The sequence below is a fragment of the Schistocerca cancellata genome, chromosome 2 (assembly GCF_023864275.1).
Source record: "Schistocerca cancellata isolate TAMUIC-IGC-003103 chromosome 2, iqSchCanc2.1, whole genome shotgun sequence".
NCBI lineage: Eukaryota > Metazoa > Arthropoda > Insecta > Orthoptera > Acrididae > Schistocerca > Schistocerca cancellata.
The window spans coordinates 288,673,267-288,791,455 of NC_064627.1; the positions used below are offsets into that span (position 1 = coordinate 288,673,267).

General features: G+C 41.1%; 1 protein-coding gene across 8 annotated transcripts; it reads left to right on the top strand.

Annotated features, from left to right (window-relative positions):
- Window positions 1-46,717: 46,717 nt before the first annotated feature.
- On the top strand, window positions 46,718-101,803 carry LOC126161642 (gastrula zinc finger protein XlCGF62.1-like). Of its 8 annotated transcripts, none has more exons than XR_007534940.1 (4): window positions 46,958-47,042; window positions 92,318-92,370; window positions 96,342-96,504; window positions 100,596-100,730. XR_007534940.1 is itself a non-coding variant. In XM_049917615.1 (3 exons), exons 2-3 carry the CDS (start codon window positions 92,342-92,344, stop codon window positions 101,416-101,418), a joined length of 852 nt encoding a protein of 283 aa, XP_049773572.1. In that variant the 5' UTR covers window positions 46,718-46,850; window positions 92,318-92,341; the 3' UTR covers window positions 101,419-101,803. The 8 variants fall into 8 exon arrangements, 6 of the variants coding, with proteins under 6 accessions (XP_049773572.1, XP_049773573.1, XP_049773570.1 ...); XR_007534939.1 differs by having other exon boundaries at window positions 100,599-100,726; XM_049917615.1 differs by lacking the exons at window positions 46,958-47,042; window positions 96,342-96,504 and adding an exon at window positions 46,718-46,850 and having other exon boundaries at window positions 100,596-101,803.
- Window positions 101,804-118,189: the final 16,386 nt, after the last annotated feature.

The window sequence follows — 118,189 nt, forward strand, 5'->3', positions numbered from 1 at the left end:
TTTGACAGTTGATGAGTGGAAACATGTTGCCTGGTCAGACGAGTCTCGTTTCAGATTGTATCGATCAGATGGACGTGTAAGGGTACGCAGACAACCTCATTAAACCATGGACCCTGCATGTCAGCAGGGGACTGTTCAAATTGGTGGAGGATCCGTAATGGAGTGTGCAGTTGGATTGATATGGGACCCCTCATACTTCTAGATACGACTCTGACTGGTGACAGGTACGTAAGCATACTGTGTGATCACCTACATCCATCTATGTCCATTGTGCATTCCAACGGACTTGGGTAATTCCAGGAGGACAATGTGACACCCCGCACGTCCAGAATGGCTACAGAGTGGCTCTAGGAACAGTCCTCTGAGTTTAAACACTTCCGCTGGCCTCCAAACTCCCCAGGCATGAACATTATTGAGCATATTTAGGATGCCTTGTAACACGCTTCAAACGTCCCCTTAAACGTCCCCTTAGAACAATTGTACATGACTGTCCTTAAACTGACACACAATATTTTTAGCGCAACGCAATCTGACTTTCAAAAATCCCTACGAAAGAACGGCCCTGACTAACATTAACCTATGCCTTTCACAAATCACTTACCTCACAAAAATCTTGGTTACTCGAACTAGCGCAATACAGCGAGCGCCACTACTGCCAGCTAAATAAAAGATTCCAACTACGGTAAGCACTAACTACTGATAGGCATAGTTAGCAAATGAAAGATTTTAATAGAGAACAAACAATGTATTTACCTTAATAATCATAATATATATAGCAGTTCATGCCATCCAGTATTACAAATTTCAAAACTCCGCCATTTCTCTCCCCACATCCACCACTGCTGGCGGATCACCTCCAACTGCGCAACGCTACGCGCTGTTCACATCCAGCTGCCGCTGCCCAACACTACAATGGCAGACAACAATGCAAACTAGCCACAGACTGCACACAGCACAGCCAGTGATTTTGATACAGAGAGCGCTACGTGGCGGCTGCGTTACCAATATAAGAAAACATAAACAGCCTACTTACATAGCCCCCATGCTCACCACAAAAAATTTTACAAATTGTTTTGGGCAGTGGCCAATAATGATTTGATAAAATTTTTCATAATTACAATAACAAAGATATCCAATGCACACACTTATTAATACAATGTTGGTCAAAAGCTAAAATTTTCTCACAGTCCATAAAGACAGTCCTGATCATTCATCACAGTAAAACTGTCGTTTCTTTTCTCAAAGTCTGAGCAGTAAAAGACAATGCACACGGAAGTAGCGGATTTCCATGCAGTCTTGAAGAAGTAGTGTTGTCCTTCCAACGGAAAGACAGTGCTGACTCTTGACATGCAGACAGGTAATGGGCCACAACAGAGGAAACCCACAGCAGTCATTCGACGTTTTGAAGAATATTGGTAGGTAGGTCATCACAGAGCAGACCCACTGTAGTCCTGGTAGAGATTATGGTATTGGTGGGCCACCAGAGATGCAGACCCACTGCAGTCCTTGTAGAAATAATGATATTGGTGGGCCATCAGAGATGCAGACCCACTGTAGTCCTTGTAGAGATGATGGTATTGGTGGGTCATCAAAGATGCAGACCCACTGTAGTCCTTGTAGAGACGGCCAACAGCCATCTGTTGCGACTGTGCAGGTGCACAATCACCATCGAAGAGTCTTGCAGAGAATATAGCAAGTCCATAAACCACCACTTGTGCACTCACAAAGTTTTTGGAATTGTCCTTAGAACCAGCAATGCTGTTATCCAGTCCCTTGCTGAATTATCAACACATGTGCAAACACTAATAGTCCCTGCTTCTCACATATTGTCCGTATACTATGACCAACAGAAACGTGTGCAGTGAAATGTAACTTACAAGTTACTTAATTTGATGAACTGGTGTCAATTACAATTTTATAACATAAAAATACAATAACAAAGGTACAAAATACATCATTGAAGAACATAACAATAAAGATAACATTTGTGGTACAGGCTTTACAAAGAATCGAACTAACATATACATCAGTGTTACAGGAATTATGACATAAGTAAATACATAAAAGATCAGAATAAATTTTGAAACATCATCTTCACACATGAGCATGAAAACAAAACAGAATAAATAATGTCTAAGCATATTTACAAGGTAAATAACATATTATTAATGCCAATTATATTTGAGGATAACAGTATTCCTCATCATAGTGAATGTAGCTTAGTATTAGAAGAAGAAAAAAATTCTATGAAACTACACAGAGACAGGAAGAAAACAAATACACAAGGGTACACAAACACATAGTGGGATAACACAAAAGGAAAGGACAGGGTTCGTTTTCAGTGTAACATTTGGTACTGCAGTCCAACCCAAAACTTCATTCCATATATCTTTCGACTTATTTCGATATTTGCTCCAGCCAAAAAATCCTATCCAAGCATGCTTTCTGTATTTTTATCGTATAACCTCTCAGTGCATTTCTTCAAATTCATCGCAACTCATTCTCTTATAGGCTACCCCCTCTTAAGCTAACTTAAATCTACTGAGCTCAGATGCTGAACTAAGGGACAAGGCAATGCAGCAGCACAAAACAATTAACTCGAACAGCAATGACAAAAAAATTCAAATTGGCAAAGTAAGCAACAATATTACAACTAATATAAGGCAATGAGCAGCAAACAAGAAAAATAAATCGGTAGTAAACTGGCTTAGCAGAGTAACACAAAGTCAAATTCAGTAACACTATGCCTGGCAAACAGCAGCAGCAAATGAAATAACTTATATCTAAACATGACATAGCTCAAGCAGAAAAAAATATTACAGTAAAAATGGCCATGTTTAATACCTATGTCACATCTTAACACTAGGGTGATGCATCACGAGAACTTACACTAGCAGATAAGTTACCAAATCATAAAAAAAATTATTTATGCAGTTCCTGTGAAGGGAAATGTCTATTTATGTGCCCTCGTTTTCTTGGAAGTAGATCATAAATTTATAATTGACTGTATCTGTAGGCATAAAATAACTATATTAGTACATCTATTAAATTTTATTTTAACCAATGCTGTAGTGCAGCTAGAAACTAGATATTAAACAAAATAGGCAAAACAATGCGTGAAACGTCATTCACTAGCCATATGGCATTTCATAATGCAGTAAACCATCTTTCTACTAGCAAGACAATAGACATGAAATGTTTCTCATCATTTCATTGCAGTAAATATCATAAATTAAGAACTCTGCAGTGTAATCATGTTTTCAAGTTTGAGGGTGTCGTATTTACGATGCTTTCTGCAAAGGAATGTCAATAGCGAGGATAATGGCCTCCCTTTTTTTTTTTACCTGTGCCTCTGAAAAGGCACACGCTAATGGCTTTTTCTCCAGCAGTCTGACACAGCTGGGTGCCCACAACGTATTACGTGCAGGTGGTCACTTAACTTTCTTACGGAAATATTTACGACAGCAGTTTCCGCTACAGTGACAGTCTCATATACAAAATTTCACAGGTCGAGAATTAGCGTTGCAAATGTGTAGAAGCAAAATCTTATGCATATAGCAGTGTCCAAAAAATTTTCGCCGGCATTGTGATACATTCACGTATTTACACACATTTCATAACTCTTAAAGTACGATTCTTGGTTTCCAACATCCTTTTTCACAAGTCAGAGTCCCTAACCACTATTCATTACTCCTTACCTTATTACACATATATATATATATATTCGTCGACACGTCAATCTTGCGACGACACTTAAATATTTCATCGTAATAAGTACATAGCATAATCAAATTCCTCATATAGCATCAGCTTATTGATCGTAAACATACCCCAACAGCATAATACACATAGTCATCGTAATAATAACCTCATAACACCTCAGTCAACTCTCAAAATCGTCGTAGCTTCCTCCAATAATTTCAAAACCTAAAAAAATTCTCTGCTCATGTCAAAAGTGTCATCTGCCTCAAACGTACTTTAAAAATCATGATCCCATACCAAATGCATCATTCAAAGCTCTCGTAGTATCACAATGGTTCCGAAAAAATATGAACAGTTCACAAAGTACAAACAAAATACAATTTCGTAAGTGTGAAATTATCCAACGGTGTAATTACGTAAACATCTGTCACTGCCGTAGTAAAAAAGTTTGTCTCTCTCAGTTAAATGATCAGATAGCTATGTAATTTATGTGTTAGAGGAATATGGTACCGATGTGTAAAGTTGTATAAGCAAATACCATATTAGCTAGGGCTCCTTGTGCTTGCCAAACACATGATACACAAAGTAAGCGTGTACCCCCCTGAGGATGAATGTAATTATACCCTCAGGTGTTACAGATTACAAGATTGGAATGAAATGTATTACGGAAAACCTTTGTATCATTGTACTTCAAATATCTTTAAAAATAAATGATTTAAGTACAAAATTAATCACTCAAATACGTGTCCTGTAGCACTAAATGTGCGTCTTGCTGTAAGATAATCTCTGTGGAAGTGTCGTAGTTATTGTCCTCCGAAAGCTAAGTTCTGCAGAAGTCAATGTACTTACCTCATGATAAACAAAAGTGAAATGCTTTGCGTATAGATATCTTAGTTATTACGCTTATTGCTGTGATGAAGAAAGTACTGTGCTGTAACGTATTGTTGTGCTGTGGAAAAGGCTGTCTCATTGTAGCTATACCACAAAAGTTACTACTAAAACATGGTTTACTTTCCAGAATAATTCAGAAAAACTGTGCAGATATAAAACAGAAACACCGCAAAAGCAACATTGTAAATTGTCACTCATTAGTAGTGTCGTGATAAAATCGTGTAGCTGTCACATAAACTAACCACTGTCTCATCTGGTACCTCACAGAAAGTACTTTAAATCCAGAACGTATTTTCAAGTAAACCAAAATGTTGCATTAGAATCTCATTAGCAGTACCAGTATATGTTCTAAGTATGTGAGCCTTATAGTCATTACGTAATCGTGCAACTAACAAGCAAGAATGTACACACACAATAACACTGTGTCGTCTATTCGCAATAATGATGCATTCGTAATTTCTGTTTAAATAAGTTCTCTTGGTTCTTGACTGGATATTTAACTTCAAACATTGTTGCATGGTAACAGTTTCTAAAGCATACTAGTAATGTGAAGTGAAAAGTTATATAGCAAAGACAGATTGTCTTTCAATAAACGGTTTTACATGTGAAATGTGGTGTAACCCTTTGCTCTTCCTAGTATGCAGAGTTTCAACTTTAACGCAATTATCATGTGGTATACGTTGGTAAAGAATACTGGAATTTTTCTCAAGGTTAGCGTCTATGTTATTTTTCCCTGAGCCAGCGGGCGCACGTGGCTGCCTGCGGTGCGAGTCATTGTCTGTTTCTTTGTTGGCGCGCGTCGTTACTGGGATTAGAAGACCTAACTTCTACAAATTCGCCTTGCCCAGAGGGCCCTGCTCTGTTTGAAGCTCGCCAGTTCTGATGAAATTCAGGTCTGTTGTTATGTCGGTAGTCGACATAGTTTCTTGTTTGTCGGTCATGTGGTGGAGAATTTCTCCCGGAATCGTAACTGCGCGCTGAACTGTTGCATCTGAAGTTATTCTGTCTCCCTTGATAATAATTGTTTTTGTTCCCATATTGTCTGTTTCTATGGTAATCTCTGTCATATTCATTACTACGGAAATGCGATCTTTCTCTGTAACTATTATTACTCTGCCAATGGTTGTCACATGGGTGGTGTCTGTTTTGACACGATTTGCGTTGTAAGAATAGCCTTGTCGTGTCCAGTTATTATTTCTGTCATCGCGGAACTGTGACGGATGTGACCTGTAATTGTTGTGTTCCTGTTTTCGCGTTCCGCGATTGTCAGTGTCAATTTCAAGTTCTTGTAAGAGTCCCTGAAAAGCTTCAATGTCGTCTTTGCAACGTCCTGCCAAAATCATATGCCGTAAATGTTCAGGTAGTTTGATTAAGCAAATGCGGATGAGTTCTGAGGGGCTGTATGGGTTTGAAAGATACTGATTCTTGTGCAACATGTCTTCAAAATATTTCACAAGACTGGAAAATTCGGATTGTTCGAAATGTTTCATCATTATGATGCTATGTTTTACTCGGTCTTGTGTAGCTTGAGACCAGTATGCTGCGAGGAAAGCATGATAAAAATCTCCTTCGCTGTGACAATCGTGAATGACTGATCGCATTCTTACAGCTGGTTCATTCTCCAAGTAGCCACACATAAATTCTAACCTGTGCTCCAATGACCAATTGGGAGGAAAACAATGAGAGAATTGATGGAGCCACACTTGTGGATGAATGTTGTTGGCAGAATTCTTAAACGTTTTGAATTTACGTGTAGTAATGAACAGCTTATAGTCAAAATCATCGTGTCGGCGAGTAGCATATCGGTCATTGTTACGTCGTGTCGGCGGTTCCATCTCAAAATTCGGTGCACCTTGCCAATTTCTTTCATAATTTCCGAAATGCCCTGTGTTATTATTTTGTGGCTTTTCTGTATTTCTAAGTTCCTCTTCCCGTGTTGGAGCGCGAGTGTCCTCTAAAATATGAAATTTTTGTATTACTTGTGCCAACTGATCTTGTACTTCCCGGATTTCTCTTCGTATTAATTTGATTCTGATTTTGTTTGAATTTCTTAATTTGTTCATACTCTTCTGTGTCAGTGATGGCTACAGGTCTTGTGTCATTCAGATCATCATCTACCTTTGCAGATAAGTTAGTGAACTGATCCGAAAGTTCGGCTACTTTCTCCGATAGTCTACTTATTTCCTGAGTGTGTTTTTCTGAACCAAGTTTCAGAGTGTCCATTTGTGTTGAAATCGTATCTACTGTGTCCTTTAAGTTTTTTTGAGTTTTTGCAAGTTGTGTAACCGAATCGGTAGATGCAACTGAGTCAATAGTAGCTTGCAAGGTGTCGTGATTTTCATGAACAATAGTTTGCAGTTCTTTTATGGCTGCTTCGTGATTCTGTAATGCATTTTCATGACGCGAAAAAATAGGTTGGAAATGCTCACAAATTTGTGTTTTTACGTCATTACAGACTTTTTGACATTTCGATTCGATGTTATGTAACTCAGTAGTTATATCTTCACATGTTTGTTCAAGCGTGGTGTCTAACTTTTGAAGATTTTGTTCCATTGTGTCTAACTTTTGAAGCTTTTGCTGTGTTTGTCTCTGATTTTGTTCCATTGTGTCTAACTTTTGAAGATTTTGTCCCATTTGTCTCTGATTTTGTTCCATCTGTTGCATTAATTGCAATAATAATGTATTAGTGTCTGGAATCTGTTTCTCTATGCTTTTTGGCAGTGCATTTTCACCGGCAACATTCACATTTTGACAAGCAGAAAATGTGTCTTGACTCATTTGAGAAAACGGTGAGGACCCAAAACCTAAGTCTACAGTATTTGCAATATTGTGTTCTGTCATTTCGGATTCCTGAGGCGAGCTGTTGCCGATCGATCGATCGATAATGCTTCCTTGTTCACTACCTGTTTCTCTGTCTACACCATTATTTGCCGCCCGCTCCATTTCCCTATGCACAATTACCAAATTACTACTTCGAATGTCTGTTAATTCACTACACAGTGGTGCTGATAAGCTACGCTCGTCGTCACTATTATTTCTCAGTTTACTTTGAAGCCTAGTATTACGTTTTTCACACGCCATTATTGTCACAATATTTCACACGATAACACAGAAAAGCACAATTTGAAGAGCAAAAATAAGAGAACACATTAACATAGCACTGAAAATAATATGTAGTTAATTGCAAGCGCAGCTGCGAAATACTTGGTGCAAATCTACATGCATGCCACAACTGTTTTACTGTACAACAATGAAAGACTGAAACTACAAAGGAGATTCCACAATTACGCGCTAGCAATAAACAATAGCTACACTAATTACACAAACTACAAGAAAAAAATCAGAAGATTCCAGTGAGGTATCCTAGGCTAAGGGTCGACATATGAAACGCCCCCTTAGAAAAATTATATAGGACTGTGCTTAAACTGACACACAATATTTTTAGCGCAACGCAATCTGACTTTCAAAAATCCCTACAAAAGAATGGCCCTGACTAACATTAACCTATACCTTTCACAAATCACTTACCTCACAAAAATCTTGGTTACTCGAACTAGTGCAATACAGCGAGCGCCACTACTGCCAGCTAAATAAAAGATTCAAACTACGGAAAGCACTAACTACTGATAGGCATAGTTAGCAAATGAAAGATTTTAATAGAGAACAAACAATATATTTACCTTAATAATCACAATATATATAGCAGTTCATGCCATCCAGTATTACAAATTTCAAAACTCCACCATTTCTCTCCCCACATCCACCACTGCTGGCGGCTCACCTCCAACTGCGCAACGCTACGCGCTGTTCACATCCAGCTGCCGCTGCCCAACACTACAATGGCAGACAACAATGCAAACTAGCCACAGACTGCACACAGCACAGCCAGTGACTTTGATACAGAGAGCGCTACGCGGCGGCGGCGTTACCAATATAAGAAAACATAAACAGCCTACTTACACGCTGTTCAGAAGAGATCACCACCTCCGCGTAGTCTTACGGATTTATGGACAGCCCTACAGGATTCATGGTGTCAGTTCCCTCCAGCACTACTTCAGACTTTAGACGAGTCCATTTCCTTGTCGTATTGCGGCACTTCTGCGCGCTCGCTGGGGCCCTACACGATATAAGGCTGGTGTACCAGTTTCTTTGGCTCTTCTGTGTATAATGGTAAGACAGAGATCTCAGAAGGAGGTTTTAAACTGTAAAGCATATCCAGGGGCAGATGTGGATTCCGACAAGTCATAAGAACTTGAAGGCAACATTATACAAATGGAAGAGAACGTAGATGAAGATGAGATGGGAGATATGATACTGTGAGAAGAATTTGACAGAGTACTGAAAGATCTAAGTCGAAACAAGGCCCCTGGAGTAGACGACATTCCTTCAAAACTACTGACAGCCTTCGGATAGTCAGCCTTGACAAAGTTCTTCCATCTGGGGTGTAAGATGTATGAGGCAAGCGAAATACCCTCACACTTCAAGAAGAATGAAATAATTCCAAATCCAAATGAAGCAAGTGCTGACAGGTGTGAATATTACCGAACTGTCAGTTCAATAAGTCATGGTTACAAAATTTTAGCACGAATTCTGTACCGAAGAGTGGAAAAACTGGTAGAAGCCACCCTCAGGGGAGATTAGTTTGGATTTTGGAGAAATGTAGGAACAAGCGAGAAGTATCGACCCCACAATTTATCGTAGAAGATAGGTTTATAATATTAGTAGACTTAGATAAAACTTTTGACAGTGTTGACTACAACGCTCTCTTTGAAATTCTGAAAGTAGCAGGGATAAAACGCAGGGATCGAAAGGCTATTTGCAACTTATACAGAAACCAGAGGGCAGTTGTAAGAGTCGAGGGACTTGAAAAAGGAGCACTGGTTGAGAACGGAATGAGACAGGATTGTAGCCTATCCCCGATGTTCTTCAATTTGTACATTGAGCAAGCAGTAAAGGAAACTAAAGGAAAATTTGGAGAAGGAATTAAAGTTCAGGGAGAAGAAGGAGAATATAAGATTAACACCAATAAAAGCACCAAAAGGATAATTGAATGTTGTCGAATTAAATCAGATGATGCTGGGGAATACGATTAGGCAGTGAGACACTGAAAATAGTAGACCAGTTTTGTCATTTGGACAGTAAAATAACTGATGATGGCCTAATACTGGCAATGGCAAGGAAAGCGTTTCTGAAAGAAGAGAAATTTATTGACATCGAGTATAGACTTAAGTGTTAGGAAGTCTTTTCTGAAGGTATTTGTCTGGAGTGTAGCCATGCATGAAAGTGAAACATGGACGACAAACAGTTTAGACAAGAAGAGAATAGGAGGTTTTGAAATATAGTACTACAGAATAATCCTGAATATTAGATAGGTAGAACATGTAACTAATGAGGAGGTACTGTACAGAATCGGGGAGACACGAAATTTGTAGTACAACTTAACGAAAATAAGGTATCGATAGATAGAACGCATTCTGAGACATCAAGGGATCACTAGTTTAGTATTGGAGCAAAGTGGAGGGGGGGGGGGGGGTAAACATCACATAGGAAGGCCAATAGATGATTACAGTAAGCAGGCTCAGAAGGATGTAGGTTACAGTAGTTATTCGAAGATGAAGAGGTTTGCGTAGGATAGAGTAGCATGGATGGCTACATCAAACAGTGTTTGGGCTGATGACCATAACAATAACGTAATTTTTCCAGCCATGCCTTAAAACTTTTCTGTTACATTATTCCTTTGATTGTAGAAGTTCATCCGCACTAGAGGAAAATAATGAAATTCCATAAGCAAATAGGAGACGATTCTGGTATATTCCGCTATCCCACATTCCTGCTTTGTTTTTAAGGTTAAGGGTCTGTAAACTTTCTCTGCAGCTGCTCTTACAGTTGTAAATTTCACAGTTTCTTTGTGTATCAAATTTTGTAGTGAACTTGATATGACTGAGAAGTCCGCTTCGGTTGTAAATAATATTTTATTAGCACAATTAGTTCCAGGGACTACTGCACCATCATTGGTGTGTATGATGAGTAGCATCTGAAGATGGAGCAGTACTCTGAGAAATTCGTCATGCTAATAAAATATCATTCACAACTGAAACAGATTTCCTAATCTTATCAATGTGGTCCTCAGTTGTGATTGTTCACCAAATCATTTATTGTTATACTGAACTTCTGATTCCAGAAAGGAACTATTCATTGTGTGTCGCAGGGAATGAGGATCTTGGCTTGACCGCCCAGATCGCGAGGATGGAATAAACCTCTATATATATATAAAAAAAAACCTCAATCTCAAGGTGTGCTGCGCGCTGATGAGATGCATGGCTGTTCAGGTGGAACAGTCGTTAGCGGGCAACCTCTGGGGAACCTGTCGCACCTCAGTTGTATAAGGCTTACCTAGGCACGTGGGGCTCTGTCTAGGTGGACTTCTAGTTCCCTAGCTGCTCTTGGGAACGAAATGGATCCTTCGAAATCTTCTTTGCCTCCTCCCAGCGGAAAGGGTGGGCCGCTGGTAGGTACCATCACCCAGTCCAACAAGAGGGCTCATGTAGCCAGACCTGATTCAGTCAGTAGTAACAGAATGCATACTGCTTCACAGAATGTGTTTCTTATAGTTATAAGAAAAGAGGGGAATTTTGACAAAGTTTCGCCATTTTATACCCAGAAAGGCTTAGAAGGCATTGCTGGCACCTTGTATTCTGTTAAGATCTTGCGAAATGGGATCTTGTTGGTTGAAACATCTAGCTTCCAACAAGTGAAGAACCTTCAGAAAGCACAATGTCTTGGGGAGTTTGCCATAGAGACTGAATTTCACAACACCTTGAACTACAGCAAAGGTGTTACTTGCAGGGATCTCGTGGACATTCCCCAAGAAGAACTGAAAGCTGAATGGTCTCAGGAAGATATTGTCGACGTGCAACACGTCATGAAACGGGTGGATGGCGCTCTCGTGAAGTCAGACTCGTTTATCCTTACTTTTAACAGCACCAAACTACCGGAGAATGTTAAGGCAGGTTTCCTACGTCTCGGTGTACGGCCTTATTACCCAAATCCAATGTGGTGTTTTAAAAGCCAGCACTTTGGGCACACTACTCTGGCTGTCGAGGGGAAGCCACTTGCGGTAAAGCCGCCCATGAGGCAGTTTGTTGCTCCTCTCCTCCCAAGTGTGTCAACTGCTGTGGGGATCACCCTGTGTGGAGGAAGGACTGCAAAGTTTTCCTTGCGGAGCGGAAGATCCAGGAGTTAAAACCACAAAGCGCATCCCGTATGGTGAAGCGAAGAAGCTATACAAGTCCATGCAGCCACCCACGTTTGCTGCCTTCTTTTCTTCCGTTCTGAAACAGCCGGTCCTCAAAACTGATGCCGCTACACGAATGGAGGTTGCTGCTGTCAGCACTAGCACCTCCGTGTGTCCCTGCACTTGTGCTGCTGCAGTCGTGTCTAAGCCTAACCCTCCCCCGAGAACTTCAGAAAAAGCTGTAGTTGCTAACATTGTGGAGCTCCCTGCCTCTCCAAAGGTTCCATCTGGTACGCTGTCAAATGCTGCCACATCCTCAACCGCAGTTGTGGCTGCAAAGTCTACCCAGGGAAAAAATCCAAGGCAAAACGTCCAACACCGGTGGAATCGGTCAGAAAACAGCCTGAGGATGTCGACATCGGACCTCTCGGACATCTCAGTCTCTCAGTCGATTTTTCTTCTATGGAGCTTGATGTCGGACTGCGGCAACCATCTCGCTCCAAACGTGAGCCTCCACCCATTGTGGACTCCCCTCTCCGTCAGAAAGTCAGGATGAAAGTACTACCCCCCCTGATAGATGGCTCCCATTACACAGTGGAACATGAATGGATTCAGTACTCACATGGAGGAACTGAAACTGCTAGCACAGCAACGCCCTCTGTGCTTGTGTTTGCAGAAAACACATTTCAAAGCATCTAATGCCCCTGCACTATGGGGCTATATCCTATATCGCAGGGATGACCTGACTGGGGAAAGAGCCAAAGGAGGGGTTGCTGTGTTTGTCAATAATGTGCACCACTCCTCTACTCTTCCTCTGGATACCGACAGGCAAGCAGTTGCAGTTGAAATTTCTGCATGTCAGCGGCTTACACTTTGTTCTCTTTATTTACCTCCACTGGATGCAGTAGACTCTGAGGCTCTCACACATCTTATCGTGCAACTCCCCCCACCATTTCTCCTCCTGGGAGACTTCAATGCCCACCATGTCTTGTGGGGCTCAACGTCTTCTTGCCATCAGGGTCGAGTTTTGGAGAGTCTCCTGACATGTCGAGAGCTGTGCCTCCTAAACGCTGGTACTCCGACTCATTTCTGTGGTGCTATTGAATCATTCTCAGCCATTGACCTATCTCTCTGCCCACCAGCCCTCGCCAACTCTGCTCACTGGGAGGTCATTGACGACCTTCATTCCAGCGACCACTTCTCGATCCGCCTTCAGCTAATCGATCGTGTGCTGCTGGAACAGAAGCCACCAACGTGGATGATTGGCAGGGCTAACTGGACGCTGTTCGGCCAGTTGGCTGTGTTTGAACACGCTGGTGATCTATCCATACCAACATCTATTGGCCGTCTTCACAGGCGACCTGTCCCTTAGTGGACAGAAGAGTGCCATTTAGCCATATGGGACAGGTGTGCGGCTCTTCGACGGCTTAAACGCCGCCAGACAGTGAACAATCTCTCAACCTTTCGAATCGCGAGAGTCAAGGTTCGTCGTGTCATTAAAGAGAGCAAAAACCGGTCATGGCATGAGTTCCTGAACTCCATCAATCGTTCCACTTGTTCCTCAAAAGTATGGGAAGCCATCCGGAGGATTTCTGGTAAACACAGACGTTTACCGATAGCTGCAGTGTTGAGCCAGAAGTGCCTCCAGACAACACCTAGAAACATTGCTCAGACGCTGGTCAAGCATTTTGCACAAACTACTGCCAATGCAAGTCAGGATCCAACGTTTCGTCACTACCGTGCGACTGTCGAGAGGGAAAAGTTGGACTTTAGGTCGAACAGTTCTGAGACCTACAACTCCCCTTCCTCGATGTGGGAGCTCTAATCGGCACTGACTGAGATTTCTGACACAGCACGCGGTCACGACCACAGCCGGTACTGCATGCTTCGATATCTGCCAGCGTCGTCAAAGGAAATCCTCCCCAAATGTTTTAATCTAATATGGCAGACAGGTGTCTTCCCCAACTCGTGGAGGGAGGCAATTCTAATCCCTCTCCTCAAATCAGGAAAGGACCGCGCATGTCCCAGTAGTTATCGGAATATCGCCTTGACGAGCTGTGTAGGAAAGACTTGGGAATGGATGGTTAACCGTTGTCTGGTCTGGCTTTTAGAGACCAGGCAACTCCTAAACCGCTCTCAGTATGGGTTCCAAAAGTTTCGGTCCACAGTCGACACCATGACCCTCCTAGAAGCGGCTATTCAGCAGGCTTTCCTCCGTCAGCATCACTGTATCGGCATATTCTTTGATATCAGTAAGGCGTAAGATACTACTTGGAGACACAGTATTCTCGCACAACTGCATCAATGGACCTTTCGTGGCCACTTCCTCATTTTCATTCGGTCTTTCCTGTCTCAGCGGTTTTTTCGGACCCGAGTTGGTCACACACTGTCTGGTCGATTTGAGCAGGACAATGGTGTCCCCCAGGGCAGTGTTTTACGTGTTACCCTCTTTGCCCTAGCCATCAACAGCATAACTTCTACGGTAAGGAATACAGTACAGTGCTCCTTATTTGCGGACGACTTCACTGTTTTCTGTTCCTCTTCCACTGTTGCAACCATAATCCATCAGTTGCAACTTACAGTGCGGCGGTTAGAGGAGTGAGCTGCAAAGACGGGTTTTCAGTTTTCTGCGTAATCGTAATCATTTTAATCGTTCTCATCGTCCTTTTAATTTGCCTGCCTTGCATATAGGGGACACCATCCTACATTTTAGAGACACAATGCGGTTTCTGGGCCTCATTTTTAACTCCAGATTGTCATGGTTGCCACACCTGCGGGACTTGAAAGCCAGAACCCTGAAGGCGACGAACATCCTCAAGTGCCTTAGCCACAGTCTTGGCGAGCGGACACGGCGCATCTTCTCCAGTTTTATCGGGCTTTTGTGCGTTCGTGGCTGGACTACAGATGCACAGTGTATGGGTCAGTGAGGCCCCATTATTTGCGGATCCTTGACGCTGTCCACCATGCGGGGATTCGACTGGCCACAGGCGCTTATCAGACTAGTCCCATATTCAGCCTCTGTGCTGAGGCAGAAGAACCACCACATACCATCTGGCGGCAGCTCCTGTTGATGAGCCAGGCTTGTAAGTTTCTTGCAGCTCCAACCTCACCCGCTCATCATATTGTTGCTCGTCCGCCTCTAGAGCGCCTTTTTTCCAACCGTCCACAAGCCACGATGCCGTTAGCGATCCGTGTGCAACGTGTGCTGGAGTCCCTTGGTGTGGAGCCCATACAGCCCCAAATCGAGTGTTTTAACCACCTGCCACCCTGGTTACTGGAGAGGCCCAGAGTAATTTCAGATTTGGTGCGTTACAAGAGAGATAGCACTCCTGCCACCGTTTCTAATGCAACATTTTCTGCCATTTTATCCGAGCACCAAGACTATGTAGCGGTTTTTACGGATGGGTGGAACCAGGAGGATTCTGTTGGTTGCTCTGTTGTTTTTCAGATCTTGTCCTCAAGGTCCGGCTGCCTCAAGCATTTACTGTCTTTGATGCAGAACTGTCTGTGATCTTTCGGCCACTGGAGAAGATGAGATGCTCTTCCCGTCCTAAATTTCTTGTCTGTTCCGATTCACTAAGTACCCTTCACTCATTGCAACATTTATATCCAGCAGAGAAAATAGTCCAGAACATTCAGGATGCCCTCCTCCAACTACAACGACTGGGGAAGAAGGTGGCTTTCTGCTGAGTTCCAGGTCACGTCGGCATTGCTAGGAACGAAAGGGCAGATATCGCAGCCAAGGAGGCTTATCTCGATCCGCACGTCTTTCAGTGTGCCATCCTCCTGCAGGTACTTACCTCGCTGTTGAGCTCACGAGTCATGCGTCAGTGGGAGAATGAGTGGTTGGAAATGACTGACAGTAAGCTCCGTTTAGTGAAGCCCACACCGCGAGTTTAGTGTACTTCTTTCTAGCCCCATAGACGGGACGAGGTTCTCCTCACTCGTCTTCGGATAGGCCACGGTCCTCTGACGCATGGCTTCCTGCTCCGGTGAGAGGACCCTCCAATGTGTGGTGCTTGTGGCGTCCAGGTCACTGTGCGCCACGCTTTATTGGACTGCGTTTTATTTTCTGACCAGCGGGCTGCGGCTGACTTGCCGGCGGATATACCATCTCTTTTAGGAAATACTCAAACGAATGTGTTTAAAGTTTTAAAGTTCTGTGACTTGTCCAATGTTTTTACCAAGATTTTAGGGAGAGAGTCTTAATTTGTTCACAGAATGACTGGCTCGCCCACATTTTACGTAAGTGGCCAGCCAGTACAATTTCTTGTGGTATCCTTGACGATCCTTTCTCGTTTTCCTTATGTATCATTTTCTTATACAGCATTTTTCAGTTTTTCCCCCTTTCCTTGCGTGTATGCTTCCATTTCACTAAATTTGTCCTCATTCGTTTCTTTTAATGCGTGTCAGGACGCTGATGACCTCGACGTTGAGCGCCCGTAATCCCCAAAACACACACACACACACACACACACTCCTAATCTTATCGCCGGCCGGTGTGGCCGTGCGGTTAAAGGCGCTTCAGTCTGGAACCGCGTGACCGCTACGGTCGCAGGTTCGAATCCTGCCTCGGGCATGGATGTGTGTGATGTCCTTAGGTTAGTTAGGTTTAATTAGTTCTAAGTTCTAGGCGACTGATGACCTCAGAAGTTAAGTCGCATAGTGCTCAGAGCCATTTCCTAATCTTATCAATATGGTCCTCAGTTGTTCAAATGGCTCTGAGCACTATGGGACTCAACATCTTAGGTCATAAGTCCCCTAGAACTTAGAACTACTTAAACCTAACTAACCTAAGGACATCACACACACCCATGCCCGAGGCAGGATTCGAACCTGCGACCGTAGCAGTCCCGCGGTTCCGGACTGCAGCGCCAGAACCGCTAGACCACCGCGGCCGGCCTCCTCAGTTGTGATTGTTCACCAAATCATACATTGTTATGTTGAACTTCTGGTTCCAGAAAGGAACATTTTATAGCCAACTTGAAAAAAAAAACTGATTAGCCTGTCTTGTTCTGGTTCGAATAGAAGAAAAAGGCTGTTAAAGTTTGTGTCCTAGCTCAGCGAGTAGTTAATCGGAAACAGAATTAAAGCTAGTAATTAGTCCAAAAGGTGCTTCTTAGGAGATGCAGTTCTTTCCAGTTGTAGCATAAGGGGGGCATGAGCTAGTATGTGATTGACTCTTAAGATACATTACTCTGTGATTCTGAAAAATAAATACTTGTTAAAATAAGTGTAATTATGATTACCTTACAACATTTGGGCTTCTGCCTTAAAGGCATGCAACCTGTGCATGTGACCATGCAAGGTTATGGGACACTTTAAGCAAGAGTCTAGCATCACTAGCAGCAAGCATGTGCAGGATGTGTTTAGTATGTGTATGCTATGACCTACAGTGTTTCGACTGAGAACGTATGTACAGTTGGAACACTATCAGAAATATTAGTGTGGTTATTACCTGCTTTGCAGTCACAGTACGTTATGTAGACACAAGAAAAGTGCAATTCTTGTTTAAGTGAAGCTACTACACCAGCAACTGTTTCAGCAGTAAATGTCTTGGAAATACACCTGTTGTTCATCGTGAATGCTACCAAAAACAGCACTGTAATGTTATGTGACACCATTCTTTTTGCGAAAGTTGTTATAAATTCCCTTGCATCTAGGCTACAATGAATTCACTGTAGACAGCGGAAGTTTTGGTGAGACATTGACTGGATGGAGTTATTTTACCTAATTTAATCTAAAATGAACACAGGCATCTTATTGAGATCAATGCTCATATAATCAAGTGTGCATCTTCTAAAAATTGAGTACACAACTGCCTTCCATAATAATTACGTAATAGCCTAAGGAGAGTTCTTTCTTAAAAATTATCTCTGGGATCTGTTTACGCTACCGTTAATAGGTCTAAAATATAATGTTCTACTCAGCAGTACGCTGTTTCAAATCTGTATATCAACGACAATGACTGATTGTGATAGGAAATAACAGTTTCAAGTTGCCAATTATATTAACATTCAAAGGCATGTATTTTTTATCCACTGGAAACTTAACAAATTTCGCTACTAATGGAAATCGATACTGATGAAGCTTGTAAATCGTTATCTTTTGTACCTTCTCTGTCTCCTCCATTGTGGTTCTAATATCCGACCAACAATGTAAAATGTCACACAGCCTGTTCAGTCTGATTTTCTTTTTCCACTTGTAACCAATTAGTGTTCTCGACTTCATAATAACTCGTAGAAGGTCATGTTTACAAAAAATCACATTGGAAGTATATGATATAAATTATTCTCGTTTGGTAGAAAAATGAATTTTATGATTACTGAGGTATTTCAAAAAGAAACTAACCCTTCAATGCATTCGCTCACACACATGCACACGCGCGCGCACACACACACACATCCACGTGAATGGAGATGCCAACATATTTTCACTTACTAATTCAATAACTTTCCGATGTATTGTCTGAATGATACTGATGCTGTTTTAGGACACAAAATATCGAAGCCTGAGCTTCGTTTGAAACAGTTTATAAGTTTGAAACAGTAATATGTTTTTATTTTAATTTTTTGTTTGAGAAGACTGTCATTGATGACTTACATAAAAAAAATTATCAGGAAACTTCTTCAACTTCTGCAAAACAATTTAATATTTTTACTGCCTTTAAATTCATGAAATCTCCTTCCTGTATTCAGTCTTCAGTATTATTTGAAACATCTCTTCACATTAGCGTGTGCAAGCCTCTTTAGTTCTGCATAACTGCTGCGACCTACATCAATTTGAACCTGTTTAGCGTAGTTGACTCTTGAAAATCCTCTACCTTTTTTACAAAAATTTTTTACCTCCATTATCAAACTGACATGTCCTTGATGCTTCAGGGCATGTCATACCAAGCGATCCCTTCTTTTTGTCAAGTTCTACCACTGATTTCCTTTCTTTCCAATTCCATGAAGGACTTCTTCATTAGTTATTCGATCTACCTGACCAGTGCAAGACTACACTCCACACAAATACTTTCAGAAGTGATTTATAACACTTTAATTTATATTCGACACAAACAAATTTCACTTCTGCATAAATTATTTCTTTGCTATTGCCAATTGGAACCAGAATTTAGGAAAGTTTTGAAAGACATAAGATCAAATAAGGCAGAAGGGATACACAATATTAAATCAGAATTTCTAAGACCAATGGGGGTAAACGACTAGTCACGCTGGTGTGCAGAAGGTATGAAACTGGCGATATACCATCAGACTTTCGGAAAAAAATCATCCATAAAAGGAGGTCAGACATGATATTAGTAAGTATCCGAGAACTGTTGTCACCTTAGTGTATGTTCCACTGTGTGACATAACACTACAGTGTTGTTTCTGTAGTTTGTTCAGCTAATCTTGTATTCAGTTATCATATGTGTCAAGCTTAATTGCATTCAAGATAAATAAGTAATAGTGAGTAAAAGGATTTCTTAAAATCTGAAACATATACTGATATACCATATAATTTCTGTAGTCTAACTGCATCCAAGCCAGAAGACAGGGAATCATTAACTACCAAACCTGAAATCACGTGTGAAAGCACAATTGTTCAAATTATACAGAAGAAGACGTCAAGTACATTAGAGAAATTAGGATCAGTTGTAGGTTCTGTTACAGCAATTGCTAAAAAACAAACCCCTCATGAGTGAAGAACGAAATATTTGAGTCATGAACAAAACCAAATAACAGAAAAAATTATGACAAGGTTAAGTTTGTAGTGATTTATGTTCTCACAGTTGAGTAAAGCCACTTCGTTAATGAGCAGATTTTAATTAATGAAACCACTGAAAAACTATCTTGCCAAAGTGATAACATTATGGATGAGGCAGAGAAGCACACTGGTGGGAAACTTGCTTTGCAAGTTTCCATTATGTGAAATGAAATGCCCAACTGAACCATGTGTTAACACAAAGAAATGAACTAACATTTTTTCAAATGTTGTCATGATCAGAATAAACAAATCACAGCAAAGTTGTCATAGCGTTCCAGAGATATCTGAGAGATATAGAATGGTGTATTTAAGAGGTTGTGAGTGAAGTAGCTTTGATATTGATCATGTTGACCATCTTGGATATCCTAGTAAAGAAATAAAATCAGGGCACCAAGAGATAAAGGAAGTAACATGTAACCTAAGCTATCATGTTGAGCATTGGTGGCAACCTTAGTAAAAATAAATAAGCAAACTTGGGACAACTCATCTACCACATTCTGTGTGAGTGATACCATGTTTTCCTGCATATATCATGGAGGAAAACGTGCTACAACACTGGTAGTTCACAACATTTTCACTGAGATTACATGAAATTCAGTCTGTTGTGAACATAAAATTTCTTCGTGGAGTCATTCCTAATAACTGGAGTGACATACAAGAAATTAAGTTAGTAACAGGACATATGCAAGGAAATTCCACAATGTAAGCCACCAATGCGTTCAAGAAGTACTCAGCTTACAATTAGTTTGGAAAAGTATTTTTGACCAAGTACTGGTCAAAAGTCATCAGAGTAGGTTATGCACAGAATTATCTAGTCCTGCCACATACAAAAGTAAGCATGACATTCTGTGTGCTTACTTCAAAACATATTTAAATAAAATATGGTATTGGGATCAGTAGAGGGCACATGCTAATCTGTTAAAAATATTGAAGAGAAAAATCCCAATAAGCATCAGGGAAAAATGTCACCATTCCTGATCATGACTGGGACGAACTTTTATCCACAATAAATACTAGAGGAAGATAGGTGTAGTGTCGATAACAATGCTTGTGGAATCAAATGACAACAATGTTGAATGTATGAATAAACAAAATGCACGACACTCGTGCAAAACTTCGTGAGAGTGACAGGCACCAACAATGTATGGAAACAGATGTAGTCTACATCTACATCTACATCTACATCTACATCTACATCTACATTTATACTCCGCAAGCCACCCAACGGTGTGTGGCGGAGGGCACTTTACGTGCCACTGTCATTACCTACCTTTCCTGTTCCAGTCGCGTATGGTTCACGGGAAGAACGACTGTCTGAAAGCCTCTGTGCGCGCTCTAATCTCTCTAATTTTACATTCGTGATCTCCTCGGGAGGTATAAGTAGGGGGAAGCAATATATTCGATACCTCATCCAGAAACGCACCCTCTCGAAACCTGGCGAGCAAGCTACACCGCGATGCAGAGCGCCTCTCTTGCAGAGTCTGCCACTTAAGTTTGTTAAACATCTCCGTAACGCTATTACGGTTACCAAATAACCCTGTGACGAAACGCGCCGCTTTTCTTTGGATCTTCTCTATCTCCTCCGTCAACCCGATCTGGTGCGGATCCTACACTGATGAGCAATACTCAAGTATAGGTCGAACGAGTGTTTTGTAAGCCACCTCCTTTGTTGATGGACTACATTTTCTAAGGACTCTCCCAATGAATCTCAACCTGGTACCCGCCTTACCAACAATTAATTTTATATGATCATTCCACTTCAAATCGTTCCGCACGCATACTCCCAGATATTTTACAGAAGTAACTGCTACCAGTGTTTGTTCCGCTATCATATAATCATACAATAAAGGATCCTTCTTTCTATGTATTCTCAATACATTACATTTGTCTATGTTAAGGGTCAGTTGCCACTCCCTGCACCAAGTGCCTATCCGCTGCAGATCTTCCTGCATTTCGCTACAATTTTCTAATGCTGCAACTTCTCTGTATACTACAGCATCATCCGCGAAAAGCCGCATGGAACTTCCGACACTATCTACTAGGTCATTTATATATATTGTGAAAAGCAATGGTCCCATAACACTCCCCTGTGGCACGCCAGAGGTTACTTTAACGTCTGTAGACGTCTCTCCGTTGATAACAACATGCTGTGTTCTGTTTGCTCAAAACTCTTCAATCCAGCCACACAGCTGGTCTGATATTCCGTAGGCTCTTACTTTGTTTATCAGGCGACAGTGCGGAACTGTATCGAACGCCTTCCGGAAGTCAAGAAAAATAGCATCTACCTGGGAGCCTGTATCTAATATTTTCTGGGTCTCATGAACAAATAGAGCGAGTTGGGTCTCACACGATCGCTGTTTCCGGAATCCATGTTGATTCCTACATAGTAGATTCTGAGTTTCCGAAAACGACATGATACTCGAGCAAAACACATGTTCTAAAATTCTACAACAGATCGACGTCAGAGATATAGGTCTATAGTTTTGCGCATCTGCTCGACGACCCTTCTTGAAGACTGGGACTACCTGCGCTCTTTTCCAATCATTTGGAACCTTCTGTTCCTCTAGAGACTTGCGGTACACGGCTGTTAGAAGGGGGGGCAAGTTCTTTCGCGTACTATGTGTAGAATCGAATTGGTATCCCGTCAGGTCCAGTGGACTTTCCTCTGTTGAGTGATTCCAGTTGCTTTTCTATTCCTTGGACACTTATTTCGATGTCAGCCATTTTTTCGTTTGTGCGAGGATTTAGAGAAGGAACTGCAGTGCGGTCTTCCTCTGTGAAACAGCTTTGGAAAAAGGTGTTTAGTATTTCAGCTTTACGCTTGTCATCCTCTGTTTCAATGCCATCATCATCCCGGAGTGTCTGGACATGCTGTTTCGAGCCACTTACTGATTTAACGTAAGACCAGAACTTCCTAGGATTTTCTGTCAAGTCGGTACCTAGTATTTTACTTTCGAATTCACTAAACGCTTCGCGCATTGCCCTCCTTACGCTAACTTTGACATCGTTTAGCTTCTGTTTGTCTGAGAGGTTTTGGCTGCGTTTAAATTTGGAGTGAAGCTCTCTTTGCTTTCGCAGTAATTTCCTAACTTTGTTGTTGTACCACGGTGGGTTTTTCCCGTCCCTCACAGTTTTACTCGGCACGTACCTGTCTAAAACGCATTTTACGATTGCCTTGAACTTTTTCCATAAACACTCAACATTGTCAGTGTCGGAACAGAAATTTTCGTTTCGATCTGTTAGGTAGCCTGAAATCTGCCTTCTATTACTCTTGCTAAACAGATAAACCTTCCTCCCTTTTTTTATATTTCTATTAACTTCCATATTCAGGGATGCTGCAACGGCCTTATGATCACTGATTCCCTGTTCTGCGCTTACAGAGTCGAAAAGTTCGGGTCTGTTTGTTATCAGTAGGTCCAAGATGTTATCTCCACGAGTCGGTTCTCTGTTTAATTGCTCGAGGTAATTTTCGGATAGTGCACTCAGTATAATGTCACTCGATGCTCTGTCCCTACCACCCGTCCTAAACATCTGAGTGTCCCAGTCTATATCTGGTAAATTGAAATCTCCACCTAAGACATGCTGAGAAAATTTATGTGAAATGTATTCCAAATTTTCTCTCAGCTGTTCTGCCACTAATGCTGCTGAGTCGGAGGGTCGGTAAAAGGAGCCAATTATTAACCTAGCTCGGTTGTTGAGTGTAACCTCCACCCATAATAATTCACAGGAACTATCCACTTCTACTTCACTACAGGATAAACTACTACTAACAGCAACGAACACTCCACCACCTGTTGCATGCAATCTATCCTTTCTAAACACCGTCTGTACGTTTGTAAAAATTTCGGCAGAATTTATTTCTGGCTTCAGCCAGCTTTCTGTACCTATAACGATTTCAGCTTCGGTGCTTTCTATCAGCGCTTGAAGTTCCGGTACTTTACCAACGCAGCTTCGACAGTTTACAATTACAATACCGATTGCTGATTGGTACCCGCATGTCCTGACTTTGCCCCGCACCCGTTGAGGCTGTTGCCCTTTCTGTACTTGCCCGAGGCCATCTAACCTAAAAAACCGCCCAGCCCACGCCACACAACCCCTGCTACCCGTGTAGCCGCTTGTTGCGTGTAGTGGACTCCTGACCTATCCAGCGGAACCCGAAACCCCACCACCCTATGGCGCAAGTCGAGGAATCTGCAGCCCACACGGTCGCAGAACCGTCTCAGCCTCTGATTCAGACCCTCCACTCGGCTCTGTACCAAAGGTCCGCAGTCAGTACTGTCGACGATGCTGCAGATGGTGAGCTCTGCTTTCATCCCGCTAGCGAGACTGGCAGTCTTCACCACATCAGATAGCCGCTGGAAGCCAGAGAGGATTTCCTCCGATCCATAGCGACACACATCACTGGTGCCGACATGAGCGACCACCTGCAGATGGGTGCACCCTGTACCCTTCATGGCATCCGGAAGGACCCTTTCCACATCTGGAATGACTCCCCCCGGTATGCACACGGAGTGCACTTTGGTTTTCTTCCCCTCCCTTGCTGCCATATCCCTAAGGGGCCCCATTATGCGCTTGACGTTGGAGCTCCCAACTACCAGTAAGCCCACCCTCTGCGACCGCCCGGATCTTGCAGACTGAGGGGCAACCTCTGGAACAGGACAAGCAGCCATGTCAGGCCGAAGATCAGTATCAGCCTGAGACAGAGCCTGAAACCGGTTCGTCAGACAAACTGGAGAGGCCTTCCGCTCAGCCCTCTGGAATGTCTTTCGCCCCCTGCCACACCTTGAGACGACCTCCCACTCTACCACAGGTGAGGGATCAGCCTCAATGCGGGCAGTATCCCGGGCAACCACAGTCGTAGTCCGATCGGGGGATGTGTGGGACAAGCTGGCCGTCCCCGACAAACCCCCATCCGGACCCCCACAGTGATGCCCATTGGCAACAGCCTCAAGCTGTGTGACCGAAGCCAACACTGGCTGAAGCTGGGAGCGAAGGGATGCCAACTCAGCCTGCATCCGAACACAGCAGTTGCAGTCCCTATCCATGCTAAAAACTTGTGCAAAGAACGTCTGAACTAATCTACAGAGAGCGCAAACAAATCGACACAAAATTTAAACGGTTATTAAAATACAAGATTGCCTAGTACATGCAGTAATGCAGCCACTTGTGCACTGCTGACACACTGCTCGGCGGCGGAAGGATACTACGCGATTTTACACTATTCAGGTACTAAAACGCGATGCTACAACTCTCAAATACTATAATACGCCGGAAATTTATGAATTAAACAATGAAAGTACCAAAAACACACAAAGAAATTAAGAATTAAACTATGTAACAAATGAGTGAGCTAGGAGTATACGACTTGCTGCTGCAGCTGCTTATCCAACGGCGGCAGGGAGCAGTGCAAAATAATTCTAATACTGATGAACAGAACTCATGAAGCTCGAAAAATGGACAATGGGGAAACAAACTGAACAGACATTATCGCCCTGGGCATGGTAATACCGATTGTGATCAGAAAAATGGTTTGAATGAACCCATTGATCGCAAAATACAGGAAAAGTTATTCCAAACAAGTTAGACTCAATGTGCTGGTCAAAGGGAATGCGATGGGTGCAGATTTATGTGTCCACATGCGCTACATGTGGAACGAACTGTAAGCTATCCTCGAAAGTTGTCTAAAGTTACAACTGAATGAGAAGTGATCGGATATAGTCATTCAGATTGAAGGGACTGATACAACAAACACTGGAAAGTTGCACAAGTCACATGAACATTCGAAAAAAGCAGTAGGTGTAATCCACTAAATAACAGGCCCATATCATTAACGACAATATGCAGCAGAATTTTAGAATATATATTGTGTTCGAACATTACGAATCTACTGACACATAGATGTTCTGTTTCAGGGGCTTTGCGTGAGCCAACACTTTTACCATTTCTTGCCAGATCTTCTCTGCCTCTGATTGTGGTAGCTGATGAACCGAAGTCTCCACTGATACTATAATGTCTTCTTTCGGTACCAGTTTCAGTGCGATTGCATAGTTCATCCCTTTAGACAGGATTTGTGTACCTGCATCGTTCAAGGTGTGGCTGGAGAGGTTCACCATTGTTCATCGCGCGTCCAGAATCGGTCCTTCATTCGTTGTTATCCGTTGTAATTTGAATGGGGTATTGCCTTTTCTCGACGTGGAAGTTTACTGTAGCCTGAGGAGAAGCTATGACGCAGAGTTATAGAAAGCCCATCAACATGGACAGGTACCTGCATGCATCCCCCCGCCGTCATCCTACGCAAAAGAAATCGGCCCTGCAAACTTTAACTAAGAGAGCCTACAGGATCAGCGATGAACACAATCTTAAAGCTGAACTACAGAACCTCAGGTCCATTTTTGGAGTCAATGGGTATGACAGGAGGATGATACATAAAACTGGGGCGCCAAAGGAGGAGGGCAATAGGGAAATGCAGAACGAAACTCGGAACACCGTCCTGCTACCGTATGTACAAGGGGTTACTGTAAGTCTGGGCAGAATTCTCCTTTGGGCAAGTATTAATCCGATCTTTCTTAGCAACAACAAAGTAAAAGACGTTCTGGGCTCGATGAAAGATACAATTGACGAGTTTCATGCCGCCAGAGTTTAGGAATTCGGGTGCGAATGTGGACTGGTGTATGTAGGTGAGACTGGGTGTAAAATAAGCACAAGGTTATCTGAAGACGAGAGGTACATCCGTCTCAAACAATACAACAAATAAACGGTGGCAGAACACTAGGAACAGTATAGGATGAAGATCGAATTTCGAGAAGCCCACATACTGGCGAACAGCCGTTTAGTCGGAGGAGGAAGATTAGAGAGACTATAGAAATAGCCAAGCGACCCGACAACATGAACAGAGAAGACGTGTACGAACTTTCAGCATCTTGGCTGCCAGCAGAGACAACTTTGCGGAAGGACAGCTCTCACAAAGCCACAGGCGCGCAGTAGGCCACAACGGCGGAGGGTATACAGAACGCTGACCGCCCTAGTGCGTACTAGGCAGTTAGGAAACAATGCTACGCTGCAGTCGCCGCTCAGTTTGCCATCCTCCGATTTCCACCAATGGCAAGCAATAAAGGAAACTCCAATGGAAAACACCTATTTCCGCCATTGACAACATTCAATGCAAAGACCAATAAAAGAACACCTGATACCCTTCCTCCTCACCCTCATATCCAATGACAGCACTCCTCCACAGTATATAAGCAACTAAACAAGTGCTCACTCAGCAGCTAGCAGTACACCCTCAGGAAGGTGTCTTGCAACAGACACCGAAATGTGGAATTTTATAGTTGACAATTCGCCCTCAAACCCAGAAGAATTTTAATGATGCAGAAGCCTATGTTTACATTCTCCTGCTGAAGCTTCTCTGGAAGTTAAATATTTCTTTGGATGTCACTAATAAATAATAGAAACTATTAGAATGATCTGAGGGCATAGAACCAAATTAGAGGAAATAAGCATGTATCAAACTTCTTCAAAGTTCTTAGCGATGCCTCTTTCACTGTTTATTTTTATGAATAGAAACTGCTAATATGCATAATTATCTGTAACCTAGTAGAGTGGAAACATTCGCAGATGAAATCTCATAAGTCGTGTTTATTCACTGAGAGCTATTACAACTACCCGCACTGTATGAACACAGGAGTTTCAGTAACTAGTCACAGGGATGGAGGATTTTTAAACTGATCTTAAAATGTATCTTCTTCCATAATCAGTTCACTTAAGACCATTTACATCTGGTTTGAAGAAGATAGTAAAAATTTCAGTGAATGAACAGGAGATCATATAGAGACAAATGCTGATTTTAAGGGTCCAGTTATCTTTAAATATAATTCTTATCAATAATTTTTTATCTTTAAATATACAATCTACCTGTTACAATATATATATGCTATACAAGACATGCAATAACATTTACCAAAAGAGAAAATGACTAATGAGACAGATCTTCCCTGTGTGCTGAATACCATTCATGCTGCATGTGCACCAAATAATACACCAATTTCTGCTGCTGTGGACGTTCAATCAGCTGACGGCTAACTCCCCATAAGTTGTTAGAAAGCAAATGAATTCACTAGATGGAGTGGAGGGTATTTTTAATTTTTAATTTTTCAATTTACGTCACACTCGTTCATTCATTTGCACCTGTCGAATTCCTGAACTAGTTACTGTAGTTACTTATTTTTGGAATTCTGTGATATTAAATACTTGGCACCCAAATCATCAAGGTGCACCCCTTAAGTAACAGGGACTGCAAATGGTACAAAAAGGGTACTCATCACTTCACTGCACAAAGACACACATTTTAAGCAGTCACTCTTCCCACATTACATAGCAAATGGAATAGGAAGAACTCCTAAAGGATGATTCAGACTGAATTTCAAAGGAATGGGACATTAGGTGATGTCATTTTCAAATAAAACAGTATTCATGCTAGCTGGAACATCAAAATGACTTCAATTCGCTTAGCCCAGTAAACACATTGATACTGAGCTTATGACATACCAACCATGATACTTGAAGTCAAAATATAGTATCAGAATCAAGCAATTAGCTCAGATAATATTTATTAATGGCTGAAGCACAGTGTGAAGAAAACGGTTTCTGGAGATGTACTATGAAAGTGAATTTGTAATCAGAAAATGTTTAAAGGGAAACTGCATCAAGTAAATTAATATTGTGCATTGTCACTGCCTGCATTGTCACTGCCTGCATTGTCACTGCCATAAGCATCATTCTGCCCAAAAGCAACAGTGTTCCTGTAATACAACGTCTGTTTAGAATGTCCATCACAAAGTCAAAATTCAAACCATGTCTGACACACAAAAGTCTGGTATTAATATCCCATCAAATGCACACCATTACTACACACAATACTTGCTTTCATATCGCCACTCTAACGCGCCATCTGTGACTGTCTGCCATACTGTTTGACCCGACAACTATTGATACCTCTCTTCCTCCACAGTTCTTACTACACTTCTGCCTATTGCATTCCATTTCACACAATATATTTAATAAAACTATTTGAAAGTCCATCAGAAAAAAATCTAAGTCTTAAACACAAGGAACTCTTATAGAAAACATCAAAGTAAACATAGTCACACTTCATGTTCTACATTATATAACCACATGAAGAATATTCTATGTCATCAGAAATATATCTATGAAATACAAGGTACTAAAAGAAAGGAAAAAAATATATATCTCATAATTAGTCATCACATCACATGTGGACCCCCATTTTATCATGAGATTTTCCCAAGAACCTCTCATGATAAAATATGCTTGTCACATGCAAGTCCCATCTATCTAAAACTAGTTATAGTTTTTGATTACATCAATTTAAATTTTAAATTACAATTCACAACACATAGCCTCAATAGTCCAATATCTCATGAAAAAGTATGAAATGTATCCACTAATAATGAAAGAGTATGTTACAAACTTCTTATCTGAGAATATCAAAGGTTCAACGATTAAACACGTCACTGGGTTTATGGCCCCAAAAATAGTAACATGAAATATACACATTGCTACAAATAGTCAAGCAAAAGAATCAATTGCCATAAATTTACATCCTAAAACTGAAGACATATACAATCAGTTCGTTACCTGCATTATATATTACACAACACTTTTCATTACACCTTTGAGTGTCTTTACTACTGCTTCAAACTAATGGACCTATATCAGTAAGTCCCATTTATAGCATTTTTTAAATGTATACTTGAATGTTCTCAGTCATTAAATTCTTTTACAAATTGTCATTGTATGTGTTTTCTTATAATATGTTGTATCTCTTGGAAGTTATTGCTTCTCATCATATGTTGTTAACAACTCAAACTCACTTATCAAATTACTAATTAAATATCTCACCCTATCTGTCAGCTTATTTTTTCATTATTCCAAATCACAATATTACAAAATCCCACATGCAGGAACTCCTCTTTAACCATTTTTTCCATTAAGTCATCAATATTGTTATCACATTGTCCACCTTGATACTGAGTTCTACCTTCAACTACCCATTGATCAAATTTACCTTCTTGTCTTTCAAAGCAAAATTATATGCTCTACCTCAACTCATTCCTCCTGGATCCCAAATATTACTCTCAACAACAATTCCCATATAAATCACATTCATTTTTTTTTGACACTCTAGTATTATATGACTTCAAATCTACTATATCCTTAGGATCAATTTTCTTCTTTGAATTTGGGTGAACTAAACAGAATGCATTTGGGTATGGTATACCTGCTACCTCAAATGAACCTTTATATACATAAAAAAATTTGAAAGCTCATATTTATATCTTTCGATTTTTCATATGTCTTCACTAAGACTAGATATCAACATTATTTTATCATCATGTCCCCTCCTCCTTTCCTCCAACTTCTTTTCTACCAATTCTTTCATTCTTTTCTTTTCTCATCCGAACTTAATTCCTCTCTGTGAGGAAAAGACAATTTCTCCTCAACAGAATCCAAAGATCTCTTTCCCTTCATAATCTCATAAGGAGTAAATCCCATTACATCATGACTTACAGTATTCATTACATCTTCAATATTTTCCACAATATCTCCCCACAAACTATGGTTGTTGCTACAATTTGTACAGCACAGTCTCCCAATTTCCCTCATACAACATGATGCAGGATTTCCTATAGGATGGTAAGTTGAGATATATATTACTGTCATTCCATCGTTGACAAGGCCTTCCTTCCACTTCTTACTCATAAACTGTGACCTGTTATCTGAAAGTATGGCCTTTGGTTTACCAAACTTTACGAAATAGTTTTTTTCTGGTTTAGTCAAGAGCACTTTGCCATTTGCTTTGCGCAAAGGATAGAGTTTTATAAATTTAGAGAATACTTCGAACACTACAAAGATATAAGCAAAACCTCCTTTTGTTTCAGAAAGGACTGTAAAAAATCCCCTGCAAACACCTCCATTTAGTCATCTGGTCTGACATTTTGCATGGGAATTTGCACATCTGATTAGTAACCTTTGCTCTTTGACATTTGTCACACATCATAATATGATTGTTTACTCTCCTCACCCTGTTGTCAAAAATTACACACTTTTTCAATTTTTGTATACACTTTGTCGCTCCTGTGGTTCCAAAACTCAAATGAATATAGTCAACCACATCATCTATGTATTCACTGGACCAACACACCTTCCAGTCCTCTGAATTTTCATTATTTCACCTAAATAAAACCCAACCATGCACCCTGTAATATTTCACCCATTTATTATTAGTACCTGGCTTACCTAAGCCCCTGTTTATCATTCTCCACATTTCATCATGATTCTGATATCTCCTCATGTACTTACAGGTGCCTTCTATTTTCTTTTCTCCACGAAATCCCTTTATATAGAACAATTTAACATGTTCCTCACCTACTTCCTGACTTGCTTCTCCATCTTCTCCCAAAGGTAACCTTGACAAAGCGTCTGCTACTTTGTTTTATGTGCCCTAAACGTATTTTATTTCAAATTCAAAATGTTTCATTAACACTGTCCACCTCGTCAGTCGTGTATGCATCAACCTAAATTTCTTAAAAAATATAAGATCTCTGTGATCAGTGTAAATAACAGTTTTATTGCACCATAGGCAGTCTCTGAATGTTTTGAATTCCCAAATTATGGCCAGAGCTTCTTTTTCAGTCACACTGTAATTTCTTTCATACCTCCTTAATAATTTACTTGCAAAAGCAATTGTCCTATGATATTCCTTTTCATCATCCTCAAAATTTTGAAATAATTCAACTCCAATACCATAACCATTAGAATCAGTTCCCAGATTGAAAGGTCGACTAAGGTCCAGATCCTCTTTCAAGGCCTCTTTAAGATAGTTAAATGCTTCATCACATTCATCCATCTAAACAAAAGGTACTTTAGGACTTAACAATTTGGTTAAACATGGGTTGTTGAACGCTTGTCCATGCACAAAATTTCTACAAAAATTACACAAATCTAGGAAAGACTTCAACTGCACCCGAGACTTTGGAGATGGACACTATTTAATGGCATTTATCCTTTCAGGGTCAACCTCAGTACCAGCAGTAGACAAGACTCTACCCAAGAATGTTGTTTCTTTTCTTACAAACTCACACTATAAGCCTAATGGTCATGTCCCCTTTCCTCAAAGCTTGAAACACCTCACCCAACATTCTACAATGCTCTTCCCAACAGTGGCAACCAATGGGCCACACTGTTATTTTAGAACTCAACTCCTGTCCTAATACTTGGACAAGGGCCCCAATGAACAGTGACAGACTAATATTTAAACCAAATTGAAGCATAGTCTACTGGTAACATTTTCCATTTACCAACAAAGCAGCATATTTTCTATATTCCTTTGCAAGTGGGACTTGTCAGTACCCAGCTGTCAGATCAAGACTGTTTATATAATTCATATTGTAATAGTCCTGCAATATTCCATCCATATTCTCAGGGCGATCAGTCTCTCTACTCAGTATGGTATTCAACACTCTAGCATCTATGACCGCTCTCAAAACTGTGTGAAATCTTATGAGACTTAACTGCCAAAGTCATCAGTCCCTATATGACCGCTCTCACACTACCATCTGTCTTGCCAATAGCTATTATTGGATTATTGTATTCACTTTTACTTCTCTCTATAACACCACACTCTATCATCCTCTCAATTTCCTTCTGTACTTCTTCTCTCAAAGTGAATGGTATAGGGAAAGGTATTCTTGCAAAGGGTTCATGCAGTTTCAGATCTAATTTGCGTTAAAAGTTCTTAACATTACCAGGTTTATCTGAAAACACATCTATATTCACCCATAGAGCTTCTCTTAGCTCATAATTCTGTTGCTCACTTAACCCTTCTACCTAGTCCATTTGGACCTTCAACTCTTCTATTGTTCCTCTTTCATCTTTATTACCACCACTGTCTAGGTTCAGTTCTAAATTCCCAATGTCCATTCCTATTGGCCACACTCTTATCTTCAATTGTCCTACTAAATTATTATTATCTATCACCATACCCTCAAAATTCAGCCTCATTTCTGACCCTCGATTATCAAAACTAATAAAACCATCTCCACATTTAATTTCTGCTTTCCACTCTGTTGTGGATTGGCAGGAGAGCCAACCCAGGAATCTAGAGGAAGCCGAAAGGCACGCGTTTTAGCTCACACAGGCTGGCGTGAGGTCTGGAGCAGGACAAGGAATTTAGACTTTAGAAAAAAACGGACATAACTGGTGGAATACTTAACTTTAATCCATTAATGGTTAAGGTCGGTCTTGCTGTTAAATGATTCACAATATTAATAGCAACTGATAATGGCGCCTTGCTAGGTCGTAGCAAATGACGTAGCTGAAGGCTATGCTAACTATCGTCTCGGCAAATGAGAGCGTATTTTGTCAGTGAACCATCGCTAGCAAAGTCGGTTGTACAACTGGGGCGAGTGCTAGGAAGTCTCTCTAGACCTGCCGTGTGACGGCGCTCGGTCTGCAATTACTGATAGTGGCGACACGCGGGTCTGACGTATACTAACGGACCGCGGCCGATTTAAAGGCTACCACCTAGCAAGTGTGGTGTCTGGCGGTGACACTACATTCCTCCCCCGCAAGTCGGCGTACGGTTGTGTTAGCAGGCCGCGGCGGCCGTGCGGTTCTGGCGCTGCAGTCCGGGACCGCGGGACTGCTGTGGTCGCAGGTTCGAATCCTGCCTCGGGCAGGTTAGTTAGGTTTAAGTAGTTCTAAGTTCCAGGGGACTTATGACCTAAGATGTTGAGTCCCATAGTGCTCAGAGCCATTTGAACAATTTTGAACGGTTGCGTTATAAGGCTTCCGCTCACCGTGGGGAGGACACCATGTTGACGTATTCGACAAGGTGGGGAGCCTAACAACAGGCGAGGCTGTGCCACCCGCACCCTGCCATTCGGTCCGCGGGTAGCTAGGAAACGCCTGAAAACCTGCTCCAGGGTGCACGCCAACATGTGGTTTATGCGCCCGTAGAGAGACAGGAGGGGCCGTAGGGTCGACCTCCATCGGGCCGGGGCACCCGACGGGCGAAGACGACGTATGGTCCGGAGCGGGCAAGAGTTCCATGTCGGCAGTGCGTGACCCAGGGAGGCGCCCGACGGTTGCAGCGACGCGTCCACTGCTGGCGGGAGAACAGGCGGCAGCGGCGGCCCGTCGTCATGGGGCAAAATGGAAGGCAGCGTCGGTAACACCTGGGGATGAGGCGAGCCAGCAAATGGGTCACCAAGGCGCTGACCGGACGGCACCGTCGCTGAAAGCAGACGGCGAGCGGCAGATCCCATGCGACGACAGAAGCGCAGCTGGTTGAGATGTCGGCGCACCTCACCAGAGGCCACCAAAACCAGATACATAGCGCGTCCGAGGCAGCAAAGAATGCGCCCTTCGAGCCAACGCCGTGAACCTCGGTAGTGACGATAGTAGACAACGTCGCCTGGAGCAAAAGCAGATGCTTGCCGCTGCACAGGAACCTGATGCGGCGGATGTAGCAAAGACATCAAGGTTTGATGATGACGACCGTAGAGCAACTCAGCCGGCGAGCGACCATCTCGGGGCTGAGAGCTATACGAGGACAAAAAGAGCAATAACGCGTCCTCCTGAGAATGCGACTCTTTTAACTTCAATATCTGTGATTTGAAAGTCCTGACCAATCGTTCAGCGGCACTGTTTGACTGTGGCGAAAACGGCGCGGACGTCAGATGTTGAATACCATTGGCCTTGCAGAATGACAAATTCTGCGGACATGAATTGTGGGCCATTGTCGGAAACAATAGTCTGTGGAAGACCTTCAATGCAAAAGATAGCAGATAACGCTTGGATGGTGGTAGATGACGTCGTGGAAGACATCGGGCCAACAAAACGAAAATTACTGAATGAATCTACCACAACCAACCATCGAGCATTCCAGAATGGACCAGCAAAATCGACGTGCAAGCGTTGCCAAGGGGAAGTGGCTTTTGGCCATGCAAAGAATTTCCGCGGTGGGGCTGATTGTTGTTCGGCACACACCATGCAAGAAGAGCACATATTCGTAATCGCGGCATCGATTCCGAACCAAGTACAGTGCTGACGAGCAAGTTGTTTCGTTCTCACTATACCCCAATGTCCTTGGTGGAGAAGCTGTAAGACAGAGGACTGTAACGAACGTGGTACCACGACCCTGGACTGATCATTATCAGAACGCAGCAGCAAAGCACCACGTCGAACAAAAAGTCTCTCCCTGTGAGGAAAAAATCGGCGAACCAACGGATCCCCGATCCGTGACTTTGACAAGGGCCATTGCGTAGCAACAAAACGCAGAACGGTAGCAAGGACAGGGTCAGCAGCTGTGGCTGTAGCTACACGACGAAAATCAATCGGAAAGGATTCCACCACGTCATCGGTTTCCGAATCAATGAACATGCAAGCAAGTTCGGAGGAATCGAATGCTCTATCCTCAGCAACAGGCAAACGGGACAATGCATCGGCGTTTCCGTGCTTAGCAGTGGACCGATACAAGATATCGTAGCGGTACTGCGAGAGGAAAATAGACCAGCGAATGAATTTCTGCGCTGTACGTGGAGGTACAGGCTTGTTTGGATGAAAAAGCGATGTCAAAGGTTTGTGGTTTGTGATGATGGTAAAGTGACGACCATACAAGAAATCATGAAACTTTGTAACACCAAATATGAGAGCCAATGCTTCTTTCTCGATCTGTGAATAATTTCTTTGCGCCGACGAGAGCAATTTGGACGCAAAGGCAATAGGGCGATCGTGCGATCCATCTTTGTCGCAAGCACAGCACCGATCCCGAAATCCGATGCATCCACCATCAATAAAAAGGGTTTCTGGGGATTGAATGGCGTAAGGCAAGTATTGGAAAGCAACGCCGATTTCAACTGGCGAAAGGCGCGTTCGCATTCCGTCGTCCAGACGAACGGGACACCTTTACAGCGTAAGCGATGAAGCGGAGCTAAAATGGAAGAGGCGGGGCGCACATATTTATGGTAATAGTTTATTTTTCCCAGCACACTCTGTAGCTGCTTCAAATTCTGCGGTGAAGGCCAAGTCTTGTATGGCACGGAGGTGCTCGGGACTGGGATGTATGCCTTGGGCATTGAGTACATCTCCCAGGTAGGGCAAGTCCCGAGCAAAAAACACACATTTGTCCTTCCGCAAACGAATACCATTTTGTCGCAAGACCTGAAATAATGTTCTGAGATTGGCTAAATGTTCTCCTTCCGTCTTTCCGGAGATCACAATATCGTCCAGATAGTTTGCTGCAGTAGGGACCGACGCACAAACAGTTTGTAGATATTGCTGAAACAATGCAGGGGCAGATGCACACCCGAATGCAGTCGTTCGAATCGATACAAACCAAGATGCGTGTTAACCACCAAAACGCGCTGGGATTCTTCGTCCACCGGTATTTGGAAGTACGCATCTGTTAGGTCCAACGTCGAAAAATATTTACCCGGGCACAGTTTGTCAAAAAGATCTTCCGGGCGGGGTAAAGGAAAAGTTGCAATCACTAGTTGCGGATTCACTGTTGCCTTGAAGTCCACACAAAGTCTCAATTTTCCGGAAGGTTTTGGCAAAATTACTAAGGGTTATGCCCAGAGAGAAGCCTGCACACGGTCAATTACACCTTGTGATTCCAAATCGTGTAATGTTTTTGCGACCTCATCACGCAATGCGTGGGGAACATAGCACGCTCTGAAAAATTTCGGTTGCTCGTTGACTTTCAGTTCCAAATGTGCGTTATAGTTCTTAGCGCAACCAAGGCACGGTGCAAAAATGTCTGCAAATTCTTCACATAGACGAGAAACACTGTCTGAAGGCACAGTCTGGTTCACTGATAGGACCTGATTTACTATAGACATGTTAAACAACTGAAATAAATCGAAACCAAACAAGTTCACTGCAGAAGAAGAACGAAGGACGTAAAATGACACAAGTTTTGTTTGTCCTTTGTATGTTGCAAGAAGGCTGCACTGTCCTAACACAGGGATCGCTTGTCCTGAATAACTACTTAACATTTGCGGAATGCAATGGAGGTGTGCCCAGCTGTTTGTACGTGTCGTGATTGATCAGTGAAACTGCAGCTTCTGTATCGAGCTGGAATGGTATCACTTTGCCGTTAATGTCCAAATCTACAAAAAGTTTATTGTCCTGCTGACGACAAGAGCGACTGTCTCGTGCAACGTGAACTGACACTGGTACAGAATCACATGCGACTTGACGGGATTTCCGGCGATGTCGACGCACACTATTTGTGGGACGAACACAGTCACTGTTAGAGAGAGTGGCACTGAGCAGAGTGGAATGAACTACATGAATTTCCATGGGCGAAGTTTCGCTAGCCTGAGTATCCTTGGTTCGAATTCGATTTGAGCTTTTTCTGGCAAACACTCTGAACATGGCCTTTTTTATTACAGAAAAAGCAAATAGCCTGGCGTGACGGGCAATTCTCACACCGCGGGCATGAGTTTAGCACGTCATTTGCTTGCCTGCGTGGCACACGTGGCTGAGAGCCTAGCGGCAGCTGCGCTGCTGGGCGCGAGGACTGTTTACTGCTCCGTGCAGCTCGCCCGGCGGGCCGGGTAACCTGACACATGGGTGGCGAAGTTTCAAATGATTCCTGAGCAAAGTCAAGTGTGTCCTGCCGATCCAATATGTCCATCACTTGTTGAAGGGAGGGATTGACTAGTTTCAAAATCTGTTCCCTTATACGAACATCAGAAACGTTCTGTGCAATTGCATCACGTACCATAGTACCTGAATAAGGGAGTCCACATAGACACTCAAAAGCACAATCCCTAGTAAGGCCATGCAAGGTTGCAACCCACTCCCGATTAGTCTGACCTGCCGTACGTTTTGTACGAAAGAAGGAATACCATTTGGCAACTACATTGACTGAGTCTTTGAAATGTGCATCTAATGCAGACAAAATTTCGGCGTAGGACAGAGTTGCTACGTCGCGTCGGGGAAATAATTTGACTATCACACGGTACGTGGTCACCCCAACGGAGGACAATAAAAAAGGCTGCCGCTCGTTACCTTGAATTCTGTAGGTGGCGAGGTGGAATCCAAATTGGCGTGACCACTCCGTCCAGCTTTCCAGTGCAGCATCAAAAGGTCGAAAAGTTGGTGCAACTGCATGTTGTGGCTGCATTAGCGGTGGAGCGGCGGCTGCCGCATCGTTTTGCATGGCACGCTGACCCTGGACGAGCTGTCCAAGGGCATCCAGTAAGGCCTGCGTCTGCTGATTCTGTAAGCGATAAAATTCGGACAGTACATCTGGAGATTGTGGCGAAGCCATTACACAAGTAAATCAATGCAATATCGATAAGAACACGGTTTGGCATCGTCGCCAAATGTTGTGGATTGGCAGGAGAGCCAACCCAGGAATCTAGAGGAAGCCGAAAGGCATGCATTTTAGCTCACGCAGGCTGGCATGAGTCCTGGAACAGGACAAGGAATTTAGACTTCAGAAAAAAACGGACGTAGCTGGTGGAATACTTAACTTTAATCCATTAATGGTGAACATCGGTCTTGCCGTTACATGATTCACAATATTAATAGCAACCGATAATGGCGCCTTGCTAGGTCATAGCAAATGATGTAGCTGAAGACTATGCTAACTATCGTCTCGGCAAATGAGAGCGTATTTTGTCAGTGAACCATCGCTAGCAAAGTCGGTTGTACAACTGGGGCGAGTGCTAGGAAGTCTCTCTAGACCTGCCGTGTGGCGGCGTTCGGTCTGCAATCACTGATAGTGGTGACACGCGGGTCTGACGTATACTAACGGACCACGGCCGATTTAAAGGCTACCACCTAGCAAGTGTGGTGTCTGCCGGCGACACCACACACTCTATGAACCAATTCATACCCAAGATAATATCCACACTCCGACCAGGCACCACAAAAAAGTTGTGTACCAAATCTACATCTCCTACTTCCAATTTTAAAATAAAATTGATGCTTAATAACTTTACTCAGTTCAACTGTGGCACCTATTATTTTTAAGTCTAACACTGGTACATCCATTACCACGTTACCATCTTTTGTACAATTACAGAATTCTTCAACTACTGCACCAATTTCACTTCCTGTATCCAACAGAGCTTTCTCTTCCCTACCATAGGCTCTTAATTATACAAAAGGTTGCCGAGCTTCAATCTCATCAACATCCTCTTCCTCATGCAATAAATCTCTTTCAATATTGCCATGTACCCAATCTCTACTAAATAATTCCACATTTTACACCCTCTCCTGATTCCTTCCAAATTGAACATAAATTCCTCTTCTTCTTGTTACAAGATGTCGCTTCCTATTCTTACTGGTGATAAATACATTTACTCTCTCCTCTTCCTCTGTGCCTATACCATGGTTCATAGAATTTACAGAAGTCTCTGCCTCAATAATTTTAGAAATCTGCCCTTCTCCTTCTATATCATCTCCCTGCAAACTACCACATACGAGAAATGCATCTCCTTGTACTCCTTCTTCTTCCTCTTCACTACAACTACTCTTCTCCCTTTCTTCTCCCTCACTTTCAACATTTTCAATTTGCATTATGTTACCTTCCTTATCTCCATCTCCCTGTACCCCTTCACACTGTTTAATTCCTTCATACTTAAGAGAAAACATGCCAATACATGATCCATCTGATTCTATATCATTTCTACCATTAACTTATGGCACTTTCTTCCAATCAATGAGTTCTGACTTTCACACCTCTTATCACCATGGTTAGCATTATCCATATTACACAGAATGTAGATGAAGATGAAATAGAAGATATGATACTGCGTGAAGAATTTGACAGGGTACTGACAGACCTAAGTCGAAACAAGGCCCCAGGAGTAAACAGCATTCAATTAGAACTACTGACAGCCTTGGGAGGGCCAGGCCTAACAAAACTCTACCATCTAGTGAGCAAGATGTATGAGACAGGCGAAATACCCTCAGACTTCAAGAAGAATATAATAATTCCAATCACAAAGAAAGCAGGCGTTGACAGATGTGAAAATTACCGAATTATCAGTTTAATAAGCCACCGCTGCAAAATACTAACACGAATTATTTACAGATGAATGGAAAAACTGGTAGAAGCCGACCTTGGGGAAGATCAGTTTGGATTCTGTAGAAATGTTGGAACACGTGAGGCAATACTGACCCTACGACTTATCTTAGAAAATAGATTAAGGAAAGGCAAACCGACGTTTCTAGCATTTGTAGACTTAGAGAAAGCTTTTGACAATGTTGACTGGAATACTCTCTTTCAAATTCTGAAGGTGGAAGGGGTAAAATACAGGGAGCAAAAGGCTACTTACAATTTGTACAGAAACCAGAAGGCAGTTATAAGAGCCGAGGGACGTGAAAGGGAAGCAGTGGTTTGGAAGGGAGTGAGACAGGGTTGTAGCCTCTCCCCGATGTTATTCAATCTGTATATTGAGTAAGCAGTAAAGGAAACAAAAGAAAAATTCGGAGTAGGTATTAAAATCCATGGAAAAGAAATAAAAACTTTGAGGTTCGTCGATGACATTGTAATTCTGTCAGAGACAGCAAAGGACCTGGAAGAACAGCTGAATGGAATGGATAGTGTCTTGAAAGGACGATATAAGATGAACATCAACAGAAGCAAAACGAGGATAATGGAATGTAGTCGAATTAAATCGGGTGATGATGCGGGAATTAGATTACGAAATGAGATGCTTAAAGTAGTAAATGAGTTTTGCTATTTGGGGAGCAAAATAACTGATGATGGTCGAAGTAGAGAGGATATAAAATATAGACTGGCAACGACAAGGAAAGCGTTTCTGAAGAAGAGAAATTTGTTAACATCGAGTATAGATTTAAGTGTCAGGAAGTCGTTTCTGAAAGTATTTGTATGGAGTGTAGCCATGTATGGAAGTAAAACGTGGTCGATAAATAGTTGAGACAAGAAGAGAATAGAAGCTTTCGAACTGTGGTGCTACAGAATAATGCTGGAGATTAGGCGGGTAGATCACATAACTAATGAGGTGGTATTGAATAGAATTGGAGAGAAGAGAAGTTTGTGGCACAACTTGACTAGGAGAAGGGATCGGTTGGTGGGGCATATTCTGAGGCATCAAGGGATCACCAATTTAATATTGGAATGCAGCGTGAAAAGTAAAAATCGTAGAGGGAGACCAAGAGAGGAATACACTAAACAGATTCAGAAGGATGTAGGTTGCAGTAGGTACTGGGAGATAAAGAAGCTTGTACATGATAGAATAGCATGGAGAGCTGCGTCAAACCAGTCTCAGGACTTAAGACCACAACAACAACAACAACATAACTAAACATCTTTCCTCTTCATGAAAACTTGCAACATAAGTGGACCCAGACAATCGACCCGCCCAAACATGGGCCCTTACTGTTGTGGAGTACCGTTTTTGCACATGAGAACTTCCCCATCTACCACGACTTATGTTATGACCTCTAATATATGATTGACCTCTTCCTCCTCTACCTCTCACATTTACTTGATTCATTCTGTTACTTTGCTCTCGGTTCTCCTGATACCTCTCAGAATCTCTGTGTTCATTAAATGAACAATTAGTTTGCCATCTATCCACATCCCTCAATCTATTCAGAAAATGTTATATATTGTTGTTATGCAATATTAGTCCACACCTCTGATTGAGAGGCAACTTCCCCATTCGCACATCTATCGTATCCCTGTCACTCCTAGTACTGCCCATATGTTTCAGTCTATTAATCCATCTTTCACAATATTCTCTCATACTCTCTCTGTTTCTTCTATCATATCACCTGGAGATTTACTATGACTGTGAATTTGTAATCTGAAAATGTTCAAAGAGAAACTGCATCAAGTAAATTAACATTGTATAAACCCCAAGAACCCGTTTTACTTCTGGAAGCTTCAAAAGCATACCTCTATGTGACAAGTTGCTCAACCTGATAAAAATTCTGGTAATAAAATCCTTTGATAGTGAAAACAGTACGTAAAACACTCTGAACTTAATTTCACAAAAAAGCACACAATATACTGTAATTTTGCTTACCAGTAAAAATTAAACCCAGAGAAATTTGCATCTAAACATGAATGAATGGAAGTATGACGTTAAGTGACATGCAAACAAAGATCACTTACTTTGACAGATGTTAGATTTAAAGTCCCCTCTAATACATCAACTTGAACCAATGGCGAGTAAGCGATTTCTTAGTAACTTGTCAGTGTAAATAAATTTAATGGCAGGTGACTTAACTTACAATTTTTTCCACATTTCACAGTACAACACGCAAATTCTCCTGCCTAAACTATTGTATATACACGGCGAAGCACACCCTCCAAAAGACACACACAACATAATGCAACAACTAGTACAAATACACTTAAAAGCAAAAACAAATAAATGATGGCAATAACCACAACTGTCTTTACAAGACACTACTATACTTTTATTTATGGAGAGAAACATTGAGATGTAATCTGTTACAAAGCAGAAAGAAATTAAATTGTTTACAACTGTGTGTTTCTCGAATTGTTTTCAGTTTTATCTGCTCTGGGTCAGCGAGATGTGGCGATGGTGATAGAAGAAGTTTGTAGTTGCTGATATGAATCTTACAACTTCGCCCAGTCGTGTCCTTAGCATTGATATCTCGTTTTTCTTTATACCTTGTTTCGGCTGGTGGTGGTAATAAGTTGTGAAGCATCAATTTCTCATCAGCAGGAACTAAGTAACTGTTTATGCAGCACTTGAAGATCGTATTTGTTCAACTGCAACTTTCACACACGATAGTTTGGCACAGTCCAGACATCGTGTTTAAATTAAAATTCCATTTGCTATAATTTGCCAATTGTGAAATTAGGTAGTCCATCTGCTGTTAATATCCATGGTTCACGATAACACTGTTCCTACAAAACCAGTCACTTACACAGTAACACAGTTCACAGTTTCCACATTGGCGGTTAATGTTTCAGCATACGTCATATTTCGTCGTCAAGAAAAACGAGCAATATTAAATTCACAGTTTATGTAATGCAGTTCAATTCTAAACCGACGACAATACTGTCTGTTCATGAGTGCATTGTCACTGCCACAAGCATCGTTCTGCAAAAACCAACAGTGTTCCCGTAATACAACGTCCGTTTAGAATGTCCATCATAAAGTCAAATTTTAAACCATGTCCGACACACAAAAGCCCGGTATTAACACCCCATCAAATGCACACCATTACTACACACACTACTTGCTTTCATACTGCCTAGCTCACACGCTATCTGCGACTGTCTGCCACACTGTTCGACCCGACATCTACTGATACCTCTCTTGCTCCACAGTTCTTACTACACTTCTGCCTATTGCATTCTGTTTCACGTGATATGCTTAATAAAACTATTTGAAAGACCATGAGAAAAAATCTAAGTCTTAAACACAAGGATCTCGTATAGAAAACAGCAAAGTAAACATAGTCACACTTCATGTTCTACATTATATAACCACATGAAAAATATTCAACGTCACCAGAAATATATCTATGAAGTACAAGGTAGTCATGGCATCACAACAGATATAATGTACATCAGTGGGCTGAAGCAAAGTTTATAATTGATTTCTTGACTAATTTTGTTTCTTAAACTGGGGTGAAACAACATTTCAGAATGTCAACGTATATATATGGTGAACATTAATAAAATCGACAAATTGCTGGGATGGATACCTGACTAGAAATGGAGGAAAAGAGGCCCTACAAACATGTGCCCAGCAATGCATCATGGCCACAGTAGATCGTGCTCACGAATGAAAGTTCCTCTGACAAATTGCAATATGTTCCTTGTGTGTTGCAGGCATTGTGATTGATGCAGCATCCTGCAAGTAGCCGAATGATCCAATATTCATGTTGGGACCAAGCCAAGATGGTGTTTCTGTAGGGCAAGCTGATGGAAACAATCGAGAGGCAGCACAGATATACCAAAAAAAGTATCCTCACAGACACCAACCACGTCACACAACATTTCAAGCCCCTTTTGGCTGTTTGTGTGATCATGCGTACCTTGAAACAGATGAATTGAAATTTGGAAATTTGTGATAAGGACTATGGGACCAAACTGCTGAGGACATCAGTCCCTAGGCTTACACACTAATTAATCTAACTTAAACTAATTTATGCTAAGGACAACACACACACCCATGCCTGAGGGAGACTCGAACTGTCGGCAGGGGGAGCTGTGCGAACCGTGACAAGGTGTCTAAGACCACACAGCTCCCTCACGAGGCATATGAATGTGCAAGGAGGCAACTTACAGTGCGTAAACTAGATTTGGAGGATTGGATTCTGCCTCTCAACCATTTTCATCTCCTTGGCTGTACACAACACCATCTTGACTTGTTCCTGACATGAATACTGGATCATTCTGCTGCATACGGTATGCTGTGTCAATCACGTAGCCTAAGATATGCAAGGAACACACTGCATTTGGTCAGATGAACTTTGAGTTGTCAGCACTGTATACTATGACAACAATGCATTTCTGGACACATGTTCATAAGACCTTTTTACCTTTATTTTCAGTCAGTAATCCGTTCCTGCAGCTTGTCGGTTTTGTTAATGTTCACCCTACATATCATCAAACAAAATTTGTAAGGGAATTCATAAAGCCTGTTTACCTGATCCATTTCTTTTTTACCTGCATAACAAATAAAATGAAAAACAAATGTATTTTTCTGCTTCAATAGAGGTAATTTGTTCGCTAAAAAAGTCATTTAATGAAAATTACTTCATCACCATATGTTCTTTTTTATAATTCTGTAGGTGTCAGCTCTGTTCACTTATTTTAAAGTTAAATCCTTTTTCACATTCAGATATCTAGCATTTCTTGAGAAGAAAACTCAATGTAAGAAATATCAAAGTTGTCAGGGAGCACTGGGAACGTTTCCTGACAAAGCAGAATGATAAAAATAAAACCTAAGAAGATAAAAAAATCACAAAACCCGCTGCTATAACCTGATCAGACACTTTAGAACACAGCGACCGCGATGAAAATAGGTAAACTATCGATGTTAGCAGACAACTACACCGTTCCTTTCAACTCAACATCAACACTGTTTTCCCTAGAAACTTCAACACTGATGTCCTAGTCCATCCTGTTCCACTGACGGCATGTGTGAGTATCTTCATCTGAAGTGTAGTGTGGGTTGTGTTGAAATTCCGTTCCATCAAATGTGAATCAACCTTAACACGTAGTACATTTACATCTACACCTGCATCTATACTCTGCAACTCACCGTGAGATGCAGAACAGAAAGAACTGACCATTGTACCAGTTAGTTAGCGTTTCTTCCTTTTCCATTTACATATGCAGTGCAGGAAGAATGACTGTTTGAATCCCTTTGTGTGTATAGCAATTATTGTAATCTTATCTTCACGATCCCTGTGTGAACGATATGTAGGGGGTTGTATTGCACAACTAGAGTCATCATTTACAACTGGTTCTTGAAACTTTGTTAATAAACTTTCACGGGATAGTTTACGTCTATATTCAGGGTTTTTCCAGTTCAGTTCCTTCAGTAGATCTGTCACACCGTCCCAAAGATCAAACAAACCTGTGACCATTCGTGCTGCCCTTCTCTGCATACGTTCAGTATCCTCTGTTAGTCCTATTTGGTATGGGTCCCACACACTTGAGCAATATTCTAGAAACGGTCGCAGGAGCGATTTGTGAGCAGTCTTCTTTGTAGACTGATTGCACTGGTCCAGTATTCTACCAGTTAACTGAAGTCTACCACCCGGTTGATCCACAGGTGAAGCAATGTGATCATTCCACTTCGTATCCCAAGAATTACCATCTACCATACACTTCACTGTAGTTTACACAGTACAGATGTTGATATCCATCGTAATCCCTAAATTATGCTGTGCTGGCTAAATTTTAAAAATAAAGGCAAAAGGGGAAAGAACTTGGAAAGAATGTAACAACCATGGAGGTAAAAATAAGAGAAGTTATCATGACGTCACAAACTTGAAGCCGACCCAACTGAAGGTCCGCCATGTTAGCTACCACAAAACATTCGCTTCTGGTCGTTTGATTCCATGTAGTCGTGAAGTGTTTTGATAAAAAAACACGGGTGTACTAATAATTCTGATTGTAGTCTAAAGCGTAAACAAAACACATTTCATTCGTAATTGGACTTATTTAAGCGCTATTTTCTTATATATACTTGAAATTCTGATGCACTATAAAGTTTTACTGTATGGTTTTATTTCTGTGATTTGACTTTAGATTTCCTATCAATCCAAACGAAGAGCTCTCTGGGTGAAAGCCTGTTACAGTGATTGAATTATAAGTACTTAAAGCTTTACATATTTGTTAAAGCAAAGTTCCCTATCTAAGTCCAGGCTATTTAGATTATTACATTAATCACTGAGCTGTCGTTTACCCTGTAAATTGCTGTTATCTGCCACTCTGAATGTCAATTGGTAGGTACAATTTAAAAACAAAGCAGATGTGTAAACTACAATGGACCTGACAAGCTTAAATTCAGTTCTTTTCCTTTGTAATTTCACGAATCTTTCACTTTGTTGACATGCAGCTGGCTTGTTTATATCATCCCTGCATATATCTACGGGACACCAAAGGAAATAAAGTAAGTTTCTTGCACAATTGAACATTTAAAATTTGCATTTGACTTGAAAAAGCAACGAATACAAATAGGTGCCTCTAAACTATCAATCACTGATTTTGGAGTTCTGGCTTTATCAATTTTCGACACAAACACAATGAAAGTGAATAGAAATGGATTGCAAAAGCACGCTTTTCACAGCACATACTTCTCTTCTAGGTTATTCGAAGTGTATAAACAAAAAGGAATTAAAGTACTGAGGCCAGAAGCGTCATATTTTCGTGTCGTATTACTATATCGAATACGCATTCAAGAAACCAGAAAAACGTTTGAAGTTGCGTTCCTTAGACTGTGTTGTTCACTAAAACAGTGTAACATTTACTACATAAAACAAATATCGTGTGCACACGACAGAAATAACGAAGAAGAAACAATTGTAAACACGCGTCTGCTAATGTTTTGGGGGATCCAAGATGGCGGGAGACCCCGCCCACAGGCTTCAAAACAACCTACAGCATATGTCTTTAGCGCCATCTCCCATTATCATGGAGGTAAGAATTCTTATCTCCATGCCCCTTTTCTACCTCCATGGTAACAACTTCGTCTGTGGATAAAAGGTAAGTACTTGTATAAACTTCTGTCTTCGAAGTAGAGATAACTGCTTTGAATTTAATGTGGCATCTTTGCACGAATCACGTGTTTTTATTTGTAAACAAAACAGTGTATGGGAAGGGTGTGTTGGAGATACAAACATGGGGAGAAAACGTCGACGTGATCCATTTGACCAGGAAATATGCGTTGTTCCAGAGGTAAATAGTGAATTTAATATGGATGCTGTCCTCCAAGAATTCTCCGTTTTAATTCTTTCAAACCAACTACACGCGTACGTCGTCTACGCCCGTAAGAGACCGCAAAGAGTTTCCACACAGCTGTAAACTAAAACCTACATGATGAAACTGTGTAGTACACAGTGTGTACCGAAATATAAAATGTTGTTTCATGTAATCGCTAAGTTACGTTTGCCACCTTCTTCGTATGTGACCGTATGTCAAACTGTGCTTTCAAGTATATTGTGCATGTTTCACTCTCAGTTTGTATTTTTAAATAGAGGGTAAATTTTAAACGTTTTCGTATATAAAATTGTGTGGTGTAAAATACAGATACACAAATAAAAGATGGAGCGCATAGGGTGCAATAACAAAGTGATTTGTCGATGATAACAGCTGTAATCAAGAACAAATTATAGGCAGAGATCGTCGAACTTTCAGATGGCTGTAGTTGTGTCAACGTACTCAAATGACTGGATCCAGCATATCCTGAGTGTGGGTGGATCTCTCATGGCTGAGGAAAGGAAATAGAAAGAGAAACAAGCAAATTTAATGACTCAATCTGAGTGTTGTAATCTAAATTTTAATATATTTGGGTTCAAAGAACTGTCATTGACAAGCTATTTGTTGTTTTGTTGCTGAGGCGGTTTTGCTCATTGCATTATCAGTATGTCCATTTTGGCACCAAAAATTAAAACATAGGCGTTTTTGTAAAAACGGGAAGGTATTCCTAAGGCTTGTAAGTGACCACTGCTGTGCATTATTTTGCTACAACATCCAGTTTCAAAGCTGTGTATCATATGTTCACTACTGAAGTATGTGCCATAAAATCATAATATTGTGGGTACATTATTAATTGAGATTTACCAACCACTGTAGACTATTTCTTGCTTGTTGTCAACTTTAATTACCAGACAACACTGTTTAGGGCTTAGCTAAGTAAATTTTAGCAACAGAGTTAATTTTTGCAGAAGTGTTACTTGCAGTTCAGTTTAAAATCTGCTGTAAAACAGTGGTGTATGTTAGCCAAGAGTGGCAGCGACCAAAAAGCAATAAATTGGTCATATTCATTGAATTATAGTCCTGCAGGTTAGCAACCTCAGTCACACCAAATATTAATTTTGAATGAGTATTTATAATTGTTGCGAAAGAGCCCTAACTTTTTTTGGAGAACTGGATATTCAGCAGAGTGAGGAAATATAGTGTTGTTGTTTTGTGAATTACAAATATGGCTTGGTGTGGGATGTACAGGGGCATCTTGAGTTGTCTATTGCCGTTTCTGCTTAACTGTAGGCCTACTCTTTAAAATGGGTATAATTGTTAGCAGGTGTATGAATCACAATTTATTTCCTTACCATCAAAATCTAAGCAATATATTGAAATAGCAGAAAATCTTGGATGGAAAACAAACAATATATGAGAGAAGCCTGATTTACAATTTTAAAAAAGTGCTGGGCAATAGATTTAATATTATCTATCACAAATGAGAGGCAGGCCTATTGTTTTTTATGTTTTTACTGTAATAATTAGTAGCATTCAGCCATAATTTATGTCCTACACACAATTCAACAGCATATTTTGAGAGAGAATGCTCTCGTCATCTGGTTGTAAAACTTAGCTCATGAGGGTAAAACACTGAAAAATCTACCAACATAATAGTGTCGTCAGCAAAAATAAAATGGAATAAAACATTGAGCCATGTCTTCCTGCAATGCTCTTTGCAGGATAGTTTCTCTGTCAAAGTTACGCTCTCTGTGGCATTCTGGTTGGCTAGTGCCCTCTATTTAGGATGCCTGCAGCTCGCAAGGTGAGACCCGGGGCAGTGGCAGAGGGAAGACAGCACACAGAGCATTGCGAGTAGTCAGTCGGCTCTTGATGTACTGCGATGATGCATGGTGTTGACATTCTGGCACCTTGGTCTGGCAGCAAGTGAAACTTGAGCTAGTTGTGGTTATAAATTTATCAAGTGAAATTTAATGTCATTGGAGATTGTTTAATGAACAATTGCTGTAATATTAACTGGGATTATCACACTATAGTGTTTACACCTCTTCCTGCATTTGGCACTACCCAGTGCTTGGCTGTTGGTTTTAGTATTTTGATGAACTGTGTATTAATACTGGGTTTGTGTGTTCTAGGAGCCATTATTGGTGTACGAAGGTCCTCCTCCCTGTTGCTGTCACTTGAGCTCTTGAGCACGGAATTCAGACGCATGGCAGATGTGAACGACAAACATCAAGAATAATCTGATTCCTGTGTAGATCTTTCAGGCAATCATAACATCATATTTCCAAATGTTTTCCATAATAGTTAATTCATGTATTTATGAGATCTTGCTATTTGGGTACTTTTGAAACGTAATAGCTTTTACAAATTGTTATTTTACATATTCACAAGGCCTAATAATTGACTTAATTTCACAACTACTGAGCTCCGATCTGCAGTTAGGTTAAAGTTATATTCATGTAAAGTAATTTTTTATTAGTTTAAAGTTGAGGCCATAAGGCTGTTTTTCTTTTAAAATTTGCAACTTATAAAGCTTGGCCAAGATTTTTGCTGAGGCCTAGAACCAGGAAACACTCTGGGATATCCAGAAAACGCTCTTGATGTTGATACTTGTGAGAAGAAAGATGTTAGTGATAAATATGTTTATCAGGTACAAAGAAAGGATGAAACACTATCCCATTAAGTTAAACAGGTCCGTCGTGCTATCTTAGCCTTGTGTGTTGAAATTTCAGAGACTGAAGCAGTCACGAATATTTTGGAAGGTATGCAGTCCACCCATAAGAGTAGAATTCTCTTTAGCAATACACCACCTTCCTTTGCTGAATTGGACGAACTTTTAACTAAAATTGAAAATGTTCATTATGGTGATGGCAAACAGAGAGAATTGGAAGCAGGCTGTAGTGGGGCTAGAGTAATGACATTCAGCATTATTGGCAGGGTTCGATAACTAAAGGAATATGCTACTGTTGTGGAGAAATGGCATTTTGTTAGAGATTGCCGATCTGGAAGAGTGGGGGAAGAAGACGCCAGAAAAAAAAAGGTCCCGTTAATTTTCTGCAGAAAACTGCAGCAGTGTGTCAAGCTGACAAGGGTTGTTGTGAACTAACATGTTTGCATCATTACAGCATGAGTGCAACTATCAGCTCAATCATAATGCTGTTCTATGGGTTGCCTACATTTTCCTCATCTGTGCAGTCATAATTAATGAAAAGAAATGTGGCGGTATTCAGAATGCACAAGGTAATGACAACGGCCTAAGATTTCTTAATGCTTTATCATAAATTTGCAGTGCATCTTTGCTGAAGTAGCTACAAGCTGATGACTGTATAGTTAGAAAATGGGGAAAGTATAGGCAGCCAATAGAACAGCATTGTGGTTGAGCCAATAGCTGTACTTATGTTGTAATGCTGTGGACATGTTAGTTCACAAGCATCTCCACAGCTCTGCGTAGGTGTCAACTTGACACTCTTGGGGTTCAGAGCAGATCAGCAGGATGTGGCCTGGTGCAGTATGTGGTGTGAGATGGGATAACTACTGACAGAAGTTGTTGTTGTAAGATGAGGACACACAGTCCAATTTGTTTTTATTCCATTTTATTCTATGAACATTGCAATAATATTGATAGACTTTTCAGCATTTTAACCTCATTAGCTGTTTTTTATAAGCTAATGATGAGATTATTGTCTTTTGAAAAATGCTGTTGAGTCGTTTGTAGAAAAAAAATTGTGATTGCATGCTACTAATTATGATGGTACTAGGCAATAGGCAAATAACAAAGTTTTTGGAGCACCGTTCCAACTCTCGAATCAGCATTCTTTAACACTTTTTCTCCATGAGGTAAAGCAAAAAAAGGCCAAACATAGAAAGGTATCAGATTTGGAAAACAGATTTATGGAAAAATGGGAAAGAGGTAGTGTTGATGAAAGTGTTAATGACAAATGGAAAAAATGGGGGAAGGACTCATGGACTCTGCCAAAGAAGTACTTGGAATTAGAGTATCCCAAAGTACCAGGAAAGAATGGATAACAGAAAACATGTTGAGAAAGATGGAAGAGCAGAGAAAGTGGAAAAATGTAGAAACTGAAGAAGGCAAAAAGAGGTACAGGAAACTGACTAATGAATTAAGAAGAGAAACTGAAGAACCAAGGAGAAAATGGATCAAATAGAAATGTGACAAAATAGAGAAAATGGAGAAAGAGGGAAAGTATGAAATGATGTATAGACTGGCTAATGAGACAGTTTTTGAATGTAAAAGAAAGGAATAACATGGAAATAGACAGAGCTGATGGTACTCTAGCAGAAGACCCACAGGAGGTTTAGAACAGATTGAAAGAATATATTGAATGTCTATATAAGTGGGATGAAATATAAAGCGAAATTAAGGTTGAAGAGGAGCAATATGTGCCGGAAGGTGGAAAGGGATTCACCATCTTGGAAGGAGAAGTAGAAAAGGCCCTGAAGAAGATGAAGAATAGGAAGCTATGTGGAATTGATGATTTGCCAGCAGAATTGTTGAAGAGTCTGGGAAACACGGCAAGAAAGAGTCCACCTCTGTAATGAGATATATGACAAAGGGGAATGGCCTGAGGACTTCCTTGCAACAGTTTTGATACCAATAGAGGAAAAAAAAAAAAAAACACCAAAAAATGTGAAGAGCATAGGACCGTCAGTCTAGTTTCTCATGCAGCTAAAGTGTTGCTGAGAATGTTGAATAAAGGGCTGTATGGCAAACTGTACTGTTGACCATGGGATGGACAACTCTCGTGACACTGCATGAGCACTAGCATTATGCAGGGCAGTTGCTGCATGGTCAGTGACAGCAACAATCACCTCGTAACTGCCACCAGGACAGGACACCTTCCTCTCCAGGTGCTGCACCAAGCTCGCCCATCTTTTCAAATTTCGTTATCATCAATTTTAAACCATTTGATGACATTGGGCCTCTACTCAGATCTTTCAGTCAGCGATACTCTCTCAATGCAACACTGTAATTGCTGCTGTTCACATAAAACAGTGTTGAGAACAGTGTACAGTCTCTCTTCTTGGTAGCAATACTATTCACTCACTTTACAGCTTGTCAGATGACAGTGTGGGTGTCATACCATCAAACAAATGATGTATTATGCTAGATGTGCACTTGGTTGCCAAAATTGAAACAAATTTTTTTTCCAGCACAAATCGGTTCTGTGTTAATGCACGTAGCATATTTACTAAGTTTTGCTGCCATGTAATAATTACAGTCCCCACTGGACCTCTATGAGTAGCTGCACTTTAATTGGAACTACCCGGTATTTCTGGACTACGGACATGTGTAATCATAAAATAATTTCTCTTTAATGAAGAGGGCATTACCACCGATTTACTGGGTTTTGCGCAGCACTACTGTGATGTGAGTGAACTAATGCTCAGTGTCTTTTATTTTATCTGTCGGAAGAACATGACTTTGTTTTAGTGCCTCACTTTTCTTATATGTTTTTAAAGGCCTCTTGTGCCTCATGTGACAAGTTTCAACACAGTTCATTGTTAGCCATAACTCCTGATTCATAAATGCTTTTAGGGTTTTCCCCACCCTTTACAGTCTTCAGCAATATGCAACCATGTTACCCATATGTTTTTCCATTATCCGTCCATCTCAGATAAGGCTATTTTCTTGATCTTTCCTTTTCTTGGAATCTAGCAATCTACTTCCTTATTCAGTGTTCCATCAATTTGCCTGGCAGTGTGTACCAGTCACATCTGTTCCATTTTCATTGAAGTCAACATTGTCTTCCTCTATAGTTTGTTTGCTGATCTATTTGCTTTTCTGGAAATAATGTTGTAATTTTCTTTTTTGTTTCTGTGTTTTGATCTTAAGCTATATATAGGCCTATTGAAAAGTCATCGACTCCAGCTACTTCTCCACCCTTCATAGGATCCTTTTATACTTCTCATTTTTCATTATTTACAGAATCTCATTATTTTCATTTTTAATAGATTTTTTCCAATGCATGCTTTGAATTTTACAAAGCTTTACAGAATCCTGCAGTATTTCAAGCATGCAAAACTACAATGAAATTACAAGGAGATTTCTAAAAGTAAGTTACACATTATTATGGCAGGCCAAGTAACTTTTATTGAATGCTGCGCTGCGATTCATAGATAGAAGTCACACAAGAGAAAATGGCAACTTTTGCAGAATTGCATTCTCGTCTTGACCGATGGGTGACTCCATCCCTTTGTTCTGAAGGGGTGTCCGCTTTGGTCACATGTTGCTTGCGTAGCTGTGCACTTTGTTTTTCAGTTGTGAGTTACCTGTCAACCTTATATTCAGTGCTCTCTCAGTAACCCTTCTACAAAGCATGGCATCACAGGCTCCAAGCACCATAGGTCCATCATCGTCGGTGTGGATAATTGTGTGCAGTTTAAGATGGTTTATATTTGAAGACTTAGACAAGGGAGTAAAAACCCCATTAAAATGTCTGCTGGGGAGGGTGGCAGCAGCCACTGGTATTTCCAGTCACCCAATGAAGAGAGGGGGGAAAAAATAGTGACAGGTGCTTCCAAAGCCTTCTCTGCTGTGTGAAAGATGCAGGAGGAGGCGAAGAAAACTTCATATTTAGATAATTTTGACGAAAATGTTGTCAGGAGATTGATACATAACTTTTCTGCATGAAACGGTATGTCTGACATTAAAATCACTACTATTGTTAATCAGAGAACATACTTCATTTAAAGGAGACATTATAACTTTTACTTGACAAGTTATGGTTCACGTATGTCAGTTTTCAGTTGTTTTGTTCCTATCTTGTTTATATGTTCAAATGTTCATCTAATTGACATTGTATAGCATTTACAAGGTGGAGGCCATGAGGTAACAGGAAGCGAATAGTTGAATGTTCTGATATATGGCATGAATGCTGTAAATTTTTAAAGCTAATTGAGTCATTAACATTGCTGTACAGTGCCTGCATAAAATAGTATTGCAGCTCAACAGGATTACTTTCTTTTTTTGTAGCATGTGGCTGGAACGGAAATTAGTGCCCAATGTGCCTAACAATTCCATTATTGTGCCCTATAGTAGGGCGCAATATGATAGAAGGAAAACCACCAACAATGAACAGCGGGAAAGGAAAGACGACAAATTTCAGGAAAGCAGAGATGACAAATTTGTTAAATTCTGGTAATGTTACATTTGATAATGTGACATGCCTTAATAAAAATCAAAAAATTCTCACGTATCACCGAGAATCAAACACAATAGAAACGATAAGGGCAAATGTAAAGTGTGTTACTCTTAAGCTCAAGAAAGTATGTAAGCTAGGCAAGGAAAAATTTTAGCTCTGTCACTGAGCTAGAATTGGAGGCAGTTGATAGACATGGAAAGTGTTGAAAAGAAATGTACTGAGCACGAAAAATTACTGGACAAAATAGAACAGGTTATCTGTCTTCACATTAGTGATTCAGATGACACTGGTGACAACAATTTTGACTCATGCATTCTGACAGTAGCAGGTAAATGGAAGGTCCTTGATCAATATTCTACATTTTCTGTATTTTACATTGTCAGCGTTGCTTTGAGAAGTTATCCACTGTATTTTTCTCTTTTTTGTGTTATGAGAGATCTTTCTTGCCACGCGTGTTTGGACTTCTATTTTCCTTTGATTGATCCTTCATTTAGGTATTGATTTTTTATTTTCAATATATTATCGAGTTCAGACCTTTGTATTTGTCAAATTATTAGTCTTAAGACATAACCTGTTAATACAATCATTTGCAGACTCTGTAGCTGTAACTTGGATGTTCTGTGAGATAGATGTTTGTAAAATAGCTCCAATTGCAGTACTATGCCTCCACTACTGTTGTCTCAGTCCTACCATGCTGTCTATGCAGCTAGGGGCCAAGTAAGTTTTTACACCTTTCTGTGACACTATTTTGCAGCAAAGTCACAAAGTCACTGTTCTACAAATTGTTGAATTCCTCAATGATAGAAATCAATTCCTTGGTCAGGGGGCCATTCAGAAAACATTGTGTGAACATCCTCATAGTTGGAAAATATCTCTCCCCACATGTTCTTTTCCTTGCCAAAAAGATGATAAATGAAAGGTGCAAGATGCGGACTGTATGGTGAATCAGCATTGCCCACAGTGGTGTGGCTGTGGTCAAATGTTTGGCACCTTTCAATGTAGCTGGACATGACAGTTCGTTTAGTCCACAAACCACCAGAATTTCACTGTGAAGCTGTGTGTAGTTTAGATAATTTTCCCACAACAATTGTACTATCCCACATACTTCAGCTTTTGAGTACTTTTCCAGTTGATCTACCATTTCAGTCCCACACCGTGATGCGCTCGTTATCTGTACCACAGTGGAGCTGTCTCTGTAGGAAGCCTATAACATGTACTTTCTTTTGACAATGTGCCATTTTTTGTCTACATCTACATATATACTCTGCAAACCACTGTGAGGTGCATGGCAGAGGGTATGTCCCATTGTACTAGTTATTAGGGTTTCTTACTGTTCCATTCGGGTATGGAGTGTGGGAAGACTGATTGTTTGAATGCCTATATCTGCGTGCGTGTGTGTGTGTGTGTGTGTGTGTGTGTGTGTGTGTGTGTGTGTGTGTGTGCAGTAATTAGTCTAATCTTATCCTCATGATCCCTATGTGAGCAATATGTAGGATGGTTGTAGTATATTCCTAGAGTAATTATTTAGAATCGGTTCTTGAAACTTCGTTAATAGACTTTCTCAGAATGACTTAGTCTGTCATCAAGAGTCTTCCAGTTCAGTTCCTTCAGTTTCTGTGTGACATCTCTCTCGCATTAAACAAAAATCAAACAATGGAAAATCCAGGATGGAATGTAACAATACCACAGAAGGAAAGTTGCTACTCACCATATAGCAGAGATGCTGAGTCGCGGTAGGCACAACAAAAAGATTCACACAATTATAGCTTTCGCTAATTATGGCCTTTGTCAGCAGTACACACACACACACACACACACAAATGCAACTTGCACACACGTCTGCAGTCTGAGAGCTGAAACCACACTGTGAGCAGCAGCAGCAGTGCATGATGGGAGTGGCAACTGGGTGGGGGTAAGGAGGAGGCTGGGGTGATGAGGGGGAGGGATAGTACGGTGGGAGTGGCAGACAGTGAAGTGTTGCAGTTTAGACGGAAGGCGGGAGAGAAGGTCCAGGGAGGAGAGGGGGTAAGTAGTGGAAAGGAGAGAAATAAAAAGAAATTAAGACTGGGTGTGGCAGTGAAATGACAGCTGTGTAGTGCTGGAATGGGAACAGGGAGGGGGCTGGATGGGTGAGGATAGTGACTAACGAAGGCTGAGGCCAGGAGGGTTACGGGAATGTAGGATGTATTGCAGGGAAAGTTCCTACTTGTGCAATTCAGAAAAGCTGGTGTTGGTGGGAAGAATCCATATAGCACAGGCTGTGAAGCAGTCAGAGATCAGTGATATCATGTTTGGTAGCGTGTTCAGCAACAGGGTGGTCCACTTGTTTTTTGGCCACAGTTTGTTGGTGGCCGTTCATTCCGACAGACAGCTTGTTGGTTGTCATGCCTACTTAGAATGCGGCACAGTAGTTGCAGCTTAGCTTGTAAATCACATGACTGGTTTCACAGGTAGCCCTGCCTTTGATGGGATAGGTGATGTTAGTGACCGGACTGGAGTAGGTGGTGGTAGGAGGATGTATGGGACAGGTCTTGCATCTAGGTCTATTACAGGGGTATGAGCCATGAGGTAAGGGATTGGGAGTAGTGGTTGTGTAAGGATGGATGAGTATATTGTGTAGGTTCAGTGGACAGCGGAATACCACGTTAGGAGGGGTGGGAAGGATAGTGGGCAGGTCATTTGTCATTTCAGGGCACGACAAGAGGTAATCGAAACCCTGGTGGAGAATGTAATTCAGTTTCTCCAGTCCTGGATGGTTCTGAGTTACTAGGGGAATGCTCCTCTGTGGCTGGACTGTGGGACTTTGGGAGGTGGTGGGAGACTGGAAAGATAAGGCACGGGAGATTTGTTTTTGTACAAGGATGGGAGGATAATTACGATCAGTGAAGGCTTCAGTGAGACTCTCGGTGTATTTTGAGGGGGACTGTTCGTGACTGCAGATGCAATGACCATGAATGGCTAGGCTGTACGGAAGGGACTTCTTGGTATGGAATGGGTGATAGCTGTCAAAGTGGAGGTATTGCCGGTAGTTAGTAGGTCTGATATGGGCGGAGGTACTGATGTAGCCATCTCTGAGGTGAAGGTCAAATTAAACAAAAGTGTGACCATTTGTGCTGCCCTTTCTGTATACATTTAATATCCTCTGTTAGTACTGTCTGGTAAGGGCCCCACACACGTGAGCAATATTCTAGAAATGGTCGCGCTTGTGATTTGTAAGTAGTCTTGTTTGTAGACAGATTGCACTTCCCCAGTATTCTCTCAATAAACCGAGTCTACACCTGCCTTATCCGTGATGATCCTACGTGATCATTCCATTTCATATCCCTACAAAGTGTTACATCCAGATATTTGTGTGAATTGGTTGATTGCAACAGTGATTCATTAATATTATAGTTATAGGATACTATGTTTTTCGTTTTGTGTAGTGCAAAATTTTACATTTCTAAACATTTTAAAGCAAGTATCCAATCTCTGCACTACATTGAAATCTTATAGATATCTGACTGAATATTTATCCAGCTTCTTTCAAATAATGCTTCATTATAACTCTATCATCTGCAAAAAGCCTCATTTTACTATTAATATTATCTACAATATCATCAATATACAACATGAACAGCAGGGGTCCCAACACACTTCCCTGTTGCACACCCAAACTTACTCCTACATCTGATGATAACTCTCCATCCAAAATAACATGCTGCATCCTTCCTACCAAAAAGTCTTCAATCCAGTCACAAATTTCACTTGATACCCCATATGATCATACTTTTGGCAATTAGTATAGGTGTGGTACTGAGTCAAATGCTTTTCAGATATCAAAGAATATCTGCCTGATTGCCTTGATCCAAAGCTTTCAGTATGCCATGTGAGAAAAGTGCAAATGGGGTTTCACATGATTGATGTTTTTGATTTCCATGTTTGTTAGCATTGAGGAGGCCGGTCTGTTCAAGGTAACTCATTATGTTTGAGATCAGAATATTTTCTAAGATTCTTCAATAGATTGATGCCGAAGAGATTGGATGACAGTTTTGTGGATAACTTCTACTACCATTCTTGTAGATGAGTGTGACCTGTGCCTTTTTCCAAGAATTGGGCATGGTTTTTCGTTTGAGGGATCTACGATAGATTATAGTTAGAAGAGGGCTAACTCAGCCACAAATTCAGTATAGAACCTGACAGGTATTCCATTGAGCCCTGGAGCTTTGTTCAATTTTAACGATTTCAGCTGTTTCTCAGTATCACTTACACTAATAGTTACTTCATTCGACTTTTCAGTGGTACAAGGACTAATTGGGTGAATTCTCTTCATTTTCCCTTGTAAAGGAACATTTGAGAATGGAGATAAACATTTCAGCTTGTGCTTGGCTGTCCTGAATTTAAGTTCCTGTCTCATTCACTAGGGAATGGATACTAACTGTGGTGCCTCTAACAGCCTTTAATGTGACCAGAATTTCTTTCGGTTCTATGGAAGACCACATGACAATATTCTGCTGTGGTAGCCATTGAAAGCATCATGCATTGTCCTCTTGACAGCCAAATACATTTCATTCAGCATCTCTGTATCTATAGCACTGTGCTTTGTTCTACAGGATTCATATCTACCGTATTTACTCGAATCTAAGCCGCACTCGAATCTAAGCCGCACCTGAAAAATGAGACTCGAAATAAAGGAAAAAAAAATTATCGAATCTAAGCCGCACCGGAAATTTGAGACTCGAAATTCAAGGGGAGAGTAAAGTTTTAGGCCGCACCTCCAAATCGAAACAAAGTTGGTCCATTGTAATATGAGACACAATTTAGGTCGAATGAATGACGATACAGCTACAGTAATTTGGTTCGAGTCGTAAGTTTAGCAGTTAAGCTTTACCAGGTAGCCATTGCTACGCGTTAGGCGCTCCGTCCGTATTTATACGGGTACCCTTCCTTTTCCACATGCTTCGTCTGGTTTGAATCGATTGCTTATTTTGCTTTGATCTGATAAGTGCTGTTTTCTTTGTTATAGGTGTTTGCGTCACTCTAAGCTGAAAATGCATTACTGTACTGTGTCACGCATTGTTTGTCGCATTCTGATAGTGCGTGTTTACGGCTTGTCGCTTTTGTGCGCGCTACCGCCGCTTAAAAAAAAAAAAAAAAAAGAAGAGAAGAGAGAGAGTAATCGTCTCATTAGCGAAACAATGGAAGAGACTGCTATTTGTTGTTACTTACACTGTTGCTTTCTTTGATAATGATCAACAAGAACCAAATAATAGACTGCGTATGTTAGAATATGTTCTGAACGAGAGTTAGGCGAAAATGTTTCTCCGTTTGAAAATCTTTGCGGCCGCTTCTTTAGTGCATCAAATTCTGCACAGAAATTAGTCATCTTAGAATTAAAAATCTAGTCAGTTGCCATGCTTCATTTCTGACAGTATCACTATTAGGCATAAGAATAATACGAATATAAACATGACACGATACGCATATTCTTCCGCGTTTGCTGTTGTCTCACTCTAGTTTCGTAGTTTATTAGGCAGGCAGGATTTAAATGAGAAAGCAGCAAACACGAAAGAATACATGACAAAATGTTGATATTCGTATTATTCTTATGGTGAAGAGAATACTGCATGTGATTCACATTTCATCAGGTTCCTATTAGCAACCATATCTTCTCACAGGTAGGAAAAAATTCAGAAAGTAGAGTTGGCCATATTGACAAACATCCCAAACAGTCTTGCATGTCGGATTTTCGTAGTACATCGAAATTCTGCTACATTCGAAGATGAAGAATACGGAATTTGTATTTACTTTGTTGGATAATGTATGAAAGTGCAGTGGCCGAAACTCGGGGCGGAGAAAAAAAAGCTCGTCTTCCACCTATTTTTATTTCTTTTCTCTTTTTTTTTTTAATTTATTCACTGACACGGAGGTTTTGGCGCCGTGCCTGTGTTGCGCTACATATATTCGACGGCAGAAGTCAGTTGTGGCGGCACCTACTAAAATTTTTCAGAACTTCCACTTGCTGTGCACTCGATTCTAAGCCGCAGGCGGCTTTTTGGATTACAAAAACCGGAAAAAAAGTGCGGCTTAGATTCGAGTAAATACGGTATCCAGTACCTGGTCAACTATTCTTTCAAACTTGATCCAGAGTTGTTCTGCATGCTTCTGCCCTGTGCTCAATGTTTCAGTTCCTCATTGAGATGTGACATTAATGGTTTTTTGTCTAATTTACTGAACATATGTCTTTCTGCTTGTTTTAGTTGTCCTTTGTACAAGGGTCGCTCCAAAAGTAGTATCTACTATTTTTTTGTGGTGACTTTGGATGTCCACGCCAGATGTCATTGGTGTAATGCTAATGCTTTAGCCTCCCTCTTTCATTTGCAGGTGGTTCCATTGTTCTGGGGTAGTTGGCACCAGCAGAGGAGTGTTCCAAAATGGAGTCTGATGCAGATGCACTTAAAAAACGGCAATGCGCAATTGAATTCCTCACTGCTAAAGAAATTGTGCTAATTGAAATCCATTGATGCTTGCTAAAGATGTATGAAGGCATTACAATAGATGTGAGCAATGTGAGGTGACAGGTACAGTTCAAGGTGGTGAAAAGGGTGTGCATGACAAGCCATGGCCCAATCGACTCTGCACAGCTGTCGTCCCTCACAAGGAAGAGCGTCTTGATCAACTCATCCATGCTGATTGGTGGATAACAACCAGAGAATTGTGTGCAAGGCTGTATCTTGGCTGGAATGCCTTGAAAGAAATGTTGGAACATCTTGGTTATCGCAAAGTCTGTGCAAGATGGGTCCCACAGATGCTTAAAGAAGAACAAAAGACTTGTCGAATGAACATTTGTTGAGATCTGCTGGACCAATATGAAGCTGAAGGTAACAATTTTTCTGAATAGCATCATCACCAGAGACGAGATGTGGTGTCACCACTTTGAGCCGGAATCCAAAAGACAGCCCATGGAATGGCGAAATGTGAATTTTCCATCAAAGAAGAAATTCAAGACATAGCCACCTGCAGGCAAAGTGATGTGCACAGTCTTCTGAGATAACCAGAATGTGGTTCTTTTGGATGTCCTGGAGGCTGGAGAAATGCAGCATGCTACAAGACGACACTGATTAAACTGAAAGCCTGAATTTCCAGGGTAAGGCCAGAGAAGAAGACTAACATTCACTTGCAACACTATAAAGCCAGGCCACACACCAGTTTTGTGACCACACAGCTAATTGCAAAATTTGGCTGGACTGCCTTACCACATCTACCGTACAGTCCCGATTTATTGCCTTCAGACTTCCATCTCTTTGGGCCTCTGAAAGATGGACTATGTGGCCAACATTTTCAAGACTCGGATGCTGTTGTCAGAGCTGTAAGGAAGTGGTTAGCCTCAGCTGGTTCAGATTTTTAACAATTACCACATGCAGGCACTGGTCATTGTTGGAAAAAGTGCATAATGAATGGTGATGACTATGTGGAAAATGGAAGTCTGTAGCTAAAATATTGCTCTATTTAGCTGTGCTGGTGGGATTTTTGTATCTCCTGCAGTTGCCATGAATAGAAATAGGAGGCATTACTTCCAATATGACCCTTGTACTTTGGTAATTGTACTTTGGTAATCATTATTGCCACAACCGCTTCATGGACCCTGATACCATATTCAATGTGGATGTTCTGAAAGAGGTCAGGTCTGTTTGCTGCCATTACATCTGATATATTTCCATCGTGAGTGGGGTTCCTAATTATCTGTTCTAGGTAGTTTTCAGAGAAGGACTCAGTGAAGATTTACGAGATGTCTTATCACTCCCACCACTAACAAAACTGTAATTTTCCCAGTTAATTGTTGTATGATTGAAGTCTCCACCTATGATTACAGTATGCACTTATGTACAAGTGAACTGAAGTTTTCTCTAAAGTTTTCGGTTACATCAGGTGATGAGTCAAGTGGGAAATAGAATGATCCAGTTATCATTTTATGCCCATCCCTGATACTGAGTCTTGCCAAAATAATCTTACATGCTTCTTCTGTTTCTCTACCTCAGTGGATTTGAGTTTCTTGTCTACCTTGTGGGGCAATGGCCTTAGCATGGGATGACATGTTCCTGCATATCAAGCTCAGAAAGGAAAATATCCTGTCATTATTTCCAGGACGCCCACAGCAAACTGTTGCACCTGACACCTACTTCTTTCTCTTTGTCTTCAATGGGTGTAATGACTTCCAGCCGTTCTTTGTATAGGGGTTTTAGTGGAGGAATTTGTCTTAGTTCTATAGCAGTCAGTGGTGTAACTTCTCTGCACACATCACATCAGAGCATAACACAACTGTTTTCTTCGCTTGATTCAGCACTGTCTGGAATATAGTCATCAATACTAATCTATGATTCTTTGAACTCTTTCAGTTAAACTTCCTGCAGATATTTTGAGTATTCCATTACTACCTTACAGGACATTTTCAATGTTGGTGTTATGATTTACGCTCACCAAAGTTCTTGTGAACAGAAAGATGCAATATTCAGCTGAGAGGCTTGGGTTGTGAGTGCATTCAGAATTTTTTTCGTGGAGGGGGGCTGGGGTTCTCTCTAAATTCCATATGGTCATAATTTTCACCATTTAATTACAGCCCAAAAAGTTATCAATTTCATCAATATTAAGCAGACAGCCAAATGCAGAATAGCTGGTAACATACTTTAGTAAATATTCATCTGTTGTGGCAGTTTGGAAAAGTGAGTCATTACTCTGTCTGGCTCAACTGGAACACTGTGATGCACAGAGTGTGGAGCACGATGACTCAGTCTCTTTTGATTTGCACTGTTCCAGTTCTAAATCTTTTAAAGTTGAAAATGCTTTTGGCAGATGATTCATGGATGGTTCAACTGGTCCTCAGTTTCCTCTGTGAAAGTGGTTTTTATTTTCAGATGGAAGGTTTTTGCTTTACTCCTGGAGCAGGTGGAGGGTAGTTGTGTTTGGGGCTTCTCTTAATGTTTTATCAGTCTGGACCCTCGACCACACTCCCTTGCAAAGACCTCTCTCTTATCTCTCTGTTTTCCCAGTTTTTAGATTTGGGCTGCCATATTACACCTTCTTCTGTGTGTGTTTTAACTTCCTCGTTTTATAGTTTGACTGCTCGCCACTTTTAGCAGACCCTCTCCCTTCCGTGTGTAACTATGGAATTGCGGGACTGATGACCTTGCCGTCTAGTCCCACCCCCCCCTCTCAGTCAATCAATCAAAGTTGAAAATGCCACTGCTGGCATTGCTGTTGGAATAGGGATGGTGACTAGAATTTGGAGTGGAGTTCTGATATTGTGAAAAATTTAGAAGTGTGTGTCTCTAATGCCACCAAAATGCCCTCTGATATCATACTTGGTTCTTCTTTAAGCCATTTTTGTTTTCAAACAGAAAATTGTTCAGCTGCAGGTGAAGGTTCTGGCAACATTTAAAAAATCTGATGGACTCCAGTGTATCTTCTGTACTGAAATTTATCCATTTCCTTGGAATTATGCCCTGAAGGATGTGATTCAGTTTTGATTGCTCTGAAATCTTCCGTAGATTTGATTTCTATGTGATGCAAGAAAGGCAAAGCTTTGTTTCTCCTGTAACACTTTTTTGGGCTGCTAGCGGGACTATTATCTCAACATTTCATTATGGAGACAGACAATGGTGATGTGAATTTTACTTAGATTTTTTGCACAAATTCAGAGGCCTTTATAAACAGGTCTTTGAATTCTTTATCACTGATTGTACCATTTCTTCTAAAGCTTCGGGCACACTGCTAATGCACTGCAATGCTGCAACAATATCACAATTAACACTGTGAAGCATTTGGCAAAGTGAAAGGGTCAAGCATTCGGCAAAACGAAAGAGTCAAGGAGAAGAATTTTTCCACTTGGACAAGAGAAACAACTGGTTACAATGGGTGTGCTTTTTGAGCAGTTTCTTTGTGAGCAACCAATTCTGTTGCAGAGAATGCTGACTAAAGACATTTCTTTAGAGTGTAGAATTGCTTCATTTTGTACATCTACTGAATTTTGCACAATGCCCAAAAGTGTTGAGTGTCTGGTTTCCAGTAATATTGCTTCCAAAAAGTCATTATGTTTAGTGGAGCTCCTAAAGAAGTTTCCAGTGGATCGTACTCTCCCTGTGCAATTCCTGACACCGTGCAGGGAACATGAACCAGTAAAGGCTATGTTTAAAGAACGGGCACTACAATGTACAGGGTGGCAATTAGAGAACTATATGAAATAAAATTGTCATAACTTTTGAGCAGTTTGCATTTGGATGTTCAAACTGCGTGGTTGGTTGCAGGGCATGATGGGAATTAGTATGCGGGGAATGGTTTGGTTTAGTGACGAAGCCCACTTTCATTTGGATGGGTTCGTCAATAAGCAAAATTGATTCATTTGGGGTACTGAGAATCTGCATTTTGCAATCAAGAAGTCTCTCCACCTCCAACAGGTGACTGTGTAGTGTGCAGTGTCCAGATTTGGATTAATCGGCGTGATATTCCTTGATGGCACGGTGACTATCAAACAGTATGTGAGCCAGGGTGTATACGACCCGGGACAACCGGGAAATCCGGGAAAAACCCGGGAATTTTTTCATCCGGGAGAAAACCGGGAAAAACCCGGGAATTTTTCGGAATTCCGGGAATTTTTCATTGTTTTAGCTTTCAGTTAAATTTTTTTAAATTTTGGCTGCAGAATTGATTCTCTAGCAAAGAATGTTATTGCATCCTGCTACTGGAGAATAATACTAAAGCAATAAAATACAAACGAGAGGGAAAAAAATAAAACTTTAGTGACAGGAAATGTGCAATTTACAACAAAAAACCGTGCACGCACAAGCGTTTGCAATTAGCAAAAATATGTCAAAGGCCGTAGGGCGCAGACTGTAATTCTTTGTAACAATAAACTGCTTGCTATGAGCATGACGTCACAACTGTTCACATTAGGTTCGTTTGACCAATTGCCAGCGGTCTGTTGCGCATGCGCATTTGACTCGCGTATAAGCAGTAACTTCTCCCGCTACTTGAAGTTTGGCTGTTAGCTGTGTCTGTAGCAGTAGCAAGCAGCCAGATGCAAACGAGAAAAATTTTTCTCACGCTCCCTAGCTGCCAGATTCACACTTGCACAGAGTTGTCTGAGTTGTAGTGGGGAGCGGGTCAACCTCCACGTGACGCGTGTTTACGTTAAGTGATTTCGCTGCTTCTCTTCGTGTACAGCTCCCAAGTCAAATGAAAACAAAACGGATTTCTGTGGCCAGGGAGCTATCAAGTGAATTAAAATACATTCACATAATTATGGAGGGCAAAAATATATTATTAATTTCAGTTTTCTGATTTTATTTTATTTCCAAGTTAGTAGTAGTCAAGCATTAATCGCCTTGCAGAACAGTGAAGTTATTTTTGCAAGTTTGGTTCAAATGGCTCTGAGCACTATGGGACTCAACTGCTGTGGTCATAAGTCCCCTAGAACTTAGAACTACTTAAACCTAACTAACCTAAGGACAGCACACAACACCCAGCCATCACGAGGCAGAGAAAATCCCTGACCCCGCCGGGAATCGAACCCGGGAACCCGGGCTTTGCAAGTTTGCTAAAGAAATTTGGCTTTATTAATCTTTCCGCTCAGGCAATCATTTTATTTGAAACGAAGTGTTTCATTCTACAGTATTGGCTAGTTCCAACTTTTCGCTGAATTTCAAGTGCACGTTATCATCTTCTGCCATATATGGCATTATGCCATAATAAAGAACCAAAAATGAGATCGTAGAGTACTGGTACTCCAAGAAAATTTACATCCCAAAAACCACACTGAAAAGCTTAATATCAGATGGGACATACTTCATTGTGAATCTGGAAAAAGCCAATTCGCACTTCAAGACGAATTATGCATTTTAGTATGGTTTACGAAATTCCGATGCTCTTTGGAGTATCCTCTGATGCCCTGTTTCTTTTATGGTGTAATGTAAGCTCTTTTAGTGCTTTATAAACATGAACATACGGGTTTCCTACACCACTGCAGTTGCACACGCACAATAATGCCTGTTTTCTGGCGCTCTCTGGAAACTGGTAAATCGAACCTATTTCTAACAGTCTTCGGATAGTATTGCGAACGGTGGTTAGAAAAGCGTTACTTTCAAAGTAAATTTATTTTTACGCAAGATGAATTATGTTACGTGTGAGAAAGTGGGATGGATATCTAAACCACAGAGCGTTCGATACTGAACAGTTTGAGGACCAGCCACTAACAAGAATTTCGAGCCGAGACATTTATGTCATAATATTAAATTTACTGGCACATTTGTGTGATGTGTGTTAAAGTATAACACACGCAAAAAAGATCAATATTACATGTGAAAGCTAAGCTTCTGTTGTAGCGTGTTAATCTTAGAGACTAATATTATATGTGAAAGCTTAGCTTTTATTGTAGATATACGGCACTGTGTACATTAATGTAAACCGTTAACTTTTCCTCTTGCGTGTTCGCGCTATTTAACCAGTGATCTTGCTATTGGCTGACTATAACACGTGTCCTATGCTCTGAATAGCTGCTGTCATCGGCTGACGAGATCTCGTGGCTTGAGAAATGACTCGCTTACAAAAGGACATCGCAACCTCGGTTTCAACGCTCCGCAAACTAACGCGCTGTGTTTGGTGCAATTCGAATTTATACTTTCGTAATACGAAAATATGCAACGTATATGTTGCTGCAAATCAAAGGTCTTTCCAACACTTCTCTCCTTTTTTTTTTTTTAAGTCTCTCCAAAACTTGTCTGCCCGTCCTTTTTTTTTTTTTTTCTTCGGGAAGTTCTACGCGATTGTATAAAACGTTAACCATTCAAAGAATTGATAAGTTTTACACTTCCGAGGGAAAATCTACTGTCACTTAGCACAGAAAAAGGGTATTTTCGCCCGGGAAAAAGCGTATTTTTTAAACGGAATATCCGGGAGAAATCCGGGAATAATCCGGGAATTTTTTTTCCTTGTCCCCGTATACACCCTGTGAGCGTTTTGGAAGTTTATTTTATCCCCATTGTCCAAAGTGACCCTCATTTTGACAAGAGGTGGTTCATGCAAAATGGAGCTCAACCCCGTTGAAGCACAGGAGGTGTTTGATGTCCTGAAGGAGCACTTTGGGGACCACATTCTGGCTCTGGGGTACCCAGAGGCCACTTGCCTGGGCTTCGATTGGCTGCCATATTCTCTGGATCTAAAAACATGCATCTCCTTTTTGTGGGGCTATATTAAAGACATGGTGTGCAGCAATAACCCCAAAACCATTGCTGAGCTGAAAACAGTGATTCAGGAAGTCAGTGGTTCATGAAGAATTTTGCTATTCATCTGTACCACAACATTGCCAATGATGGCAGGCATATTGAACATGTCATAATCTAAATCTGAATATCTGTAGTGATGTTTACATGTTGAATAAAGTGTGTGCATGACATAGTTTGTAACTAATTTATGTTTATTTTCATGTAGTTCAATAATTTTCATCCTGTGTATGAGCACCCATTGAGTGTTTTTTTCTGGTGAAAAGCTTATATGCCACTGCTCGGTTGCACTCATGACTCACCAAAATTTCACAATTAACACTGATTTATTTGAAATTGGACACTACGGTATTGAGTTTGCAGCCCATACACTGTTAAGTCTGTGGCAGTTATAAACACCGGGAAGTCGCCATGGATCATAATTAATACTAAAACTACATACCGATAACACAAAGATAGCTATCATCACATATATTATGTGGTTTTGAGTACCATCACTGATTGACTGTGCATTGTTAGGATAGTTTTGAAGATACTGTTGCAAAACTAAATTGCTAGCTTCAGCTTGGAATCTCAGAAGTGAGCAGAAATTCCCATAATTTAAAATGGTGTCATGTGACATGTTTCCAGAGCCATGTTTGCCCCCAAAGGGTCAGTTCCTGCTGAACACATCAGATCAATTTTCATAATTTATAGAACCACTTTCCTATGGTTAACATTTTGATGTGTGTTTTTCCTGTCCAATTGATGCCAACAGATTTTTGCTTTCTTTCTGCTATCTTCAATAGACTGTCAGTGAATTTGACACCTTTTGGATAATATGTAATCTGACAATTTTTCTAGAAATTTCTGTCAATTGGCTCATGACCATGTTACTAAAAGGCCCAAGTATTGATTACTCGCTTTCCTCATAATGTCTGGTGTAAAAAGAACACAACTTTTATGAAATACCACTTGCATTTGTTCAGAATAACCGTCCAGCACTGCCTGTGGAGCTACTGTTTTTTGGAAACAAAAGTTTTTATTGAAAGATGCCAAGAATACATCATCTTTAGGTGTCACCCATGGCGTTTCAACTGTTGTTCTGTAAAGAAGTAATAAATGTCAATTTTGTTCACATATCATCCAATATCCCATTTACTACTGCAGGTTGCTGTGTTCGTTATAATGTCACTTGAGTCTTAATTCATTTGGGAGGTGTTAGTATGAATGGAAGTTGAGTTTGCAGTTATTTCAGAACACTCTTATTGCATATGGAATTCAGTACAGGTAACTATTTCTCTCACATCCACTCCATTTTTATGCAGATCACAACACAGCTTACTGCATTAAATAATCTACATCCAAAAGTTGAAGTTAGAACAGTTGCCTCAATCTGTCACATGTTCAGAGGGAGTGCACTCTTAATTGTGCTCCATTCGTTGGTAATAAGATGAACAGTGAACTGCAACACAAGTCTAATTTTGGCAGTACTGTTGTAGGAAAGCTCTTGTTGAATGTACATACTTTTGGATTCAAGGAGACCACTCACCAAAAAGCAGGAGCACTGAGTTGTTTGTAGACACAAACAAGTGAAAGTGTGTGGTGTAGAAATATGCATTGATGATTAAGAAGCTGTGAGATTTGTTTTTAGTGGTCTGATGTGCCATGGAATGTGTGCCCATGCTGTGAGGTTGCCATCTGTCATTGGTGTGCTCACATATTGCAGGCCTATACCTGGATTGCAGTAACAGTGATAGATAGTTGAGCATTGAAAGGAGAATGCTGTCAGTTCACTGTTTTGTGCGAATGCAATATAGCTCCAGTAGCAACAGCTGTGTGGTTCCATGATGAGAACATTCATACATTCTGTGTTACGTGCAGTTCTGCATTCATGTTGCAGGGTCCTAAAAGTCTTGTTGTCCTAAGCTACTTCACAATTATCTTCACACATTCTGTAAAAGAAACATCATACAGAGAAACAGCAAATAACAACAAATTACAACAATTATGTAACATATCCCAACTGTCACCACAGTTGACCTGTAAGTGACAGCTGAGGTAGCAGAACAATATGACAACTGTGCACAGATGAGGAGGTGCGAGCAAACTCATGTTCTGACTGGTTATTGTTATGGTAACAGTATCTTTCAAATCTCGCACCAACCTGTGAAATAATAATTACGCATATACCAATCACTGTGAAATATTTTATTGCCTTTCACAAAAACAGAAGTTAACTTCACCTCGGGGAGCATGGCATTCACTTGTTGGGTATGGGCTTGGCCAACCTGAGTTCCCTGAGGCGACACTGGTGAGAGCAGCTACAAGCTCTGAGCTTGCTTCAGCGACCACTGTATCCTGCAAGCACATTGGTTGTCATGGAGACCAGGGCTCTTGGCTTAGCTGCCCTCTTAGCTTTACCTCTGTAAAAAACCCTCATTTTCAAGATGTGCTGTGTGCTGATGGGATGCATGGCTATTGAGGTGGAACAGCTGTTAGTGGGCAACCTCTGGGGAAACTGCTGCACCTCAGTTCTAAAAGGCTTACACGGGCAAGTGGGGCTTTGTCTGGGTGACACTTAGTTCCCCAGCTACTTGTGGGACCAGGATGGAACCCTCAAACTTAAATTTAACAATTCCCGGCAGAATTGGTGTATTGCTGATAGGTATGAACATCCAGTCCAATAAGAAGCCTTGTGTAGCGAGTTATCCTGATTCAGGAATTATTCAGATTGCTTCTGTTTATAGCAACAGAACTTGTGCTGCAGTCAGAATATGTTTTTAATAATCAAAAGGAAATAGTGCATCTTTCTACATCCAAAGGGTTCATAGGGCATTGCTGGCAGTTTAAAATCTGTCAAGCAGTTATGCGGTGGGACGCTGTTGGTCAAACCTTCCAGTTCCCAACAAGCAGTGAACATCCAAAAGGTAGATGTCTTGGTGAATATGCCATTGAAATGAAATGGAGTTACACAAAACCTTTAACTACAGCAAAGATGTGTCTTGCAGGTCTCTGGTAGATATTCCCAAAGAGGAACTGGAAGCTGAGTTGGCTTATGAAGGTACTGTGGATGTGCAAAACATAATGAAAAGGGTAGATGGCGGTCTGGTCAGATCACACTTACTTATCCTTACTATCTACATCTACATGGAGACTCTGTAAATCACATTTAAGTGCCTGGCAGAGGGTCCATCAAACCACCTTCACAGTTCTCTATTATTCCAATCTCGTATAGCATGCAGAAAGAATGAACACCTATATCTTTCCTTACGAGCTCTGATTTCCCTTATTTTATAGTGGTGATTGTTTCTCCCTATGTAGGTCGGTGTCAACAAAATATTTTTGCATTCAGAGGAGAAAGTTGGTGATTGGAATTTTGTGAGCAGATTCCATCGCAATGAAAAATGCCTTCCTTTTAATGATTTCCAGCCCAAATCCTGTATCATTTCTGTGACACTCTCCCCCACATTTCACTATAATACAAAACGTGCTGCCTTTCTTTGAACTTTTTCGATGTACTCCGTCAGTCCTATCTGGTAAGGATCCCACACCGCGCAGCAGTATTCTAAAGAGAATGGACAAGCGTAGTGTAGGCAGTCTCCTTAGTAGGTCTGTTACATTTTCTAAGTGTCCTGTCAATAAAGTGCAGCCTTTGGTTAGTCTTCTCCACAACATTTTCTATGTGTTCTTTCCAATTTAAGTTGTTCATAATTGTAACCTAGGTATTTAGTTGAATTTATGGCTTTTAGATTAGATTGATTTATCATGTGACCAAAGTTCAACGAGTTCCTTTTAGCATTCATGTGGATGACTTCATACTTTTTGTTATTTAGGATCAAGTGCCACTTTTCACACCATTCAGATATTTTTTTCTAAATCGTTCTGCAGTTTGTGTTGATCTTCTGATGACTTTATCAGTCGATAAACAACAGTGTCATGTGCGAACAACTGAAGATGGCTGCTCAGATTGTCTCCCAAATCATTTATATAGATAAGGAACAGCAAAGGGCCTACAACACTACCTTGGGGAACGCCAGAAATCACTTCTGTTTTACTCAATGACTTTATGTCAATTACTATGAACTGTGGTCTCTCTGACAAGAAATCGCAAATCCAGTCACATAACTGTGACGATATTCCATAAGCACGCAATTTCACTATGAGTTGCTTGTGTGGTACAGTGTCAAAAGCGTTCCGGAAATCCAGGAATACGGAATCGCTCTGAAATCCCTTGTTAGTAGCACTCAGCACTTCATGTGAATAAAGAGCTAGTTGTGTTTCACAGGAACGATGTTTTCTAAACCCATGTTGACTGTGTGTCAATAGACCGTTTCCTTCGAGGTAAGTCGCATGAAGTTTCCAGAGCATGTCAAGGCAGGTTTCCCTCGCTTAAATGTGCAGCTTTATGTCTCAAAACCAATGTACAGTTTTAAATGTCAGTACTTCTGGCACACTACTCTCAGGTGTTAGTGACAAGCCACTTGTAGTAAATGTGTGAGGGCTGCCCATGGAGAAGTCAGTTGTCCATCTCCTTGGAAGTGTGTTAATTGCTGCAGGGATCAGCCTGTCTGGAGTAAGGACTACAGCATCGGCCGTGAAGAGAGGAAGATACAGGAGCGGAAAACAATGAAATGTATCCCGTATGGTGAGAAGGGGGAAAAAAAAAACACTCTAAAGCCATCCATCCTCCTATATTCGCATCTTGTTTTGCTACAGCTTTTATAAACAGCCAATTCCAAAATCCCATGTCACTGCACAAATGGAGATTGCTAGTGTCAGCATTACTACTTGCATTCATCACCAAGAATGTCAGAAAAAGCCACAGTTGCCACCATTGAGAACTTCCGGTGTCTGCAAAGGTAGAGTCTGGTAAACAGTCCAGTGCTGCCACTATCCCTATTGTGGTCATTGCTGCAAAGCCTTCACAAAAAAGGGAAACTTCAACCACAGACAAAGAATGGTAGTAAACCATCAGACCACGTCAACATCTTTCTATCTGATGATTTTCAAGATTCGTCTTCAGAGCCTATGGAATATGAACTCTGCCTGGGACAACCATCTCGCCCCACAATTGCGCCTCCATCTGCTGCAGGCTTCCTACCACAGTGGAGAGCCAGTGTGAAAGTGCAACCCTCATGATATATGACTCCCATACTACATTAGAACATGAATGGGTTTAGAACATACGTAGAGGAACTGAAACTCCTCACACAGGAATGCCCTGTGCTTATGTTTCCAAGAAAAATGGCACACACATCCATACTACGACACTATATCCTTTATCACTGGGGAAAGAGCCAAGGGAGGGGGTTACTGTGTTTTCCAATAACACACACCATTTCTCTTTATCCGTGGCTACTGTCCTACAAGCCATTGCTGTTAAAATTCATGAGAGTCAAAGGATTCTCATCTGCTCTCTGTATTTACCACCACAGGGAGCTGTAGATTGTGAGGCTCTCAGAACAACTCGCATGGTCATTTCTCCCACTGGGAAACATCAATTTCCATAATATATTATGGAGCTCCAACATTACTTGTTCTAGGGGTTGAGTTTTAGAGAGCCCCATGATATCTCTTGAGCTGTGCATCCTAAACACAGGCAATGCTACTCATTTGAACACTGCTACTGGTAACCCTCATATGTCAACTTCTTGTTCTGCTGCCTGATCCTTGCAGATTCTGCTCAGTGTGAATTTACTGATACCTTTCATTCCAGTGATAACTTCCCATTCAGGATTTACCTACCAGATGCTGCAACCCCTGAAAGGAAACTGCCAAGATGGATGATCAGCAGAGCTAACTGGACGCTTCCCAGTCAGTGGGCTGTGTTTGAACACTGAGGCAGCATCCGGGAATGGATGGAGCAATCACACAAGTGGTCCACCCTGCTGCAGAGTTATCCATGCTGAAGCCCTCAGGTCACCTTCAGAGGTGACCAGTACCTTGGTGAACCCATGAGTGCTGCTCAGCAATCCTGGTCAGTTGTGGGGCTCTACAGTAGTTTAAATGCTGCACAGCAGCAGACAACCTTTCAGCCTGTAGAGTTTCATGATCCAAGGCTCAGTGCATAATTAAGGAGAGCAAGAAAAGTTAATGGCAAGTGTTCCTGGACTCTGTCAACTGTTCCACTTGTTCTGCAAAAGTATGGGAAGCTATCAGGAGGATTTCCGGTAAAAGCAAGTTTTCACCAAAGACTACACCCATAGACATCACCCAAATGGGGCAGAGCATTTCACAATGACTACTTCCAATGCCAGCCAGTCTCCGGCACTCCACCACTAGTATCAGACACTAGAAATGAGCAAGTTGGACTTCCAATACAACAATTCTCCATGTGGGAGCAGGATTCAGCACTCGTAGGTTCATGATGCTGCATCCAGTCATGACCAAATCCAGTACAGCATGCTTTGACACTTGCAAGCAACTTCAAAGAAAATCCTCCTGAATGTTCCCATTTGATATGGAGACAGACCGCTTTTCCTAATTCATGGAGGGAGGCAATTTTGATACCTCCCTCAAACTAGGTAAATACCAAATGGGTGACTAGTGGAGCATCGTCTTAATGACATGTGAAGGAAAGACAAGAGGTGGAGTGGTTAACCGTCATCTGGTTTAGATGTTAGAGACGAGGCTGCTCCTTTGTCACTCTCGGTGCATATTCAGAAGATAAAGATCAATTGTCGACAACTTAAGCCTGCTAGACGCAACTATCAAGCAGGCTTTCCTATGTAAACACCATTGTATAGGTAAATTCTTTGATGCCATCTTCATTCAGTCCTTCTTATTGAAGCACTTTCATTGGTGTTGAGTTGGTGATGTGCTGTCAAGTAGTTCTGAGCAGGAGAATGGTGTTCCCCAGGGAAGTTTTTTTAAGTGTTGCACTCTTTGCCGTATCATCTATGAGAAGGAATCCTGTTCAGTGATCCTTAATTGTGGACGATTTTGCATTCTTTTTTTTTTTCCTCCAGTACAGCAACAGTGTCTTTTCATTTGGAGCTTGAGAGAGAGAGAGAGAGAGAACATGTGTGTATGCATTTTAATTGTTCTTGTCATATTTTTAATTTATTATATAAGAAACTATCAGCCTCGATTGCGGTAATGAAACCAACCTTTACCTAGGTTTCAGCCCAAATAATTGAGCCTTCTTCAGAAGATATACCTGAATCTGTAATTTGTCTAAGAGGGCACGGTCTAGAAATAAAACTAAAACAGCCTGAGTAGGTATAGTCACATTTTAAAAATGCAGTACATAAGTACTAAGTCAACACCAAGCTCTGGCATGCGCCTTGTCTCCATGGACGCTGTGCGGTGGGCCTTGGGAGTTCATGTGAAACTAACGGTAATACATAGAACTTAACTTTCAAATTTGTTAAACACCTCTCGCATAGCCCTCCTCGCACTACATTTCGCTTCATGTAATTTTTGTTTGTCTGCAAGGCTTTGGCTATGTTTATGTTTGCTGTGAAGTTCCCTTTGCTTCCGTAGCAGCTTTCTAACTCGGTTGTTGTACCGCGGTGGCTCTTTTCCATCTCTTACGATCTTGGTTGGCACATACTCATCTAATGCATATTGTACGATGGTTTTGAACTTTGTCCACTGATCCTCAACACTATCTGTACTTGAGATAAAACTTTTGTGTTGAGCCATCAGGTACTGAAATCTGCTTTTTTTCACTTTTGCTAAACAGAAAAATCTTCCTACCTTTTTTAATATTTCTATTTACTGCTGAAATCACCGATTCTGAAACCACTTTATGATCTCTGATTCCCTATTCTGTGTTAACTGTTTCAGATAGTTCAGGTCTGTTTGTCACCAGGTCTAATATGTTATCGCCACGAGTCGGTTCTCTGTTTAATTGCTCAAGGGAGTTTTCAGATAAAGCACTTCAAAAAATTTCACTTAATTCTTTGTCCTGCCACCTATTATAAACATTTGAGTCTCCCAGTCTATATCTGGTAAATTAAAATCTCCACCCAAAATTATGACATGATCGGGAAATCTACTCGAAATATTTTCCAAATTTTCCTTCAGGTGTTCTGCCACAACAGCTGCTGAGCCAGGGGGCCTGTAGAGACAGTCAGTTACCATGTTTGAGCCTGCTTTAACTGTGACCTTCACCCAAATTATTTCACATTTCGGATCTCCGTCAATTTCCTTTGTTACTATTATACTTTTTATCACTATAAACATGCCTCCCCCTTCACTGTCCAGCCTGTCTCTGCGGTATACATTCCAATCTGAGTTTAAAATTTCATTAGTGTTTACATCTGGTTTCAGCCAACTTTCCGTCCCTAGTACTATGTGGGCATTGTGACCGCTTATTAATGAGAGCAGTTCTGGGACCTTTCTATAGATGCTCCTGCAGTTCACTATTAACCACATTAATATTGTCATTCCCTGTTTCATTTTGCCTACTGCTACCTTTGTTGCATCTCAGGAGGTGTCTTGGCGGGCCTAGGGAGGGAACTCTCTAACATAAAAAACCTGCCTATTTTGGCAGAAAATCCTAAGAAATTTTGGTCTTATGTCAAAGTGGTAGGTGAATCAAAACAAAATGTCCATACGCTCTGTGACCAAAATGGTACTGAAACAGAGGATGACAGACTCAAGTCTGAAATACTAAGTGTCTTTTTCCGAAGCTGTTTCCCTCTGTAGTTCCGTCTCTAGATTGTTGCACAGATGACAAAGTGGTAGATATCGAAATACATGACGGGGGATAGAAAAACAATTAAAATCGCTCAAAAGAGGAAAGGCTAGTGGACCTGATGGGATACCAGTTTGATTTTACACAGAGTACGCGAAGGAACTTGCCCCCCTTCTTGCAGCGGTGTACCATAGGTCTCTAGAAGAGCGTAGCATTCCAAAAGATTGGAAAAGGGCACAGGTCATCCCCGTTTTCAAGAAGGGATGTCGAACAGATGTGCAGAACTATAGACTTAAATCTGGAATGTTTATCATTTGTAGAATTTTGGAACACGTATTATGTTCGAGTATAATGACATTTCTGGAGATTAGAAATCTACTCTGTAGGAATCAGCATGGGTTTTGTAAAAGACGATCGTGTGAAACCCAGCTCGTGCTATTCGTCCACGAGACTCAGAGGGCCATAGACATGGGTTCCCAGATAGGTGCTGTGTTTCTTGACTTCCGCAAAGTGTTCAATACAGTTCCCCATAGTCGTTTAATGAACAAAGTAAGAGCAAATGGACTAGCAGACAAATTGTGTGATTGGATTGAAGAGTTCCTAGGTAACAGAACGCACCATGTCGTTCTCAATGGAGAGAAGTCTTCCGAAGTAAGAGTGATTTCAGGTGTGCCGCAGGGGAGTGTCGTAGGATCGTAGCTGTTCACAATATATATAAATGACTTTGTGGATAACATCGGAATTTCACTGAGGCTTTTTGCGGATGATGCTGTAGTATATCAAGAGGTTGTAACAATGGAAAATTGTACTGAAATGCAGGAGGATCTGCAACGAATTGACGCATGGTGCAGCGAATGGCAATTGAGTCCCAATGTAGACAAGTGTAATGTGCTGCGAATACATAGAAAGAAAGATCCTTTATCATTTAGCTACAATATAGCAGGTCAGCAACTGGAAGTAGTTCATTCCATAAATTATCTGGGAGTAGGCATTAGGAGTGATTTAAAATGGAATGAATATATAAAATTAATCGTTGGTAAAGCAAATGCGAGACTGAGATTCATTGGAAGAATCTTAAGGAAATGCAGTCTGAAATCAAAGGAAGGTCGCTCACTGCTTGAATACTGCTCACCAGTGTGGGATCCGTACCAGATAGGGTTGATAGAAGAGATAGAGAAGATCCAACAGAGAGCAGTACGCTTTGTTACAGGATCATTTAGTAATCGCGAAAGTGTTATGGAGATGGTAGATAAACTCCAGTGGAAGACTCTGCAAGAGAGACACTCAGTAGCTCGGTACAGGCTTTTGCTGAAGTTTCGAGAACATATCTTCACTGTGGAGTCAAACAGTATATTGCTCCCTCCTACGTATATCTCATGAAGAGACCATGAGGATAAAATCAGAGAGATTAGAGCCCACACAGAGGCATACCGACAATCTTTCTTTCCGCGAACAATACGAGACTGGAAGAGAGGGGAGAACCGATAAAGGTACTCAAGGTAGCCTCTGCCACACACCGTCAGGTGGCTTGCGGAGTATGGATGTAGATGTAGATGTAGATTGTATGAGCACACTAAACTGATAACCATTGTGTAAAGTTTCTAACAGTTTATGTATTGATAAAAATAGCACTTCTTCGGACAGCTATTTTTTTGCTAAATAGTTAATTAAGTAATATTTTGTTCATCAAAATATACATAAAGTCATGTTTTCAGTTTTCAAACAGCTCATACTCTCTCAATACTAGAGCGAGAATGTGTTGTATAAATGAATGAATTGTGCAGATTGTACAAGTGCATGTTTTTGTGTAAGGAACTGTATCTGAATGCAGACGTGTGTGTTATTACTGAAGTGAGAATATAGCTCAGACATTTTAGTCGTCAATTGGGCATGATAGAATGAAACGTCTTTTAAGTCATGCGACAGAATAATTTGTGCATCTGCTGACACCCATTGTGTAAGTTTTCATTGAAACAGCTTTTCCAGGTTGAATCACACTGTACAATTCTTCATGGCAGACCACGGTTCTAAGGTGTTCACTAAGACGAGTGAGTGAATTCCAGCAAAAGAAAAATATACATACAGATTATTAGGGAGCACACATTGTCACTGATCAGCTACTTGTCATCAGGTAGACAAAGCAACCACCTCTCTGTATTAGGAATGCATTAAGAGCCATACCAAATATGAGAGTACAAAGGACCTAGAAATTCAACACACAGATGACACATGCAGAGAAAAACAGATGCCTGACATAATGACCTAATCTATCTCCTCCTCAGAATATTTCATGGGAGAGGGTTTGTTTTAGGGGTCCAGAGCAACAACCCTCTGCCCCCTCAATGCATGTGAAATATTCTAAGTAATAGCTAGATTACTCATTCTCTGTTTTGCCCTGCATGTGTGTAGTAACACGATTCATGTTTTCCATCGCACTTCACATAGTGTAGACTGCTAACTGTCTGCCAGGCATGCCCTATGTGAACTGAACTGGACACGGCCCATGCTGCCTGAGTTGTTGTTGTTGTTCCGCCGGCAGAGGTTGTGGCCGAATTCTCGTGTGCCCTCTGGTGGACGGGACTTTACTTGCGGCAACTACTGTCCGTGACGCACCATGCCGATGTGCGCCTCCCGTGATCTTTCTGGTGGCTACTGCACTCCTCCTCCTTCGGGGGGGGGGGGGGGGGGGGGGGGGCGTGAAGCCACTGTGATCCACTGCGTTGGAAGGTGGAGCATCATGCCATAGCGATGACCTCCCCTCCACGTCCATTGGAAGGCTGGAGTTGGGGGGGATCTGCCAACTCTTGAGCCGGAACCTTCGAATACGGTTTGAAGTGACCCACACATAGAGGCCCCCATCGTCCCACCACCGGAGTCTGGGACAGAACGGGCGACAAGCCGTCGAACTCCGGATCCCGGTCCACCTCGGCCTGTGAGGGGGGCCGGCTCTCGCCGGGGCATCTCTGACGATGGCGATGCCGGTGCTGGAGGTACTGGAGGCCGCCAAGGCTGAGAACCATCGCAGAGTGGTGGAGTCTCGAGTGGGAGAGGGGGTAGCATCCCCTGAGAAAACATGACTGGTGTCGGTAATGGGGTAACCGGTTCCCGAGGGATCTGAGGGTGGGTGCCCAAATGTGGACGTAGCTGATTTTGGTGACAACGTACCTCCCGGTCCCCCGCCTGCAAGGTATAGAGCCGGTGGCCATTGCAGCACAGGACTACCGCCGATATCCAATGTGGTTTGCGACCAAACCCATGTGACCAGACCGACATACCCGGTGGAAAGCCGGGTACCCCGTTTTGCGAAGACTGGCGAGGACCAGGCCAGAGGAGGTGCAGCAGAGTCCTAGGTTGGCGCCCGTGGAGGAGCTCTGCGGGGCTGTGTTCTCCCATCGGTGTGCTCCGGTATGCCGTCAGGAAAAACGTCAATGCCTCCTCCGCAGGAAATTCGTGCACATACTTTTTCATCTGCGTCTTAAATGTGCGCACCATGCGCTCGGCTTCCCCATTCGATTGTGGATGAAAGGGGGGAGAGCAAACGTGTCGAATACCAAAGCACCTACAAAAATCCTCCCTTCGCAAACTTGCAGGAACAACCACGCGAGGAGCCGTATCCTCGGTAGCCAGAAGGAGAACTCCTTCCAAGACTGAGAGGCGGTCTCATAGAACAAAATAATTATGAAGAGGATCTGAGGCCCGGCCTGGAGGTTGGGGCAACCACCCCTACTGAACAAGGTGAACTACTTGCCAGAGAACCTGGGCAGCTGCCTTTTCCTTGGCGACTCTAGAACTAGCAATCGGGAAGCCATCAACCGCTTGGCGGGACGCAACATCCAAATGAAAACACATAATCTCCTCCTGATCGAACTTAGGATCCGGGCCCACCGGAAGACGGGAAAGAGTGATGGCATTGGCATGCTGTCCGGTAGGGTGAAAATGAATGTCATAATGGTACTTAGAGAGGAACAAGGCCCAGCGCTGCACTCTGTGGGCTGCCCTATCCGGAATCTGAGAGGCGGAGCCAAATAACGACATACATGGCTTAATGGTCAGTGATTAACTGAAACTTCGTGCCATACAAGAAAGGGTGAAACTTGGTAACAGTGTAGACAATGACCAAAGCCTCATTTTCCACCTGGGAGTAATGGGCCTGTGCAGGACTAAGAGTTTTAGACGCAAACACCAGTGGCTGCTTGGAGCCATCCGCGTTGCGATGTGTCAGGACTGCCCCCACCCCATACTGCGAAGCATCTGTAGCCAGGACGAATGGCTTATTGGGGTCAATAGTAGCCAAACAAGGTGCTGACATGAGGAGACCCTTTAACGAGGTGAATGCTCGCTCGCATGCCAGTGACCAATCAAAAGGAACACCCTTGCACAGAAGGCAGTACAGGGGGCGGGCTAAGGTGGAAGCCCTGGGAATGAACTGGTGGTAATAGGCAATCTTGCCTAAAAAGCTTGTAACTCCTTCAGTGAAGTGGCCCGCGGATGGACAACGATAGCTTGGACCAAACTTCCTAGCGCCCTGGACGCCATGCCAAGAGATGGTGTAGCCCACATACTCAATGGACGCTTGGAAGAAGTTCGACTTACGCAGGTTGCAATGCAGGCCCACGGATCTGAATTTGAGAAAGAGGGTTCGAAGGTTGTGCAAGTGTTCCTTCGTGCTGCAGCCTGTGACAATTATGTCGCCCAGGTAATTAATACAATGAGGGATTGTCGACGTGACGTGCTCAAGATAATGCTGGAATATCGCCGGGGCACTGGATATTCTGAAGGCCAACCGCTGGTATTGGTAAAGGCCAAATGGGGTGTTTACGACCGCCAGCCGTTTGGAGCCCTCAACAAGTGGTATCTGATGATAAGCCTCCGAAAGATCGTTTTTCGAAAAATATTGGCCTCCCGCTGTGGCGGAGAACATTTCATCAGAACGAGGCTAGGGATAGGTGTCCACCACCAATTGGGAATTAATGGTGGCCTTGAAATCACCACAAAGACGTAATTTTCCTGAGGGTTTCCTGACAATAACGAGGGGTGAAGCCCACTCACTAGAAGAAATGGGAAGAACGACCCCAAGGGATTGCAGCCAGTCTAGCTCTGCTTTTACCTGAGGGCGGAGAGCCTTGGGGATCTGCCTTGCGCATAGAAAACGCGGGCGAGCTGATGCCTGCAATGTTAAGTGAGCTTCAAAGTCTGAAACACGCCCCAGGCCCTCCTCAAAGATATCCTTAAAGTCAGAGATCAAAGATTCCAATGATTGATAGGGAATGTCTTCGGAGACCAACTGTATGGTGTCTGCGATAGAAAAACTGAAAGGAATCCAATCCAAAAAGGTTAGCGGAGCTCGCATCACTGATAACAATAAAAGTAAGAGGCCGAGTGACTGATTTGTAAGTAACGTTGGCAGTGAATTGACCCAGTAGGGGAATGAACTGTTTACCATAACCATGGAGACGCCAGTAAACTGGCACCAACGGGGGTGACCCAAGGTCGGAGTAAGTTTGTGCATTCAACAAGGAAACTGCCGCGCCCGTATCTACTTGCAGTTGTAATCGGCGCGACCGAACCGACATCTTGATAAAGAGTTTGTGTGCCGATGCGTCGGGAGCCTGGCCCAATGAAACTTCCTGAATGTCAATGTCCATGTCCTCTGCACCTGCTTCCTTCGATTCTTTTGATGCTGAGCTGCAAACTTTAGCAATGTGTCCTTTTTTATTACATTTACGACAAACGGCCCAATGCTGGGGGCACTCTGACTGATCATGATGTATATAGCACGACGCACAGGATGGTAACAGGGCCTGGCGGCCGGAACTCTGTTTACGCGCTGTGCGGGAGCAGCCGTAATGGCCGAATTGTACCTCTCGCACGTCGTCCACCCCGGATGCAATGGACGTGGCCGTGCCGCCCTGAACCACCACAATGTCGCACCACACTTCCAACTGTTGACCTGCGGCGTGAGAGACTTCATACGATTGAGCAATGGACAGGACTTCCTCAATGGAAGGGTCTTCTAACTGCAGGGCCCATTGCCGGACCTCCCTATCAGGGGCCGAACGAACAATGACGTCGCACACCATAACGTGGGCATACGACTCTCGCGACTGCTCTGTGACAAAATGACACTTGCAACTAAGACTGTGCAGGGTAGTGGCCCACGCCCGGTAAGACTGATGGGGCTGTTTCTTGCATTGATAGAACTCGACCCTAGCCGCCACAACATGCATGTGGCGGCGATAATATGAAGACAGCAATGAACACAATGCATCAAAAGACAAGGACGAGGGTTCCTGCAACGGTGCTAGCTGCCGCAAAACTTGATACAGCGAGGGAGATATCCAAGACAAGAAAAGAGCATGACATACCTCCACATCGGCAACGTGAAACGCCTGGAAATGCTGCCGAAGGCGATGTTCATATGCGTCCCAATCCTCCGCCGTCTCGTCATACGGGGGAAAGGGAGGAGGGAATGGCACTGGAGCAGACTGCGTGGAGAGCAACGCCGGAAGCACTTGTTTCATGGTTGCCATGAGCTCCATCTGCAGAAACCTACACTAAATCCTCCATGCCGTGTATAAGCTGGGAAACCGGAATGACGACACAACACGCGAAAGAACGACCCTACTTGTCGCCAATTGTGTAGTAACACGATTCACTTTTTCCGTCGCACTTCACATAGTGTAGACCGGGAACTGTCTGCCAGGCATGCCCTGTGTGAACTGAACTGGGCACGGCCCGTGCTGCCTGAGTTGTTGTTGTTGTTGTTGTTGTTGTTGTTTCGCCGGCAGAGATCGCAGCCGAATTCTCGCGTGCCCTCTGGTGGACGCGACTTAACTTTCGGCAGCTACTGTCCATGACGTGCCATGCCGCTGTGCGCCTCCCGCGATCTTTCTGGTGGCTACTGCAATGTGAGATCAGCATGGTGAATCTCTGGCTCATTAGTGTTTCCATACTTTTGTATTTCGTACAACTGGTCATGTTCTGTACCTGACAGAAAGGAGCTTAGCTGACCAGTGACAGTATGTGCTCCCTAATGGCGTACAGTCTCGTATCCTATGTTTCTTCATACACATGAAGTTACATGTTTTTCCATATACCCTTGGATTCAGCATTCAGTTTATTGTAGTGTACAGTCACATAAACCACAACTGAGCATTTGCAGTCCTTTCACATGACATGTGAATAAGGAAACTTTAAGCACTCAAATTCCAGATACACAGTGAGAAATAATAGTGACAAGTGTAGCTACAAGTCTGTAATTTCTGCAGTACAGTGTCTGGTTAAAATAAATAAGTCACAAAATTTCAAAGTTTCGCAGAATAAAAATATTTTGTTCATAGAAGTTTTTTCAGAAGAATTTGATTGCTTTGGTGATTGTAATGTCAGCATTATAAACCTTAAAGTGAGAATTCTTGTCCCTTACTAACCATTGGTTGATAATTTCTTAGTCTTCTTGAGTCTTGCAATAAGGTGGCTGGATGGAGAAAAGTAACGTTAAGTTATCAACTGAAAAGTCTGTTTTCTGATTGTTTGCACTCTGCCCACTTTTCTAAATTTTAAAGGCATAGGTTGTTTTTGGATTTCACATTTGATTTTAAACTTACCTGTTTGCCATATCATAAGCACTTAGAAGTATGATTCCTAAAATTTTTGGATATTTTACAATGTAAAACTCCATATGACTTTTTGTGAACTGTTGGAAAGAACATATAATAACTGCATAGACCACTATTTAAAAATAATTGCTAGTGATCTAAATGGCCAAGTGAGGAGAGAACAGATGTTTAAACTCACCATTGGACCCCACAAGAAACATACCACAAGGAAGGAGAGTGGAACAAGGCTTTTCTTATTCACAGTAAACTGAAACATGATTGTGGGATCCTCATTTGGTAACGAGTGTGAGATCACAACAGGGGAGATGAATGAGAGTTAAAGAAGAACAAGACTGGAAAGATGGACCTAATGATTCCGAATGAAGTGAGGAAGGTAAGTGCTGCCCAGAAGCCATTCAGTATAAAAACTATAGCTTCATAAAGAATTAAACAAGAAAAATAGAGAGGAAAGAGATTTGTGAAAGATTGTGCCAACATTTTGATAAATTCCTCCATTCCAGACTGATACCAAGAGATGCGAGAGATGAGGAAGGAGTAAATGACATGGACAAAAACCCTGACCCACCAGCTGGAAGAGATGAAAATTCCTTAAAAGATATTGAAAAACCATAGGTCACCGAGAACAGATAATATTCCAGCAGAGCTGTTCAAGCAAGGTGGCAGTTAGTCAGAACAGATTCTGCTAAGGCTGCTCATTTCAGTATGGGATGAGAAGAAAATGCCCAGTAGTCTAGGGAAGATATTATATGCCCTGTATACAAAAAAGGAGATAGGTTAGAGTGTGACAGCTATCGAGAAATCGCACTGCGAAATGTGGGATATAAAGTTTTCTCCAACATACCTCATACTGTTTGACAGTTGCCTCCCAATTGTTCAGAGATATTGGCTCATACCAATATAGATTTCTCCCCAGGAAATCAACAGAAGATCAGATCATCACTTTTAAAGCGAACTTAGAAAAAACATTTGAATTTGTGATTGACACATGTCACCTTTTCATTGATTACAAATCAGCATATGCCAGCATAATAGCAAGCAATTATTACTGTGTCATGATTAAACTAGGAGCTCAATAATTGTTAAGGCTTGTGAGAATGACAGTGAATGAAGTACAGGGTAGTATAAGAATGGAGGAAATGGTCTCTCGTTCACTAGGCGGTGTAGGGCGAGAAGATGGGTTGGCATGTCTCCTTTTTAATGTTGCATTGTAAAAGTTCGTGAGTGGGACAACCTGCTGACCAGGGAATGAACTTTTATAAATTAGTGCAGATACTTGCTTATGCTTTATCTTGTATCTTGGAAGGCAATAAAGGAGGCAATCATTGCACTTTGGCAGGCCAGTAGGAATATGGGACTTAATATCAATTAACAGAAAATGAAATCTATGACTATTTGGAAAGCACACAAGGAAAAAATGCCATTCTCATAACAATGAAGTCATGGTTTCACTGAGTTGAGTAGTTTAAATATCTGGGATTGATGGTCACCCACACAGGTGACACATCTTATAAAATTAAAATAGATTAACTGCACCCAAAAGCACCTATTTTGCTTTAAAAAAATTATTTTCTTCAAGACTAGTAACCATATTACCAAATTAATTATTTATAAAACACATATAAGATGATTGCTTACATGTACCTCAAGAGCTTAGTCATTATATTGAAAGATATTGGAATGCTAGAAAGCTTTGAGAGAAAGGTAATTCAAAGAATAATATGCCCAACCTGTGAAAGAGGGAGATGGAGGAAGTGCATTCATGAGCTACAAACTATATATAAAAATTCACCTATTAGAAGAATAGCGAAATCACTCAGATTGAGATGGAATGGGCATATGGCACAGATGAGTGATACAGAAGTAACTAAAAGCATTTTAGATGAAAATGTGAGGGTCAAAAAGGACAGTGTCAACCAAGGACCAATTGAACAGATGGCATCATGGAGTACCTGCAGAAAATGGAATGCACAGTTCAAGTGCTGTATCTTGATAACTGGTGGAGAACTATTGAAGAGACCAAGGTCCATAATTAATTGTAGAGCAGAAGAAGAAGAAGAAGAAAGGGGGAGGGGGTGGTTGGATACTTATGTCTTCACCAGATGTTAGGGACTTTAAAGTACAATCCCTAAGAGTACTGAATATTTTAAAATGTAATATTCATAATTCATGGGGAGCAGATTGAACATCTCTGCTCTAGTTATGCACATGCATTTAGCAGTCCTCGTTTGATTATAGATCCATGGTTGAAAAAGCTACCAAGTTATCCTGTATAACAGTGGTAGACATGTAGCACCATGATGAAACTAGGCTGGGCAACAGAGCTTTCAGTGCCAATTAAGTTTTCAGCCTTAGTACCGAGGATGGTGTGCCACAACTTAGCTTTGGGCAGCTACCCTGCACAGTGCGGTCTGTAAAACACCATCCATGTCAGAGACACCTGCTTCCTATACCATTGTTTGTCCACATGGAATGGTGAACAACTAGACCTTCTTAGATCTACAGGGATTTTAGGTTTTTAGAGACAGATGTGGTTCATATCAGTGTTTTACATCTACCTCTATCTACATACTTGATAAGCAACCACACAGTTCGTAGTGGAGGGTACCTTGTACCACTACTAGTCATTCCCTATCCTGTTCCACTCACAAATGGACCAAGAGAAAGGCTAATGTCTGGCACACCTCCATACAAGTCCTAACTTCTCGTCTTGTCATCACAGTTTTTACACAAAATGTTTGTCGGCAGCAGTGATATCATTCTACTGTCAGCTGGAAATGCTGGTTCTCTAAATTTTCTCAATAGTGTTTAGCAAAAGAAACATAGTCTTCCTATCAGAGATTCACATTTGAGTTCACGTAGTGTCTGTGTAGTATGCATGTTTTCATCGAATGTGCCACTAACAAATTTGTCAGTACACCACTGAATTGCTTTGATGTTGTCCTTTAATCTGACCTGACGGCGATCCCAAACACTTGGGCAGAACTTAAAAATGGGTTGCACTAGTGTTGTATGCATAGTCTTCTTTGTAGACGAGATACATTTTCCTGTAACTCTCCCAACAAACTTAAGTCAACAATTCACCTTCCCAACTACTGCTATTAGGTGCTTGTTCCATTTGACACTGCCTTGCAGTGTTCCACCCAGATATTTAATTATTGTGGCTGTGTTAGGCAACACACCACCAATACTGTATTTAAACATTGCAGCTCCTTTTGTTTATTTTTTTCCCCTCACATGCATTAACTTACATTTTTCTACATTTAGAGCAAATTGCCATTCATCACACCAAATAGAAATTTTGTCAAAGTCATTCTGTATCCTCCTACATTCTGATGACACTTTCCTGCATATGCTACAGTGTCATCAGCAAACAGCTGCAAATTTCTGCTGACCATATCCATCTGACCACTTTTGTATATAGAGAACAAGAGAGGTCCTAACCATACTTCCATGGAACACTTCCAGGACAACATATTGGGTTCTATTACTTAAGCAGTCTTTTAGGCATTCAAGTGTCTGGGAACCGACTCTGTATGCTCAGATCTTCATTATAGATCTACAGTGTGGCTCTGTGTCAAATGCTTTTGAGAAATCTAGGAATATGGAATCTGTGTATTGCCCTTCATCCATGATTTGCAGGATATTGTGTGAGAAAAGAGCAAGCTGAGTTTCATGTGAGTCATGGTTTCTAAGTTTGTTGCTGATTTGTGGACAGAAGTTTTTCTGCCTCAAGAGAGTTTATTATATTTGAACTTACAATATTCTCAGAATTCTGCAGAAAATTGATGTTAAGGATATTGGTCTGCAGTTTTGCAGATCCATTCTTTTACTGTTCTTATGTACAGGAATTGTGTACATGTTTTGCCAATCTCTTAAGACTTTGTGCTTGGTGAGAGGTTTGCAACAAATGCAAGCTAAGTAGGGAGCCAATGCCAAATTGGGATTCCACACAGACTTAGTGTTTTCGTTTTTCATCCTTTCAGTTGTTTCTCTGTGCCTGTCTCTGTATCGTCCATACAGGAATCTGAGCAGCTGTCAAATGATGGTATGTCTGCACGATCCTTGTCTGTGAATGAGTTTTTAAACACTGAAATTTAGAACATCAGCTTTCCTTTTGCTGTTGTCTACAGCCACACCTGACTTATCAGTGAGTGATTGTCTTTTTTTTTATGTTGTTGGTATTCATACCTTGAGTTTCCAAATTTCTGATAACTTTTGCCTGTCAGCATTTCTGCATACTGTTTTGAACCAAGAGTGCAACAATTTCTGCTTCCTCAGCATTTTCCAAATGTTTTTATTAGATCATGGTTGGCCTTTTCCATCCTCCATCCTTAATACTCCTGCTCAGCACATATTTCTCCAGAGTGCAATTTATAATCAGTTTAAACCTTGCCTGTAATTCTTCTACATCCATTGTAATTGAACTAAATGTTGTCTATTAGCATTGCCTTTGTAGGATGCTAACAACTGCTTATGTGCTCTTTCCAGCATAAAACTCTCTTAGCTGCTCAATAGTTTTCAGAAAATCTGTTCTGAACTATTTCACTTGACTGACTGTCCATACTACATGCAATGAATCCATACATATCCCAGTCTATATTCGCTTTGTTAAAGTAGCCTCCAAATAATATTGCATGATTGGTGCACTTATGTACAACTGAGGGTAGACTTTCTGTGAATGATTCTACAGTTGCAGTGGAATCGGATGCCAGACAAAAATATTCAGTGATTGCCTTGAGTTCACCTAGGCCAGTTACTAGCACCCAGATTACTTAGCAGTCAGACTCAGTTTTGACCTCAATAGATAAAATATTTTTGTGGATTGTTATGAAAACTCCCATCTGTGGCATCCAAGCTGTAGGATATACTGATGACTGAAAGCAAAGGGACTCCTTCAGCTGTCTAGAAATTTTCTAACTACTTGAAAGCATATCGTCCTCATATCTTCCTTGTGAACTGTGTAGTGCCTTACATCTTCAAAGCAGTTTATCTGTCCTGATTACCTCAATGTCTTTTAAATATGACAACATAGTGTGTTGCAAAGAGAATGACACAAAGGTAAAACATGGCATGTACCATTCCCGTGGAGGCAGTAACGTAACTTTCGAAGCAGAGGGAAGCTGTGGCAGTACTAGTGGCTAGCAGTGAGGGACAGTAAGTTGCAACCACTACTGGAGACCACCTAGTATGTGGTGCTTGTAGTATACAAGTCACTCTGCACCACATTTAGTTGAGTGGATTGTATGTCTTGGCATTTGATACAGGCATAGAAGAAAATTAAGGGTGAACTCTCTTTCTAGGGGATGGGATGAGTGTGGCAAAACTTTTAAACTTCTGTCTATTGTCCATACTCAAGCCTACATTTCAGAGCTACAGCTTTTAGTGCTTTTCAGAGTGGCTGACTCATCAATTTTTAGTACAATGATCAGCCAGCCACACACATCTATCAACTTGTTTAATTTGATGTAGGGTTTTGAGAACTGGAATAACCAAAGAGAGAGAGAGAGAGAGAGAGAGAGAGAGAGAGAGAGAGAGAGAGGTTTTGGTCACTGAATTTTTATATTAATTTTAGTTGCAACTTTTTACTGTTTTCATGCAAAGGGCAATGATGATAGTTTTTTTTAATAGATAAATATTCCAAAATAAATTTTTTATTCATCTGAGTGCTCATTTGTGTTATGCTTTAGTGATAGAAACCTGTAGATAGGGATTTGAGGGAGTGGTACATGTTTCCATAAAGTAAACCCATTTTGAACTTTAGTTGCATCCCATTGCCTAGTATTGCATCGGGCCATTAAATTTACAATTAAACTTTATGAAATTAAGCTGCATTCTAGTGTATACCATTTGGATTATTGTTTGTCACCATTATTACCTATCATGATACATGCAATTAATTTGACATGCAGTGGCCTGCTCCTGGTGCAACCCAGTACAGTCAAATGGTCAACTGGATTAAATTAACTGAAATGGATTCAAAGGGCATGAAATTAATGAATATACAGTGACATGACACAATATCCATTAAAACCATTTAGTAATACTGAACATACATTGCATTGAATGTTGTGACAGACAAAAACTGGTGCCAGGCTGGATTCAGATCTGTGTCTGCCAATTATTGCAATTGGTCACTTTCTCACCTCATGTCATTGCATCTCCATTGCTTTTGGCCCCATATATACAATTGATCTGAACAGTGAATTTGATTTAGTTGATATATCTGCGGGTAATCCAAGGTTCTCTACCAAATGGTTCCTCCATTGATGCTGTTCGAGCATACCACCAGGGAATACCTGTATTTGTAGTGATTGGAAGTAACTAGGGGAAACATCAATAACAATGAAAATTAAAGTTAGGTCTGGAAGTGGGCACAGATAGCTTATTTGTTCAGATGACTGCTCACGTAAAGCAGTAGATCCTGCTTCAACTTCAACTAATTTTCATTTTTCATGAAGTGCTCACTGCAAGCAAATGACTTGAGAGCTTTGACGTTATTTGATATTCAGAATCAAAGCTGCCTATACACTGGCCAAGTAAAACTGAGGTGTAAATTACTTTGATACCCCCATGTGTAATTGGGATAGTAAGCCAAAATCTTGTAACAATATCATGAACAAAAGCACATAATTTAAACTCGGTCTGTGGGAGTGGGCCATCTGTTGGCACTTTCAACAAGAATATAGTTTTGTAAACAGTGTTCAAAGTCATACAACAGTGGAGATAGATTGGAATCAGCAACAAGTACTTCTACAAAGATTTTCATGTGTAGAGGAAGTCTTTGTCCTTCATTCAGCTGTTTCTCGGTTAAGCAATTGGCTGTAATAATAGTTGCCTTCCATGCTATCTTCATGTCCTGTCATTTAGTTCTTGAGATTCTGTAGTCAATGACTCTCTGCTTTATTAAAAACTGTGGTGTCAATAAAGTTACTGGAAGAACCTGGTCCTACTATTATTAGTAATGAAATAGAAGTGATAGTGTAGCAGTATTAGCATGAATGTGGATGAGAAGAAATCTTGTATAAATGCGGCCTTTTACTACTATACAAGATGTGTCAATAAAGTGATGACACATTTTTTCTTCCTTAACGTGGCAATCCTGCAGCCTGTTACTGCAGACACTGTGTGATGTTGACATTTTCTCAGCACAACCACAAATGTCAAGCACCTACAGTGTTTCAGTAAGGAGCAGCAGCTTGCATTGTGAAGTCCTGCATTTGCTCCTTGTCACACCACTGGAACCTCAAAATACTGCACAGAATTATGCCACCTCTTTCTGTGAAGAACTAGGTAAGAATCCTGCAGTAACATACAGAAAGCTTCAGCAGGCTTTTAAATGAAGTTTTTCAGTGGCACAAAATGTTTCATGAAGGCAGAACCACTGACGAAGATGAACACTGCAGTGGATGATCAACAGCACGAACAGATGACAACACAGCTGATCAAAGATTAACCGTGAAAGTTATTGCAAATTCACTGAACGTTAATTGGGAAAATGCTCACCTGATATTCACTGAAAATCTGGGAATGTGAAAACTTTGTGTAAAAATGGTTCCCAAAAAATCTCACAGAAATAAAAAGATCAACAGAGGACTGTGGCTGCTGACGTCTTGGAACAAGTGGAATTGATCCCGGAATTACTCAACCATGTTATCACTGGTGATGAATTTCTTCCTTCCTCCCCCCCCCCCCCTCCCACCACCACCACCTACATAAAACCAAGAAGAAACATCAGAATTTGCAGTGGTGTTCAAAGGAATCACCAAGCCCAAAGAAAGGGTACATGTTAAAGTCAAATTGGAAATGCTTGCTGGTGTGCATCTTTGATTCTGTGGGTGTCGTGCACAAAATGTAGTTATCTCCAGGCCAGACAGTAAACCAATACTGCTACCAAGAAATTCGTGAAAAACTTTGAAAAAGGTCAGTCGTGTTTGGCCAGATGTTGCTAACAACGGGATCGCAATAATGTAGCATCCCATACAGCATTGTCTGTTGGGCAATTTTTGATGTTAAAACTCCATTGTAGGTGGTACCACAACCTCTGTGTTCATCTGACATGGCTCTGTGTCTTTTTTCTTTTTTAAAATTCTCAAAAGCAAAATCAGTTGTTACAGGACACCATTTTGCAGTAGTATAGGACATCCAAACAGCTGTAACAAGTGCTTTTGCTCATGTGATGTAAATAATGTAGCAAGCTAAATAAACAACTCACTGAATAATAGAGCTACAAAATTCTCTTAAGGTGCAAGGTATCAAAAATCCGTATTTGTTTCTTAGCACCTCTGACTTCTGTGTGAGATTCAGGTTTTCCAGCTTCCTGGATTTATTTATTTATTTTTTTATATACCACAGAATCCATCACTATAGATGTTGATACCTGACGTTTTGCCGAAATCTTACATATGGAGTGACATGATTGGTTAGTGCTGATAGTACCTATTTTAGACACCACTTCTAATATACACATAATTTTAGGATGTGTATGCTTAGGTGCATATTCCACATGTAACACATTTTTAGTTTCATTTTTTTGTGATTTATTTGTTGTGATTATATTGTTAGCAGTTGTCATTCTTGTAACCTTTTTTTTTCTCAGAAGCTGGCAAGAAGAAAGAAGAGCATGTCTGGTGATAGCTTCACATCAGGGAGGTATGTTATAAGTATCTGAATCTTCTTTCCCTCTCTCAGCTATGTCAGCACATTCACTTTACATAATCTGTCTCTCAAATTCTGTATCAACTCAGTTTTCTCCTTTGACAAACATCCAAGTGCTTCTGAAAAAAACTGTCACAGTTTTACTTCTTGTTCCTTTATAGCAGGCCATTTTTTCAATTCATCGAATGTCTATGTACGCCTTAGCCCCAACAAAGGGGATTCCCCTACCAACCATAACTTCATCACCTGTAATAACAGCAGCTCATCCAAAAAAGACAGAAAGGGTGATCAAGCTGGCTGTAGCTGGATCTAATAAAGGAGTAGATTGCTTAGCTAATTCCATTTCTTCCACCCTACTTGCAAGCCTATTATGCAAGATGCATTATTTGCTCTGAATTGCAGCATTTCATTAACCAATGGTTGAACTGCCTCCCACTAGTGATATAATGCATTTGAGACTCTGCCATTGTGGAACCTTAATCTCCAATCATTTTAAGGAACACAAAATATATTCACAACAGGCCTTATGACACAAAACCACTTACATTTTATCATCTATCTTGACTCTGTCCACTGACTAACCCGATGCCCATACTAATGTCAATTAACATAAACTACTGGTACTAACTCTGTACTAGGTGCACATTGTCCTGGCAACTTACACTAACCATATCTCACAGGTCGTAAATAGTGCTCCTTTGCATTACTACGCAATTGCGGAATATCAGCCAGTTCTCCTGGCTGTCCAAACATAACGCTGAAATCCCTGTGCAATACTCACCTAGACTCTATGCCATCTGCACATAAAACAGGGGAAACAACCACAAAAATCAATAGTCTGCTCAGTTACAACACTGGCTGACGAAATTGCGTTCTGCGATTGTGAAATCTGTGGCTCCAGCTGCCAGGTGAGGTCCACTGATACCAAAGTACTTAAGGCATAGTCACTCATGGTGAGTGAGGCCTCTATGGTGTAGAGGTGGTGGAGTGTGGGTTGTAGAGATGGTGGTGCAGACCAGGGTTGGCTAGGAAAACTTTTATTTAATCTTGAGCTACAATGTTGAAGTGCTGAGATGCAGCCAGACACTCTCTCTGCAGGTGCATGGTTTACCGGTGGTGCCATTGACACTGAAAGGTCGCAGCAGTGAGATAGGTTTTTGAAGTCAGCGTCCTCTTTTTGCTGATACTGTTTACCCAGTCATGCCTATGTTAGCACTATGTGACCCCAAGTGAGCAATGCCAGTGACTTGAACGTCTGATGAATTCCTGTATGAGTTCATCACTAATGGGTTAGAAGCTCATCACAGTGTAGATGTATGGTGGCAATACTGCCCTGGCCGCTAACTGCTGCGCTCCAAGGCAGGAGTTTGGTTGCTACCATGTAGCTTGAGGATGGCTTATATACCATGTTGTCCTAAGTCCACAGGTTTGGACTCACAATCATAAAGAGAGGTGGGCTATAATGTGATGGGGACTTGCGTGGACCCGACATTGTGAAGGGCATTGCCAGACTGCACATAACCATGCTAGAATCAGGGGGTATTTATAGTGATTGATAGCACTGTTGTGCCAATACATTGGTTCCAGGCACATACAGATCAACATCTTCATGGCTCAGTGGTTTGGAAACACTTCACAGGCCAGTTCCTAGTTGCATAGCCTTTCTGCATTCATTGTTTGGCGTCTACCTTCTTGCCTCACGTATGGGTACAATGCAAAGCTGCTTTTCACCCAGTAACACCCAGAATTAGTGACAGCGTTACATTTGCTTTTGGCGCTCAGGATGACATGAACTATATGGTTAGGAAGTGCATTGAGATTAGAAGTATCATCTGTGCAAAATATTTTTGAGGCGAAGAAAACAACAGAAGGGTGCTCTGTGGGGTGTGTGGAGAACTGTGGGTAAGATGGGCCTCAGCAGCTACATAGGTCTAATGCTGGCAATCAGCCAGCTGATTAAAATCGCGGAAAGGGGGCAGAAATTCAGAAAAGGGATAGTATGGTGTTTATTGTGAAAAGTAATTTACCTATTTCATGAAATGTAGCAGCTCAATTACCTGCCAGCTCACCTCAATCAGTGTATTGTAACCAGAAAAGCAAGAAAGTCTAAAGGGTTTTGGTTAAATTGAAGTGGCACACAACTGAGGCTACACTTTAAGTCCAAAGAGGTTCAGTGAGGTTATTGTCAGCACTTGAGCTGATGAGTGTAGAATATCTGTCTGGTTTTCCTCTAACCATGATTCAGTTGTCCTTCCTTTTTGTACTGAAGATCATTCCAATAGCCACAGAAATGGTCCAGTTCCACACTATTGCTATACTATGGGAAGTAAGTAATTTGGTAAAATTTACATAAAACATCTGAGTTATTTGTACCTTTGACTAAAACCATCTGCAGGTGCCACACTACATTGCTGAATTTCATTGCTGATGAAACACATTAAGGTAAGTGCAGTTTACCAGACATTAACTAATTCACAGAAGTTCATTGGAATGCGGACTAATGTGCCAATGACTGCAGTGATTGGACCACTATAGAGACTGATGTGCTTCAATTGAAGTGGTCATTGTCATGTAGGGATCAAACTGAGTGAAAATTAAGCTTGGTCACCTCATACTAAATTGTTTTGTCAGTGACCTCCGAAACTGAGCTGTTGCAGAAGTCCTTTTCAGTAGCGTGATGCTTTTTTTTCCTGTATGTTTGAGTACCTCTATCAGCTAATTTTTAAAGCCTAACAGTGTGGTATTCGAGTGTAATGAGCTTAGTGTTTCCACTTCACAGTAATTTTACCAGCATTGTATATGGACAACATATGGCTCCTGTTAAATCTTTTTGGTGAAATGCAGTGTGGGCACCTTCAATGATACTGCATTTTAGCATCTTCAAATCTCTCTCCATTGATTCATTCTAATAAAAACTGTTTTTTTTATGATTTAGACACATGGCATATGCAGATATATATACAAAATGTACAACATTACAGGACCAGTTGATACATAGTTTACTTCACATTTAATCAATAAGAGACAAAGTATTGAATTGGGAAATTCCACTACTTTGAGTAGCAAATCATATTGTATCTATACATGTAACAACCAGCACGCCACAGGGTCCAATAGTAGGACCACTGTTAATCTTGTTAGGTATAAATGGGTATAAATCTATCGTTGCCTAAGAAAAGGTCTTACTATTTTGTTAAAGTCAGGGTGTGACTTAGACTGCAACAGTGAAACTTCAGGAAAAGGCAGTGTGTAAAAATTAAACGTTTAATGTTTATAGGTTTTCATATTGTTCACACCTGGAATTGGGAATTACATGTTATAGACATCTGCAATTTTTGATCTCCCTCTAGCTGGTGATCTTTTAGAAGTCAAAATTTACAACTGCATACTTTGTTCAGATTTATTTATTGTGCTTTGGAGTAAAGCTCTGTTGTTATTCTACTATTCAGACATAGTACCTTTTGCACATAATTTACAGCAGGGGTTACTTTAAGTGAATACATCCTCAAGTAGGGTGTAAACAGGTTTCTGAACAACAAGGTACATTAAAGTAACTTCACATTTCATTTTTACCCTTGTGAAGTTCACCATAAACATTTGGTCAGAATTAGAAAACAGCAGTGATCATAAGGTAAACACCAATAATTAAAATTACATCCCCGAAGCACAAGATAGTGCAACTCTGCCAAATGCTTTTAATGTGTATGAAGTATAATTTAAATTAAAATCAATGCCACCCATGTAGCAACAATTTTGCTGAAAAAGAAATAGTTTGGAAGCCAACTGACAGGTTTCTCATGTAATTTTTCCTCTTATCTATGTAATTATGTGGTTATGTCATTCTCAATTCATTCGAGCAATCAATCATTCATAATAGGAAACACAGTCATAACTCAGTCACTCAAAATGATTCAGAAATTTTACTTGTTAGAATGAAATCAGGCGATGATTCTTCTCCTCTGCAGGCTCGTGCTTTGTGGCAGTCTGCTAATCTGTACAAATAAAATGCCTCGTATTTTTGGGAGCGTTGTATAATCCATCGGGAAACCTCAGATCAAGTGGATATTTGGCTTTGATGAAGTTTAACCTCCCGAAGAAGTAATGGAGCTCTTGGATTATTAAATGCAGGTTCGTATCCAGTCTTTCGGAAGTTCTCTTCTGATTAACAACTACGCAATATATTGATGAATATCATTAATTCTCAAATGTCGAATAATGTAAATTGTTACACATCTTTTGTATGAAGGAGCAATATATATATATATATATATATATATATATATATATATATATATATATATATATAATAGAAGGAAACATTCCACGAAGGAAAAATATACTTAAAAACAAAGATGATGTGACTTACCAAATGAAAGTGCTGGCAGGTCGACAGACACACAAACGAACACAAACATACACACAAAATTCAAGCTTTCGCAACAAACTGTTGCCTCATCAGGAAAGAGTGAAGGAGAGGGAAAGACGAAAGGATGTGGGTTTTAAGGGGTATGTTTGTGTTCGTTTGTGTGTCTGTCGACCTGCCAGCACTTTCATTTGGTAAGTCACATCATCTTTGTTTTTAAGTATATATATATATATATATATATATATATAAAGAAAGATGATGAGACTTACCAAACAAAAGCGCTGGCAGGTCGATAGACACACAAACAAACACAAACATACACACAAAATATATATATATTTCCCTTTTCATTGTACAATTTTGTATCAGTTATCTTTTGTCATAAATCTCAATATTTAGATTACAATTCTTCAAGCAATGCTCAGGCTAATCGTCATGAAGACAATCTCGGAAGCTTTTTTCTAACAACCACCAGAGCGAGTACTACAAAGAATAATTATGCGCTCATGGCATAGCTATTGTATGAAACTACTTTGCGCATGGATTCTGCGAGTATGAAGATAGAAAATTATTAAACGTCATTCAAGGGTAGAATTGTATCAGAATAATTCATTGAATATAAAGAGATATTACACTCACCATCTCATCGGATCATTCCTCGAAGAGGTGTTAATCATTTTCACCCTGCATTCTTAAGTGATTGTATTTATATTCTCCCTTGAATGATGTTCCTCTTGACAATATGTTACCAATTTACACTCATTCTAAGGTTACTGGTTTGATATTACCTGTGGCCTACACAAGGTTTTCACATCATGGTGATGCCAATTAAATTAAATGCACTCACATGATGTATCTAGTCAGACTGGACAGTGAGCTAATTGTTTTACCAGTTCTGCCTCACTTCCTTTATGCAGAGTGCAGCAAATAACCTGAGATAGAAATAAGATTTTACTCACATCAGATTTTCAGATAAAGATGTATATAAGATTTTTTATTAAAAGCTTCCTAAAATCCTTCATTCAGTTTAACCATTACCAATTTGATTTCCACCTCCATTCTGATCCTGACATATTGCGAAAGGTTACTCAGCATTTAAGGCACTGTGTGTGTATTCAGGAGGTGTGGGGCTCTAATTCTCATCTGGTTAATCATATTTACACTTTCCCCAATTTCTGTGAGTTTTGTAAGGCTAATACTGGGATGGTTTGTGTGGGAAGGGCACAGCCAGTATCCTTCCTCATCTTTGACCATTCTGAGCTTGTGCTCCATGTCTAATGATATCATCATTATTAAGACATGAAATCCTTTTCTCCATTTTTTTCTGTGACTGGACCCAGAGCACATACATTTCATTTGTTCTTACACCATCTTCATCCATTCCTGAATAATGGCTGTATTGAGAGATGCTACATATAGGTTCCTAAGCTTGTTACTGGCTTTCTTTATAATACTCTAAACATCATAGTCAAACATGTCAATCATGGAGGCCAGAACTCCACCAAACAAAACCACAGAGAGCCAGTTTCTATCAGATGCTTTGTAGATGGATGAACAACATCCTGCTGGAACATACTCTTCTTCAGGAGCTATTTTTTTACCACCACTTCCTCATAAACCTCTTGTGATAAGATTTTAAGGAATTAATGACATTACCTGCCAGTGGGCATTGATTTAAATCAATGGGAAAAGTTGAAAATTTGTGTGGGACAGGTATTCGGAACCGGGTCTCCTGCTTACTAAGCAGATGTGCTGACCATTGCACCGTCTGGACACATGGTCATTATCACAACTGCACTGACAATCCTACTAGGCCTCCCATCAGACCCTAGTTATCAACTTATCCTCACACCATTGATGGAGTGCTCCATGCCCTTTGTCATCGTTACTTGTGCCATTTTGCCAGTATCCATAACAGTTTAAGTGTGGTGTGCATCTGCATGGAAAAGATCAGTGGGCATCCTTCCCTTAATTATAATTAAGATGAGGACAACCACACATCACTCCAGTGTGTATGTACACCATGCTCAACTTCTTTTGGGAATTGGTGAAATACCGCGAGTAATGAGGATATGGGAGGGGCACTATGTCAGTGGTGTGTGGATAAGCTGAGAATTTGCATCTGACGGGAGGCATGCTAGGATAGTACTTCTTGTTGTGATGACTGCTTTGTCTGGATGGCACAATTGTCAGTGTATTTACCTAGTAAGCAGGAGACTCAGGTTCGAATCCTGCTCCAGCACAAATTTTCAACTTTTTCCTTTGTTTTAATTTAATGCCCTTTGGCAGGTAATGCCATTAATTCTTTTTTTTTCTTGATTCATATTGGCTGCAGGATCAAAATGGTGTCTGTTCTTTCTGTTCTCTGAAACAGCACACACCATATATGCTCTTATGATAAAACTGACTCTGTCTAGAAATAAAAAGTAGGGCAACATGATGCTGCCACTTGAAATGGTGCCGAGCTCATGGACACAACTGGGAAATTTAGTTGTGGTTACAACAGGAATGTCCTTACGATTGTAGGTTAACCAGTTCAATTCACTTGAGCTTGCCTAGGGAGTGCCTTCTAACCTGCCTCATTCTTTATTGTCCTTGAGAAGGTTTTGTGTTTTGATTCTTTTTTCCTTGCAGCCTCATGCCAAAATAAATTATTTGTGATTGGAAGATGAAAAATTGTTATGATTTGGTAAAATCTTGATTTTTTCCATAACTGAATTGGTTTGTTATTTAAAGTGGTGGTGTAACACTGTAAGTGCTTTCTGTAATCACAATACCTTGGCCAAGCTCTGGATTTTGCAAGTGTTTGTATAATCATTACTTGCTTCTAACCATTTAACTGATGAATTTAAGTAACCATGTCAAAAACATTCATGCAGACATAAAAGTTATCTCTAAATTAAATTCTCACTTTAGCTGCTGCACACTATGTAATATGTTCTTTACCTGCTTTTATTTCATATACTTTTTGTGTCAGAAACTAACAACTAATTGTAAACTTTCAATAGTGAATTGTAATTGTTATCCCATTAATCAATAACTGAGGGTTTGTTTCATTTCTGCAATAATAGTGTAGATTGTTCTCTGCAGTATGGATGTAATATATGTAAAGATAGTGTGTAGTATTATTCACCAAATGGTAGTCTTGTGAAGAAATGAACTTTGCAAACAAAGCGCTTACATTTTATTTCTCATGTACCAAAGCTGTAGTAAAGACTGGTTTCCAATGTTTGGTCTGTGATTAAGTCATATAATGTTTGTATATGTATATTACTTTTTCTTGTGTCAGATTCATATGTCTTTAAAGAATTAATATAATATGTTGTTATTTTAATGGTAAGAGTCAAGTTCTAAGGTTATGTAAAGCAGTACTAGATTTCCATAAAAATATTTAGATTGTTAGTCAGGTGTGACACTCTTGCTGTCATGAGGATCCATAGTTTCTTAGTGGATGCTCTCACTGAGCTCAGGTAGTGTAGGAAGTTAATTTTGTAGACTGTGTAGCCAATAACGGAACATATGGATGACTCTTTCCTAAGCCTTGAGGTTTTCTGCCTGGAATTTGCCCATTCATAGTGAATTTTTGTATTGGATTCAATACAGTCTAATAAAATCTAGCAAGTATGTACACTGATGAGGCATTGGACACTCATTTTCTTCCCCGCCCTTCTCCAAATCTGAGCTAATTCTCAATTTCACATGACCTCCACATTAACTGTATGTTAGGCACTAATGATCATTGTTCCTTTTTTATTTTTCAATTAACTTTGTTAGTTTTACCTTGTGCAGTATTTAATATTTTATTTATGCTACAGTAATGACAATTATTCTGATATATTTCTCTTTATTTCAGCAGCAGAAGTCAACAAGCCATCAATACAAGCAATGATGACAGTCATATTACAAGTGCTTTCGAAGATCAAGCAGAGCTTTCCAGCAGCAGCAGCAGCAGCAGCAGCAGCAGCAGCCAACAAAATTTTGTGCAGAATGTATCATGTGCAGACAAGGCCAGAAATTCTGTAGATCATGTTTTCAGAGAGGATGATACTATCAACATTTACAATGTGTATGAGAGGACATTCAAGAAAAAGGACAGTCTGAAGGTACATCCACTTTTTCGCAGTGGTGACAACTGCTACAGCTGTACCTTCTGTTGCAAGACATTCACCAAGAGTTATAGCTTAAAGCAGCATTTGCGTGTGCACACTGGTGAACGCCCATTCAGCTGCACTGAATGTAGCAAAACATTCAAAGCAGCCACTGCTCTGAAGTACCATATGGGGCTACACACAGGTGAACGTCCATTCATCTGCTCTGTTTGTAGCAAAGCATTCATACAGAATGGTCACTTAAAGGTGCATTTGCGTAGACATACAGGTGAACAACCCTTTAGTTGTACTGTGTGCTGCAAGAGATTCGTAACTACCACTCTCCTAAAGCAGCACTTGCCTTTACACTCAAGTGAACGCCCTTTCAAATGCACAGAGTGCAGCAAGAAGTTTAAATGGAAAGACAGCCTGACAAAGCATTTACGTGTCCACACGGGTGAGCGCCCCTACCGCTGCACTGTGTGTAGCAAGACATTCCAAGATAGTAGTAATCTAAAAAGGCATTTGCTTGTCCACTGTGTGAATGCTCCTTCAGTTGCAAGATCTGTAGTAAGATATTTGCAATGAACAGTAAGGAATACAGACGTGAATGCTTCTAGTTCGAAAACTTAGAGGCTACTGCATATTTTGAAATGCTGTTGGCTGCATATTGTCACACAGCAGTTACCTGATGGGAACTCTGTTAATGGCACATTTTTAACTTGTTACGAATATTTAAAAACGTTTGCAAACAATATGAAGAACCATATATCTGCAGAATTGCTTTGGTGTTGTTGTAATATAAAAATTATGTAGTTAGACAACTGCAAGCCTTTGTTATACAGCAGATTGCGTTATTTCTGGTGAATTGTACAGCTGACTGTTTTGTAACTGTGTGAATGGCAGATCAAAATTACTACCTGTTTGACTGCTGGAAGAACTTCTATGTCATTAAAAATGCCTTAAAATAAGAGTATGAAATGGGTATAGTTTGTTTGTGTGCAATGCATTATTTCATCTGTTCAGCCATAAAAAATATGACAACTGAAATAGTTCTAACTAGACCTACATCACACAGATTGGGAAATGATGGATACAGGACAGAGGTGGAAGACAACAAGATAACACTGCTACTTGAGCTTTATGTTTTCAGTTACTTTCAGTGGTTCTTGTCATATGAATCTGGAATAGCAAAGCTGAAATAAAATTAGAAACTCATTCTAATGAGTCATAAGCTAATAAGCCATTTGTGTGTCTGTGTGTTGAATGAACCATAGTGTTTCATAGTAAGTACTTAGCATTAGTAGCAGCCCTAGTAGAAATGCAAATTGTGTTCTTGGTTTAGGTCTGTGAAGTGACAGTAGACACAAGTCTTTGCAGCAAATGTGATCAGAATTATTACTTCAATTTTGCTTATAAAACATTCTTACACCTTTCTTGAATTAACCATTAACCATTTTATTCACCTATTGATTAGAAGTCTGAGGAGAAGGGACAATATTTTTCAGTTCAGTTCTCTATGTGATGATCATTGTATGGGGCACATTGAAAGTGTCAATGTTTGTTGTCTCTACTTATGAATATTACAGCACAGTATATCTGTCTCAATGTTAGGGTCTATACACACATACTTCAAATGCTTAAAGTATGAAAATACAACCCTCACTTACGTTTTTGGTGGTGTCTGAGAATCCATGGTCTTGTATATCTCCTCACAAGTCTGTACAAGACATAATGAGTCATCCGATGTGGTGCAGGAATTGCTACAGAAAACTCAAATGTGAAAATTGATGAGCTATAGGTGACCAGCAGTGTCCTATGGAAGAGCTAAGAAAATTGACACTGAGCCCCTTGCACTTGCCATCTTTTTTGCTACTGCCATTATAAAATATGTCACCAAAACCAATTCTCATCCAGATATTTGAGACCAAAATGGTACATATACTTGCAGTTACACCTGGAAAAGTATGATTGATTGTGAAGCTTCATCTGTTCTAAAGTCAGTGGTGACTCCAACAATAACTCACTCAAACAATACCAACACCCTTTGGGAATATAGAAGGTCACTGCCCCTGTCTACACGCTGACTGACCACCATCTCCTCCAAATAAAAGAAGAGAGAATTTCTGATATAGTTATGTTCTGTATTCCAGTTTAGTGCTTTCCCATGTGACTTGTATTTTAGTCAATCTCTCTCTCTCTCTCTCTCTCTCTCTCTCTCTCTCTCTCTCTCTCTCGTATCTCATTGATATCATAACATTGACAAGTCCTATATGAAAATAAGTTGCACTGCAGAAAGGTTCCTAAGTCACTAACTTGGATTCTTTCCTGTTTCCCATGAATAAGTGCTAGTATTGCCAAAACATTTACAAAGCTATAAAACAGCAAAAACGAGACGATGCTTGATGCTTCTCCTAAGAAAAGGAAGAAGGATGTTGTGAGAAGCGAAGAATATATTTTAAAAATGTAAATAGTGAAGCATACATTTCCTATAGCAGAAAGATAGTACCTCACCGACAAATACTGTAGGCTCAAAATGCAGGTAAATAGCAAGACGTTTGAGTTACTGATTTACTGCAGTTGAAACAGTACATTTCAGGAACAGTGTATATTGTTTCTTATCTGTGAAACTAAATATTTTATAATTCAGTGACAGGTACTCAAGAGACATTGTTCAAAGGCCAGCTTTTCAGATCGCTGTAAACAACAACGTTTAATTATCAATATTAGTATTGGTCATGGTGGCAGCATCCGGTACTTAAATGCACAATGGACATAAACAAATTAAATTCAGAGTTATACTGCATTTCACTTCTTTGCTCCAAGTAATAACATGATATTACAGATTTTCAGTTTTAGCATGAAAAGCTGTGTAGGCTGTGACACCTGGTATTACAGGATTGTGTTTGCTTCCTTAAGTTTAGAGATTTTTCACTGAAGAGGATGTGATGTTGAAGGCAGAAATGGAAGGAAAACCAGCTCGAATTTTAGAGTATGTGGTTGCCCAGAAAAGTTTAGTGTTTTTTTCTCCTGGCAACAAGTTGTCCTCAAAACTGCCCTGTTGTTGTGTTAGTAATTTGGGTAATAAGGTGATAAATCCCGCAGGCACATGTTCAGGTAAGTTAGCAATTAATGGCACCACTTACAAGGTTAAGATGAAAGCTCTAAGACAAAGATGGCTTGATTTTGGTGTCATACTGAGTAATGGTTTCCTGTGCTGGTTTCAGGTCGTGACCGATTTTCAGTCACACACTGTCAAATTTGGTGAAGTAATTCACCATTCTGGCAGTGACAGCACCTCACAGATGCGAAGTAGTTTTGGGAAGGGGCCAATTCCCATAAACTCCTTTGCACTGTGTATCTTGTAGTTACAATCAACCACCCTTATAACAGTAAACTTCTGCTCTGGAAGAAATCTTTGGTCGACAGTCAAAAGAAAATAGCGCGAAGGGACCATCTTTTTGGTTGATCTGCTCGTGCGGAGTGGGGTTCTCAACAGGGTATAGCTGCGTGTGAAACGAGTCCTCTATGAGGTAGAGATTGTGGGAGAAAAAGTAAGAATTCCAGTGAGTCTAGACAATTCTGGTACACAAAATGTAGTAAAACCAAGAGGAACCTTACTGGCCAAGAGGATAATGGACTGTGAAGAATCTTTCATGAAGAGAGAATTAACAAAAAGAGGGAAATTATTACCAGTTGGAGAAGTGTATGCGATCACACAACCCATTAAGCAACAGTTTCAAATCAAATTGTTTCATTTAACTGAGTCCAAGCACAGTTTGTTATACCATGTATTAGAGGAATATTCATGGTTGTTTGCTTCAGAGGCAATATTTGACTGCTACTGATCTTATATGCCAAGAAAATTCCTACCGGGAATGCAAGGCCAGCTGCCCAGAAATTGTACCAAATTCCGTGTCAGTTACAGTCTGTTGAGGAGGTAAAAAAGCCAGCAACAACTAGTTGTAGGAATTATTCAATCATCAGCCAGTCCCTGTTCAAGTCTTGTTGTAGTTGTACATAAGAAATCAATTAATGGCGAGAAGACTTCTCACCTAAGTGTAGATGTCAGAGCAGTAGCAAGATTGCAACCCATAACACACATCCCTCACCACATAATGACGAAATATTGGGCAGTTTAGGGAACTGTAAATCTCTCAACACTCTTGATATGTGCTCTGGCTTTCATCAGATTCCAATAACTCCTCAGTACCAGACAAAAGCCCACCCAGCTAGCCGCGTGGCCTAACGTGCTGTTTCCCGAGTGGGAAGGCATGCCGGTTCCCAGCACGAATCCACCTGGCGGGTTAGTGTCGAGGTCCAATGTGGCAGCCAGCCTGTGGATGGTTTTTAAGGTGGCTTTCCATCTGCCTCGGCGAATACGGGCTAGTTCCCCTTATTCTCCCTCAGTTACACTATGTCGGCGATTGCTGCACTAACACTGTCTCCAAGTACATGTTGTTGTTGTTGTCTTCAGTCCTGAGACTGGTTTGATGCAGCTCTCCATGCTACTCTATCCTGTGCAAGCTTCTTCATTTCCCAGTACCTACTGCAGCCTACATCCTTCTGAATCTGCTTAGTGTATCCATCTCTTGGTCTCCCCCTACGATTTATACCCTCCACGCTGCCTTCCAATACTAAATTGGTGATCCCTTGATGCCTCAGAACATGTCCTACCAACCGATCCCTTCTTCTGGTCAAGTTGTGCCACAAACTTCTCTTCTCCCCAATCCTATTCAATACTTCCTCATTAGTTATGAGGTCTACCCATCTAATCTTCAGCATTCTTCTGTAGCACCACATTTCAAAGCTTCTATTCTCTTCTTGTCCAAACTATTTACCGTCCATGTTTCACTTCCATACATGGCTACACTCCATACAAATACTTTCAGAAATGACTTCCTGACACTTAAATCTATACCCGATGTTAACAAATTTCTCTTCTTCAGAAACGCTTTCCTTGCCATTGCCAGTCTACATTTTATATCCTCTCTACTTCGACCATGATCAGTTATTTTGCTCCCCAAATAGCAAAACTCCTTTACTACTTTAAGTGTCTCATTTCCTAATCTAATTCCCTCAGCATCACCCGACTTAATTCGACTACATTCCATTATCCTCGTTTTGCTTTTGTTGATGTTCATCTTATATCCTCCCTTCAAGACACCATCCATTCCGTTCAACTGCTCTTCCAAGTCCTTTGCTGTCTCTGACAGAATTACAATGTCATCGGCAAACCTCGAAGTTTTTATTTCTTCTCCATGGATTTTAATACCTACTCCAAATTTTTCTTTTGTTTCCTTTACTGCTTGCTCAATATACAGATTGAATAACATTGGGGAGAGGCTACAACCCTGTCTCACTCCCTTCCCAACCACTGCTTCCCTCTCATGCCCCTCGACTCTTATAACTGCCATCTGGTTTCTGTACAAATTGTAAATAGCCTTTCGCTCCCTGTATTTTACCCCTGCCACCTTTAGAATTTGAAAGAGAGTATTCCAGTCAACATTGTCAAAAGCTTTCTCTAAGTCTACAAATGCTAGAAACGTAGGTTTGCCTTTCCTTAATCTTTCTTCTAAGATAAGTCGTAAGGTCAGTATTGCCTCACGTGTTCCAGTATTTCTACGGAATCCAAACTGATCTTCCCCGAGGTCGGCTTCTACTAGTTTTTCCATTCGTCTGTAAAGAATTCATGTTAGTATTTTGCAGATGTGGCTTATTAAACTGATTGTTCGGTAATTTTCACATCTGTCAACACCTGCTTTCTTTGGGATTGGAATGATTATATTCTTCTTGAAGTCTGAGGGTATTTCGCCTGTTTCATACATCTTGCTCACCAGATGGTAGAGTTTTGTCAGGACTGGCTCTCCCAGGGCCGTCAGTAGTTCTACTGGAATGTTGTCTACTCTGGGGGCCTTGTTTCTACTCAGGTCTTTCAGGGCTCTGTCAAACTCTTCACGCAGTATCGTATCCCCCATTTAATCTTCATCTACATCCTCTTCCATTTCCATAATATTGTCCTCAAGTACATCGCCCTTGTATAGACCCTCTATATACTCCTTCCACCTTTCTGCTTTCCCTTCTTTGCTTAGAACTGGGTTTCCATCTGAGCTCTTGATGTTCATACAAGTGGTTCTCTTATCTCCAAAGGTCTCTTTAATTTTCCTGTAGGCAGTATCTATCTTACCCCTAGTGAGATAAGCCTCTACATCCTTACATTTGTCCTCTAGCCATGCCTGCTTAGCCATTCTGCACTTCCTGTCGATCTCATTTTTGAGACGTTTGTATTCCTTTTTGCCTGCTTCATTTACTGCATTTTTATATTTTCTCCTTTCATCAATTAAATTCAATATTTCTTCTGTTACCCAAGGATTTCTACTAGCCCTCGTCTTTTTACCTACTTGATTCTCTGCTGCCTTCACTACTTCATCCCTCAAAGCTTTCCATTCTTCTTCTACTGTATTTCTTTCCCCCATTCTCTTATGCTCTCCCTGAAACTCTGTACAACCTCTGGTTCTTTCAGTTTATCCAGGTCCCATCTCCTTAAATTCCCACCTTTTTGCAGTTTCTTCAGTTTTAATCTACAGGTCATAACCAATAGATTGTGGTCAGAGTCCACATCTGCCCCTGGAAATGTCTTACAATTTAAAACCTGGTTCCTAAATCTCTGTCTTACCATTATATAATCTATCTGATACCTTTTAGTATCTCCAGGGTTCTTCCATGTATACAACCTTCTATCATGATTCTTAAACCAAGCTATGATTAAGTTGTGCTCTGTGCAAAATTCTACCAGGCGGCTTCCTCTTTCATTTCTTAGCCCCAATCCATATTCACGTACTACGTTTCCTTCTCTCCCTTTTCCTACACTCGAATTCCAGTCACCCATGACTATTAAATTTTCGTCTCCCTTCACTATCTGAATAATTTCTTTTATTTCATCATACATTTCTTCAATTTCTTCGTCATCTGCAGAGCTAGTTGGCATATAAACTTGTACTACTGTAGTAGGTGTGGGCTTCGTATCTATCTTGGCCACAATAATGCGTTCACTATGCTGTTTGTAGTAGCTTACCCGCATTCCTATTTTCCTATTCATTATTAAACCTACTCCTGCATTACCCCTGTTTGACTTTGTGTTTATAACCCTGTAGTCACCTGACCAGAAGTCTTGTTCCTCCTGCCACCGAACTTCACTAATTCCCACTATATCTAACTTTAACCTATCCATTTCCCTTTTTAAATTTTCTAACCTACCTGCCCGATTAAGGGATCTGACATTCCATGCTCCGATCCGTAGAACGCCAGTTTTCTTTCTCCTGATAACGACATCCTCTTGAGTAGTCCCCGCCCGGAGATCCGAATGGGGGACTATTTTACCTCCGGAATATTTTACCCAAGAGGACGCCATCATCATTTAATCATACAGTAAAGCTGCATGCCCTCGGGAAAAATTACGGCCGTAGTTTCCCCTTGCTTTCAGCCGTTCGCAGTACCAGCACAGCAAGGCTGTTTTGGTTATTGTTACAAGGCCAGATCAGTCAATCATCCAGACTGTTGTCCCTGCAACTACTGAAAAGGCTGCTGCCCCTCTTCAGGAACCACACGTTTGTCTGGCCTCTCAACAGATACCCCTCCGTTGTGATTGTACCTACGGTACGGCTATCTGTATCGCTGAGGCACGCAAGCCTCCCCACCAACGGCAAGGTCCATGGTTCATGGGGGGGGTCCAAGTACATGGACACCGTAATTACTCTACCATGCAAACCTTGGGGTTACATTCGTCTGGTATGAGACATTCCTGAGGAGGTCCACTGGGGGCTGAACAGCACAATAACCCTGGGTTCGGTGTGTGGTGGTGGTGGGGTGAGTGGACTGCTATTGCCTGTGAACCACTGAGGGCTACAGCGGGACGAACCCTCTCCGTTTTTTCTAGGTCCCCGGTTTAATACACCCAATACACACACACACACACACACACACACACACACACACAAAAAACCAGTCAAAACAGCTTTCATTGTGCCTTCTGGCTTGTATGAGTTTTGTGGATGCCCTTTGGCCTAAGAAATGCACCCACCACATTTCAGAGATTTGTTGTTATGAGGGTTGAAACCAGCTATCTCTTTGGTCTACTCAGATAATATAGTCTTCTCTCGAACACCCAAGGAGCAAGCAGAACCATTGAGAAATAGACTGGTGAAGTTACGGAATGCTCATTTAAGTCTGAAATTGCAAAAAGCTCATTTGCCGAAGTGCAAATACAGTACACTGGACACGCTGTTAGCTCTGATGGGGAAAAGCTTGACCTGAGGTTGTCAGAAGCCATAGAGAGTTTCCCTGCTCCTACAAATGTGAAAGAATTACAGAGCTTCGCGAGGCTAGCCAGTTATTACTGTTGATTAGTAAGATATTATGCTAATGTGACTAAACCTTTAAACAGATTATTGAAGAAAGAAGTAACTTTTGAACGTACTGTAGAACATAAAATCGCTGTGCAGATAGGTCTAGCTAAAGAAGTATTTATAAGTTCTCCTCTATTGGTGTATCCTGTCTCGGAAAAGTCATTTGTACTGTCCTGTGACACCTCGGAATTTATTGTAGGTGTCATCTTAAACCAAGAGCACAATGGCAAAATCAAGCCTATTGGTTATATATTTCTTAGCAGCTAAACAATGGAAAAGGAGTTGTTGGTTTTGATATTTGGTGTCAGCTATTTCAAATGTTATTTATATGGTATGAAATTTACTGTGGTAACTGACCATGCTACCCTGTTATGACTGTTAAATTTAAAAGATCCCAGTAGATGAATGACTCATTGGGCATTAAAGTTATGATTATGAAGTACAACATAAACCTGTAAAGCTGCACCACAATGTAGATGCCCTCAGTAGAAAGGTTCCACTAGTGCAAGCAGATGAAGTGCTAGTAGCAAAATTAAATATGCCTAAAGAGAAGATGCCAATTGCCAACAATATGCTACAATGCCTCAATTTGAGTCGGAAGACGTACATCGTATTGCAAAACTCCTCTTGGAAAATGTCATGGTAGTATATAAGTCTGTCATAGTGGCAAACAAGCTACAAATACTTGTGTTGCTACCCATTATTGGTGGACGTCGATAAGTATGTATGTGTATGGTTACCGTGTGCCCCAGAGGCACAGCAGACATGTTTGAAAATTGCTTTGTAGAACTTACTAGAAGCTTTGAGGCAGTTTGAAACAAAAGTTCTGGACATAATGTGACCCTTCTCGCAAATTCACCGAGCGAGGTGGCGCAGTGGTTGCACACTGGACTCGCATTCGGGAGGACGACGGTTCAATCCCGTCTCCGGCCATCCTGATTTAGGTTTTCCGTGATTTCCCTAAATCGCTTCAGGCAAATGCTGGGATGGTTCCTTCGAAAGGGCACGGCCGCTTTCCTTCCCCATCCTTCCCTCACCCGAGCTTGCGCTCCGTCTCTAATGACCTCGTTGTTGACGGGACGTTAAACACTAATCTCCTCCTCCTCCTTCTCACAAATTCAGCTGGAAAATAAATATAGGAATTGGATCACTTTACCTGATGTGTAATACTAGTGCCGATAGATGACATGACCGCAGAAACAGTGGATAAGGCTTTTGTAAACCACCTGATATTTCCTTCTGGTGGTTCTTACACTCTCTTAACCGATCAGAAAGAATTCTTATATCTTCATTATTTGTACGAATATGTAAACTGCTTAGAATTAGAAAGTGGAAGCCTACCCCCCTCCATTCTAAGATTAATACAATTATGTCCATGTCGACTTGCCTTATACCAGCACTCCTAAGGCTTATAACATTTATTGCCTAATGATGAGGGACCTCATCCGAAATATGGTGTAGAGTCGGCATCCTGAGATCACATGACCAGGGGTGTAGCATTCCGTGTACCAAGTCCTCCTCACCACAGATGCTTGTGTGACATTATATCTGGTTGCCAGTGAGGAACACATGATGCAACTCTGGCTACATGCCATTAATAAGACAGATTCTCCACTTTGCCCTCAGTGTCACATGCTTTACACAGGTGAACATCAACCTTCTACTGAGTTGTGGCTGTTGGTATGGAAAATACTTGCCTTTCTTCTTCACGCTGCTCCACTGGATATCGTGTCACAGTTTCTTCCATTCCCAGATGAGACTTTCTTCACATGCATGAAGACAAATGCAGTGAACTGGATCGAATGCCTGTCAACTCATTATTTGTTTTAAGATGGCAGAAAGAGCTTCCTTGATAAATGTACATTCCTCCAAGATCGTCTTACTTTTTAATATACCATTCGAGATGTCACCAATATTATGCCAATTTTTTTGGGTAGTGTTTCCATGTCTTCTCTCCATAGCTGGTGTTGCCAGGTAATAGAAGGTGAGTTCTTGTTTGGTGTTTGTTTCAGAACTTGATTTATGTGATAGGACCATGGAATGTCTTAGAGAAGACGTGACCAACCAATGCCTGCTGGGACTTGTGGATCAATGTGAACCTGCTATCTCTGATTGGTGCGTAGTCACTATTTTGTTTTGTTTCACCAGTGGGGCATTCATATGTTATTTTTGTTGTTTATTTTGATAATGTTTCCAAATTTTGAAAGAACCTATCACATGAGAAGAAGAAGAAGAAGAAGAAGAAGAAAACGTGGTTAAGACCACTGCTTGCGATTAGAGGAAATTCTGTATACGTTCAGAGTTCCATTCTGGCTCAAACTTACATGTGTTTCTAGTAAATTGAACAGATGGTGTACAACCATATTCATAATTTCCAAATACATTTCATGTATTTAATATGGCTACAGATTGTCTGCAGTATCTGAAGGACATTTGCATCGATCTATACAGGGTGTTACAAAAAGGTACGGCCAAACTTTCAGGAAACATTCCTCACACACAAAGAAAGAAAATATGTTATGTGGACATGTGTCCGGAAACGCTTACTTTCCATGTTAGAGCTCATTTTATTACTTCTCTTCAAATCACATTAATCATGGAATGGAAACACACAGCAACAGAACGTACCAGCGTCACTTCAAACACTTTGTTACAGGAAATGTTCAAAATGTCCTCCGTTAGCGAGGATACATGCATCCATCCTCCGTCGCACGGAATCACTGATGCAGCCCTGGAGAATGGCGTATTGTATCACAGCCGTCCACAATACGAGCACGAAGAGTCTCTACATTTGGTACTGAGGTTGCATAGACAAGAGCTTTCAAATGCCCCCTTAAACGAAAGTCAAGAGGGTTGAGGTCAGGAGAGTGTGGAAACCATAGAAATGGTCCGCCTCTACCAATCCATTGGTCACCGAATCTGTTGTTGAGAAGTGTACGAACACTTCGACTGAAATGTGCAGGAGCTCCATCGTGCATGAACCAAATGTTGTCTCGTACTTGTAAAGGCACATGTTCTAGCAGCACAGGTAGAGTATCCCGTATGAAATCATGATAACATGCTCCACTGAGCGTAGGTGGAAGAACATGGGGCCCAATAAAAACATTACCAACAATGCCTGCCCAACAGTTCACAGAAAATCTGTGTTGATGACGTGATTGCACAATTGCGTGCGGATTCTCGTCAGCCCACACATGTTGATTGTGAAAATTTACAGTTTGATCACGTTGGAATGAAGCCTCATCCATAAATAGAACATTTGCACTGAAATGAGGATTGACACATTGTCGCAGAGGTGTACCCATGGAGGCCAATCAGCTGCTGATAGTTCCTGCACACGCTGTACATGGTACGGAAACAACTGGTTCTCCCGTAGCACTCTCCATACAGTGACGTGGTCAACGTTACCTTGTACAGCAGCAACTTCTCTGACGCTGACATTAGGGTTATCGTCAACTGCACGAAGAACTGCCTCATCCATTGCAGGTGTCCTCGTCATTCTAGGTCTTCCCCAGTCACAAGTCATAGGGTGCAATGTTCCGTGCTTCATAAGACGCCGATAAATTGCATCGAACGGCTTCTTGTCGGGAGCCTTAGTTCTGGAAATCTGTCTCGATACAAACGTACTGCGCCACGGCTATTGCCCCGTGCTAATCCATACATCAAATGGGCATCTGCCAACTCCGCATTTGTAAACATTACACTGACTGCAAAACCACGTTCGTGATGAACACCAACCATGCTGATGCTACTTACTGATGTGCTTGATGCTAGTACTGTAGAGCAATGAGTCGCATGTCAACACAAGCACCGAAGTCAACATTACCTTCCTTCAATTGGGCCAACTGGCGGTGAATCGAGGAAGTACAGTACATACTGACGAAACTAAAATGAGCTCTAACATGGAAATTAAGCGTTTCCGGACACATGTCCACATAACATCTTTTCTTTACTTGTGTGTGAGGAATGTTTCCTGAAAGTTTGGCCGTACCTTTTTCTAACACCCTGTATAGATAATGTGAACTACCGACACTAGAATAACAGTACTGTTAAGTGGTTACCGTCGCTGTGGCAACAGGTCAGAATATTGCCGTCGTATACTTTTCCAGTGGATTCAGTAAACCCGTACAAGAGGTGCACGTCGGCCAACTCTCAATCAGTAAAACTTTCCATACGGCTGTTTGTCATTGTTAATGAACAATTAACAGTCTCTGAAGAAACGAAATCGGGACAGAATGAGTATTACTGAATGCAAAGTTGAGGGTGAACAGTAAATTGGACATTACTGTTGCAACAGCAAGTCTTGAGTTAACAGAACAAGTTTGTTTTCAAAACACAAAGCACATAAATATTTCAGTATATTGTGTAACGGACCAGTGGAGATCACGCTTCCGTTATACCAAAGCACTCAGAAAATATCCTTGAACTACCTACGATATTTTGTCGGTGGAATACGTATTCATACTGATAAGCAACAGATGTACCTAATTTCACGAGTAAGGTTGTTTTTCAGTAAGAATGTTCGGCGGGAGATTCAGTAAACGAAATGTCAGTCATTTACAACATAGTGAACAAAGATGTAGTCGATCCGAGAACTTCAAGACAGAAATAGTTGGAAAAAAGAAAAAAAAACTTTCATTCAAAAACGTGATTTTTTTCGTATACTTTTCCCTCTCGAGATAGAATAGATTCTTTGAGTGAAGTGTCATTGAGAGGTCGGGGACTTTTCAGGCAAATTTCAAGTGATGTGGTAATAGTTCAAAGAGAGTCCCTGCTGGGATTATTTGAAACAGATTTCTATTTTCAGCATTTGTCGTTCAGACAAGAGAAAATATTTCCCATCAAAGAAATTGAATGTCTATAGTTAGTCACAAAATGCTGGCTGTCGAGTTTCGACTCGTTCTGCACACCTACGTCACGCATTCTCTGACTGCCAATTAGCGTTCAGTAGTGTCCTGAACGCTCTGCTGTAAGTGTCGTACCCAATTACACGTGATCGTACCGTTATTTATTGGGAGTTGTTATGTGTGATGGTGGTGGTAAGCGACAAGTTCTAAACAAACAAATGAGAGACATAATCGGCAATATACACGCTTACATAAGCACAAAACACGTGTCGTTTCGAACCAGCAGCAAGGAAATCTCCATCCTTTCTTGACCTGCGTGAATCGTCGAGGGGATCGGACTACAGTTAAGGTGACCATATTTTCTTCGGACAAAAATGGGACTTTCATACATTTTCTTGGCCAAAAAGTGGGACAATTTTCATTTCTCGTTAAATATCACTTTTAATACTAACATTTCTTCTTCCTCTGCAAATATAGCCTTCACTGATATTTATGTGTGTGTGTGTGTGTGTGTGTGTGTGTGTGTGTGTGTGTGTGTGTGTGTGTGTGTGTGTGTGTGTGATGGTTTTGTGGATTCCACACTGCAGTCATATTTCTTCAAAGATGAAATGTCATTCAACAGCTCAGGTTTGCCTAATAGGTATGAATAGAAGTCAGTGCGACCGTATTTACTGAAGTTTAAACAGGTCAGTAAAATACACCTAACGCTCCTCACCGTAAATCTATTCCTCTCATCTGTCCACTGTGACGATAGTAAGCTGAAAACTCTTTCAACATTTGCATTGTGGGCAGGGAGTGAAAAGAAGTAATGTGCTATATTAAGCAATTCTCTGAAACTGTTCATTACACTGGCAAGATCTAAAAACCTACACCATTTTTCATGTGCCATCAACTGATTCCATTGTTCACTGTCTGTTTCCACTTGTTGTTTTACAAATGACTGTATATGAACTATTTTATCAAATAAGAGGCTGTCATTTACTAGAATGCCCTTTTCATTTAGCCACATTAAAATATTTTCAACTACTGACCATTCTGGTGGTTCTGTGAGCATCATCCATGAGAGTACAGAAAACTCAGCTATTCCCTGTAACCATGAGGATAAATAGTCTACTTTCAGCAGTTTTTTTTACACTTAGTGGTACAAAATGTACATGTTTCCTCGAATTTAGACTTGTCAAAGCTTTATTTAAGAGTGCTAATACTTCACATGTGGAATTATTCTGTTTCTCAATGCTCAGAATGGATTGTTGGAAAACACTCATTTGTCAATGTACAAAAATTAAATAACGTTCATTTATAGCATCACTGAAAAAACTCTTTAAGAATGCAGGGCACTCTGAGTTAGACTGTGACAAAAAGTAAGATTTCAATGGTTCATACATTTTCAAGATCCTTTCTATGGCTGGCAACAATGAAAGCCACCTTGTTTTGGAAAAGGAAAGTAAATTTTTGTAAGTGACACCAACAAATTCACAGAATTCAGTGAGTTCTGCGACATGAATAGAAAAAAAATATGAAAATGGTTGTACAACTTCATGACAATGCAGTCAATGTCAACAGGTAAAACATTGCAAGCACTTTGAAGTGTGTTATCAACATGTGCTGGACAACCTATGCCAACAATGTTACAGTTTTTTCAATTTTCTTTCAGATGTGTGAAAACATTATTACCCTCTTTATTCATTAACCCCCCCCTCCCACCCCCCCCCCCCCCAAATTACAGTTAGTATTGTCTGCACCAAATGCAACACACTTTGAGATGATACTGAATGACTGTATAACGTGAGATAGATAATTGGAAATTGTTTCCGACTTTTCGTTCTGCAAATCGTCAAGATCAAGCAATTTCGTCTGCAGTTCACCCTCACTTACAGAAAAATACTGAACTATCACAGGAAAAATTTTCTGATGCCTATGGTTGCTAGCATCAGTAGATATTGAAAAGTATTTTGCACTGTTTACAGCAGCTGTTACCTGTTTCTCGGAATGTGGAGCTGTAACATTGTTGATAACTGCTTCACACTTTCCAGAATGAGATTTTCACTCTGCAGCGGAGTGTGCGCTGATATGAAACTTCCTGGCAGATTAAAACTGTGTGCCCGACCGAGACTCGAACTCGGGACCTTTGCCTTTCGCGGGCAAGTGCTCTACCATCTGAGCTACCGAAGCACGACTCACGCCCAGTACTCAGATGGTAGAGCACTTGCCCGCGAAAGGCAAAGGTCTCGAGTTCGAGTCTCGATCGGGCACACAGTTTTAATCTGCCAGGAAGTTTCATATCAGCGCACACTCCGCTGCAGAGTGAAAATCTCATTCTGGAAACATCCCCCAGGCTGTGGCTAAGCCATGTCTCCGCAATATCCTTTCTTTCAGGAGTGCTAGCTCTGCAAGGTTCGCAGGAGAGCTTCTGTAAAGTTTGGAAGGTAGGAGACGAGGTACTGGCAGAAGTAAAAGCTGTGAGTACCGGGCGTGAGTCGTGCTTCGGTAGCTCAGATGGGTTGCAAAAAAAAAATAAACAACCTACGGCCGATTTCGCTTTTAAATTCAGATTATAAAATTATAGCTCGAGTAATTAACAAGCGCTTTACACCATGCACTGCTGACATCATAGGCCAACAGCAGACTTGTGCTTTTAGAAGAACGATTTTACTAACTGCGACTTTGTATCGCGATGTCATTGTGCTAGCGCAGGCAAGTAACATAAAATGTGGACTGCTTTTCATAGACTTCCACAAGGCATTTGATCAAATTAATCACAAATACCTGATAGAGATAATGCGCCGAATGGACTTCCTGCCAAAAACCATTGACATCATCAAGAACATGGCAATGGGTGTTACTGCACAAATCTCCGTTAACTGTCAACTGACAAAAAAAAATTGAAATAAAAATGGGTGTTACCCAAGGAAGCCCCTTATCCATGCTCCTGTTCATTATATCGCTGGAACCTTTCTTGAGACAGCTACAGCACAGGCTGACAGGCATTACCATTCAAGGAACAAAGACCGTGGTAGGTGCTTACGCGGACGATGTAGGTGTAATCATCAGAGACCAAACAGATGTGACACAACTAGAGATGATACTTGCAAAATACTGTTCCGCATCAGGTGCGAGGGTAAATGAAAATAAAAGTAAATTTCTAAATATAAAGCGGCTTGCTAACTTACGCATTGAGTGGGCGAACCATGTTAATGAACACAAAGCTCTTGGAATGGCATTGACAACGTCCCTTTTAAAACTGATAGCAATAAATTGGCGGTAGGTGGCAAGAAAAATCAAGGGATCTTTGATTGAAAACTGTCAACGTAGCCTAGACCAGTTCCAGAGAATACTGTTTATCAACACGTATATTTTATCCAAGGCTTACTACATAGCACAGGTTGTCCCCATTCCATCAATGGTGGCGAAGACGATCATGTCCACCTTAGCAAAGTTCTTGTCGAAAGGGGAATTGTTTCGAGTGCCGGTGAAGACAGCAGTTTTGGATCCAAGCAATGGAGGAATGGGTCTAACCGACATCAAGTCTAAAGCGATGGCATTGTATGTCAAACGAACATGGAGCATAATGTGTGATGATCCAGGGTGCATTACAGTAAAACTATACGATATTGTCAGGCCAGAAAGTGTAGAGCCGCCGATAAATGTACAAAAAATAAGTTTTAAGCTGAAACACATTAGGGAGTATTATCTTGAACTAAGTTATCTCAGCAAAAAGGTTTTAAACTCCAAAAACGTTACAGCAAAGGCGATTTTAGCTGAAAGACAGAAACATGAAAGGAAAAATAACATAGAAACCAAATATGCTGGAATAGCATGGAATGTGGTCTGGAAAAACATCAGTAGTGATGTTCTTTCGTCTGACGTGAGAACAGCGTGGTACAAGGTAGTCAATAACATCATCAGCACTAATGAGCGTCTCTTTGCCATCGGTTTAAGTGACACAAACCTCTGCAGCAAATGCAACCTCATTGATAGTGTGCCTCATCGTTACACTTGTGGAGATCGGATTATCAACTGGAGGTGGACCAGGGAGAAAATTGCTCAAATAACAAGAACTTCAGCAAACAATGTACCGACTAACATTTTCTTCAGACCAGAGGAAAG

Bases quoted from the DNA above. Each gene is read 5' to 3' on its own strand.
- LOC126161642 (XM_049917611.1), top strand. From the start codon at position 46,906: ATGTGGCATCTTTGCACGAATCACGTGTTTTTATTTGTAAACAAAACA. The intron at 47,043-100,595 runs GTAAATAGTGAA...TCTTTATTTCAG, and splicing joins AAATATGCGTTGTTCCAGAG to CAGCAGAAGTCAACAAGCCA.